Below are 144,179 nucleotides of genomic sequence, written 5' to 3' on the forward strand. Positions count from 1 at the left end.
GGAAGAATGAATATGGATGGATGGATGGATATAGGAAGGTTGGGAGCAAGGGAGGGATATGGATGGATGGATAAAGGGAGGTACGGAGAGAGAGAGAGAGAGAGAGAGAGATGGATAGAGATCATAAAGATGGATGTATGGATGGATGGATGGATTGATGGATGGATGGATGGATTGATGGATGGATGGATGGATAGAAATGAAAGAATTAATATAGATGGATGGATAGATAGAAATGGATGGATGAATGGATGGATATAAATGGATGGATGGATATACATGGATATGGATTGATGCATGATATGAAGGGATGGATTAATATGGATGGACTGATATTAGGAGGTAAGGACTAGAGAGAGAGAGCTGAAAGGATGGATGGATATTAATGGAAGGATGAATATAGATGGATGGATGGATATTAATGGAAGGATGAATATAGATGGATATGGATAGATGGGTGGATGGATATGGATGGAAAAATAAAGGGAGGTAGGGAAATCGATGTAGAAAGATGGATATAGATGAATATAAGGATTGATATGGATGGATATAAATTGATGGGTGGATGGATATAAATGGAAAAATAAATATAGATGGATATGAATAAATGGAGGTAGGGAGAGAGATAGATAGAGATCAATGTGGATGGGTAGATGGATATAAATGGAAGGATGAATATATATAGATTGGATGGATGTAGATGAATGGATAGATAGATATAGATGGTTGGATGATTATAAATGGATGTAGATGGATAGATAGATAGATAAGGATGGATATAGATGATGAATAGATGCAATTAGATGGATGAAAAGCTATAGATTGATGGATGGATATATAGATGGATAGATGACAGGATGGGTTTGTTTAGCATTTCTGTCATTAATGTTGTATTGTATCTTTTATCAAACCACCAGTAAACAGAAAGATCTAGATTCAGTTGAACTTTCACCTCGGCTTCCCAAAGAAATCCAGAAACCACTTCTTCCAAAATATATGGAAATGTAAGCAACATTCCAAACGGCACAATGTCAACCAATTAATCAGATTAATATGTGACCTCAGAGTACAAGAGGCAAGAAAAATCAATTTGTTTTAGCATGCGGAGAGTTCCGGCAGAGAGGCGGAGAGGTGGGAGAGACAGAAGAGAGGAAGCCGGGGTGAGGGTCCGCCATGCCTGAGGGCTGCCGGCCTTCCTGTCAACAACACAATATGATGTGGCATTCGCAGAGGATCCAGCCATTACTGCGCCACAGAACTGCCTGGAGCTTATCCTGTCCACTAAACAGCAAATAGAACCATCTCTGTGTAGGGCTATTGTTCAGTGATATGATACATACGTGATGTGTTTATGATCTATAAGACGACTTAAGCTTTTTATGGTAAACTTTCCTGTTATTGTGCATAGCTGACAGATCAGAGGGCACTAAAATATGCAAGGTTATTTATGAGTAATCCTATTTCCTCCTATTACATGTCTCTAAATGTGACTTCTCAGTCTGGCTTCACTCTCTCACAATAGCTGGGTTTCCATCACCTTGTGTTAATGCACATTTATAAGTATTGCTTGAGAAACAACAACAACCATTGCAATATATATTTTTTCCATTGCTGGTCTATGGTGATGTTTTATTTATGAATGCCTCAACAAATGTCTTTAGCATTTAAACTCTGTTTATTATAGCACTTTGAGGTGTTACAGGCTGTTGTTCACTAACTCATTATTGTGAACTATATGCCAAAGCTGAGTGGACTTCTTTGAATGCACTGCTTTTCTTACTTTTAAAATATCAAAAAATTCTGAAATCAAGAAGCATTTTCTAGACAAGCAAAACATATTGTCTTTTAAGAAATAATATGCCAAAGTGAAGTGAGTTTTTTCTTAAAGCAAGCAAAATAATCTGCCAGTGGTGTAAGAAAAATTATTTTGTTTTTCCCTTTGACATTATTTAGGATAATTTTTCTTACACAACATTATTTTGCCTGTTTTAAAGAAAGACTCTTCTTGGTTTATAATTTTTTTTATATATTTGGACTAGAAACAAGACAAAAAAAATCTTAGTAAGAAAAGCATTTTTGCAGTATATAAGTAGGTACACCCACTGGATGACTCTGGTCTACAAGGTTCTTCTTGGTCTGGCACCTTTATACCGATAAACTCTTCAAAAAGCCATTACTAAGTTCAAGTAAAATGTATCATTTGTCTCTTCCTCGGGTTTGAACTGAAATAGAGAAGTAAGCTTTTAGTCATGCCAACCCCTCGTCCTGGAGTACTCTTCAGTCTGAATTAAAATTGCCTAAACTCATCCTGAATAAATCATTTCGCTCTATCCTTTATAACAAACAACAACTGTCCATTTCTCCATGTTGTAATGTGGTATGGCTAAATAACCAAACTGTATTTTATTTTTAACCTCTTGGCCAGATCACCCTTGTAAATGAAATCTCGATCTCAATTGGTTTTTAACCTGGTTAAATAAAGAAACGTATATATAAACAAGGAATGAAAACTGCAAACCTTAAGTAAAAAAAAGAAATATCTTTATTTGCTAAAAAGTGTTTACACTCACGTAAGGTGGTTTTGGTGAGAGGTGTTTTTTAATTTTTAGGTGTTTTTGGTGCGAAAATAGGTTTAAACTGATGTAGCGAACATTACACCCACGTGAATCAGATCTCTTCCTTATGCTTGCCTTGTTTAGTGTTGGTTACTATGATTACTAATACTACAGTTAATGACTCTGACCAAAGTCCCGTTAAGGCAAGTCATTTCACTTGGCAGTCATCTTTGAAACGCTTCTCGGGCATTCTGTCTGAATGGGGAAACATCGAAAGGAAACAGATGATGGCACCAACCTCATTTATGGCCATTCTAAACATTATCATCCTCTTAATAATGCGTCGTCTGATCGCGCTCCTCTTCTAAAGTAATTCACAACCTGTTCTTAATGGTGAATCTCCTCCAGAAATTACAGCAAATCTTTGTTTACAGGTTTGTGGGCGATTGAGTTGTTGTCATGTGATGTGCTTCTGACAGGACTCTATCATTTCATACAGATTACACAACCAAAAAAAAAAAAAACTTTTTCAAGTGCACTTGGTTCACTTAATAGTAATTTACAATTCAATTAAAGATTTTAAGCTTTATTTGGACATATTTCTTATGTCTGTGAAGCAAGTATTAGCTGAGATTCTAGTGCATTTATTGACCACTAAATTGTCATAAAGTCTGCTCCGAGGTTTTCCCTGGAGAAATGTCAGTCTATAGCGATCAATGATTGGCTCCTGTACCAGGCTTCATTCGCCATATTGACCGTTACACTTTTCCCCATTCAAAACTATACGAGTGACGTGTCTTGTATATTCAATAGTCTTTGATGGGAACACACCTACTCACATTTGAAAATTGTCCTTTTTTTATTTGCTTCACATTAGGATGGAAACCCAGCTAATGTGATTTTATAAATAACTATATAATATTAGGTAATAAGGCAAATCCAACAGTATATTTTGCAAAATCCGGCAACAATAAATTTGTTTCTTCTAATTGCAACTTAGACTACTAATGCGACTTATTTTTACATAGGTATTTTCTTCTTTGACTAAGCCTTCCATAATTTCTTTCTCAGGACAGGAAAATTAGGAAAAACAGCATGTGGTTGCATAGCATACCACTTCGCCCTCTTCCCTTCTTCACTGGCTGTTGTAACAAGCCTCACTTCCTGCTTGGGAACCAGTGGCAGCGATTTAAAATAAAATTTTACTGCCAATCAGAAAAAGCAAGCCTCTGCCGTATGCACTCAGACACAACAGGCTTTACTTCACACGTTCCCTATTACAGTAATGAGCTATACACATCCAGGAACACATGTTTTCACTGTACAGATTTATGAAACAGTGACCAGTAGTGTTGAAGTTTATATTGCCACAATTATTGCTTTGTGTCAGAAAACTTTGTCTCAGAGTTTCCTTTTATTTTTTTTACACACATTGATAAACCCAGTTTAGTTGGGCTCCTCCTTGGATCTTCTCAATGTTGCATGCTTAATATTTTATTTCCCAATTAAATCATAAATAGGTTTTTAAGAGAGCGTGCTTCTGCCATTATTTTATGGCACAAACCAACATGGATGTATTATTTGTAACATAAATAAACACTAGAGTCAGTAAAGCACCAACAACTTTTATTAATTTAATATGCAATTTAAGATTTCAGTTTATGAAGACTTCCACACTTAAACTGAGTAAACCTGTTGCTTTTAAAATTAGTTGACTTTACTTATAGGTAGTAAACTCATTGCTTTAAAAGTTTTAAGTAAATTAACTATGTGCATGTTATAAAAAAAATACGTTAAATCAACTTATGCTTGGTAAATCACCAAGTGACGCACCGTAAACCAATTAGTTGACTTTACTTAAGTAAATAAATCTGTTGCTTTTATATTGATTAGTTGATTTAACTTTAAAAAAGTGAGTAAACCTGTTGCTTTTCAAACAATTAGTTGATTTAACTTAACTTAAGTAAGCATGTTGCTTTTTAAAATGATTAGAGGATTTTACTTGAAATAAGTGACTAAACATGTTGCTTTTTAAATGATTAGTTGATTTGACTTAAAATAAATGAGTAAACGTGTTTTTTAAATCATCAGTTGGCTTTACTTGTAAAAGTGTGTAAACCTGTTTCTTTTAAACAATTAGTTGATTTAACTTAACATAAGTAAACATGTTGCTTTTTAAAACGATTAGTTGATTTTACTTAAGTGAGTTACATGTTGCTTTTTAAATGAGTTGATTTTAATTGAAATAAGTGACTAAACATGTTGCTTTTTAAATGATTAGTTGATTTAACTTAAAATAAGTGAGTAAACGTGTTGCTTTTTAAATGATTAGTTGGCTTTACTTAAAAAGGTGAGTAAACCTGTTTCTTTTAAACAATTATTGATTTAACTTAAAATAAGTGAGTAAGCATGCTGCTTTTAAAACAATTAGTTGATTATACTTGAAATAAGTAAGGATGTTACTTTTTGAAACGGTTAGTTAATTTTACTTGAAATAAGTGAGTAAGGATGTTACTTTTTAAAACTATTAATTGATTTTGCCTTATTAGTAAACCCTTTGCCTTAATTTGTAAGTAAATGAACTATGTGCGTGATTATAAAAAAAGTTAAATCAATTTAAGTTCCATATTACAATGAGTTTACTCGCAAAAAAGTCAACTTGTTACTTTAAAGGCAACTGTTTTACTCTCTGTTTAAAAGTAAAATAAATAATCACATTTTACATTGCAGAGCATTCAGGTACAAGGAAAATGAATGGCATGAGTGCTTCCTGCATTTCCTAAATTAATTTTTATACCATGTTTTTCCACTTTAATGCTAGGACTCAGTTTAGTTTCTGTGCATGTACAGTATCCTGTTATTTTTAAAGTATGTGCAACATGCCTTCATCGACCCCTTTATTTTTACATTGTCACCATGCATACATGAACCAACATAATAAAATATTGGTGATTTTCATCAGTTTTGTTTTTAGATTAAATTATTTATGTTCTAAGCTGCCTTAAAACATGCAAGTAGCATCATAATACTTATCTAAATATCATCATTTATCATCAAAATACATTATATATATATATATATATATATATATAGATAGATAGATAGATAGATAGATAGATAGATAGATAGATAGATAGATAGATAGATAGATAGATAGATAGATAGATAGATAGATAGATAGATAGATAGATAGATAGATAGATATCGATTATCGTAATGGCATAGTTCAGGCTCATAAGATTGTGTGAAATGAGAGCAGTCCACAGTTGTTAGTGAGATGAAGGCTTTGTTGAATGTTAACGTAATATTTTGCACACGTTAACTAGACTTGTAAGTATGAAACACGATTACAGAAGACATGGTCAGAAGACAGATGTGGGCTGTCTATGTGTATGTGAAACGGCAGAAATGAAAGTGGGAATCATTAGTATTTTAGGCCGGTGTGGAGGGTGCTGGGGTGTAGCCGGTCATCCTGGCCGTGCGCCTATCAAGACTTGTGACTTGCGCTCAAAGGTAACGATTGTGACTGCGAGACAAAGGCTCCACTCAGCACACTTGCTTTTATTTTCTCCCTTACATCCATGCACTCTGCCCTTCAATTGCTAATTCAATAACCGCTAATCACACAATTAAAATCACATGCACCCAGCAAGTAAATAAGGCCTCTCGGTGGGCTCAAACCCCACAGACTGAAAGCTGTTGTTTTCCTCTAAAACATTCTGCCGGTGGAATGTTTAGGGAACAGCTTCGAGTCAGTGTTCTATCTATAGCACCAGTCAGTGCAAAAACATCCAAACAATGCATAAATGGTCAAATGAAGGACATTAGATATGCTATCAGAATCTCACAGCAGTCCAACAAACCTGTAAAGGCTGCCAGTGATTCTTTCTGCAAAAAATTTATGTATGGGAAATTGTATAGATGTAGAAACCACTTAAAGGGTATCATCAGTTCTTTGGATTTGCATTAAGTGCTTGTTTTTAGGTAAAGTGTTCATTTGTATTTTATAAACTAGTGATAACATGTCTTCAACATTTCGGGTCACACTTTTACATAAAGGCTTCAGTAGTCAATATAAGTTAAGCACATATAAAGTAATTAGAGAAACTTGTTCATGCTTTTATCACCAGCAGGGTGGATTACTGTAATGGCCTTTCCAAAAAGACAGTCAGACAGTTGCAGCTCATCCAGAACACTGCTGCCAGGATTTTGACTAGATAGTCAGAGCACATCACACCTGCCCTTAGGTCTTTAAATTGGCTCTCAGTTACATTCAGAATAGCTTTTAAGTATTATTACTTGTCTATAAAACACTAAATGGTCTAGGACCTCAATACATTACAGATATGCTCACTGAATACAAACCTTACAGATCCCTCAAATCTTTAGGACCAAGTAAATTAGAAATTCTTAGAGTTCAGTCAAGGCCGGGTGAATCTACCTTTTCTACCTACTATGCCCCCACTGCTGGAATCAGCTTTCAGAAAGGATCAGATGTGCTCCAACATTAAGTGCATTCAAATCAAGACTGAAATTTATTATGTCTGTCTTTTCTTTTTCATTCTTTTATTATCTGTTTTAACCCATTTTGATCTGTTTTAATCATTTTTTATTCTTTTAATTATTTTTATTTTCTTCTCTCTTTTATTCTTGTTTATGTAAAGCACTTTGGATTACCATTGTGTATGAAATGTGCTATATAAATATATTCGCTTTCCTTACTGATGATATGAAATGTTAAGAGATGCAATATAGTAGAGGACACGGTTGCTCACGCCTGAATAGATTCTGGACAAACATATTTGACTGGTACTCCAAGGCTTATAGCAGACCTTTTCTACCAGATGCCGGAATTGCCATCTTTGGCTTCTCACAAAATACGTCTTCTCTCCCTCAAACAATGAAAGACTTTTTAATGCAGGGCATGGTGGTGGCTAAAAGACTAGTGCTTAGCCATTGGAAATCACCTTTACCTCCCTTGTTCCAGAACTGGTTTTCTGATATGAATTTAAATAAATAAATAAATTTAACTGGTTTGTTTAAATTCAGCCCATATAAATTGTTTGCAACCACTTACCTTAAAAAAGTGTAAATCCATTGAATCATTTTTCTTAGTGTATAGCATTACATCTTACAGTTCTAGCGAGAGGCTGAAAGAGCAAGAGTGGAGGAAAAGGAAATGGGGCTTGGCATGTTGACTCAGGGGAAAATCCCCTAGGACCCCTCAACGGACAGCTATTAAACTTTAATTGCTTGCCTGTCTTGCCTATTTTGGAAGTCATCACGTGTTCATGTGAAGTAAATAGCTATCTGAAGGTACCAAGCGCGTGGTTTCCCGACACCTGCCTGTAATCAGAATTCAGCCCTTTCTCCATAACTTCTGCAATTACCAGTCAAAGTCCTGATGTTTTTCAGGGAACATTGCAGATGACAACAGCTCAGAGAATTTCCACAGTCAGCCCCATTTCCCGATCCCTCGAAGGAAAAATACAGCGTGTCTGAGCTTTGTAGCATTACCATTTGCATAATTCACTTTGATGGCAAGATATTAACCCTCCATTTTTGCTCTCTTTTGTATCTGAAGATTACAAAGGGACTATTTCCAGCGCCACGCAGACTACCAGGAGGAGACTATCAAAGGAAGGGAGCAGGCTTTCAAGTTAGGACACTTCGATTGTGTTACAGATTGGTTCCAGGTGAGGCGGCTTTGGGAGGCTCAGCCAGAGGAAAATTGCCCTCCACGAAGTACCGGGTGAGAGGCAGAGGGGCTTCACGGTTGGGATGGCATTCCAGAATTCCAAAACTACTCACGTTTGGCGGGATTTGAAAGGATGAAGGCTGGGCCTCAAAAATCTTGTTGTGGTGATTGCCTACATATTAAAACTTGAGCATGCAGAGGGGAGTTTTAAAAGCATGCTAAATAGCCTTTGATTGGCCCTGTGATACTTCTGAACAGATATTTTCCAGATCTGCTTCTTATTTTCATTGCATGTTTTCTTTCCCACGTGGTTCCTAATAGTAGCAATTGTCATTATAATTATACAATCTGCTGCAAAATAGAGCCTCTTAAACACACTTAAAATAATAATGGCTCCAAAAGGTGGATTTTGCAGTAGCACCAATGGAAAACCCTTTAGTTTTGTTTTTAAAAGAGGCTACTTTTGTTGGTAAAACTAAAACTGCACTGCCAGTTAAAACTGTTATAATAATAAGAGAAACAGGACTTCATAGTGATGTTATATTATTTGAGCAGAGAGTTTGTTAGTATTGATGTTGTGAATTTTTTTGTACAGTATTTCAACACAATATTCTAATATTTCATTAACTGCAGATGTCCGCAAACAAACAAATTATATTTTAATTAATAGTAACAATAAATGAAGAGTTCAAATGCAAAAGCCTCTTAATGCCTCAAATGAGCATTTATTTCAGTCTCCTATGTTTATGTTCAGAAGTTTCACATTAAAGGCAATAAAAAGAACATATTCGTCACTGTAACAGAGAAATGACTGAGCCTACACACAGGAGTCTGAGAAAAATGTAAGAAAAACAGAAAATATCACATGGCATTTAGAGATTTTTGCATCTATTGCATCATTTATCAAATGTGTAGTTAACTCAAAATTGACTGAAAGATAATTCTACTCATTTGAAAAGAGCTTTGAACTCAGTGTTGAAGGTAATGTGTTAATTAAATACCTCATTACTTCAACTTAAATGGAGTAAGTTTACAATACTCATATAAATTTGTTTTTTTTTACTCAAGTGGTTTGTAGCAATTGGTTTCCTCAAACGGTTTGAGTTGCCTTAACTTATTGGGTTTTACAATACGTAGTTGGTTTGAGTTCTCTTTATTTATTGGGTATTACTGTGCTCAAATTGCTTCATTTACTCAAATGGATTAAGTTCACAGTACTCATTAGGATTGCTTTTTTAACATAAATGGTTTGTTGAAATCGATTTCCTTAAGCGGTTTGAGTTGCCTTAACTTTATATATATATATATATATATATATATATATATATATATATATATATATATATATATATATATATATATATAAGAGTATTATTACTTAAATATAAACTTTTCTTTAATAAATTTATTTAGTGAAACGTGTCGAATCGAAATAAAAGCACTCACACATTCCAGTGGCATTGAACTTAATTAACTCAATAACTTGAATATTTTTAAAACAACTGGTTTGCATGAGTACATTTTAAATGCGTTTTACAGTGTATTTTCCCCTGACTACAACAGACTGCAAAAGCCCTTTTTGTTAGGACTTAGAAAAAACGTTGACAAAATGTAAACAGTCATTTTCATGTTATTTTAGACACCAAAATTATATGTAGCTCAAACATAAGAGATTGGAACTAACAACACCATTCAGTTTCCATGCATGAAATAAAAAAGATATCCTTTAAATATAAGGTATTGGCAATACATGTCAAAAAAATCTATTTTTAAGACAGCTGACTTTTTAATAGAAAATCTTTTTTTTTATTCATTGTACATTTTTCTCCCTGACATTTCTGTAATTCAAATTCGATGGAACAATTCTTGTGCAACATTTGAATTACATTAAAACCACAATGCTTGTCTGGCGGAAGCTTCTTCTTGATCATAACTTTCAGACCCTAGTGAAATATGATCGACGGACATCACTTAACATTATTGCTTCTACTGTAATACACTCGCCGTGGTCATCTTCTTTCAATAGACTGGCGCAGCTCCTGCCAGGACTCGGAGCCAAATTCGCCTGCACAGTTAAACGCATCATAAACCAATTCTCACTGCAACTGTGTGGATCTCCAAACGTCTTGAGCGCTGAATGTGCAGTGATGGGCTCACCGTTCATCATGTCAGGCTGATTTAAAGCAGACCACCGGTGGGAGACATGTTCAAACCAGCTCTGTGCCAAACATAATCGAGTCTGCCAAGACTATTCCCTTCATTCACCTGATCTTCAGGCTCACTGTATTTAAAACGTACACTATCAGCAAATCAAGTGCTCATTTATCAAGCTAAAATAATCAACAAATCTTAGAAAAGGTTATTTTTATAGTCTTTTTGTGTTGGACAGCTCATAAAGAAGTTGAGGAAGTACTATTTTTGTTCATGTTAGCTAATCCTCTTCCCTCAGTTGTCCTCAGAAATAATTATAGTCATTATCAAATTAAAGCGGACAGTTTAGGTTAGATCAGCGCAAGTGTGCGCCAGGAAAGATCCGGTCTTTAGAGTTATTAACGTGGGAAAAATTAAATCTTGTAATGGTTGGCTGATTCTCCACTGATTGAGTTTACACTAAGAGGAAAGATTGTTTCCACCTTGAGCAAGGGTTGAGGAACGGTGAAGTGGATCCGGCAGGACCTCAGAATGCCGCTTCGGTTCCTCCGCCTTCTGAAAGGCCGCTCAGAACAAATAAGCTGTTATTCCACTGTTGTTTGGAAGGCTTGAAGAGGGATTGGTCCTATAATGAAAAGAAAATAGAGATGATGTTCCCATGACGGATATGGTATAGCAAATGGTGGCAGGCCGCACTGCAGTGTTCAGTTCACACCTCTAATTCTCTGACAACACTCGTCCAAACCCCCCACCCCCACCCCCCATCAGCTGAAGACCTCACCGCCTGACTCAATTTCCCAAAAACATGATCGAGCCCAGAGGCCCATGCCATCACTTCCTGTGCCTGATTTGTTTGGGAACTTTAATCCATGCCCCTGCCCGGCAATGCTCTGTTTGTCTTGCAGAACATCAGCAAGTATGAGCTGTAAACCTACAGGGGCCTGCAGAATTCTTGCTCTGGATCAAAACTATCGCTAGTTGGTTTTCTCTTAGTTTTTTTTTGTTTCCATATGACTTTTTATTTGTAGAAACACCCTTTCTGATGTCATCTTCGGGACCGTTTTCTTTAAATTTGAGCAGTTTTGTATGAACTTATGCATGAAGATTTCAACCTTAAACTTTTACAAAATATTTTATTATATCAATTTAGAATTATAAAATGTATAATTATACATATAAATGCTGTTCCAAACTTCTAAACCTAAAATATGAAAAACTCAATAAAAATATTATAATCTAAATCAGGGGTGTCCAAACTTTTTCTTATGTAGGGCCAAAAATCTAACTTGATTGAGGCTTGTGGGCCATAGGTAAATACAATTGAAATGGGTAATTTCCTAATTTAAATGTAAATCAAAGGCGGCAACACCAAGGCTCCAAAAATACAAATGTATTAAATTAAAAAGGCTGACACAGAGCGTGTAACGTTTCGAGCCGCCGGCTCTTCATCAGACAATGTTTATCACAATCAGGTGCTTCTTTTTATACACTTCCGGATCACATGATCTCCTCCCGCATAAATGCCAACATATAAATACATGCATATGTATACATACACAATCGTTCATATATACATATACATACACATGAATACGTATATTATATATAAATATTATAGTTTATTTATATATTTATATCTATTTTTTGTAATTTGATTTATAATATTAAAGCTATAGACTATATGTGAATGTGTATACGTATTCATTTTCATTCACTTAATCTCATCGCACATAATGTACATTGTATACATGTACAGTAACAATAAAATGCATTCTATTCTATTCTGTATATTAATTTACAGAGCTATGACTATTAAATCAAGCTAGAGTTGGTAATTGCAAAATGATTAAACATTCAAGCAAATATAAATTAATACTACTATTATACTATATTAATACTTTAGATATTCTCATATTATCAATATTTAATACTACTTAATGCCAACAAAATTTTGTGAAAACATCAATTTAGTAGAAACGGAATGAATAAAATCCTCTGATACCTTTGGACTTCATGTGAGCATAAAACATGTTAATGGGACAGTCTACCAAAAAAACAAAAAAAGTCAAAGGAAGATGTGTTGTGGTTCCCATTGATTACACTGAAAACCAATGGAAACCAAACTTGGTTGTTTATCACTAATGCTTGATCATCAATATTGTCTTCCACAGGATAATTTTGGAATGACATGAGGCTAAATTAATGATTAAAAGTTGATTGGAATACTCAGCAGTTGACAAAATAAGCATTCATGGAAAAAAAAAAAAAAAACTTGGCTGCCTGAGATATTTTATAGACATTCGCACATCTCCTCTATCATATTTGTTCACAACAGGCCCATCATAAGGTTCGTCAGGGGTGCGTATTTGTGTATTTATGTGTCAGAGGTCAGTTAACTCCAGTATGGCCTTAAGCTGATCCACATGTCAGGGGACTGGCTGCATTGAGAATCAAAACCAGAGTATGAGAGGAAGTTCTCTGTTTATGCTTTTCATAGACCTCCTTTTCGCTTTCAAAGGGAAAAGCTCTACTGGCAAGCAGCTCGGCCTGTGCATTCTCTACGCTGCACAGATTGCCGCTGGCCTGACGGAGCAGTGCCATATTTAAAACTCTCCTCCAGTCTTTGGGGTCTACACTTTGGGGCCCTCAAACACAGATCTTTCATCTTGGTGTCTAAGCTCAAACTGTAGTGATTCGACATTTACATGCGTACCGTCCTTGATCCTCATCAGTGCATCGTAATTGGATTTAGTTCTCTCTTCTTTTTTGCATGAAGATGATTATGTAAATGAAACCCATATGCATATAACCAATATTTTCAGAACAATTAGATATAAAATATGCCTCGCTCAACCTCAAGCAATAGCTGAGACCAAACAATGAGGGCATGATGCCATAATGTACATATGGCGAGGATGTTTTGCGGATTTTTGATTAATGTGCGGAGACTGTGAAAGAGTATGTAATGGCTGCTGGCGTTTTTATTTTTTTTTTGTTCAGAGATGATGCACATTCTATCTGCTTTTTTCCAGGATGATCTGGGAGACTGCACTTGTGTTTACTTCATTTTTGTTGTTTGTTGGATTTGGGCTGCCATGACAACAGTGTGACGCATGCTTATGTTTGCTTGGAGATGTCATATATTGTTTTTTCACAAGTTCTTGTGGAATAGCAAATATGTCTTACTCATATATTTGTAATAGTTATTCTGTTTTATATCTCATAATGTTAATGCTTAAAATATTGTGTATGTTGTGTGTTAAACCTCCGAATAAGGTAAAAAAAAATGAGAATTAGAAAATAGACAAGCTGATCAGTATAATTTTCATCACATAATTATGTATATATATATATATATAAATATATATATATATCTTTTGAATTCCCAGTTTTGTGGGGAAAATACATTTGTCAGCATTTGAACTATTATTTCTAATGCAGTTTTGTATATTTTACTTTAAAAAAACTAGCAAAAGGGTTTATCCCAAGTGTTTTGAAAGGTATGACAAAGTACATGAATAAAAAATACAACTAACATATAGTAAAATGCTATGTCATCAAATGATTCTGTCTTTAAATATGCCTGACATGATTTTGAGTATTTAAACTATTGTTAGACTGACTGTTATGTTAGAAGGTGTCTTCATGCTGAATCATGCTTAAAGTATTTATTTATTTATTTATTTATTTAATTATACAACAGACCTGGCTGGTTCTCGAATCTGATTGGCTGATAGGATATTCTGCAATATCTGCAATGTACAGCCTCTTCACCCCTCTGTATTACTCCGCCCACATAGTGACAGTAGATCAATAAACTCACTATAAAGTTTGACGAATATTGCAGCTGTTGGACAACATAATGTACTTTTGAGGCTTTTTTAGTCAAGAATGTAGTTGTTTAGATTGCAACTATGTAGTTTATTTATGAGGATAGTGGCTATTTTAAATATTTATGATTTCTGGGAGACAGCGCATCGGCGACCATTAGCCTGTCATTGAGTAGAGCAAAGACGGTTGATGTTGTTCATCCACAAGATGTCGACAGAGATGGCATGATTAGCCCTTAGAGAAGAAAAGATCGGCATATTTTCAAACCACAGCTGATTAAATCATTATAAAATTACTGAGTGACATGCTAAGTCTCTTTTTATGTTGTAGTGCTGTATTTATACCATGTAATTGTAGTGTACTGAGTGTGAGATGTAACTCGCATATCAGGAATATATATATTTTGTGTTGGCCACTGTTTGCTTTCTTTGGCCATCTGTTTTCGTTACAAGACTAGTTCAGTTAAAAGAAAGATCGGCTGCATTCGAAACTGCCTACTATTCAGTAGGTACTGCATTTGAATTTATATGTACTACTCGGCCATTAGAAAAGTAAGTTCTGTACAGTATGAATGTGGGCAGTAGGAATGGAATTCGGATGTACTACATCCACCATTTTGGTTATGGTCACGTGATCTACACGCCTCTGTTGCATAGCGTCACTCCTATTCATGAATTATCTCGTAGGGTGTCATGGTGATAGCACGGCGTGCATGTGATGTACACTTCAGATTCTAGCCAGAAGTAGTAGGTCATCTGGGTACTTCTCGCATACTGATTTTTGAATTCTATGAATTCAGACATACTACTCGGCTTGCATACTGATTTTAGCATAGTATGGATATATGTGGTTTCAGACGCAGCCAAAGAGGAAATGCCTGCATGTGTTTAGCTTTTTTCCTTTTCGCAAACACAACAGTAATCTGGTAGTGACTGTGTTGCTTAGGCTTTTTTGGGTTTCGGGGTTCCTCTTTAGAACGTAGAAATACAGGAGAAATCTCTGTAGACTGATGACATTTCTTGCCGTTCAGCCTTATAATGTTAAAATGTGAGCAAAATCACTTGTTTTGTCATCACTTTAGATATTACACTAGAGAATCATTCAAATACTAGCTCTAAATTGATGTTTGAAGTAGCTAAAGATTCTGCTGTTCTGACATCAGTTGCAGATGTGAATGAATAGCAAAAGAAAGTAGTTCCTCTCAAAAAAAGGTTTTTAGACTCTGTGTTTGATTTTTTTTTATACACATGATTATGCAGTCAAACTGTTGTATAAATGCAACATCACAGTCGTAGCAGTACGATGTGGCTGTTTATCGTCACTGGTGGGACACTAAGCCACTCGGCCTGCAACACACGCCTCCCACCAGTGCCAATATACAGCCACATCCCATTTCTACTCTTGTGATATTGCTTATAAATATATTGCTTATATGATATATATATATGAAGCAGTGGCGCAGTAGGTAGTGCTGTTGCCTCACAGCAAGAAAGTCGCTGGGTTGCTGGTTCGATCCTCAGCTTAGTTGGCGTTTCTGTGTTGAGTTTGCATGTTCTCCCTGCCTTTGTGTGGGTTTCCTCCGGGTGCTCCAGTTTCCCCCCACAGTCCAAAGACATGGGGTACAGGTGAATTGGATAGGCTAAATTGTCTGTATGTCTGAGTGTGTGTGAATGAGTGTTTGTGGATGTTTCCCAGAAATGGGTTGTGGCAGGAAGGGCATCCGCTGCGTAAAAGCGTGCTGGATAAGTTGGCGGTTCATTCCACTTTGGCGACCCCGGATTAATAAAGGGACTAAGCCAACAAGAAAATGAAAAAAAAAATATATATATATATATATATATATATATTTTTTTTTTTTTTCCACATATCACATATAGCAGATCTAAAAAAAAATCTATTGATACGCACTGTGAAATACATACTTAAAAACAGACAGTAGGCACAAAGCTGTGTATTTCTGCTTTGAAAAGATCTGAGGAATGAATTGCTGGGAAAATTGCTTGTTCTTTTCTTTACCTGTTGGATACTGCAGGCCACAATGAATGCACAGTCACAATCACAGATGAGTAACAAGGCTCTAACCAAAGCCATAATGACATAATAGAGGAGAAAGACCTCTGATGTTAAACCGAAAGCGTACAAACATGCTCCTAAGTACATGCTCCAAACAGTCCTTACGTGACATTCAACACTTTCTCAGGAGATTAATCAGACCTTCTGTATACAGTGCCCTCCAGTAATATTGACACCCTTCTTTAAATATGAACAAATAAGGCTGTGAGAAAAATGACTGTTGTTTAACATTTTGAACTTTTGCCCAATATATTAACATACATTTTTTTTGTTGTTGTTTTCTTGAAATCCTTCAAAACAATTTGTGGTGATGTAGATGATTTCGGATTGTAGTTTTGGAAACCTTCTGATCCCAAGACCTTTGCAATTCCCCAGACGTGCTTCTTTAAGATTTTTTTTCAGCCTTTTGAACCATTCTTCCAACTCTGTGTTGGGAAAGATAGACACATCCCCTCATCTTGGCTGAATTCATAGCATTTCCAATTGACCTGATTTGTTAATTGTCAAACACCATTGTGTCCTCATTAAATCCCATGAGTGTAAATAACAGTCCAATTGGAAGAAAATATCTCTTTTGATCCAATTGGGATTATTAAAATGCACATCCCAAGCTACATTTAACTGGCCACAATGTTCACTATAGTGAGATCACAACAATGATCATTTCCCCCTTTATTTTTAAATTAATCTAATCTTGTATTATACTATAGTACTATGTATTGAAAACAAGACTGGCATTATAATTCTGAATTCACCTGTAAGTTAGTCTTTTTTTTTTTTTTTACACTTTTATGCACTGTGTAATATCACTTAGCTCTTACTATTTTTTTCTTGATCAAAAACTAATCTGTTAATTTCTTGATCTGTTCATGTGGCCCATTTTAAATTCCTGTCTGTTTTCATCAATGTTAAAACCATAAAACATAACTCTACATCTTTGTCTGCCTCTTTTGTTGAGTATAAATATAATTTAGACTATATTTTATCACATCCCAGGCGCAAACAAATAGGTCATGCACTGACCCCAGCTGCAGGAGTATCAGAAAAGAGCTCATTAATAATCATGACCCTTGCAAATATGGTCAAAACCAACCATATCATATTAGGGACTGTTCCCAGAGTTAGAAATGCACCTCTAAAACTGTTTCTGGAGAGTTTTGCTCTTACATAAGCCACATGCCTTCTATTTAGATATCAGAGAACAATTTAACATGTTGTGTCAATGCATTCTATGGCACCTCTAGAGGTTTAAACTATAATAAAAGGAATTCCACAACCTTCTTTGTTCAAACTTGCCAAGGGTGCCAATTTCAGTGAAGGGCACAGTATATACCATTGCTTTTGCTCTGAAGTAAACCTGTAGACTTGCTGCACCGTGAGAAGTCATGTTCATTTCATGAGTATCAATGCGAAGCAATGTTGACAGGGTGTCTCTCTGGATCACCCATGACGTGTCACACTCAGTGACCCCTGTGGTCTGTGTTGCTGTTCAGCACGTCTGGATTGCTCGTCTCTTGTGTCGTTCTGAAACGCAGAGCTCCTTTTGAATCATCACACTCAATCGGCCAGTTTGACCCTAGATAGTCTACAGAGCCAGGGCATGTTGAGCCACATACCCATTAGTGAGCCACAGTCTCCTGCCCTGCTCCGCCTGGACTGGGTGGAGGAGTAGATGGGGTTCTTCTGCTCGCTTCAGCCTTAAACCTGCCGGGAGGTTGAAGGGTTTACGTTTTGCCTGGAGTTCAGAAATAGACCCGACTGATTAAAATAAACTCGCCTCATTACTGAAGTTTTTCTAAAAGTGACAGACTCCAGAGACTCTTTAGTGACAGACATCGCTTTGGTAGGACTTTTGCTGAAGTCTGAGGCAAACATTTGGCATCTGTGTTTGGGGGCCTGTTCCATTGCTTTCTGAAACAGAGAGTTAAAATAGACACTGATGATGTGGTGTGTTTTTAGGGCAGTCTGTAGGGAAAGAGTGCAGAGTTTTGTGGTGGATCGTGAAAGTGTTATGGACAAATGTAAATTAATATCTGAAAATAAATGTATACAATTCCACAATTAAGTACTTATAATGTTTTTTTACTTCCAATATTTTTTCAAAAATTTTACTTTAAAAAAAACACAACAAAAGGTTCATTAACCGTTTACAGTAAAGTAATTTATGGTAAACCAGTTAGCTTATTTAACAGATTATTTAATATAGCTGTTGGTTGATTTCTCTGTATACAATATGGTAACTTGATTGATTTTAAATTCTTTTATCTTTTGAACTAAACTTCTTTTTAGATTAGGAGTTTATATTCATTTAATACAATAAACTTTATTATGATTTTGTTTCTTTTTTTATCATTTTTTTAATTATTTGTTTTTATTTTTCTAATACTTGTCTCTTTTATTCCTGTTTATGTAAAGCACTTTGAGTTGCCCCTGTGTATGAAATGTGCTATATGAATAAACCTGCCTTGCCTTTATATATATTTATATATTTACATTTATTTAAAGTACTTGTCAGTATGCCAACATGTTTGACCCATATTTGTATAGACATACAGTGGGGGAAATAAATATTTAACACGTCACAATTTTTCTCAAAAAACTAATTTCTAAAGGTGATGTTGACTTGAAATTTTCACCAGATGTTAATAACAGCCAAATAAATCCATATATGAAAAGAAAACAAATTTAATTAGTTTACACATTAAGCTATGTGTAATAAAATGAAATGACACAGGAAAAAAAGTATTGAACACATGAAGAAAGAGAGGTGTAGAAAAGCAGTGAAAGCCCAGACAGCAGCTGAAATCTCTAAGTAGTTATTCAAGTCAAGTCAAAGTCAAGTCAAAGTTTATTTATAAAGCACTTTTAGGAACAAGTGCTTACCAAAGTGCTGTACACACATACACCGTCTAAAATAAAGGACAAATACAACCGACACAGGACTCTCATATGGTATTAAAAGCAAAGAATAAAAATAGGTTTTAAGACTAGATTTAAAAACAGAAAGGGTTGCGGCCTGTCTAACATGGGGAGACAAATTATTCCAAAGTTTGGGGGCCACCACTAGGCATGGTCCCCCCTGGTTTTTAACCTTGCGCATGAAATAGCCAAAAGTAGCTGATCAGTACATCTAAGTGCCTTTGATGGAGTGTACAATTGAATTAATGAGGACAAGTATCTTGGTGCTAGTCCATTTAGGCATTGAAACACCAAAACTAAAATCTTAAAATGTATCCTAAACTGTACAGGAAGCCAATGAAGAGAAGCCAGTATGGGTGTAATGTGCTCCCGTTTGCTTGTCTCCATCAGCAAACGAGCAGCAGCATTCTGCACCCTCTGCAGATAAGTAATGGAGGTATGGCTAATACCCACATAGAGAGCATTACAATAATCTAGCCTAGCCGAAAATATGTATAACCCCTTCAAAATCGTTAAAAGACAAAAAAAAAGACTTTAATTTGGATAATTGCCTAATTAAACAAGTTAAATATAGCAAAACTAAATTCAGCAACTCTCTGCCCTTTATCATTGTAAAAAGCTATAGAATGGCCCAGTCAATCACCTCACGTATAATGAAGATCAGTTTAGATAGATGAAAGCCATAGAACCATAAGACAACCATCATTCTACAAACATGCTGAATACTTATTTCCCCCACTATATATGTGTATACACACACACACACACACACACAATTGTATACAAGGCAATAATAAATGAAAACTAAATATAATGTTTATAACACCTAATTACACATTAATGACATTTTAATTAAATTATTAGTTTAAATGTATAATTAAGTATGTTTTAGAGTGCTATATTAAAGATACTTTTGAAGTACACAATTAATCAAATGTGAACACAGCATTTTATTCCCTCAGAAAGGAAGGCAAAAATGTATCAATACATCAGCTGAAAAAAGAGGCATATTTCTTTCATACTGCTGTGATTATTGCACATGCCGGCAGGACTAATTGGACCAAACTAACCAGCAAAACCCTGATCCACTGCCATTTCAAAGTAAAATAATTCTTTATACTCTAAGCCACAGGTGTCAAACTCGGTTCCAAAAGGGCCGCAGCTCTGTACAGTTTAGTTTCAACCCTAATTAAATACACCTGATCAAACTAATTGAGTCCTTCAGGCTTGTTTGAAACCTACAGGTAAGTGTGTTGGAGCAGGGTTGGAACTAAACAGTGCAGGGCTTCGGCCCTCCAAGAATTGAGTTTGACACCCCTGCTCTAAGCAATGCATAGAATCCATTCCTTCCAAGTTCATCTATTTCCCATTTTTCTCTAGGTCCCGTTACAAAGATAGATCGGAATTTTGGCTGAATGCTCATCCTGACGTAATTGTGATTGGCTGATACCATCACATTCAGCAGGAAGGAGGAGACATCCAAGCATGTTTCCAGTTTGTGTTGTTTGGATGAAATGTCCATTTCTGTTATCTCTTCATCAGTTCCTATTTTGCTTTTTCCAATATGGATAGATTTCACCCTAGGTAACAGTGGGAGCTTAAAACCCTCCATAAAGCCTAAAGACAAACATGGACCTGTAGCGCAAGTGATTCTGCTCCAAGTTTGGGTTTAGATTTCCATCTAAACTGATTTTGATCTGAATTCAGAGTAAACATGGCGGACGCCATCTGTTTCTCTGTAGAGTGGAAAGAGCTTGATGAAATTCTTCAATGCTTTAAAGAAGTCCTTTGTTAACAACTTTTATTCTGACTTATCATGTCCTCTCAAACATAGATTCTTGTGTCTGGCTCTTCACGTGGCCATCGACTTTTCATTTAATAGCGGCACTGTACATATTCCAGATATGAAGCTCGATGATGATTTTCAGGATGCGTTCAGGGTTCAGGACATATAGATAAAGACTAACCTAAAAGTTAGATCTTAATCTTGACCTTTGATTATCTTAAAATTGAAATATATTTCTGGTAGCAAATTGTCTTCTTACTCTTAATTAGCAACTTCTGAGCTTCATATTTTACTTTATTAGCCTCAAAACATGCACTCACCGGCCACTTTATTAGGTACACCTAACTAGTACCGGTTCAGACCCACTTTTGCCATCAGAACTGAACCTTAATCCTTTGTGGCATCGATTCAATAAGATACTGAAAAATTCCTTTGAGATTTTGGTCCATATTGACATGATAGCATCACGCAGTTGCTGCAGATTTGTCGGCTGCACATCCATAATGCAAATCTTCCGTTCCACCACATGCCAAAGGTGCTCTATCGGATTGAGCTCTCTTGACTGTGGAGGCCATTTGAGTACAGTGAACTTATTGTCATGTCAAGAAACCAGTCTGAGATGATTCACGCTTTGTGACGGTGCGTTATCCTGCTGGATAACCGTGATCTAAAAGAGATGGACATGGTCAGCAACAATACTCGGGTAGGCTGTGGCTTTGACACGATGCTCAATTGGTACTAATGGGCCCAAAGTGTGTCAAGAAAATATCCCCCACGCCATAGCTATTGTGCATTGAGTTGCTGCCATGTGATTGGCTGATTAGAAATTTGCTTTAACAAGCAGTTGGACAGGTGTACCTTTTAAAGAAGCCGGTGAGTGTATATGCAAGTATGTGTAATGTTTTGGGGGCTTTTTCAGGATGTTTAATGTTTAGGACTTCTTAATTTTTTATATATTCCTAATTAAAATAGACAAGACAATAATAATTTTCTTACTGTCATTAGATGAGCAGCATATTTCACGCCATTATTTACAAAGAAATACTCGAACAAAATACAAAACCAAAAATTCATGCAATATTTTTGTGCAGTGTTGTATTCTAAAACATGGATAAGCTCATAAAAAGCACTTATTACTTAAACACTTACACTAAAGGCTAAGTTTAACAAAAACTATAGGATTCTATGACTAATGTAGTTTGAATGTGTTCTTTTAAAACTAATTTTACTGAAAAACTTATAAAAATTGTGTATTTTAGATAACTTTCTGATTGTTTCTATAATCTTATATTTTTTTAAAAATCTAATTTTATTTATAGCTGTTAGATGGTCTTGTGTCTCAAGGCGCATTAAAAGTCAAGCTCAGAAACAGCAATTATGATATTGATATTAGTCTCAGCTTGAAGGACATTGTGATCTTGAGTGACAGCTGCCTATGAAAATCCAGCTCCAATGCAATCACATGACTCTAGACATCTCCAGAAAGAGTGTCCCTGGAGTTCCCAGAATGCCCTCTGTGCTTCGCTCTGTTTTAGCAGACTGACTGGTGATCTCAGGTTTCAGACCAGCAGATAAGATCAAGTTTGTGTGAATTCAGTACAGCAACAAGCGCTGTTCGGTGTGAACCCCCCCAGAGCAGATGCAATATCGCACCACGACTGAGGGCCAAGTGCATTTTAGTCCAAACTACAGCCAGTCACGCTACACAAGAACAGGATTCAAGGCCAAAGGTTGCACTTGCTTCAAGTTGCAATCATTTCAATGAGTTAGTCCAATAAATAAACAAAACAGTCAGAATCATGTCTTGATCTTTTCTGAATCATTTGAAGTGAAAGACATCTTCTAAACAACAAAAGTATTGAAACACTAGTAGAAATCACACCGCTGCTTCAGCATAGTTCCATGTCTTAGTCTGTTTCTTTTTGAAATATTATGGTGAACTAATATGATGTACACTATCTGACAAAAGTCTTGTCACCTATTCAAGTTTTAGCAACAACAGATAATAACTTGACTTCTAGTTGATCATTTGATTTCAGGACTGGCTAATTTAAAAGACAAAGGCCTCTAGATTACGCTTATTTTACCAAAATAAAATATGATCATGCCTTGATTTTTAATTATTTAATTAAGACAGTAAGGTCTGACTTTGCTTGGACAAAAGTCTTGTCAATTAACAGAAATACTGTACAGTATAGAATATAAAGTCATAATGCATTGTAAAAACAATTAATATTGTGTATGACTCCCATGAACTTGGAGGACTGCATCCATCCATCTCTGTAATGATTTAAATAACTTATTAATAAGTCTTCTGGAGTGGCAAAGAAAGTGTTCTTGCAGGACTCCCAGAGTTCATCAAGATTCTTTGGATTCATCTTCAGTACCTCCTCCTTCATCTTACCCCAGACATGTTCAATAATATTCTGGCAGTCTGGTGACTGAGCTGGCCAATTCTGGAGCACCTTGACCTTCTTTACTTTCAGGAACTTTTATGTGGAGTCTGAAGTATAAGAAGTATCCTGCTGAAGAATTTGCCCTCTCCTGTGGTTTGCAATGTAATGGGCAACACAAATGTCTTGATACTTCAGGCTGTTGATGTTGCCATCCACTCTGCAGATCTTTTTACACTCCCCCATACTGAATTTAACCTCAAACAGTTATTATTTCTTCACCAAACTTGACTGATTTCTGTGAGAATCTTGAGCTCATGCGGTTTCAGTAGGTTTTCTGCAGTATTTGGGATGATTGGGATGCAGTTCAACAGATGATGCATCAGAAAAATCTACCTCCTGCCATTTTACAAATGATTAACTAGAAGTCATGTTATTGTTGCTCTTACAACTGGGATCAATGTCAAGACTTTTGTCAGGTAGTGTATTGTATTAAAATATTTTAAATGTTTTGTATTTATTTAAAAACAGCAAAGTAGTGTACTAATTTTGCTATGCACTTTCTTGTTATCGTTAAAGTGTAGCTTTTAATTTTAATTAAATTTTGAAATATATTTTACCATTTTCTGCAGATTAAGTCAATCATATGTTCAAGTAATTTGGCTTCTGGTTTTTAATTATTATTATTTTTTAACCAGAAAAATGCAAAAGTTAATAAAGCGTAACCAGCTAATTTTGTGATGCAGCTTGTATTTAGCTGTAAGTTGAGGGGCATAAAGACTAATAATTTTTGTTTTTCATCTATTTTTGCTGTTCGTTTACACAACATGGTTCTGAAGGCCTGAAAATGCAACATTTTGAAAATCGTATCATTATTCTTTGATGTAAACTACAATTGTCTTTTGGTATCTCAGAAAAGTTTGGTAGCTCTTTTGCATATTTTACTGTATAACAGCTTATAATTTATTATTTTTGTCATTCTGTCAATTCTGTCACTTCTGTCGATTACTATAAAGCTCAGCTGAAAAGTTTGCCTAATACTAGCTAGAAAATATTTGACTAAATAGTTACACAAGTAAAGAAAGATCATATTTCATTTTGTCTATTTTGATGGGCAGCTGCTAAATAGTCATGCATGCAATTATGTTTTCACTCTCTCTAGGTCATGGGGAGATGAATTCACTCCTGCTGTAACTTCACAGCCTTACAGAAGAAGTCTGCTTTCTTTCAGTCTCAGTCCTGAGAGACTGCTTCAAAGGAAGAAGATCCGCTGCACTAACTGATAGACAGAACCAGTGAGTGAGTGAGTGGGTGAGTACAGGCCTCTGCAGCTCAGAGGGAGTTGTGGTAGAGAGTAGTGGGGTGAGGTACATGTGCATTACTGACTCATGTCACCAGCGTATATCAGCTCTACAACTGTACAGTAGCTCACCAAACCAGCATTTATAATGTGTGCTACAGATGCCACAGTTGAACTCCTACAATGTGTCAGCCTCTGGGTGATGTTTTTATTACTCTTTTTCTGTATTTCATCAGATTAATGCACCCCTGCAACATAAAACCTGTATACATACATACTGGATCTTTTCTTTTAATAATATCTAGCCAACTTATTTACTGGAAAAAGTGAAACTTGTTACACCTAAAGGAATTAAGTTTTTTCAACTTAATTTAAAGCAATATATTAAGTTGAAAATCTCATTCTTTTAGATGTAACAAATTAAAATAATTTAAGTTGATCCAATGTTTTTCTTTTTTTAGTGAACCATTAAAAATGGGTTTCTAACGTTTGGAAAACATGCTCACCAAACCATACATTAATAAATAATATTATTATTACATTTTATTACTAATTTAAATACATTTCCATCACCTTCTTCAATTTATTTCTACTTGACTTACTCATATTATCAATCCATTTGTTATCAGGCTTGAATAACCCAACTACTTCAGAAACCTGCTCTAATCTTAGCATATTTAGAAAACTAGACTGGCAAGCTTTCTTTCGTTCATTAAAAAATGACTGTATAAGTTCTGTTCAATCAAGTTTAGAAATTTGTTCTACAAAACAATCTGGAAAGCAACCAATCAAGCTTTAGACGTGGACATACTACAGAGACTGCCCTGCTCTGTGTTGTTGAATACATGAGACTGGCAAAACTAGCTTCCAATCTTAATATTTCTGGGCCTGTCTGTAACTCATGACACTGTAAACTAGGACAATGGGAAGAATGCTATCTTGATTAATTATTTTTCAAATTGAACAATAACAGTATATATTTCAATATCAGTTGTTGGACCCACTTTATATTAAGTGGCCTTAACTAATATGAACTTACATAGGAATTAATAGTTTGTTACAATGTACTTATTGTGTAAATACATGTATTTACTGTGAACTCATGCTTGATTAAATACAAGTATGTAATTACATCTGTAATTAACTTTTGTATTTACATTTGTAAATACACTGTTGACCATCCCTTACACCTTAACCTACCCTTAAACCTACCCATGCCACCAAACCTGTCCATAACCCTACCTCTATTCCAACTCAAAAGCACCACAAGTGTTATCAAATACATTATTAACACAGTAAGTACATTGTATTTATTTTTTTGATGTAAGTACATAGTAGTTATTGACACTTAATATAAAGTGGGACCCAGTTGTTAATGTTTTCATATTTAAAAGAGTATCCCAGCGATAACTGAAGCCACAAAAGTCAGAGGGTCCATTAAATAACATAACCTATTTTTAATGAGCGATAATATTTGGTGGCTGAAAAGTCGGTGCATCTCTAATATCAACATACTTCTAGATTCCCATTGTTGCATATTTCTGCTGTGTGATTGGCTCTTAGATCAGTATAGAGTAAAAAAGCCCAGAGCTTATCATTGTTTTTGACATAAATGTAATTGTGATTCGATATAATATAACTTATTTGCCCAGCCCTGTTAACCACCAAATCTTTTAGTCAAGCCTCATGACAAGGTATCTCAGGAACTGTGCTCTAGTGTTTTGAGTCTTAGAGTTCTCTTAGGGGGGTGAGATGTCCATATTGTATCGGAGAGCCTCAGGGTTCATTTTATTCAGTCATTCAGAAATCTGCCTTTTCATTTCATTTGATGACATTCTACCTCTCTTTCCTGTCTGATTTACTTTGCATATCGACTAAATCGTTATTGTAATATTATATACAAAGGGCACCTATGATGAAAATGATCTTTTGTATGCTGTATGGACAGGACTTTGTGCAGGTACAGTGTGTCCACAGTCATATTGGAGAGATATAAACATAACAAGTCTCTTTTTTTATTTCTTGAAGTTAAAATAGGATCCAAATCTCTCCCATTTTGAGGCAATCAACGTGACGTAGAAGTGCTTTCCCCGCGCACCAAATTGATTGACAGCCACGTATTAACATGTCTCTGTAGTAACACGTATAATCATATCAACAAGACAAGATGTGCACAAACCAGCTGGGATTAAAAGGTCTGTTCTTTACTCTGTGATCATCAATCATCATCAAATGTGATCAAGAATGAGTTTTACAAGTTTAAAAGGTTTTTAAAACAGTGCATGTTTGTAATGAATTACAGTGATTTTACCGTTTTTATCACCACAGCCGCATGTCATTACAATTATAAAAGAAGACACTCCAATCTTGGTTTGTGGACGTTAAATCAGGTTTATTTTGTACATTAACATAACGGATATCCATACAACAGTGGATATTATTGTACATCCTGCCACATTTGCCCTGTTTGTTTGTGTGGAAGCGTGAACTTTGTAACAGCATTTTGTGTGACTCATCATTGCAACTCCACAACAAATACATCAAATAATCATTGGGAAAGCTCTTACTGTAGTATTTCTCACAAACGGTATGTGAGATCTGCTTCCTTCGTGTCTGTCACCGTGCTGTTTATCAGACGCAGCCGAGGCGGAGATTAAGGCAAACTCTGACAGGCATGTGGGAATGGTGGACGGGGAGAACATTAAAGCACAGGCAACAAAAACAGCTACATGGTGTTCAGAGCAGAAAATCCAACACTCTGAAAACTATAATAAACAATCTGATGAGTGCTTTGAGCTGAAACTTTACAGACACATTCTGGAGACACAAAAGCTGTATCCTAAATCTTGAAAAAGGGGTAAAATAGGTGCCCTTTAAATACTATTTTCATTTGTTGCTTTGACTTTTTCTGTTGATGCGTTTTAAAAAGATAGGTCACCCAAAAATGAAAATTCTCTGATCATTTATGCACCCTTGACTTGTTTCATACCAGTTTGAGTTTCTTTCTTCTGTTGAACACAGCAGATGTATCTAAGAATGTTGAAAACTTTTAACCATTGACTTCCATAGTAAGAAGGTTACAGGTTGCCTCGATATACAGGATCTGTTTTGTTACACAACAACAAAATAATTCATTTCTTTGTGTAAATCATCCCTTTTAGTCTTTGCATAAAACATCTACTAAATGTAAATGCAACAGTTGATGTACATAATGTTTTATGCAACAAATGCACAGGGTCAGTGTGACTGGTGAGAAAACAAGGCTTTCATCATGTGCTCTACAATGAAGTGTTCCTTTCTTTAATGTCATTCCCTCCACTTTTACTGCCAGTGGAAAGTATGCAGCCAAGAGCTGTGGATGAAGAGTGCAGGGCACATGGGGGACTATACTCACTCACACACACACACAAAACACGCTCAGCCAACTCATCTGGCAAACTCCAGTGCCGTAACAGCTTTATGGAGATGAGCACTTTTAAAGCACTGTAGAACTTTCTTTTATGCCTGGAGATTTTTTATGCAGTGAACATCAAAAGTCCCAAACGGTGCTCAGAATCTTCAACGACATTTTCCACAGTAACACAGAAACCATCTCTAATAAAATAGGTGTTCCTGTTCAGAGATCGAAATGCCTTTGTTATACATTTCATCCCTCTCCCAGGCTGTTATCTCGCCATGTGTGCACTACAAGGAAATAAAGTGTCATTGAAGTTTACATGACACATGTTGTGAATAATGGCTGCAAGCAAAGACGTTTCATTAAACTGCAAATGGAAAATGGCTCTGATTTAAATCGTGCAGTCAACATGCATGGACGCCCATACTGGTGACAAACAGGCCCACCAAGGCAAGAGAGCTGACCAGATTGTTGAGGTGTTGGAAGACCCCTGAGTAGTGTTGAAGAGCAGATCTGCATTCACTGCAGCTGGCGAGCAGACGTCTAGTCAAAACTCTCTCTCAATTGCAGTTCTGTCTCTCTTTCTGGTCCCTCCTGGGGAAAAGAATATTTCTCTCTTTGATTTCAGTCTTGGCACCAAATACAGATCCTTTCTCCCATATGGGTAAACATCCTCACATAGAAAGAAAAGGGCGAGGTAATAAAGAACCAAGAAGAGCGGCAGCAACATTAACAAAGCTATCTGACCATTAGCTTGTTTCAACCTGTGCATGGATGGATGTGAGTCCTGATGAATGTCCATGGCCATTATGAGTGGTTGTGACCCCCACAGCTGGAAGCACTGACATCTGGACACACACTGACATTCACACAGATTCATAGAGATCTGCAGAAGGCAATGCTGGTGCAGAGATTGGATTGGGTATTGATATGATGGTTTGTAAACTTATATGATGACGGACTGGAGACAGATTCTACAGAGGAACAAATAACTATATTGCTTCAGTTGTAATATTTCTAATGCTACTTGGGTTTACATGTGTTTTGTGGGTGGTGCATTAGGTTTGCATGATAAGGTCAAATATGTTTAAAACACTAGTGTTTAAATCATTGTTTTCTGTAGATATTTAACATGCTTTTAAGGATCTATATCTATCAATATTTACACTTGAGAGATTCATTATCATCAGTGATTATGCAAGTCACGTTAAAAGAGAATTTTCAAGACTAAATAATGTTCAAAGTTAACATACACTCACCGGCCTCTTTATTAGTAATCCATGATTTCATGTTGTTGATGCCAAATGCCAGTCTGGCCATTCTCCTCAGACCTCTGGCATTAAGCAATTTGCACCCACAGAACTGCCGCTCACTGGATATTTTCTCTTTTTCAGACCATTCTCTGTAAACCCTAGAGATGTGTGTGAAAATGACAGTAGATCAGCAGTTTCTGAAATACTCGGACTGTATTTCAGACCTGTCTGTCACCAACAACCATGCCATCATTTAAATCACCTGTCTTCCCCATTCTGATGCTCGGTTTGAACTGCAGCATATCATCCTGACCTTATCTACATGCCTAAATGCATTGAGTTGCTCCCATTTGATTGGCTGATTAGAAATTTGCATTAACAAGCAGTTGGACAGGTGTATCTAATAAACTGATGTTTCACATCTCTTATTTTGTCTGTGTGGTGAACTAGCTGAACAATAAACATGTTCAGTATTCACTATTCAGATTGTTAAGGAGGTAGTTTGGAATGTCTTACATATGTATATTCATTGTCAAATTTAAATGCTGTGAATTGAAAGAATAATAATGATGAAGAATGATATAAATAATGAAAGAAAACGTATAACTTGTAAGGCAACATTGTTAATTGTTATTATTAAAAATGTGTTTTATTGTTTTTAAGGGCCAGAATATACTGCAGAATCTAATCTAATTTGATCTCAATATTCTTTACAGATGCTGTTCACATTTTGGGGGCTCATCCGGGATGTTGGTGCCACACCTATGAAGTTAAACCATGAGCCCTGCATGAAAATGGTTCTTCAAGGTTTATCGTGATTGTCACCTGCCTTGTATGTGGTCAAATCTTCAGTTCCAGCAGAGATGGTGGCTTCTCATGCTTTTCATCCACTGTTATCTTGAGACATCCAAAGCCATTTGAAGTTCCACCGTTGAACAACAAAGCTGAACTCACAGAGCTTATCAAAGTCTGCATAAGAAGTGATCAGCTGAAAAGTCAAGAAGATCAAGGTAAGACTGGTCTACTCATTATCAAAAACAAGATTGATGAGCTGGACAATGAGAAAGAAACACCAGTTATAGACACTCTGAACAGTTACAAAGTCATAAATAGTGCACCCTCAAAGACAGAAGAGGTATCTGGGATGGTTAGACTAACTAGATGCTGAAGCTTTCCAAATGCATGCTGGTGGAAGCTGTCATTAGTTACGGCAGTACAAATGGATAAGGTAAAAATATACTCTGAATCTGAAGTCATTAGCACAGTGCTGATGTCTGTTTGAAATATAAATTTACAGTGTTTATACATTTACAGTTTTTTATTCTTTAGATCAGGGGTCGGAAACCTTTTTTTTTTTTTTTTTTTTTTTAGCAAAGAGCCATTTCGGATTTTTTAGGCAAATGCATATTTTTAAAGAGCCATTGGGGTGTATTTATGCAGTTGAAGTCAGAATTATTAGCTCTCCTGAATTATTAGCCCCCCCGATTGTTTTTACCTCTATTTCTGTTTTAATAACTCATTTCTAATAACTGATTTATTTGATCTTTGTCATGATGACGACAGTAAATATTACTTTACTAGATATTTGTCTTAGAGACTTCTTTACAGCTTAAAGTGACATTTAAAGGCTTAACTATGTTAATTAGGTTAACTAGGTAGGTTAGGGTAATTAGGCAAGTCATTGTATAACGATGGTTTGTTCTATAGACTATCGAAAAAATATATAGCTTAAAGGGGCTAATAATTTTGACCTTAAAATGGCTTTTTAAAATGAAAAACTGCTTTTATTCGAGCCAAAATAAAACAAATATGACTTACTCTAGAAGAAAAAATATTATCAGACATACTGTGAAAATATCCTTCCTTTACTATATATAATACAGGTCTAAACAAAACCTTTATTTACTGTATGTCCATGCACAATTAAAAAAAAATATGAAGCATCACATGTTGAGCAAGTTCATGAATGAATATCTGGTAAATAAACTCTTCACTTTTTCTGAAAAGCAACAAAGTTTTAAAAAAACTAAACATTTTACTAGTATAAAACTGTACAGTTACTTCAACTGATTCAAAACAATGTATGCAGCAACATTTTGATTTTGGTTAGTTTTAAAGAACAACAAGCATATTACTAATGTTATGAAAATAAACAATTTGCGTAATTAGAAAAAATAAGTTGTTTGCCATTTATTGGTGTTGCGATTCAAGTTTATCCACATCAACGCACAAGTCAAACTTTCTTTTATTGTAAACGGAGCTTTTATTAATTTTGTATTTTAAAAAAATACAATAAAAAATGAAATTGTAATTGGATTTTTTTAATAAGAAACTGACTTTTACTGACAATTTTTAAACAGTAAAATATTATTGAAGAGAGAAAGCTGGAGACCCACCGATTTTTGGTCATGAGCCACACGGTTCCCTACCTCTTCTATAGATGAACAATTAATCCACTGAAAAAAAAGGTTGGTTTTGGTAATGTTTAATCAAAGTCTGACCAGCTGCTTCTGTGATTGGGGTGGCGGTCCTTCTCAGTTGACATCAATTTGATGGCTTCAGCCTCAATATTCTTAACCACAGCACTTTTACTGTAAAACCCAAAAAGTTAAGGTAACTCAAACCATTTGAGGAGACCGATTGCAACAAACCATTTAAGTTAAAAAAATTAATCCATATGAGAACTGTGTACTTAATCCAGTTGAGTAAATGAAGCAATTTGAGCACAGTAAAACCCAGTAAATGAAGAGAACTCAAACCAACTGAGTACTGTAAAACCCAATAAGTTAAGTCAACTCAAACCGTTTGAGGAAACCGATTGCTACAAACCATTTGAGTTAAAAAACTAATCTATATGAGTACTGCGAACTTACTCCATTTAAGTTGTTGAAGTTATGAGGTATTTAATTAACACATTACCCTCAACACTGAGTTCAAAACTCCTTTCAAATGAGTAGAATTCACTTTCAGTATATTTTGAGTTAACTACACTCATTTCATCTGATAAAGTTAACTGTTGGGTTTTACAGTGTGTTTGCTATTAGGGAATGATGCATAAGAATAATGCCTCATCCCCTACTCAGTATTCCGTTTCAGTTTGAAGTTCATCAACATATTGAACTAAAGTAAACTGTGCATCCAATTGATCGTCCTCAAATGAGAAAAAAATGTAGGGCGATGCATACTTTGAGAACTGATTGGATCGTTGGTCATCATTGCTAACAAAATGGGGGATGAATGGACAAAATTATGGCCGAATGGCCCCATCTTAAAGGCATTCCATATGACCATAAAAGGGGGGTATGCTATTCGATTAAAGAAAATAATTTACTAAATAATTTGCACACTGCATATAAAATGCACAGATACATCCTTTATAATTTGCACTATATGAATATAAAAATAAGAGCAAATTCAGATTTCATGCCAACTTTAAGACAATAATCAAACCAAGTAACTCTGAAGACACTTTGACCAGCAAATGTGATCTCTTTGCAGAACAAACTAGTTCTTGAATTCACATATGAGAGAACAAAGCAGCTTTATAGATTCAGATAAGCAATAGATAGCGCATGAGTATAGTGGAAACCAGTCATGCCATACTGCCAGTGATGTACACAGATATGGAGACAGGCACAGATGGATGGCAGGTCAATGGGGGTGAAGTGGACAGACTAAGAGGAAAGATGGAAAAGGAGAGTGAGACATGGCGGGATGTTGAGAGAAAGAGAAGGGATGAAGAGGAAAAGGGCATCTGGTGGATTCCAGCACTGGTCTGCAGTGCAGCAGGAGTGAGGCTTCAGCTGAAGTGTTTGTGGGGCCCCTGCGGTTTTTCAACCAATAAATCCACGGCATGTCTTTAATACGGGCAGAATGTGCAGGCAGAGGAGTGCTGAACGATGTATGGCCATTACTCAGCGGCCCACATCTGAGAGAAGAGCTTGGCCCGGGACGGCGCAGTCGGCTCCCTCCTCTTCCTCAGTCTGCGAGCAGACAGCCACAGCTCTGCCGAGGTGTGAAAAGGAATGGATCTCCTGAAGCTCAGGCCACTGAACTGTAGCCTAAATGACAGCCAGTGCTCACTGAGTGTTTTCTGAGTTGGGCTAACAATGAAGGAGAGGGCATGGCTGTGTGATAATATGAGTCTTGATTTATTCAGATGGATAATAATTAACATTTTATTGGGCTCATATTGAATTATATGACAGTTACAGTGCTCTAATTGACAGGTTCTGTATGGGCAATGCATCAGCTTCAGTGACCGCTACGATTTACATTTTCGACATTGCGGTTTCGTAATTAAGTCTTATGTGTCTCTAAATCATGTCCATGTCTGTGAAGATGCACATCAAAATACTTGTCAGATAATTTATTATACCCTGTTAAGAATGTCAATTTTTGGTAAACCGTCTTTTGGTCTTTTGTGCCTTTAAATGCAAATGAGCTGTTCTCCCACTGTTTGGGCATGTCGCTTCAGAAGTTACCCTGCGTCAGATGTAAACACAGCACAATGATAGACCACCATACATGTAAATAGGCCAAGGCAATATACTGTACAAAATTAACATGATTTAACAATGACAAACCGAGACTCCACTATGCCGACTGACACTGACAATATGCAGCAGGCTGATTCTGTTCATTCATTCATTCATTCATTCATTTTCCTTCAGCTTAGTCCCTAATTTATCAGGGGTCGCCACAGTGGAATGAACTGTTAATTACTCATATATTGGCATATGTTCTACACAGTGGATGTCCTTCCAGCTGCAACCCAGCACTAAGAGTACACTAACACCAACTCGTGAACCCCCAGTGCTGGGAAACACTCCTACACTATTGCCAATTTAGTTTATTGAATAATTCAATAATGGTTTATTCAATATTAGTTTACTGACTGCGCCACCGTGCTGCCCCATGCTGATTCTAGTAATTATAAATTACATTGTGAATTTAAGGTCTTGATTTACATCACTATTAATGCTAACATGTACCATTTACTACAACATATGGTAAAGCTGGATCACAGATTGGAAAAGATCCATTTTTTAATCTCAGCTTCTTTGCAGAAACTAAATAAATAGTGTAGTACTTTTACTATATCTGCGACTAAACTTCATCTGAAATCACTTGCATATCTAAAAAAACTGTATGTGACAACAAGTATGTACAAACACCATAAAATAGTAGGCAGGGTCAGGCCCGTAGCCAGCCTCTTGAAAGAGGTTGTTCTATATATATATATATATATATATATATATATATATATATATATATATATATATATATATATATATATATATATATATATATATATATATATATATATAATTTTTTTTTTTTTTCAAAAAGTGGATCTTTTTGCCTCATTTAGGCTACTTTTAAATTATGATAAATAAATAATGCATTTTAGTGACATTTTAAGCCTTATTTTAGCTGAAATAGATTATCATAACCAAAAAAAGTTCAAATAAAAATTAATGCATAACAATTATAGCCAAAATAGAATTCAAATTCATTTTAATATTGGTTGCCTTTGGTGCTTCACACTTTTTTATTGGTCATATTTGGTTTCAAGAATAAGGTTCCAGATTTAGAATAAAAGTTTTTCCACTATTTATAATGGCATAGTGGCGACGCAGTGTAGAATGTGAATGGATGTTTCCCAGAGATGGGTTGTGGCTGGAAGGGCATCCGCTGAGTAAAACATGTGCTGGATAAGTTGGCGGTTCTTTCCGCTGTGGCGTCCCCTGGATTAATAAAGAAACTAAAGCCGAAAAGAAAATGAATGAATAACTGAATGAATGAATGATGGCCTAGCAGTCAGAATAGAACAAATGAGCTCAAATACAGGACAAATTCTGCACCTTTGTCAGTGAGGGGTGGGTCTTTCAAAACACCCGAATCCCCCGGCTACAGGCCTGAGGGTTTTAGAAGGGCATTGAAGTTATGTAACTGCCATTGTTAGTTGACAATAATGACAACATGACAAATTTTGTATTTTCAAATTACCTTCATGCTGTGTTCATGCCATGCCAATATTACCATAATTTCGAGATGTCAACATGTTCTTGCCTTTTGGAGAAGTTCATATCCTGTATTTCGGTGTCAATGCTATGTCTAAACAAAGCATCTAAACTAATTTGCTGTGGTCAGGTGATACTGTTGTCGCATGGTACAAGTTGCTTGGTATTTACTTAAAAATAGATACCTACTCAAGGCAGTATGTAATTTTGCAGAACGTGCTATTTCAACCATTGTAATATTAAGGAGAATACAGTGCTCAGCATATATAAGTACACCCCTCACAGACCCCTTAATTTAACATAGTTATAACTATATTAGCTGTTTATTAAAAGTTATTAAGGTGGAAGCTGGGTTTTAGTTTTGGGTAGGATTAGGATACAGAAGAAGATTGTACCTTTTGAATACTAATGAACAGTTAATATCTTAATAAAAGGCAGGTAATAAATATGACCTAAACTAAAGTGTTACCTCTGGAGTTAATCTAACACAATAACTTATTACAATAACAATAATAGTCCAAAATGTATACACCCAAATTTATATGTTAGGGGAAATATTAAATAAAAATGGTACATATATTTAAAGTTTTATAGTTTGTATTTTTTGCAGTATTTCTCTTGAATTTAAATGTATTATCTTTCTATTTCTAAAGATGTTCGGTTAGTAAAATATTATTTGAATAAATTTATATGTTTGATAAATCTGTTTTGTTCAAATGCACCAAAATATATCACATATATTCACTGAGAAATGGATAAAAATATTCATTTTAAAAATGAGGTATACTTATTTATGCTGAGCACTGTGTATGATTGCAGTTTCATTCTCTAATTGTCACTCCTGGACGTGAAAACAACTAAATTATTTTTTTTATGATTGAACACTGAATATCATTCACAGGACTAATTCTGAGAGTCATTGAAACATTTACTTAACCAATTCATTACAACTTTGATTTATATACAAAACAAGTTTACGAGTGACACTTCAAATCATTCATTTAATCAATCACTGATTATTCAGAAATGAAAAACAGTAATGTGTTTGTCAAAAGTGTCTGTTTGGAAGACAATAGTGCAAATGTGAAAAGGGATGATGTTTTGTTTTAACAGTTCAATGCATCAAATTGAAGACAATTATGTGCATAAGTATTTAAAAGAGCCAGATGAAATTTGTTAGTAAAATAGTATACCTAAATGCATGAATGCAATCATCTGTTAAAAAATCTGTTAAAATGCCATAATAACTGCCATCTCAGTATGATCAAGCTGCGAGTATCCACTCATAATAAAGAAAAATGTTTCCTTAAGACAGACAAACTGTGAACTGATATGTGGTTCATTGAAACCTTGATTTGGCCATATGATTGAGCATTGTATGTGTATTGGAACTCTTTTCATTGGAAAAGAAACACACAAATTAACTGGCAATATTCTGCACAAATTGCAATTTAAACTGTTAACATTTTTTTTAATACTGTTTTTTTTTTTTTTTACTTGTACTAAAGACCATTTTGCAATGTCATTGCTGGTCTGAATCTTAGCACAGCTAAAAATAAACCACAGCCCTGCTGAAGTCAATATGTTTGATAAATAGAAGTTATTATTAATCTTTTCCAGGTCATGACTGACAGGTTATGTTAAGTTACCCGCTGCTTGACATTTGTAATAGTCACTGTAACTTTCTCACTCCTTTTTGCGTCATTTACTTTTTCTTCTGTTGATACTTAACTTGTTTTTATTATTGTCAGAGTTACAGGTTTTATTTTATGGAACACAATAATATAAAAAAAATCTTCACCAAATGTATAAATGTTCTTAATTTTGACTGTAAGGTCCACAATTTCCTCAGCAGTAATGAAAATCTTAAAACTGTTTAGATATTTACATATCTTGCCCATACCTTGCTTAAAGTAAGTATCTAAAAACATTATTATTATTAGAAATACAATAAATAAAAGGTGGAGTTTTCCAGACGTTTTGTAGTGATATAAGAATTATCGGTCCCACTTTATATTAAGTGGCCTTAACTACTATTTACTTACATCAAAAAATAAATATAATGTACCTACTGTGTTAATAATGTATTTGTGAACACTTGTGGTGCTTTTGAGTTGGGATAGAGGTTGGGTAATGGACAGGTTTGGTGGCATGGGTAGGTTTAAGGGTGGGTTAAGGTGTAAGGGATGGTCAACAGTGTATTTACAAATGTAAATACAAAAGTTAATTACAGATGTAATTACATACATGTATTAATCAAGCATAAGTACACAGTAAATATGTATTTACACAATAAGTACATTGTAACAAACTATTAATTCCTGTGTAAGTACATATTAGTTAAGGCCACTTAATATAAAGTGGGACCGAAATATCTTTATGTTTAGTCGTTGATGCAACAGTTGCCTTCTATGTATCAGATATTCAAGTCATACAGTATTTATTTTTACTGTATTTACTCTCCTATAGCTCGTTTTACCTCCTTTTCAATCTGTTTACAATCTTTCAAATTAAAGGGGTATTTTGAGAGATTGGCGCCATCTTCTGTTTCATATCATCACGTTTGTCCGTTTTCTCTAGGTGTACAACTACTGAATAAAGCAGTGATCGCGGATGAATGGATACTGCAATAGGACTGGTACTACAAGATGTCTGTCTTTAATATGATTAAGGGGATACTGGGTGAATGGCGCAGGCATTGAAACCAGACCTTCTTATGCAGTTTATTAGAGGTTTCTTTTTCTGTTTACATTCAGGTTGCTAAGATGAAAACAGATCTCACATGGCAGCATATTAGTTTGATGAACTCCAGTGATTATTGTATTCAAGCAAATCCATGTTTGGCTTGTGCGTTTGTTTAGCGTTCTGATTTTAGGCCAGTGTTTTCAAGGACACGCTGAGAAACCCTATGATAACAGGTGGACACAATTGTAGGCCTGCTGGCAACACTGACAATCATCAGCGCAATCAAAACAGAGGATAGGTTTATGATTCTTTGAGTAAACTCCCAATTTTTAGAACTCACTACAGTGTCTGTGTCATTCTCCTTCTCTTGTCTCCCATTTGAAGCATGAAGCAAACATTTTTGGACACAGTGCTGATTGGCATCATAACTCTCGGTGTCTGGGATGCTGCTTCTGGCTCAGAATCAGTCTGTTTGTAGCTCCATATGTCACTAGGCTGCTTGAGATTTGTGGGCCATCATCAAGTGATACTTGCAAGACGCTTGCTAGGAGTGGCTTCAACGTCTTTGCATTTCTCTTCGCTTTTTTTTTTTTTTCTTCCACCACAGCTTTCACTTGACTTTTTTTTTTCTCTGGGCTCATCAACTGTGCAGAGAGACCAGTAATTGTGCTCTTTCATGTGGCTGGGATCCTTTCACAATCCAAACGCTTACCATTTGTTTGTGTCTTTTGCTGCCATCTCTCCCACTCCTGACTACGACAGATTTAAATGTTCTCTGGGACCTCACACGCAAATGAAATAACATGGCGGCGACGGCAGCCATGGATGCAATTATCTTTCTTTTCAGTCTTCCAGGCTGCAAATCTCACCCGTCGGCTAACATTAGAGAAGATGAGATAACAGTGAGAAAGGAGAAGGACTAATGAAGTTTGGCTTTAGTTGTTCTGTGTCCAACAGTTGCTGTTTGATCTCAAAATAACTTTTGTGAAAATAGATGATTTTGATATTATTGTAGGCTATGTTATGATTTATGAGATTTTTGTATGGTATAGAAAAATGTAGCCTACAATAGTCTTTAAGTTGGCTTGTGTCATTTCCTGGTCTTATTTTTATTTCTAATTTGTCGTTGTCGTCTGTTTGTCTATGAACACCCTTAGAAGAAAAGGTTTCAACAGATGCTATAGAAGAATAAGTTTTGTTTCCCCAAAGATCCTTCCAGTGAACTGTTCTTTAAAGACCCACTTTCTTTTTAAGAGTTATAGCCTACTGTCTTATCAACATATAGTAAATATGTTTATAGCCCATAAATATAATTTTTTCAATTCAATAGCATAGAGTTGTTACGATTTTGAATGTATTAAAATATTCTCTTATGCTTACCAGTATGGAATTTTTGATAGAAAGTCAAAAATAAACGTGCGATCCTGGATCACAAAACCAGTCAAAAGTAAAATATTTTAATATTGAGATTCATACATCACCTGAAAGCAGAATAAATAAGCCTTTCATTGATGTATGTTTGGCTGAGATACAGCTGCTATTTGAAAATCTGGAATCTGAGAGTTAAAAAAAATCCAAGGAAATCCAAGGAAAATCTCCTTTAAAGTTGTGAAAATAAAGTGTCTGGCGTTACATTTTACGTTTTGATGTATTTAAAGTATGTATTTAAAACCTTCACAGAAGATGATATGCATAATCTAAAGATCTTTGGTGTAAAAGACAAAATTATAAAAGTTTGCTATTGTCAAAAATATACCTGTGCGACTTAAAGACTGCTTTTTTTGTCCAGGGTCATATGCACTACTTGACAAAAGTCTTGTCGTCGAACGCAGTTGTAAGAGTAACAAATATTAACTTGACTTCTAGTTGGTCATTTGGAAAAGTGGCAGAAGGTAGATTTTTCAGTTGAATCATCTCATTCATTTCAGTGTATTGTGAAATATTTCAATTAAAAATAGCCAGAATTAAAATGCAACATTCACTTTTGGGGCCATGATGTCCTTAACAACACATCATCTTACAATGACATCTCCTACAAAATATCTAAAATCCATTACCCTATTTTATAGCTTATAAGTATTAAATACTGTTTATATATGAATTTAGATTTGTTGTCTGGGCCTAACCATCATTAATGTAATCCCAGAGAGAGACAGCTTTCTTAACCGCTCACAGTATCTTTTCCCAAATCAATTTCAAAAATACATGACTTGCTGCAATGTGCCAAAATTGCAATCGAGTTTGTCTACAAATTTGATGTGTACATTCTTACCATAAATAATCTGTTGATGTCAATACCAGCAGTAAATCCCACACACAGCTCCTCAAATCTCAAGCAATCTTCTTCAGAGTTGAGACCATATTAATGGTGAGCCAAAACCCGACCATGCTGAAGAATAACAAAAGCATAAATTACTGAATCATGGAAGAGACACAAAGCTGTTCAAATTCCCAAATGGGATCATCTTTGAGCTCTATGGAGTGATTTATCTACTGTACTGACTGTGTCAATTCATATTGATTCACCAAAGTGAATTCAAGCATTCTTATGAAAAATATGCAGATAGTACAGCTTCTGAATGACATGTGGCCCACAAAAAGAAGCTCACTATGACTTCAATAAAACATCATTAATCTTGATGGTGCCACACTTGGATATTGGGTAAATGAGGCCTGACATAGATGATCAACTCCTTTTGAGCTGATATGTGCTTTTGACTGATAATGCAGAGATGATTATTCTGAGAAAACAGACATCTACATAAAAGACCAAATTCAGAAAGGCATACATGTGAGACACATGCATGTGTGCAGCTTTGCGTGTTTGTGGGTGGCTGCATCACTCTCGATTGTCATTTTTATACAGCCTCATAGAAAGTCCCATTTTTCCTGTCAGTGCAAATAAATTCCTCACTCCTCAGACGAAAGGGTTTTCTTACCACTCCATTTTGTGGTGAGACTATAGCACACTAAATAGTGGGGCAACTTAAGCTTGTGGCCTTCAGACATACCGAATCAGGAAAGAGAGTATCCCTACATGCTAAGCAAGACATGATCTTTTTATAAAAAAATGCTTATATTTCAAGCCACTGAGTTATATCCCCCCGGAATATTGATATTATAATAATATATCTTTGTGTTATCCTTAGACATTAAAATGCTAATAATATATGTTTAATATTAGTGTCTCCATGAAGGAGATGGCTTTGGTGGAAAGTGAGAAGGTACTGTGTTTCACTCACCCTCAAATTGGTTATTATTGAAGCTATAGCCACCATCAGGGAGAAATATTCAGTATGATGAGCTCTTGACTAATGTCACAGCACAGCTGTGGTCTCTGCCTGGCCTCTAGTGGAGGAAACTTATACTTCAGGTTGTATTTGCAGCAGGTCAAAACCTCTTTGGTGATTTAAATTATTTTATGTTTTATTGGGGGTTCAAGCATAGAACTTAAATTTGTTAGGCCGATTGTCTGAAGGGGGAGGAGACGCTTTTGCAAAAATCTCCCTTGTCTAAAACAGAATGAGATTAGGCATGGGCTTGGATAAAAATATCACGGTATTGTGATTTTACTGCTCTAAAGTATATATATATATTTTAAATGTCTGGGTAAAAAACAAAACTTTTTTTTCTCTTTGAAAACAATAGATTTTATATTTTAAAAGATTTATAATACTTTGTAACTGTAAACATGTCAGGCTAAATAATTAAAATGAATCATTGACTTCTGCTGTCTTTATTAGTTTCAACAACACAAATTTCTTTACAATTTAAAACGGCATCTTTGGATATTTTCTTTGCTGAAGATACTGTTGTCCTAAAAAAACAAAATAAAAAAAATATATATATTATACATACTGTTGGAACGGTATTACAGAGAGTTTTGGCGATTTTAAACACTTGACTTTTCCAAACCGCGGTATTCCTTGAAAACGGTTATCGTCAAATGCCTAAGTTATTATCACCAAAATTGGAATGAGTATGTTTAAGCTTGATCTAAGATAACTAAAAAAATAAAGTATTACAGTTTTTCAACACGGTAGTGCTACAATTTGAATAAGAACACCATGATACCGGCTCTAATTGAGTGACTGCTGGTTTGACAAATAATATTGTCCTGCACGACCGAAGAGGTTTGAACGCATCACTTGGACCCTACCCTATTTTTAACCCTTTTGTTCCAGATCCTTCCATTAGGGATGAATAATATAAAGTAATATAATCTAATGTAGATTTATATAGTGCATTTATAAAGCATTGCAATATACATAAATGTCTTTACAATAATGTGGGGGGATCTCTACACAACACCACCAGTGTGCAGCATCAACCTGGATAATGCAACAGCAGCCACAAGACAACGGTGCTTTACCCCACACACCAGTTGCAGGTGAAGTGGAGAAACCATCAACCAATAAAATTTTAGAACCTATTAAACAAGGTTAAGTGTCCAAATGGAACAAAACTTGTTGAGTTTGTTCAACTCATTGAACTAGAGGTTTGTGAGAAATTCGAAAGAAATTGGTCACTGCGGGACGATACCACAATCAAGTATTGATTGCAATATTATGACACAGTTCCACGGTTTATTCCACTTTGGTGGCCCTGATAAATCAGGGACTTAGCCGAAGTATAGTGACTGAGATATTCTGATGCTGTAAAACTATTAAAAAGTTAATTTATCTATCTATCTATCTATCTATCTATCTATCTATCTATCTATCTATCTATCTATCTATCTATCTATCTATCTATCTTCTAACTATCTATCTTCTATCTATCTGTCTGTCTGTCTGTCTGTCGATCTGTCTGTCTGTCTGTCTGTCGGTCTGTCTGTCTGTCGATCTGTCTGTCTGTCTGTCTGTCTGTCTGTCTGTATATTTATCTATCTGTCTGGCCGTGTGTCTGTCTGTCTGTCTGTCTGTCTGTAACAAAAGGCAAATGCAGTAACATATAATCCAATAACACAATTTTTGTATTGTGTTTCCTCTTGTTGTGCTATAAATGTGCCTTATGTGGCATATAATTAAATGTGCGTTTTCTTTTTTTTCATATTGTTACAAAGTTTAGTTCTGAATGAGTTTTGAGAAACGACACCAGTATTGTGGAACAAGCTCCAAATGTATTTGGCTTAATAAATATCTGACGAGTTCCTTCTTTATAAATGTAATATTTAACAAATGTATTTTTCAGGCGTTATTTGAAGAAAAAAATGTTACCTGCATTTATTTGTAGATGAGTTCAGGCACGAACACAGACACCTACAAGGGTCCTTCAGCGCTTCTGCATTGTTAAGACGAAACTCGCGGAGCTGCTGGAGTTGCCGGGGAGCGTCTGTTGTACTTAAAGAAAATAACATCTAAAACACTGAAATCCAACTGTGTCATACAAATATATCTTTCAAAACATTGAAAGCAAAGGTAGGATGCCACGATTTTAAGAATTGTCAATATTCTGCATCCGCGAAAGCGATGGCCAGATGAAGCTAGCGGCTAACGCGTACAATCCGCTAACTCTGAGAATCTAACAGCACGCGATTAAAGTTTGATTCTCCAACAGCACTTTTGTGTTTATATGTTTACGTTTGTGCGCCATATGCAAGCTAATTATTCAGACCGTCTGTTCTGTTAAAATGTAATGGTTTCTGGAGTTGAAGGATGTGATGCTGGCCAGCAGTCTAGTCTGACCGTCCGGCCAGTAGGAAAGATTTGAGTCTGCTAGACTTTAAAGCGTTTTAAGGTCACTTTGAATTATACTAGATATGCTGGAAATATCGCGTTCTCTTTCTGCTTTTGTCTGAATGAGTGGCATTTTTTAAACCAGAGGTGATGGTTTAGAATCGAGTGTTTATCTCGGACAAGTGAGTGGTTCAATGTCTTTTTTTGGGATAACGAATAGACCTTTGTTTACTCTCTGGACCAAGTAATGCAGGCTTTAGTTGTTGATAGTTTTAAATGAGCTGAGACCATGTCTAATTCTTGTTGACCTGTGTGGTTAGTGTGTCATTGAATACCTTTACAGTATATACGTAGTTGCATTGTTATTTTTGGTTACTAATCTAAATTTAATAATAATATGACTACAGATAATCTGTATATTTCTCTTGGCAAATAAATTAAAGTTTAAAGATTATTAATCCCCTTGGGACAATTCATTTTGACATGGTGGTGCTTCACATATAACAAGAATGACACACTTAAAACAATAAACACCCAACACTTAACATCAAGTGCACAAACAAAAAGGAGAAAAAAATCAACAATAATAATTTATGTAGTTTGTTAAATAATTAATAAATAATAATGCCATCAGTCACTGAAGACTGCTGTTATTATTTTTTCTACCAATTTATAATTTTTTAAAACTCAATATTTCAACTATGAATAATCTGTGGATTTATCTTTACATATGCCACCATTGACAATGATGTTATTTATTTATTGTTCCTTCCCAGTATTAAATATTATGACTACAAATAATCTTTGGATGCATCTTTACAGATGCCACCAGTGAGGACTGGTGACTAGGCTGTTATGTTTTTTTTTTACTGATTAGGGATGTAACAATTCACCTGACTTACGATTCGATACGATTTACGATACTAATCTCACGATTCAAGATTTAGTCACTATTTTTTACCAAAATTATTTGAAACATTTAACTGGCCTCTGGCATAAAAAATTGAGCATAAAAATTACTATTTATTAGAATTAATATATTTATTATATTAATATATTTATTATATAGTAGAATAGAGACAAGAGTTAAACATGATTATGATGGTGAATAATTAACATGTATAATTGATTAATATTAGTATCAGTGTGATACACTTAAGAGATAATCTTCAACATTTTTAAATATTTAGTAATAATAAGCATATTATTAAAATATGCATGAACTAATTAAAAAAAATGAGAGGGTCCAAATAATCTTATACCTGGTTCTCTATCAGTCTGGAAAACATCTTCACACTTTCACCATGCAAACACTGATGCACCGTGTGATCTTCGTAGCACTCGTTGAAGCAAGCGAAGCTGCAAATCATCTGGTCCGCATGGTTTGGCTTATTAATAGTTTTTCGCATATAGAAATCTGTGACAGTAGTTTTTCACTGTTTATGCTCATCATAACCATTGTTCTGTTAAAGTAAACATCTTTTGCAGTGTTTGCACACAGTTTGTGTTTTGTCTGGAACATTTTACCGCTGTCATATTACTCTGCCACTTTTCCTCTTGCTCGCTTCTGATGTGCAGATAAAGCGAGTTTGCACCTGTAAGCACAGCACCCTCTCTGTTCATTTAACATTTCTACTAATTTGAATCGTCACATATTTGAATCGATTTTCAACCGACTCACGGTGAATTGTTACATCCTATTACTAAAATTATATTAAATGACTACAAATAATAAGTGAATTTATCTTTACAGATGCCACCAGTGACTGCTGGTGACTATAATGTTTGGATTTATTTTATTTGGATGCATCTTTACAGATACCATCAGTAACTGCTGACTATAATGCTGTTTTTTTGTTTATTTATTTTTGCAAATTTGTTGCTAATTAAATTAAATAATGACTACAAATAATCTTTGGATTTATCTTTACAGATGCCATCAGTGACTGCTGGTGACAGTGATGTTTTTTATTTGTTTATTCATCTATTTGTTGTTACTAATCAATATTAAATAATGACTACATCTTTATATTTATCTTTACAGATGGCACCAGTGGCCTTTGGTGACAATGTTGTCATAAAAATGTTTTGCTACTGAATTATTACTGATCTAAACCAAATAATTTGACTGCAAATAATCTTTGGATTTATCTTTCCAGATGCCATCAGTGACCGCTGGCGACAATGCTGTTCACTCCTCCAGTCCGGATTTGGGCTCTGCACCATCTGAAGCCCTCAAGCAAGTTCTTGTTGTAATTGACAAGAAAGTTCGCAATATGGAAAAAAGAAAGGTTGGTGTTAATGTTAAAATCCACCTGACCCTATTAAAGTACTTGAAGGTGTAGAATATACATCCTTCAGGCCATAGAAGATGCAAGTGATTTGTTTTTCTCCAGCTGGATATTTAGAGAGGATTTAAATAAAGCTGTGGTCCTTGGTGATTCATAAAATGTAAATCAACGGTGACTAGCACTTGTACGAACACACAGGCAAAAGAAAATGAATACCTAAGGCTCCTTAAAGTACATAGAGGTCAGATGAACCTAAACAATTGGTTTGTGGAAGAATCTGAAGATTTTATTATCTTTAACTCACAGCTGCTGCATCACATTATTTTCATATTTAATTCTAATCTTCCTGTCGAATACTGATGTGTGTATGTGAATGCATTCTCGTACTGACTCTTTTTGCAATGATGAGGGAGAGCAATAAAAAATGTATGTGAACACTGTAAACTAACAATAGCATATTTTTAATTAACATATCTGGTGTCGTAGAGCATTAGTTTATTAATGTAAGAAATCTGAATAAGTTTGTGTCTAATATCTTTGCAACACAATGGCATGGCTTAAATGCATTCTTTTTTTATGTGTCTGTTAAAAATATTTTGCAAGACCTGTCTACATTTGTTATTACTGCCTTTTTGTTTATTCAATTAAATTCCAGTTTACTTGTATATCTCATTTCAAAATAATTATCAAGTTATACTAAATCAGAAATGTTAAGAAGCTGTGTATGGTAGGCAGTAAATAAACATAGTTAACATGCATTTATACAGCATATAGTGGAGGAGGTTTACATAGTACAGACCAAAAGTTTGGACACACCTTCTCATTCAAAGAGTTTTTGTTATTGTCATGAATATGAAAATTGTAGATTGACAGTGAAGGCATTAAAACTATGAATTAACACATTTGGAATTATATATATATAACAAAAAAACTGTAAAACAGCTGAAAATGTCATATTCTAGGTTCTTCAAAGTAGCCACCTTTTGCTTTGATTACTGCTTTGCACACTCTTGGATTTCTCTTGATGAGCTTCAAGAGGTAGTCACCTGGGATGGTTTTCACTTCACAGGTGTGCCCTGTCAGGTTTAATAAGGGGGATTTCTTGCCTTATAAATGGGATTTGGACCATCAGTTGTGTTGTGCAGAAGTCAGGTGGATACACAGATGATAGTTCTACTGAATAGACTGTTAGAATTTGTATTGTAACAAGAAAAAAGCAGGTAAGTAAAGAAAAAAGAGTGGCCATGATTACTTTAAGAAATGAAGGTCTTGAAAATGTCCCCAAGTGCGGTCACAAAAACCATCAAGTGCTACAAAGAAACTGGAGGAAGACCAGGAGTCACCTCTGCTGCGGAAGATATGTTCATGATAAGTCACCAGCCTCAGAAACTGCAGGTTAACAGCAGTTCAGATTAGAGACCAGGTCATTGCCACACAGAGTTCTAGCAGCAGACATATCTCTAGAACAACTGTTAAGAGGAGACTGTGAATCAGGCCTTCATAGTAGAATATCTGCTAGGAAACCACTGCTAAGGATAGGCAACAAGCAGAAAAGACTTGTTTGGCCTAAAGAACACAAGGAATGGACATTAGACTAGTGAAAATCTGTGTTTGGTCTGATGAGGCTAAATTTGAGATCTTTAGTCTCAACTAACTTGTCTTTATGCAACGCAGAAAAAGTGACCGGATGGACTCTACATGAACTCTTCTGAACCAGCATGGCTACCACAGCATCTTGCAGCGACGTGCTATTCCATCCGGTTTGCGTTTAGTTGGACCATAATTTATTTTTCAACAGGACAATTACCCCAAACACACCTCCAGGCTGTGTAAAGACTAGTTGACCAAGGAGAGTGATGGGGTGCTGCGCCAGATGACCCGGTCTCCACAGTCTCCGGACCTGAACCCAGCCAAGATAGTTTGGGGTGAGGTGGACCACAGAGTGAAGGCAAAAGGGCCAACAAGTGCTAAGCATCTCCAGGAACTCCTTCAAGACTGTTTTAAGACCACTTCAGGTGACTACCTCTTGAGCTCATCAAGAGAATGCCAAGACTGTGCAAAGCAGTAATCGAAGCAAAAGGTGGCTACTTTGAAGAACCTGTGATATGAAATATTTTCAGTTGTTTCACGCTTTTTTTGTTACGTATAAAATTCCACATGTTTATTCATAGTTTTGATGCCTTCAGTGTCAATCTACAATTTCATGATCATGAAAATAAAGAAATCTCTTTGAATGAGAAGGTTTCCAAACTTTTGGTCTGTACTGTATGTATTATATGCTGTATGTTAAATGAAATAAAAATTTTTTTTAAGTATTTATCTTCAAAGTTCTCAGATGGTTTGCATAATCTCATCAAGTCCTCATATGGACAATGCAAAGTTCAGGTGCAAATGGCATCTTTAATATTATAAGCTTGTACTACTATCACAGGCCTTTTAAATGTCCCAATATCAAAAGGCAAGATTAAAATTTGTCCACTAGGGATGAAACGAGACCACTTTTTTTTACAAATCGATACGAGTATGACTACTTTAATTTGTGTACTATGTGTCTGATATTTTTTAGATTTGGTTTCAACAAAAGTGCAATTAATTTGAGAGGTTTTATTTTTGCCTGTAGCAAGCAACACAATCTTTTACAAACCTATTCCAAGCTAAAAATATACACATTGTTGATAACCCTGTAAATCGAAAGACCTTTACGATAACTGATTAAGCATGGACATTTAAAGGATAAGTTATCCTTGCGCTGACACACGTCCACGACTTCACACATTACATAATCAAGTGTGTGCAGTTTACATTACCTTCACTCTCTTGACATTGCATCATTATGCAAGTATTTTTTTGCATGTTCGGTTTATTCTTCAGTAGCCTATATATTGTTTAATAATGTATTTTCTAAACATTGTTTATAAGGACTAATCTATTAATATATAATACATTCATTAATTAATACATCAAAACATTGAAGTCAGGACAACAACATGTACGATACGAGTGCGAGTATTTTAACCTAGTACCAACCCGATACTGGTATCGGTATCAGTGCATCCATTTTGTCCACCCATCTGGAGACCTACCAATCAAGAAAATAATCATAAGTACAAAGAAACAGATTAAAACACCAGGTATAAATGGGAATCACTTAGCTGCCGAGCTGATTTACAAAACTGCATCTTAATACCAGGCGGAAACAGAATGCAAAAATGTGATGCAGATAATATTCTAGTTTGGGAATTCATTTCCACAACCGTTTAAAATTGTTTGCTCCATTTCTTTCTTGAAGTGACTTTTTTTTTTTTTTAAATCACTGTGGTAAAGCATTTTTATATTCTAAATGAATATCCAGTTTCACTTGGAAGTGTTTCCTTATAATTTTTTTTAAGGAATTTCATTGACTTTGTATTTTGAAATAATTGAGTTTGTATTTCAAGCTTGACAAAAATACTCGTTTACCTGTTTGCTTTTGGTCGTTGCATTTGAATCTACTTTTTATTGTTCTCTTTTGCTACTCTCTTTTAAGAGTAAACTGGATGATTACCAGACCAGGAAGGACAAAGGAGAACGTCTCAACCAGGATCAGCTGGTACGTGGCCTATATGCAGGTCTTGTCTTTTTTGTGCTCAACATATCTGGAACTGATGCTTTGTGTTAAATGCACATGCTGCTTTGTTTCGTATGTGTAGGAGGCTTTATCTAAAGCTCCGGAGGTGGCTCACAACTTGGACTTTGCCCGTGAGTTGCAGAAGAGCTTCCTGGCTTTAAATGTGGAGGTAGGTCATGTTTTTGATTTATAGTTTAACCTAACATCATCTTGCTTTGTACTTGGTGACCACCCAGCCTCAGCATCATCATTGCCTCTACATTTGCTGCCCCCTTCTAGTCCAAAACGCTCAACTGGTAAATATTTTGAAATCCAGCCTTTAGTAGGTAGAAAATATAACTATTCTATTAACTCAAGATAATGGTGATGATGTTGTTGTTTATTCAAGATGCTATATTGGCCATTTACTTAGAGAATATGCTCCAAAGTGTAACTATTACAATAGTCATACACATACTTTTATGTTACCAGGCAATGATTTTCATCTGGATAGTCTTTAAATTATTTTTAAATGTAAATCCTTTTAGAATTTTTATCAAAGTAAAGTTTTAGATTTGTATTTTATGAATTATTAATTGTTGTTGATGTATATTTATTGTGATAAACCACTTTTTTATTATAGAATAAGTTGTTTATCAAACTTCATACATTTCATTTGTCTTTACCCTAAAATTGTCATGGTCAGTGGTGAGGGGAAAAAGGAGCGAGGACCCAATTGCATAAAATGTAGGATTTATTATAAAATACAAATAAAAATAAAAGGCAAAACAAAACTACCCCGAGGGGGAAAACTTGAATAAAAAGGACAAAAACAAACTTGACAGGGCTGGCAGGACAAAGCACTGGCACAGAACAGAAAACATGAGGGGATTATAAAGCAAAAGTAAATTGAAAAACAGGTGAACATGACAAACTAATAATGAGTTAACAAGGAAGGTGGGAGAACGCATGACACAGAGAGACAACACAAGCCATGCGCTCACATAAAACGAGATTAGAACGTTCAGCCAATGAGAACTCATTAACTGCGTGTTCATGACAACACAAGCAACAATGAAGCGCACAACAAAAGCACGTGACCACAATGTAAACTCCGAGCCACGTGCTTTGACAAGAGACGCAAGACACGAGCACACGATGAACACCTTACCATGCGCTCACACATAAGCTTCGCGCATGCTTCATCTCAACGCCAACCAAAACTGAAACCGAGAATGAAGCAGTGCGATGCTGACAAAACAAACACTAGTACAAGGGCGCGCACGTCGGAGGCACGCAGAGCCTGCGCGGCTGCCTGCATCAAGCGGGAGAGCGCACACTCTGCACACACCCACGAAGGCGCACGCACACACGGAGGCAATGACAGAAACAAGTGCTCGACCCAAGATAACTCGAGCCGAGCACAACAGGACTAGACATGACTAGTGTCCGGACTCTGCCACCAAAACAATAATTTACATGACCAGAGTGGCAGAACCCTGACAAAAATAGCTAAAGAAGCTGATTTGGCAATAAACTCAAAACTCTCTCTAGCCCAAAACCATTGATGCAGTGCAACGGTCTATGCAAATTGTAAATGCTGCAGGACACACCAAAAATCTCCCTCTTGTTCACTTACAGATCCAAAAAACAGTGAAAAAGGCAACCCGGCGGGAGCAGTTGAAGAGGGAGGAGGCAGAGCGCAAGCGACTGAAGGCCGTGTTGGAGATCCAGTACCTGCTGGAGCAGCTCGGGGAGGAAAATGTGAGGCAAGAGCTGACTCAGTCCACCGGAGAAGCCTCTTTGCTCACAGAGGCTGAGCTCATGGGTTTGGATGAGTTCTACAAGCTGATTGGGCCTGAGCGGGACTCTAGCGTAAGGTGAGGACATTTCTCTTCAGCTGTTCATGTTCAGATTTGGCGTGTTCTTATCAAAATAACTTTTGATCGCAGGTTGGCTGAGCAGTTTGATGAAGCATCCGTGCATTTGTGGGAGCTTTTAGAGGGAAGGGATAAAGCTGTGGCTGGAACCACATGTAAGTAACTTATTCTGGTGGTATTTTTTAAAAAAGTCTCTGTTTCTATTTTAGGGCTACATTTGGACTTAAAACTAAATATTTTGTAACTTTAAATCTGTTTTTACTCATTGTTAACTGATATTTTGTTACTAGCAGGTTCTATGAAAAAATCCTATAAAGTGTGTTGAGATCATGCATTATGGTAGATTAAATAATACATTACAATAAATTACAGAATACATTTAATAATTCTGTGTATTTTGATGTGTATAAGGAGAAAGATACATACCAAGACAATAAAAATATATTTAAAATAAAAATTTTTTTTTTAAATTTTTGGGCCATTATTTATTACATATGAATTACATACTTAGACAATTAATTATATTTAAAAAAAAAAAATTTTGGACCATTATTTATTACATAAAAATTATTATGTCCCTTTAGTTTAGTTTCCTTTACAGTAATTTCAGGGCTACATTTGGACTTTAAAATTGTACAAAAAATAACCTTGACTTTTTTTTTTTTTTTAAACTGATTTTTCTTACTAGCAGTTTCTGTGGAAAAATCCCTATAATGTGTGTTAAGACAATGCGTTATTTTAGATTTAATAATACATTACATAGTACATTGCAGAGCATTAGTAGAATAAAATTTGATAAAAAAACTAAATAGTTACTCGCACCCTGTGTATTAGGACAAAGATACATATAAATATATATTTAAACCATCTTTAATTTTACTTTATTGGGTTATTACTATTAATATCCTTATTATTTATTATATAGTTTTATCATTAATTTAGATATGTTGGTAGCTTTATCTAATGAACAACCTGTTAGCGAATAGATAGATGCAAAACTCACAATCTTATTGTCCCCACCTAATTTTGATCATGATCCCAAAAATGAATCGCAATTTACTGTGGAAGCAAAATTCTATTTACATGACTCCTAATACAAAGGGACCTGTTTAAGGGTCAGTTCACCCAAAAATGAAAGCTTGCTTACTATTTCCTCACCCTCAGGAGGTTCCAAACCTTTATAGGTTTCTTTCTTTTTTTGAACAAAATGAAAGCTATTTTGAAGAAGGCTGAAAGCTTTTGAGGTAGAATAAATGAGTTAATTTTTATTTTTGAGTGACCTACCCCTTTAATGTAGTTAAAAAGAAATAATTTGTAAGAGTTATACTTGTAATTCACAGTTTCCTATAGTCATTTCTGTTTATTCACCTTTTTTTCAATTGCATGCACATTCATCAAATTGTTGAGCCATTTCAGCTCTATAATGAAACCAATATTTGCTCTCCAGTGCATCTGAATACCAATGTGGCAATCCCTTGCTTGGCCTCCCTATGAATGGTGGCACTTGCAGTGGCTTTTGAAAGCTGTGCTCTGTCTCGGGCCCATGAGGGTCAGCAGAGCTTCGTGCTGACTTGTGGCCCACATCAGCAGCTGGGCAGGCAGCCAGTGGTCATGCACAAAGCCTCTCGACTGGAGGTTTCAATGATGGACAGTCTCTGCTTGCATATTCCTACTGAGAGGGTGGCAATCGTGATAGGATCCGATTCTGCAAACTCAGCCAATGAGACGTGGCTATATTTGTTTGCTGGCATCGTTGCAGTTTTGGTTTGCTAAAATGATTCCAAATTAAGTTAACATCTGCAGTCAAGCCAACTTGGCCATACCTTTAACCAGTAATTAATGATTTTGTTTTCTTTGTGTCTTTATCAGACAAAGCCCTTAAGGAAACCTTGGACAAGATGCTGCTAAGTGGGTACTTTGATCGTGCTCCAACACATCAGAATGGAGTGTGTGAAGAAGAGACGGGAGCCACAGTGGTGGAGTCATCAGAGAGCGAGGAACATCCTGCTGAGCCAGGTAAAAACAAAACCCTCACATTTCTGAGCAAAGCAATGCTTCCCTGCATGGCTGATGGCTCGTGTTTATGTTCTTTGTTTGTTCACAGAGGGAGCTGCTCAGGAATACTCAGAAACTGAGGTTGAAGCAACAGAGGTGTGAATTGATATCACATTTTTCACACGCTGATGATGTTGAAAGCACATTCGGATTTAACCTTTATAACATGTAAACGCTCAACATTCTGTTTCAAAATAGAAAAATACTTATTTGGAAAATTCCAACAGAAAGAGTTGCTTTCGGTTCCAGCTTTATCATTTTCATTTTTTTTATTTATTTAAAAGTCTTTCCTCAAGTCATTTGTTGTGACTAAATTTGGTCAAGCTAACAAAACATTTGCAATTTGATGAACTATTTGTGTTGGGTTTTAGACCTTGAGGCAAATATATCAACAAAATGGCCCTCATTTTTAATTGCCCCTCACTTTTAATTGCCCCTCACTTATTGCCATAATTGCCGAGTGCCTTCGTGTCCCATCAGTGACTATATACAGCCATATCGCACTGCTACGAGTATGATATTGTGTTTATACAACAGTTTGACGGCATAATCGTGTATAAATAAAAAAGAAAATCAAACTACTTTTCTACAAGGTATTCTGCTGTTCATTCACATGAATGCAGCTGATCTTCAAAACAGCAGAAACTGTTGCTTAAAAACACGTCACTTTTTAGAGCTAGTATTTGAATGATTGTCTAGCATAATGTCTGAAGTGATGATAAAACAGGTGATTTTGTTGACATTTTAAGATTATAAGACTTAACAACATGAAATGGCATCAGTCTACAGAGATTTCTCAGTATTTCTCTGTTGCAATCGGGAGATCACAATAAATAACCCCAAAAAAGGCAGAGCAATGCAAACACTAGCAGATTACTATGGTTTAAATACAGCACTAAAACATACAAAAGAGAGATGGATTTTACCACTTACCTGTCTTATGATGGCTTGATCAGCTGTAGTTTGAAATGCAAAATAAAAATGCTGAAATTTTCTTCCCTAGAGACTTATGCGGTCTTTGTTGCTATCTTGTCGCACAATTGTCTTTCTCAGTATGGCAGGCTGATGGTTGCCAATCTCAGAAATTATAAATATTTAAAATTGGCATTATCCTTATTACCAAACCGCATAGTTGCAATTTAAACAATTACATTTTCACCTAAAAAGCCTCAAAAGTGCGATATGCTGCAAAAAAGCTGCAATATTTGTCAAACTGTTGAGACTTTATTGATGTGCTGTCACTGTGTGGGTGGAGTAATACACAAGAATAAAGAGGCAATCAGCCAATCAAACAAGACAGAACTGTTTATATATATATATATATATATATATATATATATATATATATATATATATATATATATATATATATATATATAAATATATATACACACACACACACAGGGCTTTACATTAACACCCGCCAAATGCGGGTAGATTTTAGCCTTGGCGGGTTAGACAGACACCTCCACTAGCCACTTTGGCTGGTTGAAAATAATTTTTAAATTGTAGTTTTCCTAAAAGCAGGGTCGACAATATAAGGATGACCCAATATCCGTGCTAATGTGATCTTAGAATCGAGAAATAAAATAATTGTGATCACGCGAGCAGAAGAAACCAAGTGAATACCGAATGAGAGAATGATCATCACTCACGCTAACAGCTGATGTGATGTCCGCGACTTCTTAAAACGCGTGCGCGCGACTGCTTAACGTGTGCGCGCTCCCGAATCGTGAAGCAACCGTGTCCATTCTGAAAACGCTACTATCATCGGTTCTCTTTCAAATAAACTAGACAAAAAGTGATGAATAGTTATTGTTGAATGAATAGTGATAGTTATTTTTTAAAAAGTCAATTGCTTTTCTTTATTTTTTTCCAAATGTTTTGTTAAATAAAAAGTATAGTATACAGCTATATTTAGCTTGTTTTGACACATAAAAAAAATTTTTTTGCTGAAAAATAATTATTGTTTAGTTTGGTTATAGAGATAAATTTGGTAAATTGTTAATTTTGAGCTCTAAAAAGTCATGTGAAATAAAAACTAATTGCAATATAACACTATGAAACCATAACTCATTGAGCAAGCTCATACTCGACACACAAAAAGAGAAATGAATGAGGACACATGTCGACATAACACAAAATTTAAATCAAGTAGTTTTAGCATGTCAACGTCAAATTTATGCATACAAAGTATATTTTCCCAACAACCAAATTGTGGCTAGTGAAAATGCAGCGTGGCTAGTAACATTGGAAAACTACTAGCCACAGTGGCCGGTGATTTAAAAAGTTAATGTAAACATATATATAACATATATATATATATAAACCTTGACCTGTAACCGTTTTAGCCATTTAATAAAATGGCAGTTTTTAATGGCTGCAACAAACCTACTATTGTTTTATTGTAATTTGGAATTCACGCTTTTTCAAATAATTTGAAACATGCTGCGGCTTATGTATTCGTGTAAAGTCTATAGTACACCAAACAAGAGAAACAAACTTAAATGGTAATGTGCATGTCTCGCATCCATAGTTTCAAATTCACTTAAAAATGCATTCATTTTGGCTTTATAATATTTGTTGTTTATACGGAATACAACAGGTTTATTTTCTCAATACTGTTACATTTAACATATGAATTAAATTCTATTTAGAGTTATCAATAGCTTAATAGACATGTATTGAAAAATTATTTAATGAAATTGTAAAATGCAACTTTAAATGCCAATGTGATCTCCAACAATGCAGTTCTAATCCAGAATAACTTTTTTCTAGAAAATACAGTACATGCTTGGAATAGTTTTGTTAGACTACAGAAAGCAGACTTTTCATGCCCCACACTTCTTTCTTCCTGCTAGTTTGTAAACAGACAGTTCATTCCAGAAGCTGCCTATAGCAGCAGTGAAAAAGAGCAAGGAGCAGAGTGGAACACAAGTTCTCAGGTAAGATGCACCTCATTTGTCAATGAAAGTTTGGAATTGGAAGCAACCCTTGGCCCAATTGTGTTTATTTTTGAGTTCACCATGTGATTTCCAGGTGGTTAGTGTCCTCCAGCAGCCACAGCAGCCTCCTGCAGCCATGAGCCCGACTCTGATGAGCTCAGAAGCGCACACGCTGAACGCCGTCCTCCCTCCTCCTCCTGCAACAGATCCAGTGGTCCGAAAGCAGGCAGTACAAGATCTCATGGCGCAAATGCAGGGTACCTTCAACTTCATGCAGGTAAACTGGAGAATTTGTTCATTCATCAGACTACAGTTGTACCAGTGAAGTTTTCCAACTCATGTTTAATGCAATGCAGGACTCAATGCTGGAGTTTGAGGGGCCGCCTTTAGATCCTGCCATTGTGTCAGCGCAGCCCATGAAACCCGCACAGATGGTCTGTCCACCAGGTTGGTACTTATAAGTTACTTTTTAAAGTTATATTGTTCTTTAAAGCTAATAAGAGGAAATTTATTTAAAAAGTGGCACAATTTGATACAATCTCATGCTGGACATCAGTTACATTTTCAGATTCATTTTGTTGAATGAATGAATGTTATTGATGTCCAGTGTCTCTGGAATATTTGATTTGAGAGAACCAGTGTTGTTTAGTATTTAATTGCTATTGTTGTATTTTTTTTATTTCCTAATATATAGTTTTGTTTTACACTTTGTAAAATGCTGAGTTGTAACCCAATGTTAGTTTTTAAAATTGCACGTAAAAAACACTTTTTAACGCAAATATTTTGTAAATTGAAAAACAACATTATAAATTAAAAAAATAAACTAGGGTTGTCACGATGCTGGAATTCGATACCAATCGATACAAAAATTTTAAAAACATCTATTTCCCACTTACATTTAAGCACGTTCTTAAACGCTGTTGATTTGTTATTGTGTTCACGTGCTCAAAAGAAATGACTGTGATTGGCTGTGAAGGTTATCGGATAGCCAAATTTACCACTGTTTTCTGAATGTAACAGATACAGGCACACTGGAACGTTTTAAAGCCACGATTCATCAGCTGATCAGCTAATAGCTGATTGATGTACCAAATTGGTACTGAATTCCAATATCATGACAACCCTATAATAAATCTTAAATAAAATAAAAAATAAATACTAATAAATAGGGCTGGGCAAATTGGCCTACAATTAATTGAACATTTTAACTGGATTACGATTAATTACTTTATTTATTTTATTTTTTTGCCCTCATAGTTCACTGACAGGTTTTATATAATAAATATGCTCGCGTTACAAGTGCGAGATTTTGAGCGAAGGGTGCATTACTTGATTTAAAAAAAATGTAGCAATAAATAAAATTGAAATAAAATAAACAGGACACCTCTAAATTTGAGGGCCCTGCAGTCTTATCTTCAGTTCAAAAAGAAAAAAAACAACAAAGATGACTGACCAAAGAAATAACGTAAAGTCAAATTTATTTGACATTTAATTTTAAAGGAGACATAAAAATCTTGCGGTGGTATAGCTAAAATAACAAACAAAAAACTCAACAACTAAGTTTTAAACCCTCTTACGTGCACATGAAATCAAACAAATAAATAACATTCACTTACCTCCCTACTAACCACAAAACATGAGAAAACTTAAAAAATAAAACAAAAGGCACCCTCCTCATCACGTGTCTCCATATAGATTTCAATAAGTCAACACTCAAGAGTTAAATTTCAACAATATCGCAGAGCAATATTGTTGTTTTTTCACAAATGAACAAAACAAGCCGTATGAGAGGAGACTCTCTGAAAGATTTCTAACTATTAATTTTAAACTATTCCAGTTTAAATTAACTTCACCATGCATTTACATTGAACAACTGACATTAACAAACACATTTTAATGTAATGGAAAATATTTCTTCTATCGCCTGCCGTTGCTTTTATATAGAACACGATTTAAATCAGCCTTTAGTCTCGCTTATCAGAATTGCTCCTGTTGGTCATCAGCATGACAACCTGCTCTTGCATTTGTTTTAATCCAAGAATGCAATATCTAGATCAACCACTTGGTGTAAAACATACTGCACCTTAAATATGTATATTAATTCACTAATATTAATAGTAAAATTTTATACATAATATTTACATACATATTTACATAATAATTGACAAACTATTCTTTCTTTTTGTTTTTATGTTAATTTGTCACTTCTTTTTGTGTCACTGATATTACTCTTTCAATGTTTTCTACTCTCTAGAATCCCGACTCCCCCAACACAATGCTCTTTCTGTTCAGCCTGAGCCTACACAAGTAAGTCCAGTTACTAGCAGAAAAAATATTCTTTCAGATATGTTCTAAGAAACTTGTAAAAGTAGCTAAAACAATCATTTAATTGAACAATAATGCTTTTTTTTTTTAGCTTTGATATGGTGCAGGATTTTCTTCTTTCTTAGTTTTTTTTTCATTCCCACCTGTGTTTGATGTGTGATGGTAATATTTAATTGACATTTTCTGTCCTTAAGCACTCTTCTGAAACCTTCTTTGTTTAATTGTCCAGGTCCCAATGGTCTCTGCCTCCACACCCCCGCTCTATCAGCCCGCTCATACTTCAGAGCCACGACCGCAGACGGACACCATTGACCCCTTACAGGTAACGTGGTAGATCGTAGTGGTTTTGCAGATGCTGTGTGTTCACTATGGCTTAGACATGTGAGTGATGTAGGATATACACCCTAGGTCTCCATGCCCCTGCCGTCTGAGCAGCCCCCCACCCCTTCCTCTCAGCCTCAGGTGTTTCAGCCCAAACCCCTTCACAGCGGCATCAACGTTAACGCAGCTCCATTCCAGTCCATGCAAGCGGTAGGCCTCAACCTGTCTACCCAAATTCACCCCCTCCCATGTTTGTTTCTCCATTCTGCTTCTGTTCTGTTTGTCATGCTGCTTAAGGGGCCCATTACACAGAACACATGTTTGCATTACATTGTGCTGCTTTCGCATTATTTGGGACTTTATTCACAGTAATATTTTAGTTTTTTACCCAGACGTTTAAAAAGAATATATTTTAAAGCAGTAATCACAATACCGTCAAACCGTGGTATTTATATCCAAGGTTATCATACTGTCAGAATCTTTTACCGGCCCATGCCTAGTTCTGTGCTCGTCTAAGATAATTAGTCTACCGAAATGTGTATATTCTATACAAAGTGTAAGGCTGATTGGTCAGTTCTTGTCACATGACTTGCGTTGCATGCGCGGCATTCATTCAACTAGGCGTGAACACTTCGCACAAGCTGTGCTCCTCCATTTTAATTAACGAACTTGCATGCAGAATAAAAGCGCTATATGAACAGCCTCTAAAAGGCCGCCATCATTTACGATCTCCAGCAGTTAATCTTCTTGCACAGACATGGTGGATCTACCTGATTTGTTGACAAATGGGATCCATTTCTTGGCAGTTCTTGGGTCCTTCTCTGGAACTTTTCCTCTTTGCAAAGAAACTTTCCAAACATGTCTGTGACTCACTCATTTTACTTGCCTGTGGGTGAAATTTGGGTGTTCAAGTGACCTAGATATAAGCAAGAGAATATAGTCGTTTTTCAAAAAAAAAAAAAAAGAAGATTTTTCAAAATAAATAATTGTTCAGATTCAGATAACAATATTGAAATAATTAAAATTTCTTGTACGGAACAGTGCAGGTTCGCGGCCCGGTGGTTGGAGTTTATTCTCATGGTATAATGAAGCAGAGTAAGGCTGAAAGCTGCAAAGTGAAAAAGACTTCCAGTTCCATTTCTTTTGGTTGTGATCACACAGGGGGAAAGTAATATCATACTAACTAAATTTTAGGGTTTTATTCTAATGCTGCTCTGTGGTTTAATACAACACAACCTATTAAAGCGTCTTGTTACCTAGTTTTCTGTAAAACCAAACTGGAAATTGAAAGTGACATCATTAACATGGCGACGTACACAACACAGTTTGTGTCACTAGTTAAAATGCTGTACTTTTTGTGTGTTTTAACATTCTTTGAAACATTTGGAATAATAAGTGCATAATTCAGAAAATATCTAACATTGTTCTAGTGTTTTATGGATACTTTAAATTAACAAATCGTACATATTGTGCATTTAAATTGCTTATTGTTTGACTATCCCATACTTTGTATTTGTAAAGACAAAAAAAGCCCATTCTGTGTGACTGGCCCCTAAAGCCCAAACTGAACTTCTTTTTTTTTTTTTCTTGCAAGTTAGCATACTTCACCAGTATCCTTTAATGGGATACTTCGTTTGATAAAACATGAGCAAACATTGGAACATGACATGTGCACACTACAAAGTTCTCACATATATATGCCATACCATTTTCAGTACCACAGAGAAAACTTGCCAAGCATTAAGGGCATAAAATCAAGGTGAATTCAAGTTAATCTGCTGTGCGGTTTTTTGTAATGGTGTCTCAATCCAAATCACATTCACATTTTAGGAAGCCAAAAAGTTTGTGTGTTCTTATTGTTGTCTTTACGATAGAAATAGTATGTCATAGAAATGGACTTTAAATAAGAATGAATATTTTAAACGTATTTTATTTTTAGTTTAAGAAAATTATAATACTTGCATGTCTCTTTTTTATTTAATGCTGAAACATGTGAAAAGATTTTTTTACTTTCCCTGCCAAATTGTTCACTGACCAATCCCAACTAAAAATAAAAGAAAGGAAAACAATAAAAATGTTGGTTTTTAGTTGTTTTACTCATAAAACTGCATCATAACAAGCCACCTTAATTTCAAATACCAATGTTATTTCACAGTTCTGACACCCAATTTTTATATTAAATAATCTACTAGCCTATCTTCTATAATAATATGTGATCAATACTGTTTTTTTCTATCTTCTATATCCTCTTTAATGTTCACTTTATTTAACCAAAAAGTGGAAATCAATATATTCCTTTAACATCAATAGATAAATAATAAATTGTTGTTGTTTTTTCTCCTCTGTTAGGTGTTCAATATGAACGCTCCAGTTCCCCCAACCAATGAGATGGACTCTCCGAAGATTTCCAGCCAATATCAGAGTAGTTATGGTCAAGGCTTCAGCACACAAGCTGCCCTTCCAGCTGAACAGCAGGAAATGCCTCAAGAAGCCCTGCAGTCAGGTACAAAACTATTTCTGATGAAACTGTGCCGTTTTAGAGTTTCACATGTGCAAGATTATCTAAAAAGTTTCCCCTTTTTTTTTTGTAGTTGGCTCTTTCCAGTCTCAAGACCAAGGTATTACATCTGCAGGGGGACACCAGTCTGCACCACAGCAGCCCTCGGGACAGGGAACAGGATTTGGGCGGCCAGGCCAGTCTTTTTACAGCAACAGAGCAATGCCACGAACTGGACCCAGAAATCCCAGAGGCTCTTTGAATGGTTACCGTGGACCATCAAATGGATTTAGAGGTGAGACACGACTTTGTTGAATTGTAGCCAGAAACTGGAGTCTAACATCCAGAATGAAGTTCTACAATCAATCAACCTTTTTTTTTTGCATGTTTAGGTGGATACGATGGGTATCGTGCTCCATTCCCCAACACTCCTAACACCGGATACGGTCAAACTCAATTCAGCACTCCACGAGATTACTCCAACAACACCTACCAACGGGTAACTTCAGGACAACAAATAAAATGTAGTAGGATTGGGTGAAAAAATAAATGTACGTTTTAGTAGTGGTGTAACATCACAAATATGATGGTTCGAAGAACACTACAGTTTTTGAGTCAGGGATCGGGCCATTTTTGGCATCAGGAAAAAGGGAGGAGACAAATGTTGTTTGCTTTTTATTTATCACAACTTTACTGCAAGAAATTTTTGGTTTTAACAAGCATACACTACCGGTCAAAAGTTTGGGGTCAGTATGATTTTTATCAGTATGAACTCGTCTGATCACAAAAGCAATCCGGCTCCAGGTGAGCCACAGAGCAAGTTTACTATGCCTAAAAAACCTAACACATGTTCTCATTTACAAATCATCCACACTATAGAAAGTGATTATTTACTTTATATAAAGAAGTCAGTATACCTGCTGTAACTTGCACCTGTTAAGTTGACATAACTTAATTTTTATAACTATGCACATACACTACCGGTCAAAAGTTTGGGGTCAGTAGTATTTTTAAATGCTTAATTTATGTCCTCAAAAATACACTACAAATTGTAAAACTGTGAAATGTTATTGCACCATAAAATAACTGCTCAAAAGTAGTTTATAATTTAATTTAATCATTTATTCCAGTGATTTTTAATAATGAATTTTCAGCTTTATTACTTCAGTCTTCAGAGTCACATGATCCTTCAGAAATCACTGTAACATTAATTAATATTATTATTACTATTAATTGTAGTAGTAATAGTAATAAAAGCAATAATGACCCGAGTTATAATTTCATTTGAAACTCCATACAGTAAGAAAGCAGTTATTTAAAATGATAATAAATAGTTAAATAAACAAAATAAACTGTTTTAAATAAATGTTTCTTACAATTTTAATAAAAAAAACAGCTAAATAAACAAAGGTAAAATATTTAATACTGTGAAAAATGATCTTTGCTACTGATGCTCATAACGCTAAATATATAAATCTAATATTATAATCTTGTACGACACATTTATTTTGTTAGTCTCATTTTCAGTAATATCTGTAGCTCACTTATAAAAATGTTGGATTTCATTACTAAATGTATCATTTTTGAAGAACTATTCAGTGGCATATTTTTGATGGTTAAACGGTGTAATTGCTACAACTTTTAACAGCATCAAGTTGCATTAAACCGTGATTTTAATGTTTACCATAAACGTCAGTGTTTATTTCTGAACTATAAATTGTTATCCCAGTACTTCTGTGTTATTTGTTTGTAACTAACTGAAAAGTGTAAAAACTGAATCAAACAAAGGTTTGAATGAAGCGCATTGAAGGATTAATAAACATGCAAGCCATCATCATGTTTTATTTATGTTGTGTGGGTGTTTGAATTGAGATCCCAATTATTATTATTATTATTATTATTGTTATTATTAATTATAAAGCTTTTCACTAATTTCTTTAATTCAGGCTAAATAAGTAATGACAGAAAACACCTTTAAAAACATAAGAAAGCATTTAGGTGCCACCACAACTATTTCAGTCATCATTATATTTTACACGAAAGCCAAAATGTTTTCATACATTCCATCTGAATGACACAGAAATCGATCTCTCTGCGATTTGTTACAAATTTAGGATTAATCAACTTAAAAGTTAATGTGTGTTCTGAACCATAGGTTGTGATCCATACAGAGCAACTGTGATTTGTTACACCCCTACTTTTTAGAGTACTATATTCAAGCCTTATTCATGAATAAATATATAACCAATCACCCATAATCAGAAAAATTACACATCCCTACAATGTAGGTTTTTCATGGAGATTTGACAAGTCATCTGTGCATTACTGTGATCAGTTTTGTTTAAGTCCTGCATGTGTTTTGGTTGTAGGAAGGATATCAGCAAAGCTTCAAGCGAGGAGCTGCCCAGGGACCTCGAGGTTGCTCTCGAGGTAATACTCAAGCGATGCGATCCTAAAATCTTTGGGAAGACTTGTTTCTTTTTGGCCACTTTGAACATTCAATTATTGAGAATGTTTTCCCCAGCCCATATTTTTACTCCTATCAGTGGTTCCGTTTTGTTTTTTTGTTTTTTTCGTTTTTGCTGTTGGCTTATTGATACAAGTAAGCCTGCTTTGATAGTTTTAATATACTAAAAAGTGTTTTACAGAGACCCAATGGAGAGCTGAAAGTGTCAGTGTTGTGAATTTTCAGCCAGGTCGTGTTTAAAACATAGATATTCCTGTAAACTTGAAAGATTTTCATTAATTTATTTTTTTTATAAAATAAAATGCAAAAAGATAACTGCCACTGTCGGTCCAATCCATAGGAGTGTTTCTGATATTTTGTTGGCCTGTCCCCCTTCCCATACTTGGTTCTTTGCCTGTGTATTGGGTACCGAAGGCGTTAATTGTTTGTTTTTGTTGTTATTTTTTTCCACCCCATTTCATTTTGAAGATTATTTTGTTGGTTTGTTTTCTGCTGTCCTGCCCTTTGTATGCTCATGTCACTCCTTGAGAGAATGTTTCAATAAAGATGTGTTGCATTACCTGCTTGTCTGCCGCTGCTTTCTTTTTGCTGTCCATGCTCGGAAATCCTCTCACCTGTTCTGTGACCCTTTGTCTGCTAAATTGTTGAAGGTTGACTCTTTCCTTTAGTCTTCTAAGGGGGAGGCAGGTGATTGGTCCGCTTATCAGTTCGTTTTTCCTGCAAATCTGCTGTTTGCTTTTCTGCCTTGTGCATCACGCACTGTAATATGATCCTGCTTTCCAGCAAGAGTAATAGTTGAGGGATAGTTCACCCATAGAATGGTCATTCAGTCATTGTTTACTTACTGTTCACTTCTTGAAAACCTACTTGAGATTCTTTCTTGCGATTTCTGTTAAACGTAAAAGAAGATATTTTGAAGAATGGTGGAAACCTGTAACCATTGACTTCCATAGTATTTGTTAATCTTATTAAGCGAGTCCGTGATCTTCAAAATATTTTTTTTTGTGTTCAACAGAAGAAATAAACTTAAGGTTTAGAACCATTTGAGGGTGAGTAATGGAGTCTGTTTTCAGTTTGGGGTGAACTGTCTCTTTGTTTTTAACTGGTTGTAAAAGGCTGATGCTACAATCAGTGAAACGAGCTAAAACATTACCAATCAGTCTGTAGCTGATAAACTTTTATTTGTTTGTTTATTGATTCTTTGAAGCATAAAATGCTCTGCGTGCAATGTTTAATACTGGTGTCATTTCTATGCAATGAAAGTGAATGGTCATCTTGCCCAAAAATGGTATTGGTATATCTTAATGGTGTATTTTTTTGGCTACTTTGATTTTCACAGTTGATCCTTTACTTTCATTCTATGTAAAATATCTGCAAGAACATCTAACATAATATTTCCTTTTGCTGCTAAAAGAAAACTATGTGTGATATTTTGTATTTGAGTGACTTAAGAAAAAAAACCTTAAATGGTCCCTTTTAAAGAACCTGTGTGACTACTGAAAACGAGCAGCCTTTCAGTGGATTGTACATATAATTCCAGGAAAGCAAAAGCAGGTTTTTACAAGCAATTAAATAACTGTGTCATGTGACCATTTTAGAGAATCATTAAGTGTAATTATGATGCCACTGGCGTTTTCTCTCACTGCTATTTAAGATGGCTTAGGTTGATTAAATTTGTTTATTTTATTTTTTATAATATTTTGCTTTGATTTATTTATTTAGTCTAGTTAAATGGATAAATCACCCAAAATGAAAATTCTGTCGTCATATACTCACCCTCAAGTGGTTTCAAACCTTTGAGTTTTTTTTTTAAATATTTAGAAAAATGTTGGAAACTTGTAACCAGTGACTTTTACTGTATCTGTTTTTCAATGGTTATAGGTTTTTATTTTTATTTTATATAATATTATATAAATATTTGGAACTACATGAGGGTGAGTAAATTGCCATTTTTGGGTGGGTTATAACTTTAAGAAGAAGAATAAGACTTGAAGAGTTCATATGCAAAAACCTCTAAATGCCATTTGAAATTTCCTTCAATAACGAGCATTTTTCTCAACCCATGTTTGTTATTATTATTTTACTTTTTACAGATGATAAAAATACCCTATTCATCGGTCATTGATGTACAAGTGAATTTACTGAACCTACTCACACGAGCCTGAGAAAAATGCTTATTTTAGAAGAAAAGTTTAGATGGCATTTAGAGGTTTTTGCATCTGAACTCTTCACTTGCTCTGTACACTAGTGATGTAAGAGTATTTGAGGGCTATAATGATTATGGTTTCTGGAGCTGTTCATGTAAATCTATATTTGTAAAAATAATCATAATATATGGTTTAAATTTGGTTTTAACTCATAAGTATAGCATATGCATATGAAGAGTTCAGATGCAAAAACCTGCAAGTGTCGTCTGAAATGTCCATCAAAAATGAGTATTTTTCTCAGACTCCTATGTTTATGTTGAGTTATTTCATTTTAAAGACCTTTAAAAGAGTGTATTATTTCCCATAAATCTGAAATGACTAACCCCATATACACAGGAGCCTGATAAAAATACTACTTTTTGAAGGAAATTTCACACAGCTTTTGGAGGTTTTTGCATCTGAACTCAGTGATTTATAAATGCATACAATTAAAAAAAAAAACACACACACAGAAAGTGTTGTAACTGGCACTGAAATCACTGAATGCAATTATTTGCATTGATTTTCTGATGTATTTGGGTTTCAGGACGAGGGGGATCATATCGGTCCAGCAGAGGAATGGTTCCCATGGCTGCCCAGCAAACCAGCTAAACCCAGTCCATTTATCCATTATCAGCCCTGTTCCACCCTTTTATCTCCTCCATCCGTTTGGACTCTCAAACATGAGCCGTGCCACTCCAGACCATGTAGTTAGATGACTGCATCTTAGCAAGTAAGGACACAAACGATGGTTTTGGGAAACCGATATCAGAGACTATAGCACTCCCAGCACTGTACTCTCAAAAGCTTTCTCTCAATCATATGCTATTGCACAGCCTTTACACATTTGAGACAGAACACGTGCCTTTGATTATGGGTGTCTGGATTTTAATTGGTGGAATGATGACTTGCGTAGTAGCTTGAATGGCCACTAGATGATGAATGTGAAGTACACCATATACCAAAGGCACTTCGTTTTTGGCCAAACAAACTGTTAGGTGAATGTGAAGAATTTACTTGTACGTACTGTATTGCAACGTGATTTCTCTCTCTTTATTTTGGCTCTGCCAAATGGTTTACAGGAAATGCATTGTACTGTATGTGGCTGAATGACTGCTTCATTGTATTTCTTCCAATTACTGTTGATTTAGACTTAATGCTAACCAATAAATGATTTTTGAAGATTACAACACTTTAAAAGTTATTCCGCACATTGGTTTGATGATAGATCAGAAAAAAAACTACTCCAATTCAATTCACCTTTATTTGTATAACGCTTTTACGATATAGATTGTGTCAAAGCAGCTTCACATAGACGAGTATAGTGAATTGAAGTATCAGTTCAGTATTCTGAGTTTCAGTTTAGTTCAGTGTGGTTTAATATTCACTAATGAGAGTTCAAACACTGAAGAGCAAATCCATCAATGCGCAGCTCTACAAGTCCCGAACTATGCAAGCCAGTGGCGACAGTGGTGAGGAAAAAAACGGCTCAGTTGGGCACAACCATTTCTCCTGTGGCCAAACGTCTTGTGCAGAACTACAGTCTAGGTGCCAGGGACTGGAGAACACTGGACATCAGCAAAAACTTGTCTGTCCCTGGAGACTCGCAGGAATCAGATGCATGCTCTACTTCTCCATGACCACCACAGCAGCTGCTCAGGATACGGCCTGGTCCGGGATTCTGGAAGCCTTGGGATCATTTCTTCACAGGTCTTGGATTGCATCAGCGGCACTGCATAGTCTCTGGTGAGTATCCCAAGGTGGAAATAGAAAATCATTCGCGTAGCTGCTGTTTATAATGTGTGTGTGTCTGTATATATATATATATATATATATATATATATATATATATATATATATAAGATATGTGGAGCACATTAATGCTTCATACCGCTAAGTGATGCACTGAGTGTATGCTTTACTAAAAACAATATGTATTTAGTTTTGAACTGTGAGAGTGTGTCTGAACCTCGGACATTATCACAAAGGCTATTTCAGAGTTTAGGAGCCATAAATGAGAAGGATCGACCTCCTTTACTTGACTTTGCTATTCTGGTTACTACCAGAAGCCCTGAGTTTTGAGATCTTAATGTATGGGTTGGATTGTAGCGAGACAGGAGGTAGATAAACAGGAGCTGGATTATTTAAGGCTTTATAGGTAAAAAGCCGCATTTTAAAATCAAAAGGAAACTTGTCTAAAATGAAACTTTGCTGCTGATTTGCTCATCCTCAGGCCAACAGGAACCTTAGGAGACATTTTGTCTTTAGTAGGACATTAAAGAAAATTTTGAACTGTAAACATGATACTTGGTGATTTACAAAATGCAAGTCAAGTGACTATTAGCCCTGTAAGACATCACAATGCGCATGCAAGCAAACGGCCGGTCATTATTTTAAATGTGTTTCCTCAGTGCACTCACAGTTGTCTGAAGAGAATGTTGGACGCTGCTTTTCAACATTCTTCAAAATAATTTGTTGCGTTCAGCAGAAGAAAGAAACTCAAACTGGTTTGAAACAAGTGGAGGACGAGTAAAAAGCTATTACTATCCACATAATTTGAAACGTCACATATAAAAGTGCTGAATTTAAGAGCCAAGATGTCTATACAGTTTAAACATTTTCTTAAATGACAACGCAAAAAAATGGCATAAACTACAATGGAAACACATTTATGGAATTAAATCCAGTATGCGCTTCAAAAAAGTCATGTGTGTTTGATAAAATATAGTCTGATAGGACCGCATTAAAGAGCCCCTATAATGCTTTGAAAAAGGTTGTATTTTGATATCGTCTGATATGGATGCCAGGTCAAAAACACTTTTATCATCTTATATGCATTTATTTTTACCTATTTATCCCATCGACTCCCATATGATTCGTTCACCGATTCATTTTTTCCCAAACCCCTGCTTAGCATGAGGCTAATTTCCGCTGATAAGGCCGACGACCCATTGTGATTGGTCGAGTGCGTTCATCATGAGACAGAGAGAAATGCCCAACACGCTTATGAGGTACTCAGAGCACAGAGAATATGTGTGACCCCAATGCAGGAGTGCAACAAAGCAATGGAGTTAAACACCAGCAAATTCCTCTACTCTTAACCATAACCCTATGTAGTAACAACAACACACATTCAGTATTAATCCACATAGTGGTAAAAGTTGAACTATTTTGAAAATTGAATGCGCCATGTGTGTGAGGAACAGCTGATGGTGGCCATAGAAACAGATAGCAGAAGATCGTGAGCACAAAACACATTTAAATCGGTAAAGGAAAAAGCAAGCGTCACACTTTCAACGTGATTTTGAACACGATATGTGAAATAACTATCCTGATTTAACCTGAGATATTCAGTATAAACACTGATCTATAATAGATATGTGATTACATGCCGCGCAAAGCGATTGCAACTCTTAAATACATAAATAGTTAATTTCGTATACTACATAAAACGAGACAACCATTTTAATCCCACTTACAGGTTGTGTAGGAAGTCCCGTAGTCTTTGCTTGATCCTTCCTTTAATAGCAAACGGCCGACGAATCCCGCATTGCAGCGTACGTTATTGTATAAGTCATCAGAAAAATGACAGGAACAAACAGCACACGGTTGGCTATACTGTGGTGTTGTTGTGAAAATTAACTTTAACCCTTTATTCCCTGCAGTCGCATGTCTGGCCATCTCTCAGTGATAGTGATCTTCGCATCATGGTTAATCATATGATCCCTCGCGCTCTGCAAGTGTCTGAAGGGAAAGGCGTGTTCACGTTTTACCAAATCCGAACAGGCAAGAGATCCAGATGAACGACGAATCATTTAAACGACTCTGAGTCGAATCTTTTATTAAAAAGATTATGGCTGCGTCCGAAACCGACTACTACTCAATAGGAATTGCATTTGAATTTAAATGTACTACTTGGCCGTAAGAAAAGTATGTTCTGTATAGTATAAATGTAAAAAGTATAAATGAAATTCGGATGTACTACATTTGCCATTTTGTCATGTTAACGTGACCTACCTGCGTCAGTTGCGTTGCTTTACTCTCATTCATGAATTATCTCGCAGGGCATCATGGGATAGCGTAGCGTGCATGGGATGCGCACTTCAGAATCTCTCCGGAAGTAATAAGTCATCCGGGTCCTTCTCGCATACTGATTTTCGAGTTCTATGAATTCGGACATATTACTCAGCTCGCATACTGATTATAGCGTACAGTATAGTATGGAAGTGTGCGGTTTCGGACGCAGCCTTTGTTTTAAACAAGGTGCACTTTCAGATTTAATACTCAGCTGGATGTTTTTATTCACTTAGACCTGCGTTGCATACTGCATGAAAGGTAATTTTTCAAAAATCCAAAATAGCGGCTATTTAATAGATAAACCAGGAAATAGACTACATTTTACAATATGTCATTTTTTTAGGTAATTTTAAAAGTGCTTTAGCCAAAGTCTGTCATTAAAGGAGAAAGGGAAATTACTTCCAACTGTCTTGAGCATCTGTGCTCCCAAAAAGAGTGGCATCACACCCTCAAAAGCCACCGCACATTCATTACGCTTTGTCTTTGTCTTGTTAGGTGTAAGTAATTTATTATAAAAGAAAAAAGGCCTGCCGTGGCTTCGTCTACCACAGCAAATTCAATTTTTCTTTTTTATATTTGGTGCTAGATTATCAAGAGGCCATGATTTTGTTCTCTTTGACTCATTGGATGGAAACTGTGCTTTATTTGCAAATGTTTTATGTGATATTTCAGTTTTTCGCAAAAGTCTGCTTCGCATCTTTGAAAGGAAACATAGCTAATGATGGCAGGGTGATTATCCCTTTAATAAAAATTTTTTTTAATATTTTTAAACTTATTTTTTTATTGATGCTTTACTCCAAAATTCCCACTGTAAGCAACAGTTACACTTTAGAGTAGCCCTAATCAATTAAAAACGTCCAGTACAATTCAAGAAAATTCTGGTACCACACAACTAGACTTTATGTAGGCCATCAAAATTCCAGGAAAACAAATGTGCAAAACAGAAGCGAACGCACAGACATCCAATCCATGAATAAAATATCCACAACTTATTTTAATAACAAAAAGAAACAAGCTTATATGAAACGGCAAAATCTGCAATAAATGCATTATGCTTATGAATCCAGCCACTTTCTTACTAAATTAAAATCGCAGCACACATAATCATTGACTTGTTCATTGTCAGGAGGTACTGTTTGTTGAAGTGTCTGTGAGGGCACGTTCTCCACACAATCACCCTTTATGACGCTCTTATGGCACAATGTTGTGGTCAAGGGGCACCAGTGGAGGGTCTTCGGGTGGGTTGTTGTGTCCTGGAGGCAGTGGCTGGTTTTCATGGGGTGTATTTTGGTGTTCCTGTCCTAGAGCTTGTTGATTCTGGAGTTCATCGTGATGTTGTTGTGCTGCTGGTGGTGGGACATCTTGATGTCCTGGGGGTAATGGCTGGTGCTCAAGGGGAACTGGAGGCTGGTCTTGTCCTACTGACTCTGGGACTGCATTTCCTTCCACTGTTAGGAGAGATTCAGAGAGTTTTATGTCAAAACAATGATGCATTTCATTTAAAGTGCATCTGCCAACAATGTTATTTTGAAAATGAGGCGTTAGATTTTTTACATTTAACTATATTTTCCTGGAATGTAATATTATATAAGGTGTTACATTTGCAAATGAACATAGCTACATATAGGTTGGCAATCTTTATTGATGATCTGATTCGATTCTGATTCTGGAAGTCACAATTCAATTTCAAAATGATTTAGGACCTTTTTTTTTAATAACTTCAGCTCAGCTGTGCAAATACATCTTTCCAAATTTTAAGCAGAATGGACCCTTCGCTAAGCCCCGCCCTCCTTAGCTACATTTGCTACGCCTGTCAAGCATTTGTATCTGCAACGTCTATTAGAATGTGTATGTGCCAGTGTCAGACATTGACATGGGTATAATTAGTCAATTTTGGCAAACAGGTGAGATATCCGAGAAAGCCAGACAAAAGAGGACTGCAGTATGCATTACAGGGGTATATTCACGACATAATAGGCAACCGATTAGAAAATAATTCAATCAAAATTGAAGCTAGCTTAGACTAGCCGCCTCACATGCTTACCATTTAACAGCTCAGTTCATGCACAGCAGGAGAGGTGAAATCATAAATAATCCAGTAATAACTAATTAAACACTGATTTCACTTTTTTAGCCAAAAAGCCTGATAGATTAATTGTTGTGCAATAAAATATAGCATTACTAACCGACGAGGAAACACGCATGGACAGTGCTACAACATAATTCATTCATAGAAACAGCCAGAAAGGTGAAATTAATGGATTTGTGCTGAATAATAGCATCATTTACCCAAAACAATGTACACCTATCACTGACTGTACGTATGTTTGTGTGCTCTTTATACCGTTTCTATTCTAATTTGCAGTTAAGTGGAAGAAATAAATAAACTGAAATGCAAATTAAAGTATAAATAGCAGAAGTGAACAAATAGATTTTCCCTACCAGCAAATATTAATCATCCACGCTAGCATTTCTCCTCTTGGGTTTTAGGTTTTAAAAAGGGAAAAAGTTCCCCCATCCCGTCCAAACTTTTAGGATACCGGGTGTCAGATTTGCACAATCCATATGCACAACACTTTGGCCTGTTTCCCTTGCTCGAAAGCTCGACAGAGCTCCTGCGTGTAGCTGCGGTTGCTAAGCCACGATTGGTGGGTGTCGTTTTTTGGGTTTGGCTTAGCGAAGGTACAATTGTAGTTTCTATGCTTTCGTTTATGAGCACTTACATCTTAAAAATAATTTATTCTATCATACACCTAACAAGGTTATTTTGAGCATGAACAAGCTCTGAAAATAACACTGATTATATAGAACAAACAGTTCTTATTCCAAAAAGATAGCATTACATTTTTGGTCCCATTTTATATTAAGTGGCCTTATTTAATATGTACTTACACTGAGGTTAATCATTTGTTACAATGTACTTTTGGGTAAATACATGTTTTTACATTGTAGTTTTAATTGATTAAACATATGCATGTAATTACATCCAAAATCAATTTCTGTGATTACAGAAGCACTGTTGGCCATCCCTTACTCCTAAATCCACACTCAAACAAAACCATACCACAAAACCTGTCCCTAACTTTACCCGTATCCCACCTCAGTAGCACCAGAAGTGTTCTGCAATACATTAATAACACAATAACTACATTGTCTTTATTTTTGATGCAAGTATATTGTTGTTAAAGTCACTTGTTATAAAGTTAGACTCTTTTTTGTTTCTTTTTTAACCTTTAGGGTTATGGCGCGATTCTGAACTTTTGAGAATCAATTCAGAATTGCTGTAGAAAGAATCGTGATGCTTCAATTACTATTATTTTTTGTGACGTATTAATACATTTTACCTATTTGAATGTTTCAAATTGTTTTAAAATTTTTGTTAAGATTAGGGCTGGGTGCTAAATGGAATGCAATTTTTATTCACATTTTGTCAGTAAAGCTAGTTCTGTAATCAGTAGTAAATCTCCAGAACGTGCTTTCAGATGGAGCAGCATTTACTACACAGAGTCACAGTTCAGACAAGCTACGCAATAATCACAGATTATGTAATCATGTGATAATGAAATCATTCTGCAAAACAGATCACTGTTTACGTTGCTTCTTTGTGAACTACGCACTGTCAAGTAAATGTATATCATTCAATATCATTCATTTTAAAAATGCGGGCAATACATTAATAGATTATTTTATTTAAAAATATTTTATTAATCTTACTTTTTAAATCAACTGTAGGGGTGCGGCCAGGTAGGAGTCCTACAAGACATTGTGCCCAGGGGCCTCTGAATTCTTAATCCGGGCCTGACCACGGTTAATAACGTTTTTTACTCCAAATTAATTGCAAGAGTGTTTTACGTTTGTTTGTTTTTTTTTTATTATTATGAGAGGATTCAGTAGTTGTGTGATTATTAGTCACATTAAATCAATGATTTGAAGCAGTTAAATCTGTTTATTCAGCAACTTTAATCATTTCCTAGGTTTCTTTTTCTGACATATTTGGAGTTTCTGCTCAATTGCACTCTCTAGCTTTCAGAGGAAGTTTGCTACTGATCACAGAAGCGTGCTTTCCTTTACAAGATGTGTGACGATTACAGATTTTCCTAAATCATGACTGATTATATTTCGATTAATCTCCTAACCCTAGTTACCTTAAAATGTTCTTAAAATTTTATCCTAAATGTTGCTATTTAAAATATTGCATTTAAAAAGTAAAAAAATCTATATATATTTGCCAAGAATGTTACTTTTATTTAGTGTTATATTTCAATTCAATTGTCTAAAATTGATGTATTTAGGAAATAATGGTGTGACAATTTTTTTCACTCTTTAACGTATAGTCATGAAACTTAAAACCTTAGAATAACTCAAGTGTTTCTTTAACCCTCTCCAGAAAAAAACACACATCATGTGACCCATGTTAAAGGCCAAATGTAAAAATAAAAACCCTAAGTAACTCTTGCTTGAGTTTATTTCTATCTGATTCTCAAGTGAAAGTATTACTTACAGATCTCAGATGGAAGTGGCACCTTTTGTGTTTTTATCCTCTCCATATGCTCCACAGCCTGATACACAAGACACAGAAAATGTCATTCACTTGCTTTAATTTTTTCTATGTTTCTCAGTCAGTCAAGTGACACCCGAAAAATCAGTTCTTACTTGCTGCAGCTCAATTTTCTGTGCATTGAGCTGCTCCTGCTGCCGCTCCAGATCCTCTCTCTGCTTCTGAAGATCGGCTGCTTTCTGGTTCAGGTCTTCCTCCTGTCTGACCAACTGTTCCTCAAACTCTCTCATCTCTTCTTCAGTGTATGCCTGGTTCTGTTCCAGAGTCTAAAAGACATCAAATGGCCCAATATCATTATTTATTGGACATTTTGAAGATTAAGCACCATTTTTTTATTTGTGCAAAGGATGGATTGACCCTAAATGAAAACTTACTCGCTCTCAATGGATTCTAAACGTGTTTACTTTTAAACACACTTAAATATTTTGAAGAATGTTGAAAACTAGTAGCCAATGACATCTGTAGTAGAAAAAATATACTATAGAACTATACACTATAGGTTTCCAGCATTATTTAAAATATGTTTGTGTGTATAAAACAAAAACTGCAAAACATCTCAGGCGGGTTTCTTGAACATGACAATGAGTTCACTGTACTCAAATGACCTCCACAGTCACCAGATCTCAATTCAATAGAGCAACATTGGGATGTGGTGGAACGAGAGATTCGCATAATGTGTGATGCTATCATGTCGATATGGACCAACATCTCTGAGGAATATGACTCACATAATTAACACATCTCTTGACTCTGGTTTATTCCCCACTACATTTAAGCAGGCTAGGGTAACCCCACTGCTAAAGAAACCCAACCTGGACCATACGCTACTTGAAAACTACAGACCAGTATCCCTGCTTCCATTCATGGCCAATATTCTGGAGAAAGTAGTGTTCAATCAAGTCCTGGACTTTCTTACTCAAAACAATCTCATGGACAACAAGCAATCCGGCTTTAAGAAAGGCCACTCAACTGAGACTGCCCTGCTCTCGGTCGTGGAGGATTTCAGACTGGCTAAAGCAGACTCTAAATCATCAGTCCTCATTTTGCTGGACTTGTCAGCTGCTTTTGACACTGTCAACCACCAGATCCTGCTATCTACGCTTGAGTCACTGGGCGTTGTGGGCACTGTTATACAATGGTTAAGATCTTACCTCTCTGACAGGTCATTCAGGGTGTCTTGGAGGGGTGAGGTGTCCAACCTACAGCATCTAAACACTGGGGTACCTCAAGGCTCTGTTCTTGGGCCACTTCTCTTCTCCATCTACACATCATCTCTAGGACCAGTCATCCAGAGACATGGATTCTCCTACCACTGCTATGCTGATGATACCCAGCTATACCTCTCTTTTCATCCTGATGATCCCTCGGTTCCAGCTCGTATCTCAGCCTGCCTGTTGGATATTTCACACTGGATGAAAGATCATCATCTTCAGCTGAACCTCGCAAAAACGGAAATGCTTGTAGTTTCTGCCAACCCGACTCTACACCATAACTTTTCAATCCAGATGGATGGGGCAACCATTACTGCATCCAAAATGGTGAAAAGCCTTGGAGTAACGATTGATGACCAACTAAACTTCTCTGACCACATTTCTAGAACTGCTCGATCGTGCAGATTTGCACTCTATAACATCAGAAAGATCCGACCCTTCTTATCTGAACATGCAGCTCAACTCCTTGTTCAAGCTTTTGTTCTCTCCAAACTGGATTACTGCAACTCTCTACTAGCTGGGCTTCCAGCTAACTCTATCAAGCCTCTTCAACTGCTCCAGAATGCAGCAGCACGAGTTGTCTTCAATAAACCTAAACGAGCACATGTCACTCCGCTGCTAGTCCGTTTGCACTGGCTGCCAGTTGCTGCTCGCATCAAATTCAAAACTCTGATGTTTGCCTACAAAGTGACTTCTGGCCTAGCACCTTCTTATCTGCACTCACTTCTGCAGATCTATGTGCCCTCCAGAAACTTGCGTTCTGTGAATGAATGTCGCCTCGTGGTTCCATCCCAAAGAGGGAAAAAATCACTTTCGCGAACGCTCACGCTCAATCTGCCCAGTTGGTGGAATGAACTCCCTAACTGCATCAGAACAGCAGAGTCACTCGCTACTTTCAAGAAACTACTAAAAACTCAACTATTTAGTCTCCACTTCACTTCCTAATCTGCAATTACCTCTTTGAATATCACACTAACTGTACAAAAAAAAAAAAAAAAAAAACTACTAACACTTCCCTTCTTAGACTTTACAGACCTGAAACTTGCCTTTAGTACTTATTCATTGTTGCTCTTAGTTGTGTAAATTGCTTCCTTGTCCTCATTTGTAAGTCGCTTTGGATAAAAGCGTCTGCTAAATGACTAAATGTAAATGTAAAATGAATATTTCCAGTACCTTGTTGAATCTATGCCATAAAGGATTAAGGCAGTTCTAAAGGCAAAAGGGGGTCCAACCCAGTACTAGTAAGGTGTACCCAATTAAGTGGCCGGTGAGTGTATATCTTACTTTAAACTCTTTAATTATAATTTACTTTATATACCAGTATTTAGGCATTTCTGTGTGGAGTTTGCATGTTCTCCCCATGTTGACATGGGTTTCTTCCGGGTGCTCTGGTTTCCCTCACAAGTCCAAAGACATGCGGTACAGGTGAATTGGTAAATTGAATAAGGTAAATTGTCCGTAGTATATGTGTGTGAATGAGAGTGTATGGGTGTTTCCCAGTGATGGGTTGCAGCTGGAAGGGCATCAGCAGCATAAAACATATGCAGGATAAGTTGGCGGTTCATTCCTCTGTGGCAACCCCTGATTAATAAAAGGACTAAGCCAAAAGAAAATCAATGAATGAATAAATACTCTTATTTATTTAAGTTAGATTTGATCCCAAACTGACTTGTTTTTCTTCAGTACAACAATAAATACGTTTATTTTATGTGAAATTGTGGCCCTTGTTGAATCATAAAATTTCAATGATCACGGACAGTGGGTATTAATTATATTTTTTCTGTATATGTTTTGTTTACTCTCAAAATTAGCTGTTGAGTTTAATTTTATGAATCACAAGGGACCAAAGTTTCAGCTTAAAATCTTTAATGTTTTGCTTAAGAAAAAAAAAACTAACCTACATCTTTGATGGCCTGTGGGAATTCGCTTTTGGCTGAAATATCTTATGAAATGTTTTTTAATTATGAATAGTAAGTTTTCATTTACAGCTTATGCCAACTGAAATTTTGACATTGTAAAAACCTTTACGCCAATCCTTTAACAGTGAAAATCTGCACATTGACTGCAGCAGCTGACATTGAGCAGAGATCTTATGATGTGTCATTTTCACTATACTTACTTCCCAGCTGTCTGGTTCAAGAAACTCCTTTTTCTTTGTGGCAACCAGAAACTCATCTAGGGACACCAGTCTGTCTTTATTGGAGTCGACCTATAAAAGTCAGATGATTTCAGATGAAGTTATATATATTTTTCCAATGATCTTCCTGAAGGTCATGCAAGGAGATCTGCTCTATTTTTGCCCTAATTGGCATCATTATTACAACCTCGTTCATGACGTGTTCTCTCATTCGCAGCCTCTCCTCTTCCATTTCCACCATGTCATCCTCTTCATTAGTTGGATCATAGATCTTCTCCAGCTGAAAGGTCATGAAAAGTAATTTCATTTTTACTCTATGTAACTATAATAGCCGTTTTATATGTATTTTTTCCTCTAATGATAGCTACAGTTCTTCACCTCCTTAGTGAATAGGGATTCCAGTTCTTGTTCATCAAAGAAGCCATCTCCGTTTGTGTCTAGAATTCAAAATATAATTATCATCAAGCAGGTTGTTTCAGAATTTTAAATCTAGGCTTTATCAGAAATTATAAATAATATTTTACCATGCAGGTTGAAAAACGTTTTGGGGTCAAAATCTTCAGGGTCAAGGCCATCTGCCTCCTCCCACACTTCTTTTAGCTGGTCTTTGCTACCCTAATGAGCGTAAAACATGAGTATATCCTCAATGAACTTACAAACATGTCACAGGTTTATGCTCGCATGCTAAAATATCTCATCATGGTTTAAGTCATCTCATATCCTAATAATGATATACAGTAGTCAACATTTGACTACATACTATATAATTGCAGGTTAACTATGCTTATATATAATAACTTTAACTGACTAAAGCGAATAGTTTCTAGTTAATTACTTAAAGTTAATAATAACGAATAAAGTTAAGGTAACTACAGTAATAACCTTAATAATAATCTTTCTTTTTTTATTAATCGTCTGTTATTTTAAAATCAGCACATACAAATAGTCTTAGCTATACAGTAGAAAAAAAGGGAAATATACAAACAAGTAAACAACATAATACAATCAGGCAAGGAATAATGCCAAAAGGGTGTCCATAGCTGCCATCAGACTTTTTCATGCAAGTCATAAGTGAGTTTTTCGAGTGGAATAACCTTAACTTTCTGAATTTGATGAATGCAATAATGTGCACCTTTTGTAAAGCTGTTTTAAAACAATAATGTTTGTAAAAAGTGCTATACAAATAGATGTGAATAGTTTTAGGACAAATTTTGATGAAAGGTTTTGATTCATTTCAATTGTTGACTACTATATGTCATGATATAGAACCAGTTCTTTAAATTTAACCAATTAATAGTATATATATATATATATATATATATATATATATATATATATATATATATATATATATATATATATATATATATATATATATAGACCAAAGAATTTCATGTTTAAATTTTAAAGTATATACTCATTCATATGTGAACACATTTCTCACTTAATTTATAACTTCAGGTCAACTGTTTGATTAAAAATCTATTAAATAAATGTAAATAAAATATAATTTTTTTTCAAAAACTAATGGTTTCAAGTCCAAAATAAAAAAAAAAAATACAAAATACTTTGCTAAATAAACTGCAAAATGTAAACACTGCACTCTCAAAAATGGCAACTTTCTCACAGTGCTGTTATTTATGTTTCTGTCCTTATACCCGAAACGGTGATTTGTATTGTGACAATATAAATTATGAGAAGGTATAACTGTAATCAAAATAAATAATAGAGCATAATATAAACCATAGACTTTTTAATTTTTATTCATACAATTATATATCAAATATAAAAAGTCCTAGTAAAAATTATGTATTTGTTTTGCGTGCAGTCCGAGGGAAGGGTTCAAAGCTTGCAATTTTGGTCCAGGAACACAGTGTTGTTCCCCCCATATGCTTATCTGAGATATGAATAATTAAGAGAGAGGAGATGGGGTAGGAAGACCGCACAGGGGCTCAGTGGTTAGCACTGTTACCTCAAGCACAAAGGTCGCTGGTTCGAGTCTCAGCTGGGCAAGTTGGCATTTCTCATTGTGTTCTCATTGTGTTTGCGTGGGTTACATCCTGGTGTTCTGATTTCCCCCACAGTCCAAAGACACTGGATTAATTGAATAAGCTAAATTGGCCGTAGTTTTTCCAGTGATGGGTTGCAGCTGAAAGGACATCCGCTGTGTAAAACATATGCTGGATAAGCTAGAGGTTCATCGCACTGTGGCAACCCCAGATTAATAAAGGGATTAAGCCGAAAATAAAATAAATGAATGAATGAATGAATGAATGAATGAATGAAATTGGCCGTTGTGTGTGAATGAGTGTGTATAGGTGCTTATGTTATGTGCTGGAAGAGCATCTGCTGCATAAAAACATATACCGGAATCTTTGGTGGTTCATTCCGCTGTGGCGACCTTTGAAATAGAGACTTAGCCGAAGGAAAATGAATGAATTAGATAGTGTAGGGCATGAGGGATCTTTGAAAATTGTCCTGGGACAAAGCCAAATTGGTTATGCATAATTATAACAATCCCCCCATTGTGCTACTTTGTGTTCCTCCAAAACCTTATTAAATAAACATAATTGAGATGTTGATATTTTGAGACTTACGGGATGGTTGACTTTGGGGTGATCGGCATGTTTCTTTTTCATCTCCTCATAGTGTTCTTCCTCTTTTTTCCTGCCATCTTCATCTAGTGTCTTCAGGTGTTCCCTTCTCTCGTGCTCTTTCATCATCTCGTACTTTTTAAATTCTTCATGCCGCTCCTTGTCGTAGTTCTCCAGATCTTTTGTAGCCTGTATTGCAAGATTGTAAATGTGACTGAAAGATCATTTTGGTTTTATTATGAAAGCTGTTTTGCTACTGTTGCTCAAATAAGAAAGGAAAATGGCCATGAAGGGTTTACTAGAAAAAAGTACAGGCTAATCTGATCAGGCTGAAGATTGATTATGCAATGTTCTTTTAAAGTGTTTTTAGAATACTCCAGAAATCCTTGACACATGTGTTTCTTAAATTAGTAAGAGATATATACTTTTGTGACATTTTAACTACCATAATCTGTTTTAGGTCATAGAAAAAAAATATTAAGGGATTTTAAAGTGCCCCGCCATACTTTTTTTTTTCAAATATTACATGTTATGTACTGTTTATTAAGCTGTTGGCAATAGGGTCCAAGCTCAAAGTAAATGGCAAATATGGAAATAATTACAGCCCTCCTATATAAACCTACAAAGAGTTTGTATGTTTTTAACTAATTTGCATAACGCCTGTCTTTATTGGCCAACTGTAAAAAATATCTGCTTTGACACTCAAACACTGAGGTGAGGCCTGAAAGAGTTTGGTGTGTGTGTTGTTGACATGTAAAAAGATATTGTTTTCCAATTTCACTTGTTTTTTTAAAGGATGAAAAATTGGGTTAAAGGGACAGTTCACCCCAAAATAAAATGTTTTGTGATCATTTACTCTTCCTCCACTTGTTCCAAACCTGTTTGAGTTTCTTTCTTCTGTTGAACACAAAGAAAGATAAGCTGAAGAGTGTGGAAGGGAAAACACTGACTTCCGTAGTATTTTTTTTTTTTGATCTTACTATGGATGTCAGCGGCTGTTTTTTCCCAGCATTTTTCAGAACATCTTGTTTTTGTGTTCTACAGAAGAAAGAAATTCATAAAGGTATAGATAATTTTGAGGGATGTAAACAAAAACACTGGTCCCAACGTCTTTCCTTTTTTTACATTTTTAATTTCTTTAGCTCCAGAGAATCCAAAAAGAGCCACGTATTGATAAATAATGTTATGATAGCCGTTTTAAAATTAAGTTATGATTGAATTGCCTGTTGTTACAATTATGAAATAGTTTGATAACAAGCAGCACATGTTCATGGGCCAATGACATCACCACATTAAAATGGTCTATAGCAGGGGTCACCAAACTTATTCCTGGAGGTCCGGTGTCCTGCAGATTTTAGCTACTACCCTAATGAAACACACCTGAACAAGCCAATCAAGGTCTTACTAGGTATACTTGAAACACCCAGGCAGGTGTGTTAAGGCAAGTTGGAGCTAAACCCTGCAGGGCACCGGACCTCTAGGAACCAGATTGGTGACCCCTGGTCTAAAGAAACACTTGAACTGTCTCTTTAAGACTGATACAGTAGAACAAACAGAATTCTTATTGTTTGTTTCAATGTGTAAACATGTACTGGGGAAATCTCTGAAGCTGATGTTTGTTTGGTTTCTGACATATGCTACAAGCGTTAAACCAATTACAACAGCATGCGTCACCTGACCTACCAGAGAAGAATGGCAGGCTTTAGGGTGGATTTTTGAATGGACTGTTTCAAACACTGTAAGAAAAGAGGCGATGCTGCAATCTATAATCTATATTTTTGAAAATCAAAGTCTTTTTGACTGTTGATGAATGTAAATAGATTGCAGGATTATAAAGTTTTATAATAGGGGCACTTTGAAGGCCTGTATAAAGTAATATTTCCCCAGTGACTATTTTTCTCTAGCTCTAGATCCGTCCTTGTGTGAATTATTACACTATGAAAAGATTTATAATGACTACACATGGTCTACATTTACAATCTTTATCTAGTGATTGCAAATGGCTTTAAATAGAAATGTCTCAGTTTTATGCAACATGAAATATATTTAAATTGTAAATCTAGAAAGAAAAAAAAGATACATAAAAGCATTTAAAGTGACAGATGCTGACTAACTTTAAGTAATGACGTACCGATTTGATGAGTCTGTCCAGATCCTCAACCTCAAATGTATGCGGATTCATGTGGTTCAGATATTCAAACTGTTTGAGTAACGCCTGGTGATCCACCGCAATATCTGACAAAATGAAAGAACTCTGTTTAAAGAACGATCAGAAATAAAGACCCTCTCAGTGTTGATTTAATTAGTGTGATATATTGTTCTGTTCATTTATTCATTCATTCATTTTCCTTCAGCTTAATCCAATTTATCAGAGGTCTCCACAGTGGAATGAACCGCCAATTATTACAGCATATGTTTTACGCAGCAGATGTCGTCCAGCTGCAACCCCGTACTGGGAAACATCCATACACACTAATTCACACACACACACACTCATACACTAAAAGCAATTTAGTTTGTGCAATTCACTTATAGCACATGTTTTTGGACTGTGGGGGAAACTGGAGCACCCAGAGGAAACCCACGTGACGAGAGGGAAAACATGCAAACTCCACACAGAAATGCCAACTGACCCAGCCGGGACTCAAACCAGTGACCTTCTTGCCTTGAGGCTACAGTGCTAATCACTGAGCCACAGTAAAGGCCTCTGTTCATTTATTAATATGCTATTATACATTATTTATGTGTAATTACCCCAAGCGTTCATTCAATTCAGTTTACTTTTACTGTAAACTGTTTACATTTACTTTTAAATCTTACCGTTTCCTCCTTCGATGTCTTGCTTGGCCTTGATCAGGGTTCTCAGGCGACTGACTTCTTGCCTTTTTAGTTCATCCAGCTTGCTTCGCACATGGTGGCTGACAAAGTCGAGCTCTTTAGCCAACTTCCCTTGCTAAAATCAGCAGGAATGAACAGATTAGCTCTGCGTGACCTTTGTATTAAACAACAACACAAATAAAGCCATGCTGCTTCTTACCTTTATATCTTCCATGTCTGTGTTGTGGAGCTTTTCTCTGAAATGTTGATCTTTTTCAAGGAAATCAATAACTTCTCTGAGATAGCGGTCATAATGTAGTCCAGTGTCCTACAAATATGAAATAATAGCCATAAGTACATACATTGTCGAATGTATTTATTCATTTATTTTTTACAACAAACATACAATGATGTATTTTTCTGAAAATGTTTTTTTAAAAGTGTGAGCTTATAGCCCACACAAAAATAACCACGCATATTAATACAACCTGGAACTCCAAGACTACTCGCTGCCAGAGCCTGTTATGTAATCGACTGATTAAATATCTTACCACACTCTGAGGGGGCTCTTTGACTGTTTCCTCAGGGATCTTCACCTTTGTTTTATCTATACTTATTGGCACTGCTTGGGCCCAGGAGAGCACACTCGCCAACACAAGGCAGCTGGTGAGGAGCCCCTTTAAACAGGACATCTGGAAAAGTCGGCATATATTTAAATGACACATTAAACGGGAGATGACAGCTCTATCATATTAAATAACGACCTAGTTAACGTTAGCTGATTACCATTTTAGGTGGTCTTAACGCTAGAGCTGAAATGTTTTCGACATCCTAGTTCGAAAGTAAAAACTGTTTAGGTAAACAGCTCACTAGGCTGAAACACAGCCACTGATTGGCAGATCAGTTCTCCAATAAATCCGTTACTAGGGATAAACAACATTACAGGCCATTAACGGGCCACTATTTTAAAGGGATACTCTAAATATTTACGTTTGTTTATGCTAAATTATAGTATTACAGAAACATGGTGTGATATCGATACATAGAAGCTAATTTCTTTAGCTTTCCTTTGACTGAAGTCTATTGCATGCGTTATAGCGGCACTCGCTGTCTATACGTGAAAAGTTGATGCTCTATTTGGGTTAATCCATCTTGAGCTATTCATAATTAAATAGCAGCACTTACGTTGTCAGGTTTGGTTTATATCGAGCTATCTCGGGTGTTTTCTGCTTCCTTTCATTACCGCTGGCTTCCTGACTGTCCGCTATCTTGGACTGATGAGGCAGATTCAGTAAAGCTAGAGAGCGGCAGGAGGAGGCAGAGAGCTCCACGTAGATCAAGTAGATCTGAACTGAAACATTGGGCTTTAATGATGTTGTTTCTTACGACACTGTCACATTACTTCCTCTTGGGGGCGCTCGGTGGCTTAGAATCATCCACTACGTCCTCCCTATTCTCTTCCTTTTATATATTTACACTCAATGTTAATCTTGTTGAAGAGATATAGTTCACCCAAAAATCAACATTTCCTCACCATGTACTGACACATAAGTGGTTTCAAACTTTTTATGATTTTTTTCTTCAGTTAACTCTTGTACACCCCGTTAACCCTGTTTTCATTCATTCTTAATTTGCCCCCTACTTTCTCGGTTTCAGCAAATAGAATGATTTTTGGTGACAACTTATTTAGACACATATTTTGAAAAAATGCTTTGAAATAATAAAAAAAAACTTAATGTTTTAACACTGGGCGAATTTACTACCCTCTCATTGTGTTAGTAGCTGTTTTTGCCCTGCTGACTTCCATTATAATGACATTTTTTATTGCTATGCCATGACACCATATACAGGGGTTGACATATACAGGCCCTAAGCAATTCCAGGTATGGGGCCTTAGCATTTAAACTCAAAACTCTCCCTTTTTGAGTGAGTAAACTGCATGTTAAAATATTTTAAGTGGATTCTTTTTAATGTAAAACTAAATACAATACATTCACAAATAAAAAACAAGTTTACAAACTGTGTGTATGTAGTTATAGTTAATTAGCTGTACTTGTGATTTGTGAATTATATTTGCATGTGCACTTGGAAGAAAGGAGGGTTTAGAAAAGAAGGTATAACATTAAAATCTTAATGGTTAAAGAAAGATTTTACAACATATGATAGAATAATTATAAAAGAGCTGTATAATTAATAGACTGCATTGGTTGGGGCTCCTTAATTCAGCCCTAAGCAACTGCTTACCCTGCTTATTGGTTAAGTCTGCCCCCCCCTGACCACATAATCATGCATTCTTGTTTGTTAATTGGTTTTCCTGTTGGAAAGAGGTAAACATTTTTAAAATGTAACATTACACAGAAGTTAAAAACAAAACAATATATAAGAATGTTGGAAAAAAGTTTCCAGGAACAAAAATACTTAAAATGTCATTCACTGTTTCCCCCCCACATTCTTCGGTAATGAAAACTAAGAATATGTCTTTACAGCACAATGTATTCTGGAAATTTGGGGCATGGAAAGCTGCACCCATTGATTTCTCTATGTTTATTATATTATATTCACTCACATGCAATAAACTGTAAGCACTCACATTACAAATAACGAAGAAAATCATATCTGGAAATGTTTTCTAGAGACAGCTCGTTGGTACGCTGTTACTATATAGATAAGTTAGTTCACTTATTTTATAGCATCCTCTTCATGTGTTCAGCTTTTTTAGCTTTATTTTAGAATATTAAGAATATATCTAATATCCAGAATAACATGGAATGCATATTTTCAGCTTGTCAGACACTATTGGCCTTTTCTGTAGTAATTTGCATTGGTTTATATTCAACTCTCAAGCTTGTCTGAAAATATGACATAACACAACTACCATTCACTATATATCTTGTGTTCAGCAGAAGAAAAAAAACTCAAACCGGTTTTGAACAAATAAAGGATGAGTAAATGATGACAAGAGTTTTCATTTTTGGGTGAACTGTCTATCCATTTAATTGTGATATCTGGTAGCCTACACAATTTTCTAATATTGGTCCATCCTGGCCAATGTTCAAAAGTAGAACATATTACAGTTTGTTTAATACACAATGCAATTTGCACTGTACACACACACACACCTAGAGGTGCTATGCTCCGCCCAGTTGGGAATACTGTTGGGTGGAGCTGTTTTATCTGTTCATTCTATATTTCTACAGCCTTTTATACTTTTGCAGTCATGCTTACATCAGCCAGGTTTTCCTGGAGCGCCACCAGTTGGTGGATTTGAGAAAAAGTTTTTTTTAATAAGAAGACAATTAAAGCACAAAATAACCAGGACAATTAACAAAACAAAAAATCTTGCTAAATCAAAATACAATGGCTTAAAATGAGAGACAAGGATCCCTGAATCATTCATTCATTCATTCAATCATTTTGGCTTAGTTCCTTTATTAAGGAGGGTTCGCCACAGCGGAATGAACCGCCAACTTATACTGCATATGTTTTACGAAGCAGATGCCCTTCCAGCTGCAACCCATTACTAGGAAACACCCAAACACTCTCATTCACACACACACTATGGCCAATTTAGCGCGCGCGCGCGTGTGTGTGGGACTGTGTTTGTGTGAGAGAGAGAGAGAGATCCGTATATCCTCCCCCCTGAAAAAAACCCTGAAATGTAAGATGAAAATAAATACGTAAATAAATAAATGTGCAAAACAACAATAAATCCGAATAAATAATGTTTATAGCCTAATATATAAACATTTTGCGGTACATCTGCATGCATATGAAAAGCACAAAATAAAAAAGACAATTGTAATGTTAAATTTAATAAACAACATAGAAGAAATACATGAATTAATTAATGTTAAAGAAAAATCTTAGAAATATATGAAATCAACAGACAGGAAGTTATTTTTAACATCACTTCCGGCGCCCTACTTCACTTCCTCTCGGCCTTACCTCGGTCTTTCTCTTTCCTCGCTCTTAAAACCGCCATCATGGGTCGTATGCACGCTCCTGGGTAAATGTTTATTTTACACTAAAAACACCTTTATTTATTCTCAACACTGTCCTAAAACGCCGTTAACACTTTAGAACATAGATCGAACCCGGAATTGTTATTTAATCGGAACTAGAAAAGCGTTTTTGAGCAGTCAGAGTGATCCCACGTTCTCTTCCTCTGTGGAGCGTGATGGCAGCACATGTACGAGGCGCTGCAGGATGAACACATCAGAGAAACTCTTAGTAATGGTTCTGTTAATAATGACGTTGGGTCTGTGTTTTAACGGTTTGGGTATTTTGTCGCTCAGATTTACATAACGCATGTTTATTTGCCAGATGTGTTTGTCGGTTCGGGCTGGTCAGACCTCATACATTTAACGTTAAAATCAATTATTTGTAGAAGTATCTAAATCTACACTAATGTTAATTTTTTTACCCTGTTCTTTTTCCCCTTTGTTCTTGAAGTTGTAACTTGTACGTGTATATGCTTGTCTTAGTTTGTTGTCAGTTATTGTTTTCTATGTAGTTTTTGTTGGCAAGCTAACTTAGTGAAATTGTCTTGTCTTCTAAATTAATGTTTCTTGTAGACCACATAATTCACATTTTGAATGTTTTATTATTTTTCAGCAAGGGCTTGTCCCAGTCGGCACTGCCCTATAGGCGAAGTGTCCCCACAGTAAGTCTGTTGACTCAGATTTTTTTTCATCTGATTAATTATGTTAATTGTCACAGCTGTTAAAATATCCCATTATTTTGTGTTTTAGTGGCTCAAATTGACATCTGATGATGTTAAAGAGCAGATCTTTAAACTGGCCAAGAAGGGTCTGACCCCCTCTCAGATCGGTAAGTTCTGATTGACAATACAGGCTTTATAACAAAAAAGCTTGTATCTGTTAGGATCAAGAATTTCAGTAATACATGTGTGTTGGTTTTACAAAGGACTTTTATTTATCCTTTTATCGTTCATTTAAAAACTTATTGATGTGAAGTTGGTTTTATATTCCCACATCTGCACTTTCTCCTTGATTATAGAATTTCAGAAAACTATTCTTTGCACACTAAGTAGGGAGATCATATTAGCAGTCAAAGACTATCAAAGAACAGCATTGTTCACAGTCCATGAAATAGTGCTAATTAAGTTTTGAAGTCATACTTGCATGGTTTTTTAGACCAAATATTCAAGGTAGAGTGGTAAACAATATAGCCAAAGTGTCACAATTTGTCAGTTAGAGAATGAATGAATGTCCGAAAATGAAACCAACTTTATCTCAACTTTAACTATTGTGAATCAAATGAATTTAATGTATTGTATGAAAACAAGGCCTCTGAGTCTATGAACTATGTACAGCAGTTGTTCTAATTGTCTCCACAGAAGTGGAATTTTTTTACTTGATCCTTATTTTTGTAAGTTTCTGTTATTTGTAATGTAGACTTTGCAGTTATGCATTTTAGTTTAGATTACCTCAATCAGACAAATAAGTCAATTGTAATGGGTGATGTACTAATATACACTTGCGTGCTGTTGATGTAATTATAATCATAATTTTTGACTATTCAAAATCTCAGATGGTCAGAGCTGTTGTTTAATTTCAGATGAGTCTTGGAAGTACTAGTTTCCCCGCAGCAGGGATGGACCAAACATCTCAAACAGCCAAAATATAAATATTATTGAATTGACAAAAATATCTAAATCTTGTTGCACTTGCCTATTAAATGTTAAGCCACATGCTGCAGCTTTAAACTGTGATATTATACTGGTATTGAGATGGGGCTCTCATCTTTAAAGAAGAAAGGCTTAGACTTGGTAACACCATTTCTTATGCCACAACTAGGCATGAGCCAGTATTAGTTTCTGACGGTATGATAACCTTGAATAAAAATATCACAGATTCATGATTTGTAATTACTGCTCTAAAATAAGTTCTTTTTAAATGTCTTGCTAAGAAAACAAAACGTTTACCCAAATTGAACAATATACATTTTGTTTTAGGAAACATAAGGCTTTGAAACTATGAACATGTCCGGCTAATTAATAAAAATAAATGAACTTCTATTATATTTGTTTCAAAAGTACAGATTTCTTTACAATACATTTGAAAAAAAAACATTTAAAATTTTACCTTAGAAACGGTATAACAGAAGATGTTTGCTGTTTTAAAATCTTGACTTTTTCAAACCACGGTTTTGGTTATAATTGCATGCCAAGCCACAACTCAAGTGGATTGGCTCATTGCTTGATCTGATAAAAGTAAATCAAATCAGTGTATATGCCTGTTTTTATATTTGTATAAAGTCTGTGGAAGCCTGTGATGTCTGTACAGTTTTAAGTCAATACTTTTCTTTTCTTATTAGGTGTGATCCTGAGGGATTCCCATGGTGTTGCTCAGGTGCGTTTCGTCACTGGCAACAAAATCCTTAGGATCCTGAAGTCCAAAGGCCTGGCCCCCGACCTGCCTGAGGATCTCTACCACCTCATCAAGAAGGCTGTCGCCGTGAGGAAGCACTTGGAGAGGAACAGAAAGGTATCAAAACAACCATTCATAATAGATCGTGTTTTATTTTAGGAGATTTCTGGGAAAATGAGATCAGTACACTGCAGCAGTTTGTCTTGTGTTTTCACAGGACAAGGATGCCAAGTTCCGCCTGATTCTGGTTGAGAGCAGAATCCACAGGCTTGCCCGCTACTACAAGACCAGGAGAGTACTTGCCCCCAACTGGAAGTAGTAAGTGTTTGTTGTTTTCAAACTAATCCACCCATGTTTAGTGCACATTTCATTGTCCCATTCTTCCCATGTAAGAACTGAGATATTTCTTATGTGCTAGATAAACCCTGGAGGTAAATTAGCAGTTTGGCTTCATTGTGCCTCACTGCCAGTCCCCTTCATACAATATTGTCTTTTTTTTTGTTATTTACCTTTTACAACTTGTCTTGCTGAAATCTGTTTTCTGATTATTATTTGTTTGTTTTCTTCTACAGCGAATCCTCCACAGCTTCTGCATTGGTGGCATAAATTTGCAGTTTTTGGAGAAATAAAGATATTTGGATCACTTCATGTGTTTGTGGTGTTTGTCTTAGATGGGTACAGAACTGTAATGGGTCCGATATTTTCAATAGTCAAAAACAGTTTACGTATGCTACTGCTAAGAAAGTCGACCATTTAAACATTTAATTTGCAATGAATCAACTGAATATTTACATGTGTGCATGTTCAATGAAATCAAATATATGGGTTAAAACGTTAACTTAAAATAGATATGTTTTACATCATGAAAGTGCAGGTGCAAATAACATTTTATAATGCCATCCTCTTGGGTTATTGAAAGTGTGTTGTTACTAAAATTAAGAATTAACAGATTTGTTAAAGAATTTTCATCCAAAAATTAAAGTCGTTATTCACTCATTTTCTTACAAATTCCTAGAACTTAGATCGGTAATCTTTGAATATTTGGATGAAATCTGAGGTTTCCAAAGGTTTTTAATGGGTCAACTAACTTTTGGGAAGGCATGGGAATACTTTTGTGCGTGCGAAAACAACGTTTTATTTCAGTGTCCGTTCACTGTACGCGTTCACGAGAGTGCTGCCTCTGACGTGTGCCCCCTAGATGCGGCCGCGCTTTGTTTCGAACAGGTGCGCGTAATTATCCGGACAGTGCAAAGAAGAAAAAGTCCTTTGGTAACTTTATAATTGCAGTTGAACACATACCTCGTGGACTCTTTGGTATCTGTTCGTTACCTTTCTGGACTTTAAACATTCGATATCTGTGCATGGATGGTCAGAAGGATCTCGGATTCCATCCCAAGCATCCGAAGCGGATGAAGGCATCGAGGGTTTGTAACGACTTGAAGGCAAGTAATTCATTTATTTTTTTGTGATCTATCTTTGAATTGCTAAAGATGATGATAAATGGCAAGTGTGTCTATTGTTGCAGTGCAAAGCTATGAAAATATACTTAGTCATGGACGAAATTCACAAAGTGGTTGAAGATGACAAACGGCACGAAAAACACTAGCACAAGGTTGTGACTTGTGAGACAATAGTTTGTCTTTGCAACTATAAGATTTAAATGCGTGGGTTAACTAATGCTATTGTTTTCAGGAATATCTGCGTAGCTCATTGAATCCCTAATCAAATGTCACTAGCTGATTCGCTTCCCTGCAAATGACCTTTCCATTTGCAACAGTGAAAGTATTTTCTTAAACTATGCTGCTAAGTACTAAATTGTACTAAGCCCTCATTTAGTAACTTTAAAACAGTATCCCCTGGTTTCACAAACAAGGGTTAAGGCTAGTCAAGACTAAATTGCATGTTTGAGCTGTCTCAACACAACATAACTTGTGGTGAGATGTTTTAAAATATGTCAGTGTCGTTTTTTTTACGTCTTCAGGTGCACACCAGTAATATATTTCTAAGGCCATTTTTATAAATGTCTTAAATAGCCTTTTTAACTAAGGCCTAGTCCTGGCTTAATCTAAGCATGTAAAACCGGGCCTAGATCGTTTTGTCCTGAAGATGCTCTGTTGAAGGAAAGTTGTCTCAAAATAATTTACGTACTATTTACTCACGCTTAAAGGGGTAGCTCAACCAAAAATGAAAACCTTTACCCCTCATGCACTTTATCTAAACCTGTTTAAGGTCCTTTCTTCGGTTCAACACAAATTATATACTCAAGAACGCGTTTTAAAGCTATTGACTTTCATTGAATTTGTAGTTTTTACTATGGATATCAATTATATGAAAATCTTGTTTTGTTTCAAGCAGAAGAAGGAACTTGGTAAAAGTTTAGAAATTTAGAAAAGCCAGCACAGGTGTCAAACTCAGTTCCTGGAGGGCTACACTGCACAGTTTAGTTCTAACCCTAATTAAACACACCCAATCAAACTAATTGAGTGCGTTAGGCTTGTTTGATACATACAGAACTGCAGGTGTATTGAAGCAGGGCTGGAACTAAACTGCAGGTTCGCGGTCCTCCAGGAGTTTGACGCACCTGGTTGGGTGTGTGAGAAAATAAAGGGTGGGGAAATTCCTTTTTTAATGAACTTCCCCTTTAAGATATTTCCGAACATTATGAGTTTCTTTAGTTTTTTCTGCTGAACACAATATAGGCTACTAAATTTGGAAAAACTTCGAAAACCAGCCAGTGACAGCTGTTTTTGACGCTTCTCTCATTGCACGCTAGAGGTCAGTGTTCTCTCGTCTTTAAAGTTGTTAGAAATTCTCCTCAATGGTGTAAAAATATTATTACATTTTTTTTTCAATAGATGCAGCAGAATATAATATGTTCTAATGAAATAATCACCTGATTTTAAAGCAATTTTTTAAATAAAAAGAGTAAATGGATGTATTAATTTAATATTTTCTTAAATATGTACTGAAATATTTCCTGGTTAAGGACACTTTCAGTCAGCCTTTCATAACCAATACCATTTATTATGCTTAAAAAATCCACGTGTCTTTATGTAGTTAATGGTTTTTATACCACTTAAAGTTTTTATACAAAAAGCTCTGAAAAGCTGTGTTATGCACCGTAATTCATTTTCATGTGATTAAAAATTAATTAGTGCTGGTAGAGGTCACATTACTGAGATTACAGTAATTGTAATTAAATCAAAATACACTTTCCACAAAACAAGCACTTAGAAGATGTGCTTTCACCATAGATGTGTGGGTCAAAGATGAGGTTCATATTTTATGTCTGCATCAAGTTAAATGTACAAAAGGAAATTCAAATATAAAGAAGACATTAAATGCAAGTAAAGTGTCTGTTCAGGATATTTTAAAATATAATTTGATTTTTTTTTATTTATTTATTTAATGAAGTGATGTTTCAGAATTACTCAGCATGGTTTTAGTGATTCGGTTTTGTTTAATATTGAATAGTTAATGTCTTGCTAACAAATGTCTGAAAGATAATCATTTAATATTAGTGGTAAAGTATAAATATTAAAGGGCACTTATGTTGAAAATCATCTTTTGTAAGCTGTTTGGACAGAACCTAGTGTATGTATATTGTGTCCACAGTTATATTAGGGCGATATAAAGATAAGTCTTTTTTTTTTTTTTTTTTTTTTTTTTTTTTTTTTTTTTTTTTTTTACATTACCTGATGTTAAAATAGGACCCAAATCCCTCCCATTCTGAGGCCCACTGCAACGTAATGTAGGAGTGCAGTTGCCCTGACCACCAATTTATGTGACACCCACGTATTAACATGTCTCCATAGTAATGCGCATAATCATATCAACAAGACAGGACGTGCACAAAAACAACTGAGATTAAAAGACCTGTTCAGCTCTCTGTGCACATCAATCATCATTAAATGTGATCAAGAATGAGTTTAACAAGTTTAAAACATTTTTGAAACAGTGCATGTTTGTAATGAATTACAGCGATTTTATTTCTGCTATTACTTCATCAACAGCCTCATGTTCACACAATTATAAAATAAGAAGCTTTAATTCCAGTTTGTGGACATTAAATCAGTTTTATTTTGTACGTTAAAATAATAGATATCCATAAAGCAGTGGATATTAATGTGTATCCTGTTACATTTACCCTGCAAAAAGAGTGCAAAGATAAGTCTGTGTGTATTTGCGTGAACTTTGTGACGACGTTGTATGTGACTCATCGTTGCAGAAGTTGTGAATTAACTCCACAACAAATACATCAAATAATCATTGGAAAAGCTCTTACTGTAGTATTTCACAAAAGTTACGTAAGATCTGCTTCCTTCATGTCTGTCACTGTGCTGTTTGTCTTATGCTGGAGATTGAGGCACACTCTGACAAACACGTGGGAACGATGGGCGAGAAGAACTTGCATTAAAGGTACAGGCAACAAAAACAGCTACATGGTGTTCAGAGCAGAACATTCAATATTCTGAAAGCTTTAATAAATAATCTGATGTGTGTTTTGAGCTGGAACTTAACAGACATACTGGAGACACAAAAGACTCATCTTAAATCTTGAAAAGGGGTAAAATCGCATGTTTTAAAACAGGGGTGCTGCTAGGGGGAGGGGAGTTAGAAAGATTCTAAGAGATCCTATTAGGGGCCCACCAGAAATCTCTCCCCCCTTTGACTTTTGTCCGCGCCCCCAACGAATGTTTTCATAGGGCCCGTAGCGGCCAGCCGGGTTCCTGATTAAAAGATATAAATTATTTTGAGACTATACCGTTAACCTTAATTTATTAATAATTTAATTTGATAAATGATTCTTGTTCTAAATATGCCCAACAATATTTGTCGGGTAATATAAACTATTCTTACACTGAATGTCATTTTAATTGCAATAATTTGAAAAATCTGCTAAAAATATATGATTAATTCCTGATATTAATTAATTAATTTATCAATCAATGTATTGATTGACTGATTGATTGATTTTTATTTTTTTAGCTGTTAAACTTGCATACATTTGCCATGAAAAGTATTCACTGCAGAGCTCAGTCTATTTTAGAAAAATAACTTATTTATTTTATATAATTATATAAATTAAGAAACATAATCAAATGCACCCCAGTAAATAATTGAACAGGACGTAGATGTGGCCCACTGCAGATCACACCCATTCTGTATGCAGTGATTAAACTGCAGTTGCCTCTGTATGAACCGCTCCTAAGAGAAAAAAAAAAACTAACACTGAGTCACCTTGCAGCATTGTGAGCTGCTGGCAGTGCTGAGGAAACCATCACGATACTGCAGAGCAGCGCAGGACTGAAGGGATGAGACACAGGAGACGGAAGACCTTTTAAGTGGTATTACAGAAAGCCCCTAATTCAAACAAGCCTATTAGCTCTGCTCTGTTCGAGACATATGGCGTTTTTTTTCTGGCACGCTGGGGGCATCACATACAATACGGTCAGATCCCGTGGTGCCTCTGTAGGGTTTCCGTTTTGTCAGTCAGATTTATTCCCAATTCAACTCGAGCACTCCGACGTATTGTCAGTCAAAGCCAAAGGGACATGAAAATGCTGACACGGTATCAAAGTGCCCTCTGTAGATGTCATTTTTCCTTTTTTCTTTTTTTCTTTTTACATGAGCAGGAATTTTAGAGGTCTTAGGATATGAACGCAAATGTCTTATTGTGAATCATCCACCCTCATGTGTCTACTGGAATTTAAATTATGGGTTTCACTTAACTGACCAAACAAATTTAAACAGCTGACGGTACAAAGGAAATTATTAGTCTAATTCATGCAAAGCATCATGGGGCAAAGGTAAAAGATGAAAACTTTAGGGCTGTTGAATGATTGATTGATTCTGATTGGCTGATAACCATTTTACTAGTTAAAGCAAATCTTGACCACAATAAAGTTCCATATCACTACTCTGAATGCTTTACATTTTTTCGTTAGCCTACAACGATCAAAAATCTAAACAAAAGGCGCACAGGAGTGGTTAAGGACAAATACCTCACATACTTTACAACAGTGGTTCTCAAAGTGGGGGTCGGGACCCCCCAAGGGGTCACGGGGCAAATCGCCTGGTGATTTCCAAATATCTATTTATTTTTATTAAACCATAAGAATTAACATATTTTATCCATAACTATACTGAAAATAAAAATATCGTTTATAGTTTATAGTCGTTTATAGTTACTATATACTATATAGTTACTATAGTAGCTTATAGTTACTAGTTCTATTGGATTGCGACCCCTGGGGTAATTACATTATATTAAAGGCAGCAATAGCGTCAAATGCATTTAGATTTTATAACATCAGGTTATAATTTCTGGCACATTTAAAGCACTGACACAAATTTAATTGGTGTGTCTGCGTCATTGCATGCAAGGTTTCTGTATTTATAACCACCTCAGAGGATATTGGGGGTTGCGAGTCACTAGCATTGTTATTTTGGGGGTCGCGGGCTGAAAAGTTTGGGAACCCCTGCTTTACAACATAGCCCAGTATACTTCAGCTGGAGTAGTTATTTCCAGTGCAGTCTTTTGAATTAATCAAAAATAATAGACATTTTGAAAATAATAAATAATGGGTGGTCATTCATTCATTCATTCATTCATTTTCTTTTCGGCTTAGTCCCTTTATTAATCTGGGGTCGCCACAGCAGAATGAACCGCCAACTTATGCAGCACATGTTTTACGCAGCGGATGCCCTTCCAGCCGCAACCCATATCTGGGAAACACTCACACACTTTCATTCACACACATACACTATGGACAATTTTAGCTCACCCAATTCATCTGTACCACATGTCGGACTTGTGGGGGAAACCGGAGCACCAGAGGAAACTCACACGAACACGAGGAGAACATGCAAAATCCACACAGAAATAACAACTGACCCAGCCGAGGCTCGAACCAGTGACCTTTTTACTGTGAGGCGACAGCACTACCCACTGCACCACCGTATCGCCCCTGGGTGGTCATTATTTTTTAAAGCATTATGTACTCCAAAAGGAGGGGGGGGGGTGCAGTGGCTGGGAGAGCTCAAATATGCCTAAATTAAGAAGACATGTGCAAATAGAAAAACACAAGTAAATAAAAAAAAACATCTTCATTACTTTAAAAACACATGCAAATACAGAAACATGCTGCAAATAATTCATATATTTCAGCACAAGGGATTGTAAAAAAAATACTTATTGTATTCTTCCATTCACTGCACTCAAACTCTACTCAACTATGACGACTTCCGCTACTGAAAAAACCGGAAATGTGAAAAGGGTCTATTGATGGTATTTTCTCAATTTGTTAGTGTGTTTTTCTATTCACATGTGTTTTCTTAACTTGCTTGTAGTTGAATGCTTTATTATTAGGATCAGTAAAAAGAATTGAAACAATTTGTCTGAAAATAAACTGGAATAACGCTCCTGCCTTTGTAGCAATACTGTCCCTTAAGCCACAAGGATCTTTTTCCGTTGTGTATCATCAATGTCTCTTCTGTTGGATTTGAAAACATCCCTAAGGGGAAAACGTTGCATCAATCCAAACAAAAGGCTTGCCGACAAAAGTTCCCCTCCGTCTCCAAAGGGATTCTGTGCTAAAATATTTATATGGCTCTGAAGTGTTTGATGTTGATGCACAACTGGAGTCAAATGGCTGTTCTTGGCGAGATCAGAGTGTAAAAACAGAATGTAAATCAGGGGTACAAGGGAAAATTCCTGTGATTTGTTTAAGGAAAATCTTCATGATGTCTTTCTCAACTTATGCTCTCATTCAGACAAATTTCTATAATATGGTGACTATGATTTAGCCAAGTCGGATGTGTTACTGAATGTGCATCAACATCCTTGATGAGCCAGTAAAAACAGCTCATTTTGACATTGTATTTTTTAGTTAAGATAATTATGATAAGATCTATATTCATTCATTCACTCATTTTCTTTTTCGACTGAGTCCCTTTATTAATCTGGGGTCGCCACCGCAGAATGAACTACCAACTTATCCAGCGGTGGGGGAAACCAGAGCACCCGGGGAGAACATGCAAACTCCACACAGAAATGCCAACTGACCCAGCAGGGGCTTGAACCAGCGACCTTCTTGCTATGAGGCGATTGTTCTACCCACTGCACCACCATGATGTGGAAATCTATATATCTCAATTGATTATAATATATATTATGTTATTATAATATTTTATTTAACTTAAAAATGAAAATATGGGCAACATCTTGTTAGTTTGCTGCTTGAAAATTTATTTATATTTTTACCCTTTTATCTTATATCTTGTGTTGGGAAGAAGATAAAAGTAGCTCCGCAACTAGCATGACTACAATTTTTAGAAGCATTTAAGCGTAACTACATTTTTCAGTAGCATTTTTCAGCTGTTTTATCAAAAGCTCTCGTACTGATAAACTTTTCCAGTAAATAGTGGTGTTGTTTAACTACATTCCATTTTGTGAACCTGCAGTGATCGGAAGTGACACTTTAATAATGTTGAACAGTATTGTTATATCACACCTACTATAACATACATTTATTTATTACTGTTATTTTGAAAATAATATTTTTTTAATTAAAAACTGTTATACAAAGTATTCTAACAATTAGCAATTAACTTAAAGTTGTGTGATGCCTTTAATAAAAGTTTGAGATTGCTACGGTGTTTAAATTAAGTTACTTGTACATTGTTATTGCATTGCCAGATTTGTTTTGCAGACTTGACAGTCTCTTTGACAATTTAGAAAAAGTGTATTAAAGCATTAAGCTCTGAAATAACTATAATATTGTTTTAAGAACAAATGTTTTACAATAACACTTATTCACATTTTTTTGTAATTTACGTCATCGTGAGAAAAGTAGTTTTAATGTTTTTGTCACGGTCACACAAGGAAGACAAAGATGGATAAATCTTTAAGGGTATTTATTAGTGCAATGCATAAATGCTGAGGGATGAAGCAGGTAAGTGGTGTAGCAGAGAGAGCGATCTCACACACAGTTCAAGTGGTAAGTATCAGATCTTCAGTAATACACCAACATATCTTTAGTCACTTCCCTTAAGCAGGTGTGTTTGCATCCACAGGAGGACATCCACGGAAAAGTACAAGAGGGAGAGTAAGAGAACCATCTGACTTTGATTCCAGCCATGAGTGAATGAATGAGGTGAGTCTTTATAGTGTGTGGGTGATTGTGGGTGCAGGTACAGGTGATCAGTAATCAGGTGTTAGTTCTCAGGTGTGGTGTGTAGTGGATGGTGTGGGAGAGCGGTGATTGGAGCTGCAGGAACGAGCCGAGGGTGTGACAGTTTTAATGTAACTAGCTACTTTTAGGTATTTGTAGAATACCGCAATATTTTTGTAAAGTAGTGTAGTTGATAGCAGCTTAACTATTTTATCTGATGACTAGTGACTGAGTCAAACTACATTTTCCGCAACACTGTCTATATGTATACTGTAAAAAACATCCATAAATTAGCAGTTTGTGATTAGCTGTTTTCCCCTGTTTATTTATGCTTTTAAATTCCATTATCGAACCGTAATCTTCTTTTTCCAACATCTTTTACTTGGGAAAACTCTGAAAAGGGAACTTTTATTAATATTTTTAATAGTTTAAAGGGATATATTGTCTGGGTGTGTTTTGTATATTACGGTACAAAAATCTAATAATAAACTGCAGAGATCCCACAATGCAATTTACAACCGTAAACAAATGGAAAACGCTTGTGAATCACAAAATACAGAAACTGTGGAATAACAGATATTTTTACAGTGTATACCTATAAGCTGTTTCAAACTTTAAACCTTTATTAGAGAAAATTAGTTTGACACTAATTACTGCATTGATATTCGATATTACAATTTGTCCCGACATACTTTTGTGTTGTTTCAAAATGCAATGATGGTATTTAAACTCTTACAAAACTTAATTTTAATTTAGTTTTTCTTTTAATACTACAATTAAAAACTCATCAAAACTGCAGCAAAAAAAAAAACAATAACTTCTAAATCTAAAATTCCTAAATTCTAAATGCCAGTTTCTAAATTTAAATTTAAAACCTTAAATTGCGCAGTGGGTAGCACGATTGCCTCACAGCAAGAAGGTCGCTGGTTCAAGCCTCGGCTGGGTCAGACGGCATTTCTGTGTGGAGTTTGCATGTTCTCCCTCTGTTGGTGTGGGTTTTCTCCGCTTTCCCCCACAAGTCCAAAGACGTGGTATAGGTGAATTGGGTAAGCTAAATTGCCCGCTGTGTCTGTGTGTGTGTGTGTGTGAATGAGAGTGTATGGGTGTTTGCCAGTGATGGGATGCAGCTGGAAGAGCATCTGCAGCGTAAAACATATGCTGGATAAGTTGGCGGTTCATTCCGTTGTGAAGACCCCTTATTAATAAAGGTACTAAGTCGAAAATAAAATAAATGAATGAATAAAATCTTAAATGGCTTCTGTCATGGCAGCACCTAGCAATAGAGGTGTTAAACTTTATTGTAAAGAAGGGTAAAATGAGCATTTTTATTGGATGTAAAACCTATAAAGTCAGTACATTTAAAAATAGTGAATTCATCATGAAAGCCACATTTTATTTTACTGTCACCTATTTATAGCCCTTGTCAGCGGTGCAGTGACATATGCGGCATGACTTTGAGCGGTGCCTTTATACCAGGATCAAATTTATGGATGGCATGATAAGACAGGGCAAGTCCAGTTTGGTGCAGTGTAAGCATTATTGTAATGTCATGGTTGAGATGGCTCATTCTCAGTTTAGCCCATGGCGGACATAAGTGATGGATCTGAAAGACTGAAACCCTCAGCTCTGTCATCTTTATTCACCCTGCTACACGCACACATAAACAAGAGCAAACATCATGACCTTCCATATATTAACTGCTGCCTGCATTCAATGACATTTAGAGGTGCGCTCAATACTTTCTTCTGCACTAAAATGATGTACAAGATCGGTAGCTTATAAAACGTTTCTTTTAAACTTGTGAAATATGTAGGTTTTTTTTTATCTGTAAGCCTGTATTATTTATCATATTGGTTAAGGAGAGAAATTAATATATTAATAATGGCTTTTTTGAGAATAGTAATTTTCCACAATGACAATAGCAAAACACTTTTGCATGGATCTTATAGTATGTACTTCCAGAATAATAAATTTGTGCTTGCTAACAGTTACTTCTGTTTGCACATTAACCACTAAGAGCAGTTGTGAAACATCCCCACCTGCTGTTTGTGCTGCATGCTACAATATTGGTATTAATCAAATTAGTTTGTTTCCTCTTGACTCAGTGAGTCAAAAAAAGTTGGCACATTTTGTAAAGTATTTAGTCAAAAATGCAATAAAATCAAGTTGTGAATTGTCAATTCTTTTAAACATTTAACCTAACACCTTAACTTACAAAAGTTCAAATAAAATATTTCTAACATTTACACAGACCAAATACATTTTATTTAGTTAATATGATAATATATATGGGCATTTCAATGCAAATGTCAACCTTGCCATAAAAACAAAGTAAAGTTTTCACAAAAATACGGAACCAGTTTCTAGGTTTTTTTTTGTGTAATCAGGTATTTTACAGTACTTTAGAAATACTCAAAATGTATCTGTCAGTGTTTTCAAACTATTACATTTGATTTACCAAAGTCACACAAGTGGCAACTTCACATCTGTCACATCCATAACGAAGAGATGTCACATCCTAAGCTTTTTCCTCATAAATGCAACAATGTCAAATAAAATAAAATCAATATATTTTGTTTTTGTTTAGAGAGCCGTCTCTCATCTTTTTGATTAGCATTATTTCTTTTGGGTTGTGGAGTTTAATTCACAGAATTTTCACAAAGTATGTTGTTTACTGCAAACGGAGACTTTTTTGGTCACATCCATAGTGTATGCTTATTTTCCTCATTTAAAGTACAAAACATGTTTACAGATTGATATTTTTCAATACCATAAGCAGATTTTCCAATATAAACGTTCTCTGTAAATTTATGTTTTGAGTTTTTACTGCAAATGTCACATCCATAATGCTGGAATTGCTCATATATTTTAGTGACTGTAACAGACTCAAAAAATTGGTGATGAAAAAATGTTTAACACTGCCACATACATTTTCATTTGAATTAAAATGTTATATTTGGTAAAATTAGTACCCAATTTGACATGATACTTCCGCTACTCAACAGTTAGTGGTTGTCATTGTCTGATTCTTTTTTTCATGAGGGACCATATATTTTTAACAGAAGACACATTTAAGCTGCAGGCAGGAGAGTCATATTCAACCCATGCCTACAAAACAATTCTGTTGTAAAACCTGCAGAATGAGATTTGATACTCAACCAATATGCAGACTTCCCATGAAATACTTTATCTCAATGGAGGGTTATCTTTCTATATGCAATATAAGTGTTCATATCAGTAGTACCATTGCAGATGCCAGTCACCTGTGCCAATTTGCTGTGCTGCAGCTTCACACTACGATAGATGTTTTCTCTTGCATCTGTTGCTCACGATAGTCAACTTCCAAAATGTGGACTCATTTGACACCAGCACACATTTACAGTGTTTAAATTTGGGGGTTTAGTCTTTTTGACTGTGAGCTAAATTCTGGTCCTGAAAACCAGTGTCAACATTGCATATGTATGGCCAGACTGAATCTGCAGACATTTTTTGCTATTTCTGTGCAGTCCAATAATAATAATAATAATAAAAAGTAACGTTTTAAAAAAAATTTTTATTAAGGTTTACAATGCAAATCTAATTAGAACCACTCTGGTAAACAACTAAAGTCTCATATAATATATCTACTAATTGCCATAACAAAACATTTTTGACTGTACCATACAAACGTTTACAAATTATTTAATAATATTACTCAAATTAATATAAAAACAGACTCGGTAGACTTTCAGCAGGCACAGATTCCGTGTGAGCCTACATATGCAGTATGACATAAAGATATATTGCTTTCTGCGCTAACTATTTAACAACAACAACAACAACAAAAGATTTGTTTGACAATTCTCACATGACTTTTGAATAAATAAATAGCCATGATCTAGATCAGGGGTGCCCAAACTTTTTCGTATGAAGGGCCAAAAACCAAATATCATTGAGAACTGTGGGCCGAAGGTAAATATACCAAACTGTACTACATTAAACTTGCCGTAGGTAATTTCCTAATATATTTTAGAATATTTCAGAATAAATGTAAAACATTACTTTAAATTGTATTAAGTAACACAGTATAACTTTTTTAAATTATAACTTTATAATTTGCAAATAATAAAGAAAAAAAAATTATAAATTGCAATACAAACGAAACAATCTGAATACACTAATCAAGCAGAATCTCTCTGTATTGTCAGGTGACAGTGTGTACATTTAAACAAAATCTGATTAATTTACACCGTTTAATTGAAACATTAATTTCAGTTAGCTTTTAACAATAAAACAATCAAAGGGCTACATTAAATTTGAAAGGACAATCTTGAAACCATCCCCATCATACTCTTTCTTTCTTCTCAGTAAGGCTAGCCAAATCAAAGGTTACCATGGGTCAATTTTGGCCCGCGGGCCCTAGTTTGGGCATCTCTGTTCTAGATTTTGCATGAATAGGATTCTCGTTTTTTGCCCAAACATGAAAACCTCATGTATCAACAGTTCACCTGCTTATATCAGACCATTTATAAACTGTTCAATTTAGATATTCTATAACCTTATCAACTGCATTTGTTCTCTGTCCCAAATTATTCCGAGTGTGTTAGCCAACAAATTTCTAATTTGTAAAAAAATTATTATTATTATTTTTTTCCTTTTTTTTGTCAAAGGAAACACTGTAAATAGTACTTTTGTTATATAAACAAAAGTTAAAGAGAATTGACAAATGGCAGAATCTTGTTTTTATTGCATTTTATAAAATGTCCCAACTGATTCAGAATTAGGGTTGTATGAGCTACAAGTATATTTATTATCCGGGTGAAAAGTGATTATTTTACAGTATAAGCTCAACCATCAACTGTCAGACGGACTAAAGACTATATATATGTCTATAAATAGCAGAGCCTAGTGGAAGGATAATCAGCTGTTGTTGCAGTTGGATTGTTTCTTTTGTAGTGACTCTGCCCTGCCTTAGCGAGACGTTTGAACGGGTGTGTTCAAATGTTTATTGTCAAGAATGAATGGGAGAGTTTTTAGGCATGAGTTTGGTTTCAGAGAACATCTCAAACTGTAAAATATTGGCACGGTTGCAGGAAGTGCTTTCATGTTCAAATATTAGCTTAAGCTCTTGTGTCCATGTACCAGCATATCCTCTGGAGAGCCAGTTAATATTAAGTAGGATAATCAGTTATGTTAAGGCCTTTGTCTGTACTGAGAATGCTGTAAATATTTTTTAATATTCAGGTATATATATTTGTCCATTGATTACACTTGGTTTTGAATACATTTTAAAAAGGGTTTAAAAAGATTATATTTTTGGATGAATTCCAAACAACAATTTTACACCCTTGAAGGGCATACCATAGTTGCATTCCAAACACAAGCAAACACCCGAATACCTTCAAGAAGGATTTGTTAGTAAAGGGTTATGACATTGTCACTTCAAGGAAATTATTTTATGCTGCATTTAGTGCATGTCACAGTTAATGTAATTTCAGGATGAAAACACATAAGGTTCTTCCTAGAACTGTACAAATCAGTGGACTTGGAATTTGCTATGCAGCCCTGTAATGCTTTTTCTAGGTACACAGCAAAATTGATTGGTTCAAATCCTGGTGTTACTGTGTTTTAGAGTGAAGTGTTGTTTTATGGTGCAGAATTAACGTTGACGGTGTAAAGAGCATCCTGTGACTGGTGTAATTATTAAAAGCCTGACCTCATTAACACTGGTAGTGTGACATGTATACATCCTGGACATTTTATGTGGTGCACGCTTCAGTCAGCTAAAACTTTTTTCGCAGACGCCATCTTAACCAATGATGGCAGACGCCATCTTAGCCGAACCATGTTTTAACCAGGATTTTGGGAAATAATTATTAACTGGAGAAGTTCAAAAGGTAAGTGAAAAATATTTCACTCCTGAGCCAGTGTTCAATTGTTAACACTTTTGAAAATGTTATTTTAACTCAGCCAGTGTGGATTTTATATACATGGTAAAGTGTTAAAATGAACTCGCTCTCAGAGTTGAATTAACCCTGGCGATTTTGCTGTTCAACACCCAAAACATAATGGCAACATTTTTTTCAGAAGGTAAAACAGTCACATTGTAGCCTACTACATGTAGCTCTCAGAAATACAAATTTCATTAATTTTATGCACCATATTATACAACATTAAAAGAAATGTTTAGTTAATTAATAGTGCTATCTGCCCAGCCTCTATACTCTAAGAAAACATGGTACAATGTCACTGGGGAAGTATCTTTTTATGAGACAGCATTGTACCTTAAGACAAAGAAACAAATTTGTACCATTGCAGTTTGTACCTTTTTAAGCAAATGATTTGTACCATGCGAAACCAAAATGTACCTTTGGTTTTTGAAATATGCAGACTGCAAATACAATATTGTACCTTCATCAATGGTACAAATCTGATCCATAAAGGTACCACCACAGCAACAAGACACTTTGTACCTTAAGTGTCAAAAATGCTTACCAAACATATAAAATGCCTTAAATGTTCAGTTTTCAATACCCATAGTTGTATGTTTTACCAATTGTGTTGTTTTATAGAACTTAATATTGTTTATATGTTTCTTTAAACAAATGATGATTCATAATTTAATATGGAAATTATTCATAAAATCACTTTGCCTTTCCAGTCATGTTTATTTTTATAGATGTTGTTATAAAGGAGTTGTTCAACACTTTTTGTATCTTTTATATGACAATTGTGTAACTTTATTTCAGTTGTATTATAAAAGGCACCACAATCATAAGAGGACTTTTCTGGACCATATATAGTTTTGTACCTTTGGAAAAAAAATCTGTTTCTCAAGGAGTGTAGGGCTATTCATTTGTTTTAATATTTGCTTAAAATATTCATGTCTGAATTATGGTTCAGCCTTTATTCTAGTCATGTCAATATCTAACAAAGACACGTTATCAATGCTACTCTGTTATTAACGTGTATGATAAAATAGTAACAGCATACATTGCTAAAATAAATAATAGGCTAAATACAAATAAATAATATTTAAAGCCAGGTTTATTATGTAAGCTAAGCGAAGAACCTCATATTTTCTTAGACCTGTCTGTCAGCTTCAGAGAATGACGCAAGGCGTTATGAGCAAGTGTGAGCGCTGTTGTGTTGCAGGTCGCGGAGACGTTACTACGACATGAAAGTGTAATCAAAACAACCTAAAGTCAACAGGAAGACACTGTGACTTTCTCATGATGTCTAGAATTCAGCAAAACGTGTTTTAACAGCAAGGTATAGTATCTCATCGTTGTGTAGGGAAACAAGCTAGGATAAACGTTAGCTTTAGACAGGTTTAACCAGGTTAAAAATGATCACTATTGTCATGTAAATCATTAGCTGCTTGCTACCTGCCAAGTGCGTAAATCTGAGATGACTGTTGTCATGAACACAACACAACAACAAATGTCCAAAGCAATTTGGCCTAAATGCAAATCTTACAAACTGAACAAGAATCCAACTGTTTCAGAGTGCGCGTGAGACTTGCGGGAATGTTAATCTGTCCAGGTTTAAAAGTGTAACTCCGATCTGTGTGAACACATGCGTGAACATTCTCTCCTAAAGTAATAATGGCTTTGCTAAAATAAAAGAAGGAATTTCGTCGGCGACATCTGTGCCCTCGCAGCATCAACATCCCGCCTAATTACTGATGCCCTCATTCTTTTCTGTCGGCTTAACTGGGACAAAGACTTTCTCCAAGTTTGGCCTGCCCCTTTAACAGCAGTGCAGCCCTAGTGGTGATTATCGGACTGTCCGATTCCCTGGAAACTCTGCTGCGGCGCAGCTCTCACTTTAAACCGGGATCATGGCGGCTCCGCTCGGGCGGGACACACTACCTGATCACTGGTCCTACGGAGTGTGCAGGGATGGCAGGGTGTTTTTCATCAAGTAAGCAGTCTGTGAACGCTATAATCACGGTGGTGGTATTTTAACGTGGTTCGGGTAAATCTGCATCTTTTCCGAAGGATCTAGTAACAGGTGTTTCTGTTTTCCAGCGACAAAACTCGCGACACTACTTGGCTCCATCCCCGCACTGGCGAGCCTGTCAACTCAGGACACATGATACGATCAGGTAGGGTAGTAATAAACTATTCTGGCTAGTCTAAACTTTGCATGCCCGGTCTGATACTGCAGTAAACTGTGTTTAAGGTGACCAGTGGAAACACGTCCTCTGCATAATTGATGATGGGCTACTTTCTGTTTCCTTGAAAACTTAATGGAGTTTTGTGTAAATATTTCTCTCCCCCAGATTTACCGCGGGGATGGGAAGAGGGCTTCACCGAGGAAGGCGCCAGCTACTTCATAAAGTAAGCTATGGTACATTTGTATTTTTGTCCTTGTGAGACTGTGAGGATGCCAGTGCAACTGCAAAGCCCTCCCCACCAAGCGCTCACTCACTCCCGCCTCTTGCACCGAGCAGTGTCCGCTGTCTGCTCGCACCCTCATGACACAAGGAAAGACATAAGTGAATCAGATCACAGCTTTGATTGAATCTTTACTGCAGATTTGATCTTGGGCGGAGATTGTGTGAAGGAGTGACAACAGACAGCCGATTTCCATCAATCAGGACTGTTCATTGGTTTTTCGAGTTTTCTGTTTGGTAGATTATTTAGTGCTGCATCTGGTTTACGTCTGTACTGTCTGTCTGTGTGTGTAATTGGTGGTGAGCTACAACAATATGAATTTTACATTAACATTTGCTTCAAAACCAAAATACATCAAATGCACAAATACATTATCACTTTCTAAAAAAAGAACATGTAAAGCAAGGGTATACTTATAAGAAAAGAGAGGAATTTGCAACCTTTCATGCTCCTTTTGTTTGGCATCCTCTTGCAAGTTGACATTTTGAGTAAAAGGTGACATCACTGATTATGTATTTCCTCCAAAGAGTAGTAATATGTATAATAGGTGCTAATTTGTACCTTTAAAGTCTAAGCATACACCCTTAAGGGTAATTTGGGTATAAGAGTGTACCTTTTGTAGTCTGATACCTTTTTCTAATCTTGAAAATATTACTTAATACCAGTGGAATGGTATAATTAATGTTCTACTAACTTCTCTCTGTTGTCTATCATTTTATTCTCCTGTTTGTAGTTCTATATATGTGTTCATTCATCTACTAATCAGTCTATCTAGCCATTCATCAGTGCCTGTCTCCACTACGCTCAGCATGTGCAGACTCATGGGCAGATAGTGAGCAGCAGCAGCAGGGAGATGAAGTGGACTGAGGCAGGGAGAGAAGTACAGTAAGGGAGCTGGCAGGAGAAATTAGCTGCTAGGACACTAATCATTTTCTGTGACAGTGGCAGTCGGAACTTAGAGAGGATACAATCCCATAAAACTGCTGTAAAAATGTGAGAGTATTGGAGTGCTGCAGGGGATGTGGTCAGTGCTGCTCTTTAAAACATTGTGTGTGTTGCTTGAATATTATTGGAGGCATAGCTTGGACTGGCCTTAAATCTTTTATGTAGAATTAGACATTGTATGGGGTGTCACGGTGGTGCAGTGGTTAGCAAAATCACCTTACTGCAAGAAAGTCGCTGGTTTGAGCCCCGGCTGGGCCAGTTGGCATTTCTGTGTGGAGTTGGCATGTTTTCCCTGTGTTCGTGTGGGTTTCCTCCTGGTGCTCAGGTTTCCCCCACAGTCAAAAGACATGCACTAAAGGTAAATTGAATAGGCTAAATTGGCCATGGTGTATGAGTGTAAAATAGTGTGTATGGTTGTTTCCCAGTGTTTGGTTGCAGCTGGAAGGGCATCCGCTGCGTAAAAAGTATGTTGTATAAGTTGTCAGTTCATTCCGCTGTGGTGACCTCTGATTAATAAAGGGACTAAGCCGAAAAGAAAATGAATGAATGAATGACGTATAGAAATTTTGACATCTGTCTAATCAGTCTTTTCAATCCTAATCAGTTTTTAAAATTGGTAGCTTGTCTACAATAAAAATGAAATCAAATATATTTGAGATCCTCTTTGCAATAAGATTTCATTAGCATTTTCCTTGGTTAATGTTTCCCAAGGTAATGATGTGCAATTTTAACAAATACTTTTATATTAAAGCGCCAACTTATGCTCTGACATATGATTTTTCTTTAAACTAATACAAATTTATTCTAAACAGAAGTGCATTCATGTTGAAATGCAATATTTACAAAAGTATTACAATTTATAATGAAATTTTATTTGGAATTTTTAATTTAAAAATTTATTTATAATTGTAATTTTGTTCTACAGTTTGTAAATATTGGGTTCTTAAGGCTGTCATGATATCTATTTTTTACTGGGTGATATATTGCATCCAAATTACTTATTAAACTTACTTCACAAATAATAAATATGACAATTTTGACATAAGAATAGTGTGATAATTCAGGTACACTGTTTCAAAGAACATTTTATTTTTAAGAGTATTTAGACATTTGAAATTTGAAGCTAAAAAAATAGATGTAAACATAAAAGTGTCAGTCAAAAGTAAACTTTAAAGCATCTCAGACCAGACATCTTGTTTTAATAATCAGGCAGATTCCAAGACAGGACTGTTTGTATAAGGTACCTTTCTGTGAGTGTGTGCCATTTTGCGTTGTTACGTTTATATTTGCACTGGCCGGTAAATACATCCATTACAGTTAACTCTCTTGAAAACCCCTCTCTAATACCAACTGCGGTTGTTGTTCCCATGTTTGGTTGGGTGGTTATGTTTTAGGTGTGATTTAAGGTTAGTTGTGTTGCCATTTTTCATTGCCACTGTTCTGAAACAAATTCAACATTTTGGATCTTTCACATTACCTTGCCTTCTTCACCTCCACTATTCGCTCTTTCTCGTGTGTGTGTGTGCGCGCAGCATATGTGGAGATGCTGCATAAGCTCGCCTTCCGCAGAATGCAGTGTTTGACAAAAAAACATAGCTTGTTATATTATGTAGCCCTATCATTATCATTAGCAGCATCATCTTAAATTTCTTTATAAAAAATATAAAAATATAATATATAAAATAAAATATAATATATTTCATCTCCAAAATTAACCCTCATTTTCATAAATCACTGGATAAGTCAGTATATTATTGACTATCGTGAAAGGCCTATGGGTTCCACACAATTCCTTCATGTTAGAGAAAACAAACTGATTAAGTTAAACTAATTGTTTTAACAAATGTAAGTGGATTGAACATAAAACAGTTAAGTTGTCCCCAAAAATCCTCAAGAACGTTATTGTTTCAGCTGATTTTAAATATATAGTATGAACAAGCAGCAAAATAATTTTTTTAATGTGTTATTTGGTTGATTTTCAAAATAACAGTATCAAATTTGCTTGTAGCTTTTATCAGCACAGCTGTTTTATTAGAGTTCAACCTGCCTGCTTTTCCTGGATGACATTAGATTACACTGGATAATGGCAAGATCTGATTCTGTTTGATCTAAACTATGTGATGACAAAGAGTGCTTAACTGTGACAGCAGAATCTTTCACCATTATCTTTAAGGCAGTGCTAGTTGATTATAGAGCCCTCACAACTGTTTACCGTCACCCATGTAGCCCATTACCTCTCTCTGTGCCCATTTAATGAAGGAAATAAAGGGCATTGCCCAGCAGGACTGGATAGATTTTCCCATTAAAATTCTCCTCATGTACAGCACTGTGCAGAACCTTAACCTTCCCCGTTTAGCGGATGTTGTACCCTGTCTGTATGTGTGTTTGCGCGTGTGCCCGTATGCCCATGTGATGACAGAGATGTATGGCGCGATCACACAGCCAATTCATGGTGGCTTGGCTCTCCAAAGTCACTTTACCCATTCGGCTCAACTAATGTAGAAACCGCAACCAGATCGCCTTCATCAGACCCACGGTGTCTAGTCATTCACCATCCTTGACTGTACTGTATGACCTTTTTAAAAAATGATTATTAGTTGGCTTTAACCCATTGCCTAATTGAATTGAGAAATCAACCCGACAGCTGCCTGTAAACAACTGTTATTTATGCAGCACAATGTGATATCAAACCATTTGGGACAGCAGGAGCAAATAAGAGGCAATGTGAAGCTATTAGATAAGACTTTTTTTTTTCCTCATGGACTCATGTCTGAGTTGAGTACAGTTTGCTTCAACACAATTGGCATGCAGTGATTTTGCTGCAGGATTGCGTTGAAAGGAATGTTTACTTGTGGCTTATTTTGAATATTAGCTTTGGAGAGTTCTTGAATTCATTCACTAGAGTAAATATAAAGTGAACAACCTGACAATGACGGACTGAGCTGTTAAGGATTGTCCCACTGTGGCTTTTACAAAGCCAGTTTCTTTATAACAAAATCATGTTTGTGATGCTTGTTCCTTGTAAAAATATATTTTGATAAAAGGGCTGGGCCGATAAATGATATATTGAATTGCAATAAAACTTATGTCAATAACAATAATAAGCTCTGGACTTTTTTTTTACTCTATACTGATCTAAGAGTCAGTCATAGCTGAAATGTGCAACAATGGGAATCTAGAAGTGTGTTGATAGGCATGGGCCGGTTAAAGATTCTGACAGTATGATAACCTTGGATAAAAATTTCTCGGTATCACGGTATTGTGATCACTGCTCTAAAAAATATTCTTTTTAAATGTCTGGGTTAAAACAACATTTTCCCCCCTTTGAAAACAATAGATTTTTATTTTTATTTACTTTTAAAATATTTTGGAGCAGTAAACATGTCAGGCTAAATAATTCAAATGAGTCATTGACTTCTGCTGTCTTCCCTTTAAAACGGCATCTTTGGATATTTTGTTTTTTGCTGGAGATACTGTTGACCTAAAAACTAAAAAACCTTACACATACCTTAATAACGATATTACAGAAAAAAATTGGTGGTTTTAAAACCTTGGCTTTTCTTTCCCACGGCCTACCTTGAAACGGTTATCGTCCCATGCCTAGTTGGTATTAGAGATCCACCGAACTTTTTGGCCACCAAACATTATTGGCCACTGAAAATAGGTTATGTTATTTAGTGGACTCTCTCATTTGTGGCTTAAGTCATTATTTGGGTACTCTTTTAAATCTTATGGCATTAACAACTGATATTGTAATTGTAATTGCAATTGTGATTATATAACTGTATATGTACAGTTGAAGTCAGAATTATTAGCCCCCCTTTGAATTTTGTTTCCTTTTTTATTTCCCAAATGATGTTTAACAGAGCAAGGAAATTTTTACAGTGTCTGATAATATTTTTTCTTCTGGACAAAGTCTTATTTGTTTTATTTTGGCTAGAATAAAAGCAGTTTATAATTTTTTTCAACACCATTTAAAGGTCAAAACTATTAGCCCTTTTAAGCTATATTTTTTTTCGATAGTTTACAGAACAAACCATCGTTATACAATGACTTGCCTAATTACTCTAACCTTCCTAGTTAACCCAATCAACATGGTTTAGCTTTTAAATGTCAATTTAAGCTGTATAGCAGTGTCTTGAAAAATATCTAGTCAAATATTATTTACCGTCCTAACCCCCCAAAAATAAACAGGGTGGCTAATAATTATGACTTCAACTGTATATTGTTATTGTATAACATGGAACAAAAAAAGAATCAAAGTTGCATTTTTCCATATGACCCAGCCCTAGATAATATTCCCATATGATTTGTTTCCCCCCAAAATAAATAATAATAAAGAGCTATTAAAATGTAAAACATTTAACTCTGGATCACACTAAACTCTTTGTGAATTGTATTCGGACTTATCTTGCTTCAATTGGCTTAATTTGGGTAAATTCTACACTGTAAAAAAAAAAAAAAAAAAATGTGTTAATTAACAGTTTCCGTAAAATGTTTTTAGTTTATTTATGGTTGTGAATTGCATTATTGGACCTTGATCTCTTTGACTTGTGATGTTGAAAATACAACTGTTCAGTTAAACAAAGTGACTTTAATTGACATTTTAGTAGTTTGAAATAAAATAATATATAAGAAATATTATACAGAAAAATGAGTCTGTAAAAAGGTTTTTGTATCCTGTTATACAACACCAACCCAGACAATATTTCATTCATTCATTCATTTTCCTTCGGCTTAGTCGCTTCATTCATCAGGGGTCATCACAGCGGACAACTCATCCAGCATATGTTTACACAGTGGATGCCCTTCCAGCCGCAACCAAGCACCGAGAAACAACAATATACACTCATTCACACTCGTTTATTGCCAATTTAGTTTATTCAATTAACCTAAAACGCATGACTGTGGGAGAAACAGAAGCACCCGGAGGAAACCCATGCCAACATGGGGAGAACATGCAAACTCCACACAAAAATGCCAACTGACCCAGCCGGGAAAAATAAAATAAAATTTAAATTAAATACATTAACGACAATATACGGAAAACTGCTGATTTACAGATATTTTTACTGTGTGTATATGATGACATTTCAATCTGTATAACTGTAAACCGTTGGTTAACATTTTTAGTTCATATTTGCGGTGTCATATATTGGATGATCACAGCACTTAGCCAGTTTACAGAAATGCTTTAGCATTGTGCACATTCATATTTTAAATTTGCTGACTACTATATGCCATTAGATACCTTATTCACAAAACATCTTAAGGCTAATAATAGCTCATAACTTACTGATTCAATAGAAAATCTAAAAAATAATGGGCAAATCACTCCTAATTCCTTTTTTTGTTTTTGCTGTAAGCAAATTTTACAAAATGTTTTAGTGACAAAGCTAGCTCCTAAATCATTGAAACTTAGGAGTAGCGAAGAGAACTCATCATTTACAAAAAACAAACCACAAACTATCCTCAAATGGCAATCTGGCTAAAAACATTTGACCACAATGAAAGCTTAACAGGTTACTACCTTAATTACAGAGACATTCTAATTCTAATGTTGAAATATATTTTTATTTTCCTTTTAAAAATACACAAAAAGACCTAAAATGTATAATCAAAATTTACAAAAACATATGATGTAAATATACAAGTTTTAAATGCATTTATTTGTAACGTTCAATGAAAATCTTTATTTAATATCTAAAACATTAAATCAGGTATGTCCTGTTTTTGATCTTAAAAAGTCTTAAAATGTCTTAATTCAAAAACAACATTTTATTCCTTAAAATGTCCTAAATTCACTGACATATTTTGTTGCAGGTCTTAAATCATTTTAACAGGTCTTTATTAATTCTATTTACCAATGTGGCTTGATTATTGTTTTAACTGGGCCATTGGAAAAAAAATCCTTAGTGTTTAGCCATGTGTAAATCTGAAATTTCATTCATAGTGGTCTTAAAAAGGTTTCAAAAAGTCTTAAATTTGACTTATTGAAACCTCTAGAAACCCTGTCAAAAGCACAGAGCACTTGTTGGAAAGCTATCTCATATCATATATATATATATATATATATATAAATATAAATATATATATAAATATATTATATATATATATATATATATATATATATATATATATATATATATATTTATATATATATATATATATATAAATATATATATATATATATATATATATAAATATATTAGGGGTGTCACGATTTAGATTTTTAATTGAAATCGATCGAAATTTATGCTCAATTTCAATTATCAAACCAAAAAATAGAATCGTCGATGCTGTCACGCCCCCATGTCACGTCAGCTTGGCTTGCCAAGCGAGAAAAAAACTGGCTTGTTGAGGTGCTTGTTAAACTGCAGAAGCAGGAGACCCGTCGACAGAGCTTAAACCCTCTCCTCTTTCAGTGAAGTCGCCGGTGTGTAAGCATTTTGGATTTCCAGTGAGTTATGTTGACAACGTTCATGTTGTCGACAAAAAAAACACAGTTTTGCAAGCTCTGCTTTGTACGTATTACGTACGGTTCGTCCGATAGACAACACCGGCATCGCGATCCTCTGCCCGCTCCCGTTGCAAATCCGCTCGCGAAAAGTACACACACAGGCCCTGTTTACACTGTCTTTGTTTTTAAATGGCATTTTAGAACGACAACGATATGACATCCACAGTGGCGTGTAGCATTTCTGAGCAGCTCTCCTTCCTCTCTACCTCTGAAAATGCACATCACGTGACCACACAGACACAGACGCACATAGCCATGCGCTCGAGACAGCAGGTCCAGGCAGTCAGAGGACTGCTTCAATCTTTCACTCACTTGTACTAAGTCATTTTAGCGCACACCTCAGATACTGTTGGCTGGTTCCTGTTGGTTGTGCGTCTTTTTTACCGACGCCATTATAACGACACAGATCACTGCCTATTCACGAGTCCCGCAGAAACAGTGATTGACAGGTGGTAATTATGTGTGTATCTTGCCTTTATTCATTTACTGTATGATTAGTTTATGGGTAAAACAAAAGACCATGCAGGTCAGGTGGTTTAAACGGTAGGCTACAAATAATTAATTGGTCATTAATTAATTAATTATTCATAATCAAAAATCGAATCGAATCGTGACTTTAGAATCAAAAATGTAATCGAATCGGGGATTTGGAGGATTGTGACACTCTTAATATATATATATATATGAACATACATTCAGATATATATGAATGTATGTGGATATATGATGCACATGATTGGTTGTTGTTTGTCAACCATAACATTCCAACATTGCATAAATTGAAACTGCATGTTTGGTAGCAAACGTAGTGCTAAATATGTTTGCAACTTTAGGTAAAAAGTGGCGTTGCTTAGCCTGCTTCGAAATTACATGTATAAAATGTTCCTTTACCCAGGGATAAAAGTGTTTTACCCAGGTGTTTATTCATACATTCGTTCATTCATTCATTGATTTTCCTCGGCTTAGTCCCTTTATTAATCTGGGGTCGCCACAACGAAATGAACCGCCACTTTATCCAGCATATGTTCTATGCAGCGGATGCCCTTCCAGACACAACCCAACACTGGGAAACACCTATACACTCTTGCATACACACACACACTACAACCAATTTAGCTTATTCAATTCACCTATACTGCATGTCTTTGGACTGTGGGGGAAACCGGAGCACTCTGAGGAAACCCATATGTTTATTGTAGGCTCAAAAAAGACCATAAAGGGGATAGCTCACCAAAAAAGAAATTCTGCTATTATTTAATCACTGTTTACTTGTTCCAAACATGTTGGACTTTAAAATACATAAGAAGTTATTTTGAGGATTACTGGAAATCTGTAACCATTGACTTCCATTTGTTTTTAATACTATGGAAGTCAATGGTGAAAGGCTTTCAGCTTTCTTCAAAATATTGTCTTTAGTGTTCCACAGAAGAAAAAAAGGTTTGGAAGAACTTGAGGTAGTAAGTAAATAGTGAGCAGATTTTATTTTTTTTTTCGGGTGAACTATCCCTTTAAGACCCATGTTTATCTCGCACAGATGCCAGAAAACCAGACAACCACTACTTCTGAAAAAAAGTCCAATGAGAAAAACATGGCAATCACCCAGTTCATGTCGATTCACCACCAACGTAGCCCATGCAGTTCAGAATGCATTAGTGTCTTGTTCTCTGCTTTGCATCTAAATAGCGCCACTTTCTCATAAAGCTGTTTATTTGTTAGTTCAATGCTCCACTGGTGTCCGACCAGCAAAATGCGTCCCGTCAATGCTTCTATAGTGAGAGGGGGTGCTTTAAAGGTCAAAGAAAATGATTTTAGAAATGTGTTATTGCTGACAGTTTTATTGTGGGCCATGTGAAGGGACTCATTGTGCTGCGTCTGGCCAGTCAAATAGTGAACAGTGCAGCACAGAGGCCTTAGAGAGCTGAAATGTCAAGACTGTAAAGTAATGCACTCATTTGTGGGCTAAATGACATTACAGTTCCTGTTTTGATCCTGCTGGACTTTGTCTTAGTGTCATTCTGTGTGATCGGGCTGCAAAAAAGGAGCCAATTGTTGTTTTAGCTGAAGAATGCTAGAATAGAAAAAGGCTGCATACTTTGTTGCCGATTTCTGCCTTTTTAGGTATGTTGAGAGTGCTTTGCTTCCAGCCCTTTAATCTTTCCCTTTTGTGCTTTCAATTGCTTTGCTTACTGTCTGTGGTTATTTGACTTACTTGTGCCAATGAATCCAGCCTGTGCCACTTTTTTCTAGATTGGTGCTTCAAAATTGTTTTGTCTTCATCCACTGTAAAGAAAAGCTGGATTCCTCTCAATCAATTTGTGTGGAGATGAGATGAAGAAGTTCATTTAAATTATTAGTTTTTATGGTGCCTCAGGGGTTAGCACTGTCACCTAACAGCAAGAAGGTCGCTGATTTGAGTCCCAGTTGTTATTTCTGTGTAGAGTTTGCATGTTCTCCTTGTGTTCACGTGGGGTTCCTCCGGGTGCTCCGGTTTCCCTCTACAGTCCAAGGACATGTGGTATTGACCTTATTTTTTGCCAACAAGCGGGCAGAGCCATTTGAATCTTTTTGGCTTATGTCCTCTGGTCTCGTTCACTTGTATTCATTTTTAAGGCTGGTTATATACTTCTGCATCAAACAATCTGCATGACCCACAGCGACTACCTTGTGCATGGCTGTGTATATATACTTCTGCATGCTGTTTGTTTTGTTCTGCAGTAACACTTCTGAAACACTAGCTGGCAGTAGGTTTAAATTTTCCCCTGTCTTGAGTTTCTTTGCAGGTGTTTTGATATTTTTGAACGCTACTTTAATGTACAAGTAGCTCAAACTCACTCATTCAGAAGCGGGAACTGGCAGACATGCAACAACATTAATCATAATGCCCCATTCACACGGGGCTTCAGCGTTAACGCTTGACTGAAGGCGTGTCTGAAGTTGGGGCTGACGCGATCGTCATTGCAGCGTCAGCCAATGAAATTCAGTCAGCAATGGGCCACTGTCTAGCTGGTGTATTTGCATACAGTGATCTGATTGGCTGACGCTTCCGTCAGCGCTTCAAAAGTTAAGCTAGTCCCAACTTCTGCAGCGAGCATCGCCTCTGAAGTGGCGCCGACAGTCCACAATGCAGTTCGGCAATGCCTGACATCACCCATTCAAAGTGAATGGGAAGCGTTGATGCTGACGCCCCGTGTGAATGGAGCGTAAGCTAAACACAAAACAACAGTTTCTATTTGGAGCTCCTTCACGGGACTCAACACTTGTAAACACTCGCTCAATGGGAAAAAAGTCTTAAAAGTAGATAAATCAATGTAGAGAAATTTAAGGCCTTTAAAAAGTAATAAAACTCTTACATTTTATTTTGCAAGGTATTAAATTTGATATCATTTTTGATTATGCAATGTATGGTTGTATGCTAAAGTTTGCCTGAATTGAATCTGTGAATATCAGGATGCTGTGTAGTTTATGAAATCAATGAAATCCCGCTACATTATGCTGCTTTGTTTACTGCACCATTATTTCTGCAGTTCTATAGCCGCCAACCTGCTGAATTAGCTAGATTTAATAGATTTTTATTCAGTATATGAATAATAAAGTAAAAATCTCACCAGTGTTTCTGGTTTAAACAAAGTGTTTATAAGGTCTTAAAATTTATGAAAAGAGTCTTTAAAAAGACTCTGTTTCTTGTCTGACAGAGCTTGCACTTCATGTCGTAGCAATGTAGAAATATAAATCAGCCTTTAAACATTAAACACGTCTCGTCCTGCTGCTTGATGTTGCAAATTGATATTTTCCTATTATATTATTCTGCTTTGTCTGCATGGTCAAGAACACACTTATATATTTTGTAGAACAAGTAGTTTGACCTTTTTTAGCATTTCTCCCATAGACAACTCAATAGAAAGTTCTAAAACAATTACAAAAGCGAGTGCGCTTCTGCATTAAAGAATAAGGTTAATATGTGAATTGAATAAACTAAATTGGTCAGTCTATGTGTGTGCTTGTGAGAGTGTATGGGTGTTTCCCAGTACTGGGTTGTTGCTGGAAGAACATCTGCTGCGTAAAACAAATGCTGGATAAGTTGGTGATTCATTTTGCTGTAGCGACCCCTGATTAATAAAGGGACTTAGCCGAAAGAAAATGAATGAATGAATATTAGTTTTTAAAAATGTAAGTGGACTGAACATAAAACAATTAAATTGTTGCTCCCAACACGCACAAAATAACCCAAGCTTGTTTAATTAAGTTGTTTAAACAAACAACAAACATAATTTTTTGAGTGTCCTGTGGTTACATAAATCAACATATTATTGATCTTATACTGCAAATAGTCTCCAGTGAAGTATGAATGTCATTAAATGTGCAGCGGTTGAAAGAGAGACAAAGCATGCTTGTGTTATATTAGCCACTCTCAGAGGCCGTCATTTCTGCTGATGTGATTATTATTTTTTTTTGTAGTTCATGGGAGACTGCCCTGTATCTTTTGTAGTGGATTATTATCCAAATTATATTTGAAAAACTGCAGGCTTGAATTATGCCAAACATTTAATAAACCTCATAAGATGAATAGATAATGGATTTAGTTTATGTCTGTATCCATCCAATGGATTCATCTAATTATGAATGGAGAGAAAGGCACTTAGATGTTTCCATTTATTCTGAGACGCTGTTGCCTACACATGTTCTCCATCAAAACATGCAGGAGACTGAAGGTGGATCCTCAGCCAGCCTTTAAACGGGTCAATGTATGAAACTGTTCTTAACCGTTTGTTTTATTAAAGTGAATTTTAAACAGATTTAAAACATTCTAATACTGTTAATGGGCAGCACGGTGGCTCAGTGGTTAGCACTGTCGTCTCACAGCAAGAAGGTCACTGGTTTGAGTCCCGGCTGGGCCAGTTGGCATTTCTGTGTGCAGTTTGTATGTTCTCCCCGTGTTCTTGTGGGTTTCCTCTGGGTGCTCCGGTTTCCCCCACAGTCCAAAGAAGTGCTATAGGTGAATTGAATGATCTAAATTGGCCATAGTGTATGTGTGTGATGCAAGTGTGTATAAGTGTTTCCCAGTGTTGGGTTGCAGCTGGATGGGCATATGCTGGATAAGTTGGTGGTTTATTCCTCTGTGGCGACCCCTGATTAATAAAGGGACTAAGCCCAAAAGAAAGTGAATGAATTAGAGAATGTATGAGTGTGTCTGTGAATGAGTGTGTGGGTGTTTCCCAGTGCTGGGTTGTGGCTGGAAGGGCATCCACTGCGTAAAACGTATGTCAGAGTTGTTGGCATTTCATTCCACTGTGGCAACCTCTGAAATAGAGACTTAATCTGAAGGAAAATGAATGAATACTGTTAATCTTGTGATTAATGAACACATTTTATTGTATTGTAATTGTATTACACAAATCATTATTTTATAATCTGGAATTATTTCTGATTTAGTCTGCTAGCACTGTTGTTCAAAATTTATGGGCCGTTATTTTTTGTGGAAATATTAGCTTGGTCAGTGACATTAAAGGCTTTTACATTGTTACTTCGTGCAAAAATTTCTTCAATCAGCAGAAGTTATGCAAGAACTTTTGACGCTAAAAAATGGATAAAGACGGCTGAATATTCTGCTATAATCACATAAATAATTAAAATTCAAATATATAAAAAATAGTACTAAACAAATACTAAAAATATTAAAAAGTATTTTAATGTCAGCGCCAATTAGGGTTGGGTATCGTTTGGGGTAATTTTGTTAACGGTGCTAAATCGATAGCAGTGACAAAACGGTGCCTGAACCGATACTTTTGAGCCACAAAGTTATTTGACAAAAAATATTTAAATCATTATAATTGAACAATATAATTATACACTTATAATAAGTTTAAAGTATACATCAATTCTAGGGATGCTCAATTCGGTTAATTTTGCTAACCGACAACCGCCACTCATTAATCGGTTATTAACGGTTAACTGGTTAGATTACTATTAATTTTATATTAAACAAATTGACGTGTCTATTTTGTGTCTGACACATTAAATATTGCATTTTAAAATACTGATTTATTTTTATATGCTTGCATATTAATAATAGAACAATACGACAGAGCATTTTCACGCACCTGCAGTGTTTAGCACAGAAGAGCAGAATAATCTAAATAAAATGAATAAATAAATAGGACTGCCCTAAATTATTTACACTTAAATAATTAATTTTTATTACAAAACGAAAATACTGACTGATTTTTTCTTCCGTCAAATAAAAATAGCTGACTTCCTCAAATCGCTCGCTCCATGGAAAATATGCATTTATTTAATGCCCCGCTGTTATTATTATAATCACAAAACCTTTTTACATTTTTAATAGAAATCATTATTTTAAAGATTATGTCTTGATATATGGTTTCCTTTCTCTCGCGCGGTTCAAGTGCGCGCGCTGCGTGATGAAAAGACAATGACAACGCGCGCATATGTTGACTTTTTGTAAACAGTTTTGTTGTTTAAATATGATATTGCATTAATGTGCATACATGCTTTATAAGCTGTAAAATAAAAGGTAAAATCTATTTGTTGCGTTTATGACGCAGATCCAGGTCAACATCAGCACTGGTTTAGCATCAACACGTCTATCGATTATGCAAAAGTGTTGCTGTCTGTGTTGTTACAATTGTAATATTTAATAATATTGTGATAATCAAGATTTGTACATTCATACAGCTCTGGATAACTTAAAACAGCGATTAGACCATCAGAGCGGTGTTAATGCGTCTTAAAGTAAAGCGAAACGGCCATAAACTCCAGCAAGATAGAGTGATTATATACAGAGCCACATACCTTTATCTATAAATAAAGTATAACTATAGAAACTGTGTTCATCTTAACTGAAAGCTTCTGCGTGTTTGCTGGCCTCATGCATCGCGCACCTGTCAGTCAGTCAGTCAGCATGTAACGCCAAAGGGTTAAACAGATAGCGCACAGCACTATACGGTTACAAAAAAGTTTGTGCTGTTATAATCCACTTACCTTTTAATACGTCTTGGTGCGATTATAATCCGCTATTAAAAACAAAAACAATGACTGAATGTTTTGAATGGGTATGTAGCCGTAGAGGGATACATTTTGGTCCCTGCCAAGGAAGAATACATGTAGCGGAAAGCAAGCTCTTTAAAAGTTCTCTCTAGTTGTCTTGACAACAAAAACTGCTGCTCTGGAATGAGCCACGTGCAAAAGATGCCATTCTTAATGCAAAGGCGCATTCAATCGGCCCCTTATGCAGCCAAACTAAAAATATATAAAATAATATTTTTAATCGTTTAACTGATAGCATTAATCGGTAACAAACGCACCCTTTCGGTTAACGATTAATCGATTATTTTGAGCATCCCTAATCAGTTCATATTTGCATTGATGAAGCAAGTCGCTCAACGGATGCGCCGTACTTATCGCTTTGTCTTCTATATCCAAGCAACAAGAACAAATGCCTAACATCGATGACAGTGTCCGTATCCCTCAAAGTTGGTTAAAAAGATGTTAAAAGATGGTGTTACACAAACACGTACTTATGTGTGCCTTTTGATGCACTCCTTGATACTTCTTATGTCCTCAACACCAGTGGCACCAAAATTAGGCACCGAAATTCATATGCTGATTCGGTTCAGTGCATACCAATTACAAAGGTAGCACCAGGTTTAGGTACCCAATCCTTCTGCCAAAAATCTGGTAGTTAGTGCATAGCCACATAGCGCCGAGGTGCTCACGGTGACCCAAGTTCGATTCCCGACTCTTTTTATTTTTTTCCTGGTCCTTCCCCTATCTCTGCTCCCCACACTTTCCTGTCTGTAATCTCCACTGTTCTGTACATTTTAAAAAGGGAAAACCACAAAAAATTATTTTAATGGTAATAATAATATTAATATTCACAATTATTATTTTTTTTACATCAAATTAGCCTTCAAATCTCTCACACAGAGAGAATAAAGACAAAATGTGACTTTTTATTTTTATATATTTAGTGTTTCCCACAATATGTATATAATATCAACACATATACAAATGAGGTAAACCTGCTTTATATAGTGACCTTTGTGACTTATATGACTTCGTAAAAACGATCTCTGTAAGGTCCTTGAAGGTCAACTCAGCGTGAGGAATCACTATTGAACTCAGTGGACATCAGAAGGCTTTGGCTGAGTCATAAAGAGTCAAGGTGATTCGTCTCTGTAGCCTGCATTGGCGTCTCGGCCTCAGAGAGTGAATGGCAGGAGGTCTCAGCAGGCTTTCGGTCCAGCCTGGATGATCAGACGTGTGAGGAATAGTGCTTGTGTGGAGGTGTCCTTCCCACTGCACATCTGTCTTGCTTCAGCAGCTTTTCAGAAGTGTTGAGGGTCACTGTTGTTCATCAGAGTGACAAACTGTCCTTCATCTTACCACATTGGCAGGTTCACAAATACCAGATCTCCACTAGGACAGTCAGTGGGTGCAGGGCTTTACTGTAGGGCATACTTTGATTAGTCAAGTCACAGTGTAGTTCATAGCTTTTGAATGAAAGTTGGCGCTATTCCAGTGTTCTCAAGATTACATCATATGTAACATAATAGTGCGACAGGGCTCTTAGAGGTTTTAGGAATTTAGTCCGCCTTAGGAGCTACACTTCTCATTTTTTTTAAAACTTTTTGTTGTGGGGAATGTGATACTGGTGTAGTTCCCATGTGAATTAAAGTTCAAACTAAATTTACTCACCCTAAACAGCCATGACGGTGTCATTCACTCAGATAGTGTAATTTATGCAGTATTTAATTTTGATAATATAAAAATGATTTAGGCCAAATCCCAATTCTATTTTTGTACCCATAGCCTGTAAAACTGAGAGTGAAGGGGAAGTGCTTCAAAATTTACCGTTGAATGGGACACCACTACAACACCTGCACACAACATCATGTCATCGCAATCTCATGCCTCATATGAGATCAGACTATTATGGCTGCTATAGTTATTCTAGTTGTGTTATTTTTCAATATTTATCTTCAGGAGATCACTGAAGACTAATGTGACAATAAGATTGTAACTATACTGCGAATTTACACAGTGGCCATATTCATCTATGTAAACACACAAAAACAGCAGTAACATTATAGCAGACACTGTAAAAAGGTCATTCCCAGCCACTTGACTGTTCTGTTTCTTACCCCTTGGTTTCGAGTGTGGTCCTGAAAAATCTTAATTCGAAGAGCTATCTACCCCTTTCTCCTTAGCCCTACGCCTTCAAGCTAAAGAGAATTGGGATACAAAAAGTGCAGCAAAGTCTCATAAGGCACTAACTAACATACTACAGTATTTATTAGACTCTATAAGAATTAGTATAAAATAGTTAATTGGTAATGCAAATTAGCTTTAGAGTCATTAAATAATGTTGTTAATACGTACAGCTTTACAATTATTTAAGAAATACAAATATTTACACAGAAAGCTATACATATTGTAATATTTACAGTTCATGTTAATGTAAACTGACATGAGAACAAGCCACTTAAACTGTACACTTAATTTTATTTAAGATTAGGTTACCCTTAAAATAGCATTTATCATGTTTAGTACAGCTTGGAAGATTTGAACATGCAGTGGACAAAGCAACTTTGCATTCAGCACAGGGTCATTGGAGTTTAATGAATGCTTACATTAGTTAAACATTAGTTTATTTTCACTTTGATGATATTTACAGGGATATATTGATAATTAATGGATTGTTTTTGTGCAGTTCTTTGCACAACACCAAGAAAATACCACAAAACATGTTACTGGTCCCTATGGTTTGTAATCAAATGTATTTGCTTCATCTATCTATCTCCATATGGACAAATTTTCTGGTGTGCTCAGGTTTTTTGGTAGCTTCGAGTTGGATAAAGCACGGTTCCATATAACAGATTAAAGCAATGTTAAGTGTTGTAGCGCACTTTTCTCATACGTTTTTGAAAACATTATTGGTTGGGTTTGGGTCAGTGGTTTGCTGGTCTCTGGTGTTCTGTATGACAAGCTCTGCCTTCACATGGACGTGTACAAGATGAACATGTATCTGAAATGTTTAACAAAAAGTACTTAATGTTTTTTAGATCAAAGCAAAAAGGTAAACAGTGCCGTCTAGTGGATTTGTTATCTGAAATATTTTAAGAAACATACCCGGAGAAACATCTTTTACATTTCGCTAAATTGTATTTACAGTCAGTTTTTTTTCTAATTTATATTAAGTATTTTTTAATGTGTCTGCTAATGGAGAATTTAGAGTAAAACTTTGTAATTGCGTAATAGTGAAATAGAGTAGAAACCGTTTACTGTAACCGAATCGAAATATAATATTAATATCAAGCTTGCTGCTTTTGCCAGTTCTTCCATTTTATTAGTTCATTATTTTAGTAATGATTTGTTAGTACTAGAGGTTCGCAATGTTTTGTGGTCTTGGTCTATTGAAACAGCATAATTTTGATCCTTCCAAACTAACTGTTGGACAAACTGTACTTTGGTTTCACTTTCAATTTTGAAACTTGTTTTATAAACTTCAAGTGAAATATGGCATCTACTCTGATGTTAAGGGTCTGTGGTGACCCTGTTTGAGGAGTCCCCTCCTTTCCAGACCCCCTTTTTTCACTTCACTGCTCATCCAACAGCCTGTGCTCAGGCCAAGTCTTCATGTCGCTGCCGTGACAACAGCCACTGCTTGTGCAGCAGGTTTTTGGAAATAGGAGGAGGAAACACAATAGTGGGACTGTTGATCGTGAGCGGTCGTAGTAAAATCAAACTCATTTACATGAACCCTGATGGTGGAAGAATACTACCTGCATTTAAAAACACGTGCTTTGTTGGTTTGTTAATCATATAAGACACATTTATACATATTAATAATGTTGTAAAAGACAAACTCTATCCTTTTGGGGATTTTATTCAGTAAAGAATCCTAAATAGTATTCACAGTACAAGTTTACAGTGCTAAGTTAACATAATCTAATTTACTGACAAATTATCATATTAGAAAAGCTATGTTTACATTTTTCATTCAGCAAATTTGATACATAATAATAATATTGTAAAATATATTTTTATATACAAATACATTTGGTTCTTTTAAACATTATTTTTCAGAGAATCCTGAAAAACATTGTACATAAAATACAGCATATTAACCATTTTTAAAATTAAACTTAAAAGAAATGGCAATTAGGACCAAGTAAGCATTATTGTTTAATTATTGTTCAATTATTTTAGAAGTAAATCAAGTGATTCAAGAACTTAAATTAAATTTAGCAAATCATAACAAGATTTGCTGTGAAAACATGTAAGTGTACAAGTGCATGTTAAATGCACGAGTGAATTGGAAAACTTTGTTTGCCTTGCGTATTGTCAAATTGCTAGTTTTTTCTCCCGAAAAGTCTTCGAAAAGTCATTCTGTGCTGAATTTGTGCAATTCTATATCTCCCCAAAGGCACTTAGACACAATGGTGTCCTATTGGGACAATATCCTTTTTGTCATTTGGGTTTACATCCCACTGGAGCTGCAGTGGAAGTGTTGGATTTCCATGAGACTGTAGCCCTAAATTGACCGCCTACAGAGAATCAAATTCCCAAACACCAGCTTTCCAGCACTCCCACTGTTGGAACTCTTGGGAAAAATGTAGAATATCAGTTTGTGGTATTTTTACCTCAGTCAGCCTTTCTCTTCAGATCCACTCACGGTGTGTTGATCCCACCCCTGCTATTGGTTCGTCTCCTGCAGTTCTTAGAACTCAATGAGTTAATTAACCATGATGTGTTTCGCTAGAGTGGAGGCAAAACACTTGAAATGTTGATTAAAGAGGATGGATTTCCCTATATAGGCTCCATCTTCCAGCAATGTCACTGGAGCAGGATTTGTGCCAAACCAGCAATACCACTCCATGCCTCACTGTTCCTCTGTAAGTTTGTGTTTTAAAGCAGTCCCAAACCTTTAGTTTAGAAGCACTTTTTATTTTGGGGTGGTGTACAGAGATGATAAATTTCCTGCTGTCTCATCTCTTTGAAAAATGGTAATTGACACTCACTCTACAGAACAGCTGAGCACTTTTGAGGCAAACTGTCAGAAATTGGTTATTAATTACAGCTTTTACTGTACATGTCTGCTCACTTTAACCTAGAGACCAATTAGGATGGCCCAGACCTCACTCCCTATACTTCTTCACTGTTCACAGTTAAGAAAGCATTTTTGAAATTGGGCTTAATATTGTTAAAGCTCGATAGTTCTACTGTAGCATATTTAGAGGCAAATTCACAAATTAATTGAATTGGCTAAAGTAGCTGACTCTTCTGTCATGATGAAGACTTTGTGTATAAGATAAAATATTACTATTGGCAATGTGCAAATAACATGTAGAATAAGACTTTATAAACATTCTAGATTGTCTATTAAAGCTGCACCTGAAAATTTTTCCAAAACCCATATTCAAATCAGAACACAAGAACAAGATCTTCAGCAGTGAAACTAAGCAAACGAAGCAAGTCAAGAGGGAACACAAAGACTCTATTAGACGGCTAATATTTCTTATATATTTTCCAGAATTTGGGATTATCAGATTATCAGCAATATATTTGCCTGAGCGAATCCCTTTGTGGTGAGCAAGATGTACTGTGAAAATGTAAGCAAACGCTGCTTTGTTTATGGTTTGGATGCTTGCAGCACTAGTTCCAGTTACCCTTTGTGGAATGACAATACAAATACTGCCACCTGCTAGTGTGGAAATATACATCCTCTCATGCAGGCACAGAATGTATGTTCTTGTTTCAGTCAGCTGTCGTCTGTTTGGTGTCTTCACACATAGTTTTTTTTTGTCCAGACGTAGGCAACAACTCTCTGTTTTCAATAGCCATTTTTACACAGTAGCTATGTTTTAATCCAAAAATGTGAATTAACTTTATGTTCAAAACTGGAATATCACATAAAAGATGTGCAAATAAAGCAGCGTTTCCATCCAAAGAGTCAAATTAAACAAAATCGTCACTTCCTGATTAACTGATGCCAAATATCAACAGTAAAAACAGAATTTGCTGAGGTAAAAGAAACTAAGTGAATCTTTTCTTTATTTAATAAATGACTTGCACCTCAGAAAACAATCCTGACACGCATTGAGCGCACGGTGGTTTTTAAAGGCATGATATGCTGAGTGCAGATGCTCTTGATTCTGGAGGTCATTATTAAAATAATAACACTAATACTAAAATGGTGGTTTATTACGCTGTGGCGACCCTGGATTAATAAAGGGACTAAGGCGACAAGAAAATGAATGAATGAAAAATACTGAAACGGTTAAGCCGTTTTGGAGTGACCAAAACAACATTTCAGGGGCCTCATGTATCAACGCTGCGTACGCACAAAAACTTTGCGTACGCCAGGTTTCACGATCAGAATCGCTCACGTTTGGATTTACTAACAATGAACTGAACGTGGGAATGTGCGCAGGTTCACGGCAGCTTTCTGGCAGGCGTACGCACATTTTTTGTGCGTGTCTGTTTTATTTCCATTGGCGACTCCTAGAGGCAGTTGTGTTAAATTCCTCTCTACAAAGTGTCTGATCCTTGCAATGGCAGCTGTATGAGACGGGTTCATCTAGTAGGTATGTAAGATTTCCATACCATACAGTTGACCAGCTAAACATTAAAGCACAATTTGCAGCGGTCGCCTGTTTTCCCAATGTAATCTGAGCTATCTACCGCACGCACATTGCTATAAAGACACTATCTGAAGATGAATTTGCAAGCGTGAATCAGAAACATTTCCATTCAATAAATGTGCAAATAAAATATGATGCACAAACTTATTAATGATTCCTGCTTGTCTTTCTCGTGATAAATAGTGGGCAAAATCTGATATGTAGCGGGAAAAAAAAGAAGAAAGAATTCATCAGACGCTGGATTCGAACCGAGTTTGTGCTCGAACGTGTCAGTGCATGATCATATGCTTCTTATGAGGTGCGCCACTGAGACTGCTAAGGGTACTGCAACAGTTTACAGATATAAACCACACTATTTCTTTTTTAAATGCACTCAGTGCGATGTTCAGACCCAACTGTGTTAACCGTATCAGCTAAACTCTCCCACTCTATTTTTTTCTTTTGTTGTTAATTCCGGAGAACAAACTTGCAAATAACACCGCTTTTCTCCGGTCTACCTCCAAAAGCAGCACCTCCAATTCACATTCTGTTCAAAGTTTCTCTTTTTGCTTGATTTTGCCGTTGCTTTTTCGTTGGGCTTTACCATTAGCATAGTCATTAGCATATTCATACGGGGGAGGAGGCAGGGAGGGGTTTTGCGCTCGTGCATGTTGCGCTCAGTTTCACGTTCATTCGGATGTACAAAAGAATATGCGTGAGATTCGGCGTACGCAGTGTTTCATACATCTGAAATTTTTTCTGCGTACGCACATTTACAGCTTTGTGCGTACGCAATGTTTTAGTAAGATTTCCACGCAAGTCTTCGTACATGAGGCCCCAGGTGTTTTACAATGCGGTCAGTGTGCTGGTTTGTCTATTCACACCAAGCGGCAACCTCCCGGTCTCCCTCAGGAAGCCAATACGGAAGTAACTAAAACTGCAATTCATCCGAAATTCCGCTAGTCCTGGCCGCTCCTGGCTCCAAAACAGAGCAAATTTCAATTGAGCCCACTGTTAGAATGGCCAACTTTACAGCAGAAAAAAAGGTGTTTACAGCCTGGTACAAAAAAAGATTTTGGTTAATACAGGTAATATTACCCTTCATGACAACTGTGAGGGGGGTGAATTTTTTTATAACTCATCCGTTTCCTTTATATTAAGTTATATTAAGTTTGCATAATTAAGGGAGTGGCCACTTGAGTGACAGTTAGGTCTTGCTGGTCGCCGTCACGTCACCTCAGCTGAATCCGGCAGATTAGCCACTGAACTGGGCATATTTATCGTATTTCTGTGTTATTTTATGTGGCTTTACACCATCAACTGCCTTTTGGACTTGTTTCCCACAATTATTAGATGGCATGGCATGCTGAGGGCACTTAATTGTGCTCACAAACCATTCACGTGGCCTCCGTTTCCCATGTGAGTAAAGTTATATACTTATATACCATCTCTGTACATGTATTTGTTTTATGTAAGTTCATTTATCGTTTATATTTATATTTAGAGCTGTAATGCACTTCAGAATCTGTCAGATTGATTAGCTGTGGGCTGTAGAACAGTCATCTGAAGCGTTGTCATACAGTGTTATGCTGGATTTCATCAATAGTCTTATAGTAACTAACACAGACTATATCTGAAGTGTTTGTAAGTAATTCGCGTTTTTCTCCTGTTGAAAAACGTCATAAGAACAATGTTTAGTGGCTCAATGTATTACAGCAGTGTTTTTAAAAGTCTAAACACTTTATTGATATAGTGTACAACCAAGCACAAGTGGCTAGAATACAAACGAGTCACAGGTGATAAAGTATTAAGCATTTCTCCCAAAGTAAAGTGTGTCTGAACCAGGTCCAAGCTAAATGCTAGCAGATGTCTGTAGCTCCGCTCACTCTCCGCCTCTTTGCCCTTGTTTGGTATCCCGCCGTGGGTGTGATGACGCGTGACCAAAATGGCGACGGTTGGCCGCGCCTACTTGTGGCTTCTTTTGCGCTCTTCAGAAACCTATGGGTGACGTCACGGATACTACGTCCATATATTTTACAGTCTATGATTCACACACATTTTTATCATCACATGATCTCTTATAACAAAATCACATGACTTTTTTTTTTTTTTTTTTTTAATGCGCACTATGGAATGTGTTCGGTAAAAGTGTTTCCATCGCAGGCTATGCACATCTTTTCTGATCAAATAAAGTCTTGATTCTTTTTTATGCGCATTTTCAAAATTTATTCGCATCTTGGCTATCATTCGCTTTTTTTTTTTTACACATATCCAAAATGCGCATAAAAATAGGTGGTAGGAATCATAGCTAGTCATACCAATAAAAATCCAGAAAATTTCCAGAACAACATTCTTCATATTCAAAAATTAACTTTAAACATTTTGTATTAAACATGAAGTGGGTCAGTCTTTTTTGTTGATGGTTTTACTGTTTTTTTTTTTTTTTTTTTTAAATCTTTAGCAGATATTTAGTTTTTTTTTGTCTGCCAGAGATGGACCAAATAACTAGTAAAATCCGTTAACATTAACATTCAGCAGAAGCGCTAACCATAGCTAAACATATCTTTGTTTACACATTTGATGACAAATTCTGATGGATATTACTTTGATGAAAAGATATGAATGAAGGACCACTTTCACATGTCGAGATGTACGTTTCCGGAAAAGTCAATATGTGTGAAAGGGGCTATAGTTTAACAAACATGATGATGTGGCCTAGACACCTGTTTCGAGAAAGCAGTTATTTGTCTTTTTATTATCAACAAGATGCAGTTGATCCTTGAAAGATTAACTGTTTGTGTGGAATCCGCTTGTCAAGTGTGATGTCATGCGAAGCGGCTTCCGGGTCCAATCGCTCTATCAAACTGCATGGGGAGACTCATCAAATTGTAATAAACCTTTACATAGGGATGTAGTACTTTCGAAAATCACGATCGCAATGTATACTTTTCTAATATTGATGACCAGAGAGTGATTAATTTTTTATAAATTGTTAAAATATTGGTGATGCAGCATGTCCAGAGACTGTTGTGTAACCGTGATGTTATATAAAATTCACTTTAATGTGTGATTTGACTAAAAAGTGGTCATCTCAATTCGTTTTCTCAATTCAAATGAGTAGCAGCTTGGACCCGGAAATGGTATTACTGTACATACACCATGAAATAACAAGATTGTCATAGCCAGTCATTGTTTACATTTGTAGGCCTTGTCATGAATACTGTGGTGTGTGTGACCTTTACTTGACATCATCTCCTTTGAACTGTGTTTGTTAGCTTTCTACAATCCCTACACGTGATTGGCTCACTTTTTGTGATGCAGAGCAGTTGCTGTGCTTCATCACGGTACGTCAGACAAAATATTGCAGTAGCAGCCAAAGCTCTGCAAATATTTTAGTTGCAGAGGCTCTCTTTCAGACTTAGTCAGCTCCTTCTTTCTGTAATGTTTACACAGGACGGATGCTTGCTCAGTAGCAGATGCTCACTTCAGCTTGACTGATTTGAAATCGGAGGCGTCTTGACTCGTTCACTAGTTGTGCTGGGATCTGTCAGATGTTTCTCAGCATTATGAGACAGCATGTTTGTGCCAGTATTACCTCTCTCTCTTTCTCTCTCTCCCTCTTTCCCTCTTTCTCTGAAGAGAATAGGGGATAAAGTGATTATGCTGCGTTTTTCAGTGAGGCAGGAGGCTTTCGCTGTGACGGGACTGCTTAATGTTTTCCTGTTGCGGTGGGGGCTGTGCGCAGTGGAGCCGCAGTGGACCGAACTGCTCGCATGGAAAAAAAGAGAAAAGCTCCTTTTGAACTACCTGCAGCATGAATCATTTATCTTGTGGAAATCGTGTTATTTGTATCTCACCAGCCGCGGCAGGGGGGTCTGTTTATGAATCCTGGCATGACTGATCATCTCGAATGGTTCAGGGGTCGGTCAGATGCTAGAATTGGCTCTCTTTCAATTCATGAACAGGAATCACAATTGAATTAGTCACATCCTGTAGGATGTCGAATTGAAATTAAATCAGAATGACAGAAAAATATTGAGTTGCAGTCTCACAATTCGACGCAAGTTTTGTGATGTAGCATATATGTACTTTAAAAAGAAAATCTTCTTATTTAATTACACATGGTGTTAATTTTTACAAACTGTATTCCCTTCTGTGTGAATACTTTGAAAGTCATCAAAGGTCCAGTACACTGAAAAAAATTATTCAAAGATGATTCCTTGGATTTACTCAATTTCTTTACATTAAGAGGTTGTAAACAATTTATTTGGGCTGAATTTAAACAAACAAATTAAGTTGAACATTATTAAACTTAATTTGTTTGTTTAAATTCAACACAAACAAATTGTTTGCAACAGTTCTGCATGCAACACTTTTTTCAGTGATAGGGCTTTTGAAATATGCATTTTTATTTGATGTTTGACATAATCTGAACCAACATAGAGTGGGACATAGAGTGGCTCCTCCCTTTTTTATAAAAGCAGCCAATAGTGTTTTGTTTTATCACCGCTCTGCCAGTGAAAGTGGTTAAACTCAAGCACATCAAATGAAAAGTAAATGAGAAGCGTCTTAAAGGAGGTGGGGCATGTCAGATACTAGAGAGGATTTGATTGGTTGTAAAGTGATGAGAAACTGTAGTATGAGGTGACGTGATTAAATCTTTTGTTCCATTTGGGCGTAAATGACAAACTACAAGCTGTACATGTTTTTATCAGTTTTATTTTTTTTTTATGTTTTTATGCAAATTTTGTCACTGTTTTGGAGCAGATATCTTAAAAACTATATCAATACTGATACAAACATCTGGAAAACTTTTATTTTCATTTTGTAGAACCTTTAGTTAATTAATTAAAAGATGTATATATTTGCTTTTGTATCTATTTAACATGCACTTTTTCTGTATTCTGTATTGAATAAAAAAAAATTTTGGTAACAAATATACTGTAGATGTATTTACTGCCTTTCTGGCCCTATATGCAATCCATTTTAATCTAAAGTTCTGTTTTGTTTTTTTTCTCCTAAATTGTATTTTTTCTGGATTTAATTTATCTCAAAGACATTTTGGTAGTCAAAACAATGTCCAGTGAACTAAAAGTTTGTCTAGAATGAAAGCTTTTATATCAACTCAATGAAATAATAAATTTTCTCTCAAATTAAATACAAAAGTCCATTTAAACCAGACTTTTATTATAAAGGACTTGTTATAAAGACAGTTAAGTTAGTGTGCATGAAACATTGCAAGCTTTTCCTTAAGCATCACATGTGGTTTTTAAGGATGTAGCAACTCCTGATATGAAACGATTCGCAAAGCTGATCTTATGATAAGATTTTTCAATTTCTCTTTTATTGTTATTCATGTGTCACATTTCTTCAATTTTAAAACAAATAATAAAAGAATAATAGAAATAAGGGCGACTTGGTGGCTCAGTAATTAGCACTGTCGCCTCACAGCAAGAAGGTCACTGGTTCGAGTCCTGGCTGGGGCAGCTGGCAGTTGACATTTCTATGTGGAGTGTGCATGTTTTCCTCATGTTCGCGTTGGTTTTCTTCGGTTTCCTCCACTAGAGGTGTGAACATACACTGGTCTCACGGTTCGGTTCGGTTACGATTATCATGCCATCGATTCAGTTCAATGCAATCCGCTTGTTAAGTGTGACGTCACGCGAAGCGGCTTCCGGGTCCAAGCGCTCTATTCAACTGAATGGGGAGACTCATGAAATGGTAATAATACACGTTTACATAGGGATTTAATGCTTTCGAAAATCACGATCGCAATATATATGTCCATGCCTAATATCCGATGGCCAGAAAGTGATAAATCTTTTTATAAATTGTTAAATTTTTGGTATTTGTTATGCAGCAAGCCCAGAGATTGTTGTGTACACTATGATTTTATATAAAATTCACTTTAATGTGTAATAGGAATAAAACGGGATCATAAACGAATGATTTCTCCACTCAAATGAATGGCGGCTTGGACCCGGAAACAGTATTACATACGTCACAAACACGTCACCACTTAACAAGCGGATATTCCGGTGCATCACAGTGCATTGACGATGCTTTCCATACACAGACATATTTTACCAAAGAAGCAAAATGAAAGAAGAATATTGCTGGTCACAGTTTGAAACACACGAGTTGATGCCAAACCAGTGCTGATGCTGATTGCCTCTGTCCTGGATCTGCTTCATAAACGCTTGTTTATTTGCACAATTGGAGAAAGAAGCTGCAAATCAAAACTATCTAATAATGTGCGCTGCTTTGGAAACAAGCTGGCTACAAATCGGAGCGTCAGGATTTTCTCTCCATCAGAGAGCGCTTCTTCACCGCTCATAAACACAACAAATAGGCTATAGTTGTGATGATTTAGTGTACAACCAACAAACCAACCTTTTTTCTATTTGGGAAATCACAATTATTAATAGTTCATATAAAATATCCATTTTTAAAATAGCCTTGATAATCTACAAGTCAAACTAATCTAAAGATTTTCTTGATTTTTGCATAATGATAACTCATTTTTTACAATTCATTTTATAACTTCTAAAACATATATGCAAATGAATGCAATATCATATGTAAACAGCAAAATTGTTATATCCTATAATAGCCTATACTTTACTAAACATCAACATATGAGCCTACTGATTTTAAAATCAGTATTTTCAAATACAATATTTAATGTGTTGGACACAAAATAGACACATCAATTTTTTTTAATTAAATACAATTTTTTTATATTAATCTGACCAGTTAACAGTTGATATTCGATTTACAAACGGCGGTCGTTGGTTGGCAAAATGAACTGATATGAGCATCCCTACTTTGTTGTAAAAATGGTGATATGTTTTCATGGTGTCCCATTGTTTTCACTTTCTCCGCATCCTGTGCTTCCTAAATTCAATTCATATACTAGCAATCAATATGAACGACCCACCCTGAAGTGCCTGTGAGTGAGCCCAGTTAAAATGACTTGCCACAGGGCGGCTCTTAGCCACATTCTGATCTAATCTGAAGCGTAGGAGAACCAGCGGTGCTCATTTGCTGCTTACAACTGTTGTATTGTAGCCTCAAGCTATCCATATTGTCCAGACACCGTATGTTACTTCCTTTTGAGAGAGCAGTAGGCAGCAGACTCTAAGTGCCATGGCACTGTCACATCTTCCATGACTGATGAAAGCCACGGCTGGCTAAAAACACATTGTTTGTGCTAGTCGAAACAAACGGGACTGGGTGTAATAACAGAGCATTGAAAGGGGGGTGACGGAAAAAAGACAAAGAAGGAATTGATAGTGGGGACAGTGGCTGCTTATGTTTTGCAGTATGTCACTAAAGCCATTCAGTCGGGCGTAGTTTGACTTGTCGTATTTAACCCTCCATCCCGCGCTGAATTCATAAATGTGGCTGAGATGTAACTATGCGGGTCGCGCTACATGAGGAAGTTTGTAGACAGAAGAGGCAGCAGACGTAGGGGTCGTAGACATGCTAAAAGCAATGGTAGAATGGGTACCTGCTGCACCTGCCTGCCATTGGGCCGAGTGACCAGGAAGGATGGTGGTTTTAAGGGGAAAGAAATTGAATTGGACACTATCCGAGAGGAAGAGGATGAAACCGCGTCAGTGGAGGAAAGGTAAAGAGAATGTTATATAGGTCAATAGGGTGGTTTTTGATATTTAAACAGGCACCGCTGTGAGTTGAAGAATCTGAATTAATCTGGTCTGTAAGTTTAAAGAAGTCAAATGAACACTGCAAGCTAAGAAGAGCCTATGAAACTAACCAAGGTTATTTTGTATTATTTAATATGTTTGGTTTTTTGGTTCACTCATGAAATTATTTTTGACGCTTGTTTAAACTGCTTATTTAAGAGATGTGTGTGTGTGTGTGTGTGTGTGTGTGTACACACACACATAGGGTGGGCTATTTATCTGGTACACCCAAATAAACTTATTGGGAATTTCACAAGAAAAACAATGGTGGGCTTGGTTTTAAACATAACTTTATTCTTTTATGAGTTATTTACAAGCCCCACCCACATATACTAATGTGCCACAAACACAAAGTTAATATCACCAACCATTCCCATTATATCGGATGTTACTTCCCGATCAGGTAACTATACGAATATATATATGTTAAAGGGATGTGTGTGTATATATGAAGAGTTCAGATGCAAAAAATTCTTAATTGCTGTCAGAAATTTTCTCCTAAAATGAGTATTTTTTTTCAAGCTCTTATTTGTAAGTTTAGTAATTTGACTTTTATGGCAAACAATTTGTTACTTTCATTGTCTTTAACATGAAATAGCTGGATAAAAATATTAGAGGCTGAGAAAAATGCTCATTGTAGAGGAAAATTCCGGATGGCACATAGGTTTTTGCATCTGAACTCTTCATTTATACACACACATCCCTTAAATATGTATATATATAGTTACCTGTTCGGGAGGTAACATTTGATTCCGATTGAGTCTGAAACCGCATGATTTGGCCCGATTTCCGATTATGATATCAGATCTGGACATCCCTATCAATTAACACGGTCCCTTATTTTGCACAAATTTAAAATTGCGTTTTCAATATTGATCTCTGCTTTTAATAGATTTTTTTTTTCTAAATACACATCTTGTTTGCATGTAATTGAATATGATGTATATATTGTAAAAGTAGAAAATATCAAACAATTTTTATTTATTTTTGCCACTTTTTTTAATACTCAAAACTAATTTAATCATTTTGTCTTTAATAAACACTACGTAGACGTGGACCCAAAAAGCCCAGTGCTGGTTATTTTTCCTCTAATTGGAGACAGATGTCAGACCTTTTGCAAAATGTTTGTAAGAAGAGACTCAGAGAATGGCCCCGATTGCAGAACTGCAGTTTTCTCTCACCTTTGCTTTACACATAAAAGGGGTTGCTGAGATGACTTGAGCTTGTTGTAAACAATGCGTTTTTCGCCCCCTGCTCCAGACGTTTCAGTCTGTGGGTTTTTGTATGAGGAATTATGTTATTCAGACCATGAAGCTGGCCTCCTTTTTTGAAAGAAAAGGAAATTCCAATGGCTAATACTTGAGATTTTACTATCGACCCATGATCTCACATGTGTATGCTTGAAGAAAAGCCTAAAATGTTTTATTTAATTAGATTGGCAAGGTTTTTATACAAAATGTCCAGCTAATAAATATGTTTCTCTTTTAAGTGTGACCGCAAAGTTTCCAAATGAGATTTTGATGCTATAAATAGACAAGCCAGTATGGCATGTAGAATTCAAAGAGAATAAAACAAAATCAATATGCACTCTCTGAATCGGTTTGGAGAACCGTTTGTCTTTTTTAAAGCTATTGATGACTACTGCTTTGACTCCTCAAAGAAAACATTACATCGGACCGTTTGTGTAATAAGTCTAAATCATAGACACTCTCAGGAGAGGATGTATTGTCAGAGGGTGCAGGTGAATGTGGCTTCGCTTTCTTAAGAATGTCTTCTATCCAGAACAAACATTCATTTCCTTTTGCAGGAAGTCATGCTACCTGGGATTTATTCAAGTAACGTTTTTTTTTTTTTTTCTTCCTGCAAGTGAGTTGTTGTTCAGACAAGGACTTTACTCTTGTGTCTTGTAGTGGAGTGATTTAAACACACGAGTTAAAAAGTTCTTGCTGGAAGTGAGGTGTAGCAAGAACAACCTTTTCCTCAAAATACCTGATAATTGATTGTAGGGAGGAGATACGTAAACAGTTAGTATTAGCGTTAACTTTTATGCTGAGTCAACAGTAGTTTTTTTTTAATCGGAGACCTCAAAAAACATCTCCTACAACTTCTGATGGACGTAGTAAAAGCATTCTTGCCTAGTTTTGAATGGCAGAGGTTCTGCACTTGACCGCAAGGCTCCACAGCGAGTGGTGAAGTTGTCCAAATGTTACAAAAACAGACAGCCGTACTGGGAGGACTGCATTTTATTGGTCTAAAATTTCATCCAGCACTAGTGCATTGCTTTATACATGTCTGCCAAAGGTGTTGTCAATTGTGCGAAGTAGATTTTGTGTTATTGTATAAATATAATAATTTTCATTCCTGTCTAATAACTTAGAAAATCCAAAGAAAAAAAACTGAATAGTATTTGTGTGCAAAACCACATACCAGAGTACCAGAGTAAGGTATTTTGAATAGTTGCCTGGGGTTTGCTGCATGTGCAGCTGTTGTGAAGATGTTCTGTGTTGTTTTAGCATGTTTCTTCAAGGCTGTTTTTGGTGGTTGCAACAAAACGAATACAATGTACAAAAAAATCTCTTTAAAATCCTTCTCTAAAAATTCTTCCATGCAGTATGGCTGTCTTTAGCTTAAAGCTGGAGTCATCAAGCTTTTTTACATTATGAACCAATTTCTTTTTGAGAATATTCTTGTGGACTGGTGTTGTGGATAAGGGTGGATGTTGTGTGTGACCGTTTTACGCAGTTTTTTTTGATAGTATGAGATTTCAGTTTTTTTGGTTACATGAAATGGTCCATTTATATGCTTGGCAACTGCATGCTGTACAGTTATTTTACAAATTAATCAGAACAATAGTTAATTTAATTGACTAAAAGCTCAGGAACAGACCAGATTTTTTAGCAAATATCTGGTCTGTTCCTGAGTTTTCAGTCCAGGGAACTGCTTTAAAATGAATTCTTTGAAAATGGTGTTTTCTGAAGCATGCCGTATGTAAATTTGGATGGTTGCTCTTAAATTGCAAATGAACAATTCCAGCGTTGTGGATGTGACATTTGCAGTAAAAACTCAAACTTTTCCAGAACAACTAACCAAAAAGTTATAAGATCAGAAAAATATCAATCTATAAACATGTTTTGTACTTTAAATCAGGAAAATAAACATGGGTTATGGATGTGACCAAAAAAGTCTGTTTAGAGTATACTAAAAAGAGTTTAGAATATACAACGTACTGTGTAGAAATTCTCATCCCAAAAGAAATAATGCAAAAGGATATAAGTTGGCTCTCTATAGAACAAAAATGATTGATTTTGTTTCATTTTAATATTTTTTTCATTCATGAGGAAAAAATTATGGACATTATGTGACATCTCTTCGTTATGGATGTGACGGATGTTAAGTTGCCACTTGTGTGACTTTGCTATATCAAATATAATAGTTTCAAAACATCGACATATACATTTTTGATTATTTCTAAAGTACTGTAGAATACTTGCTTATACAAAAAACTTACAAACGGTTTCTGTATTTTGGTGAAAACATTTTCCCCCATGGCAAGGTAGACATTTGCATGGAATTACTCAAATGTGAAATAATACCGTGCCACGTTAATTTTAGACATTTTTCCCTAAATGTGTTTGCAACGCTAAAGCTACTCTTGCTCAGTATGCTTCATCTTAAAGGCATTTAACACTGTGAGAGCTGTTTTTTATTTGATTTGATTTTTATTTTGCTCTTAATATGTCATAATGTTTCACTTTTTTGTTATTCTTATGATTTTATTGAACTTATGCCTTCACAACACTTTTGGGAACACTTGTTGTTTCTAAAAAAATAGCTTTATAATGTAAATGAACTTTCACTTTGACTCTTCTGGAGCGTTTTTTAAACAATCATTTATTTTTTACAGCACAAATGGTGGAGTATTAAATGTTCCAGTGTAATTTTAAAATTAACATTGAACAAGAAATAGAATTTGTTAAGTTGATTCAGACCATTGTTCAATTTGGACTTTTAACATTGCAAGCTGGTTAAACCCCCTCTCTAATAGAAGCAAAAATACATTTTTAAGATTAGTAGATGTAGAGAGTAAAATAATTGGTGAGAGACAAACACCTCTCACTGATTCATATAGCAGTGACAAAAGGAAAAACCTCCACTATTATGGAATATAAAAGTCCCTTTAGCAAAAAAATGCTATGTACAAGACATTTATTCCCACTGCCATTGTTTTATTTTTTATAGTTTTTTTTTTTAAAGTATATTTTTTTAAATAATTGTGTAAGTGTATTTATGTTTTGCTAACCCTAGTGGGATAGATAATAAAGTTTATTAAAATGAATTGAATATCTTTGTCAAAAATACAGTAAAAGCTAATATTGAGATTTCTTACAATTAAAGAACACTTACAAAATTCAAATACATTTCTGTGATGGAAAAAAAAACATTTAAAATATAATACAAGTTCATTCATTCATTTTCTTTACGGCTTAGTCCCTTTATAAGTCTGGGGTTTCCACAGCGGAATAAACCGCCAACATGTTTTAGCTGACTGATTCAGAATACAGTTTAAAAGTTTCAATAAGTGATAGAAGGTAACGTTGCATCTTATGAATACTTAAGTTTTTTTCACTTTTTTCTGTGCTCATCATGGACCAAGCTCAACTGTAAAATACCATTCTTTGCATGCAAAATCTATCCATACGTTATCAACTCTGACTGCTCTCCATTCTAGAACAAGTTGTAATGGTGACATTGATTGCTGCAATTTATGTGCCTAATTATAGCTGTGAAATGTATGTCTGCGGCTCCCTTGGGTCCGCCAGCTTTAACACACGCATACATTCCTAACTCGCTCTACCAGGGCCGATCGCAGGACAAATAGCCTCAAGCACCACACGGCAGTTTCCCCACCTTACCCACATTAAAGCCAGGATGAAATATCTACGGTGAGAGGATGAAGTTATATATGTCAGAGTCAATGATCCTCTGCTGGGCCTGTAGTAACATCGTGCTGTGCTCAGGACAACCACCAGGGACTGCTGTTGACACTTTGACTTTCACAGGTCACATGTGGACGTTCAGTCCCTCAGAGGTCAGATTAGTTTCCTTTCATGGGAAAGACTCTCATTCAGGATTTAAATGGACAGTTTTGGGGAGGCTTTTCCATTTTTACTCATTTATAATGTATAGCCAAATTTAGTTAACCCGTGTTACCTTATTTCCAGCTACCCTGAGAAAAAAAGTCATTTTATATTATTTTTTCTTGCAAAAAATATTAAAAAGCAATATATTTTTGTACTAATGCTCATGCTTTAAACTTTACATGTCTTATTCAATTTCCAATAAATTTTTTTTGAAGTACACTGGCAAAAAAAAAGAATGTGTTTAATACTTTTTCATATTACTCATCAATAATGTTTTTTGAGCTTTAGGTTGATTAGAATGATATTAGAATGATTTCTGGTGGATTCTGCTGAAAAAATGTAGCATTAGCACTACAGAAATTAATACACAAAGGATGCCCTGCTACCGCAACCCAGTACTGGGAAATATATTATATTATATTATATTATATTATATTATATTATATTATATTATATTATATTATATTATATAACATTATATAGTGGTGTAACAGATCACAAATCTCACGGTTTGGATTACATTATGAATTTTTTGTCACGGATCGGGATTGGGTACTTGCATTGAATGCATTGATGCAGGTTAAACAAGTAGTGACAAAAAACACCTTTAATAACCTAAGAAACCCATCACAACCTAAATAACCTTCTACAACTTCTTCCATCATCATTATATTTTGCAGGAAAGCCTTAATTCTTTCATAAACGTGATTTGGAGAACACAAGAGGTTATCTCTCTGCGATAGTTACAATTTTAGTAAAGAATAAAACTATCAATCCGTGGGTCATGTGTGTTCCGATCCTTATGTTGGAATCCGTTATGCCTGTAATAATATTCATTCATTCGTTTTCTTTTTGGCTTAGTCCCTTTATTTGTTCGGGTTCGCCACAGCGAAATGAATCGCCAACTTATCCAGCATGTTTTTACACAGCGGATGCCCTTCCAGCTGCAACCCATCTCTGGGAAACTATTATATTATATTATATTATATTATATTATATTATATTATATTATATTATATTATATTATATTATATTATATTATATTATATAGGGTTGTAATGGATCACAAATCTCACGGTTCAGATTACATTATGGATTTTTTGTTACAAATATTTTATATAAAAGCATTTTCTCAAATATATGCATGAATGTGTTTTTATAAATGCAAAAAATTTTTTATTGAAATTTTAAAATGATTCATTTTTGCTCAACACTTAATGTTATATAGTGCACAATATTTTTGATTTCTTTAACATAAAACAATTTTATTTCACTGATGCTGAATCTATCTCCCAAAATTTAGTTACTTTTGTAGGCTACTTTTAATCAAGAGTCTTGCATTTCTCTGTGCACCAATTGATCAGCTCAGTTAGCCTCACGTCAGATCCAGAGCGCAGGATGTTTCTGGTTTCCATCCGGACAGCAAGCTCATCAGTTACTGCTGATTTGAAGAGCTAGAGTCTCTCTGTGGATAACCCTACAGCAGGTGTAACTTGAGCCCACAAAGGACAGAGCGTTATATGGTCAGACCCTTTATTCTCTGCTCAATTTAGGGATGAGACCTCTTCTCTGTTGCCCTCATCCTGCAGAGAAGCTCACATGGGAGATGGAGAAGGTGCTGACGGGTCGACTCTGGGTGACTGGGGGCGTCTCAGTTCAGGCTGATCCAGCACTAATTTCACCCATGATCCAACTCCCCACTCCACATCCTCAACAGACTGGGGTTTGTGGGAAGAAACAGAGGTCATAGGAGCAATTAGCACCGGGATATTTTTGGCACATGAGACACTCTGGCATATACCTCCAGTAATATTTCGGTTGAGTTTAGATGGCTGTGAGACCTAGAAGCTATTAGTCTTGCTGGATGTCGAGAGCTTGTGCCAGAAGGATAGGTACATAACGGATAGGAGAAAAACGTTTCTTTGTGGATAACTTCTGACTTCTGATACCCTTCTTTGGCCACACATTCAAGAAACTGAATACCTTTTTGTGAAGAGTTCTCAAATCTTCAACGCCAAATAAGTGGTGAGTACAATTTAACTCAGAGAGACTTTATGTAAAACAGATTTATTAGTTGGAGAACAGTCGACTTTGCAGATTGTATTTAGCAAAAGATTGTTAATCACCAAACGACTAAGTTACTTTTCTTAAGAAGTCGTGAGAGAAGAAATAATTAATTTTTTATTGCTCATTTATTTCCACAGCTTGACTGGATAGCCAATGAACTTGCCTTTAAGTTATGGTCATGACTGTAATTTTAAAGGGATGCTGTGAAATCCATTAGAGATGTGGCAATGGTTAATAGATCAAATGGATTCTAAATGGAACCATTATCTATTTATTTCACGCTTAATGCGGATTGCAAGAATGTGGAATGCTCATTTGAGGAAGAACTGTGTGATATCAATATAGTGTTGTCATAGTGAAATTGACTTCTTGTTGGATGATTTAGGATGTTAATAGGATATCTAAACTTATTTTGGTGGCTTTGAATGTTCTCTATAACACAATGTTGTTTTAGACACTTTCATTTTTTATTTATAGAAAGTTCTAGCTGCATTTATTTATATTAAAAGAAAA

The 144,179-nt window shown here is 35.7% G+C and overlaps 4 protein-coding genes, 1 long non-coding RNA gene and 1 other non-coding gene across 46 annotated transcripts in view; 4 read left to right on the top strand and 2 right to left on the bottom strand.

The window, feature by feature from the left end:
* Positions 1-27,075: 27,075 nt before the first annotated feature.
* LOC141375370 (uncharacterized) lies at positions 27,076-43,926 on the bottom strand. Of its 3 annotated transcripts, XR_012383309.1 has the most exons (6): positions 43,287-43,926; positions 40,340-40,456; positions 30,186-30,344; positions 29,363-29,514; positions 28,868-28,962; positions 27,077-28,697 (listed from the first exon to the last, which is right to left on the bottom strand). It is a non-coding gene; the product is annotated as an uncharacterized lncRNA (long non-coding RNA). The 3 variants fall into 3 exon arrangements; XR_012383308.1 differs by lacking the exon at positions 28,868-28,962 and having other exon boundaries at positions 27,076-28,697; XR_012383310.1 differs by lacking the exon at positions 27,077-28,697 and having other exon boundaries at positions 28,782-29,077.
* Positions 43,351-67,485, top strand: caprin1a (cell cycle associated protein 1a). 3 transcript variants are annotated; one of them, XM_005172274.6, is made up of 19 exons: positions 43,355-43,487; positions 45,905-46,036; positions 49,563-49,625; positions 49,726-49,812; positions 51,264-51,502; positions 51,575-51,657; positions 53,372-53,518; positions 53,607-53,653; positions 56,419-56,502; positions 56,597-56,779; positions 56,859-56,949; positions 58,757-58,809; positions 59,057-59,149; positions 59,236-59,358; positions 61,498-61,651; positions 61,740-61,940; positions 62,038-62,144; positions 64,015-64,075; positions 66,846-67,485. In XM_005172274.6, exons 2-19 carry the CDS (start codon positions 45,905-45,907, stop codon positions 66,908-66,910), a joined length of 2,013 nt encoding a protein of 670 aa, XP_005172331.2. In that variant the 5' UTR covers positions 43,355-43,487; the 3' UTR covers positions 66,911-67,485. The 3 variants fall into 3 exon arrangements, with proteins under 3 accessions (NP_001003484.1, XP_005172331.2, XP_005172332.2); NM_001003484.1 differs by lacking the exon at positions 66,846-67,485 and having other exon boundaries at positions 43,351-43,487; positions 64,015-64,671; XM_005172275.6 differs by lacking the exon at positions 59,236-59,358.
* A 3,864-nt stretch (positions 67,486-71,349) lies between these two features.
* Positions 71,350-84,982, bottom strand: nucb2a (nucleobindin 2a). 2 transcript variants are annotated; one of them, NM_201493.1, is given in 13 exon segments: positions 71,350-71,823; positions 74,877-74,934; positions 75,029-75,199; positions 78,264-78,353; positions 78,469-78,561; positions 78,660-78,718; positions 78,806-78,896; positions 80,879-81,064; positions 83,007-83,110; positions 83,696-83,828; positions 83,913-84,020; positions 84,244-84,384; positions 84,878-84,982. In NM_201493.1, coding segments are annotated over 12 exon segments (1,491 nt in total). In that variant the 5' UTR covers positions 84,878-84,982; the 3' UTR covers positions 71,350-71,566.
* A 2,683-nt stretch (positions 84,983-87,665) lies between these two features.
* rps13 (ribosomal protein S13) lies at positions 87,666-90,727 on the top strand. Its single transcript, NM_001002079.1, is given in 6 exon segments — positions 87,666-87,698; positions 88,307-88,355; positions 88,444-88,522; positions 90,032-90,201; positions 90,302-90,402; positions 90,657-90,727. Coding segments are annotated over 6 exon segments (456 nt in total). The 5' UTR covers positions 87,666-87,675; the 3' UTR covers positions 90,691-90,727.
* Positions 90,443-90,570, top strand: LOC137490280 (small nucleolar RNA SNORA19). Its single transcript, XR_011009644.2, has one exon. It is a non-coding gene; the product is annotated as a small nucleolar RNA SNORA19 (small nucleolar RNA).
* Positions 90,728-107,071: 16,344 nt separating the features above from the next.
* The window catches only part of plekha7b (pleckstrin homology domain containing, family A member 7b), a 193,890-nt gene continuing 156,782 nt past the window's right edge, over positions 107,072-144,179 (top strand). For all 36 annotated transcript variants that reach the window (XM_068222607.2, XM_068222610.2, XM_021477813.3 and 33 more), the window contains exons 1-3: positions 107,072-107,165; positions 107,273-107,349; positions 107,527-107,584. In XM_068222607.2, the coding sequence (XP_068078708.2) occupies positions 107,083-107,165; positions 107,273-107,349; positions 107,527-107,584 (218 nt within the window). In that variant the 5' untranslated portion in view covers positions 107,072-107,082. The remainder of the gene's footprint in view (positions 107,166-107,272; positions 107,350-107,526; positions 107,585-144,179) is intronic.

This window comes from Danio rerio, chromosome 7, assembly GCF_049306965.1.
Source record: "Danio rerio strain Tuebingen ecotype United States chromosome 7, GRCz12tu, whole genome shotgun sequence".
NCBI lineage: Eukaryota > Metazoa > Chordata > Actinopteri > Cypriniformes > Danionidae > Danio > Danio rerio.

What these genes read in the sequence shown, in the direction of transcription:
- caprin1a (XM_005172274.6), top strand. Translation starts at nt 45,905, where the DNA reads ATGCCATCAGTGACCGCTGGCGACAATGCTGTTCACTCCTCCAGTCCG. An exon ending in GAGCGGGACTCTAGCGTAAG is followed by an intron (nt 51,503 to 51,574) that starts GTGAGGACATTT and finishes TTTTGATCGCAG; the next exon opens with GTTGGCTGAGCAGTTTGATG. An exon ending in CCAACAACACCTACCAACGG is followed by an intron (nt 62,145 to 64,014) that starts GTAACTTCAGGA and finishes TTTTGGTTGTAG; the next exon opens with GAAGGATATCAGCAAAGCTT.
- nucb2a (XM_073906268.1), bottom strand. Translation starts at nt 84,384, where the DNA reads ATGTCCTGTTTAAAGGGGCTCCTCACCAGCTGCCTTGTGTTGGCGAGT. An exon ending in TGGACAGACTCATCAAATCG is followed by an intron (nt 81,065 to 83,006) that starts GTACGTCATTAC and finishes CTTGCAATACAG; the next exon opens with GCTACAAAAGATCTGGAGAA. An exon ending in ACCCCAAAGTCAACCATCCC is followed by an intron (nt 78,897 to 80,878) that starts GTAAGTCTCAAA and finishes TACGCTCATTAG; the next exon opens with GGTAGCAAAGACCAGCTAAA.